We start from the raw sequence: 122,506 nt of genomic DNA on the forward strand, positions 1-122,506 counted from the left end.
GCGCTGGCTTGAGGAGACACACCCACCATTGCAACCCATTGGTGGAGGGTGGAGATGGATGGCAGGAGAGAGATCACTTGATCATTGCCTGTTAGGTTCACTCCCTCTGGGGCACCTGGCATTGGCCACTGTCGGTAGACAGGATACTGGGCTAGATGGACCTTTGGTCTGACCCGGTACGGCCTTTCTTATGTTCCTATGCTGTCGCCTCCCACCAGGAACTGCATTCAGGCAGGAAACTACTGATCCTTTGTTGTGTTTTAGGAAAATCTCAAGTCATTTGGCACAAATGTATTTCCCAGTATCCTAAAATGCTTTTAACTCCCTGCACACAAAGCAGCACCTGCCTAGCAAAAAACCTTCCTCTCCATCTAAGGGGGAAGTTCAGCTCACTCTGCTCCAAGCTCAAGCAATTGGGCTCATTTAGGGGCTTGGGGTAGGGGGGTGTCACCCCCTCTGCGCTGGCTGGCTCTGAGGCAGCATGGGGAGTTCCTCTCCAGGGCAGCTAGAGGGTGTAAACCCCTCGTGGCAGCTCCGCCGCACAGTCTGCCACGCAAACTCTTCACAATAGACTAGGGCTGGCATTTTCCAGGCTGCATACCTGAAATTAGCATCTAAATGACTCTGGCAGCCTCTCTTTGGTGCTGAGCCCCCTGGAGTCAGAGGTGGGGTGCTAAACCCTTCGGTCAGTCAAAGCCAGTTTAATTTACGTGCCCAACTTCAGCACCAACATTCTCCAACTTTGGCTCAGTCATCTGAAAGACCCTTGAATTAACCCTGTTAGCCCTGAAGCTCCCACAACTGGAAGGATGTTCATCTCGGCCAGCTGTATCTCTCAGACATTTATTTTAAAGCATTCCCAGAAAAAATACTTCCAGTCAATGGGCGCTTAATGCAGGAGGATGTTCTGGCATTGCGGCTTCCTGCATAGGGACCATGTTCACATAGTATCAACTCCCTTCTCTGTCCTGCTGGCCGCTTCTGCCTGGATGGGCTGCCCTGCCCTGGCTCATGCTATGCCCTGATTGCCGCGGTCTGCCTGCATCCTCAAATTGTTTCAGGTAGAACTGTGTAGCAAGCTGCCTTGTCATCACTTTAAGTGCAAAGAAGGCAGCTGTGATCTCAGAGGCAAGAAACACCAGGTAAATGATATGCACAGCTGTCTCCAGGGGCAGCCGAATGATGTGCTCATCCATGAGGAGGAAAAGCAGGAGGGGGAGCTGTATCAGGAAGGATAGGAGCAGGAATCCAGCCAGTTCAGGTACCTGCAGAAGCAAAGGAAGCTGAGAGGAAAGACTGAAAACACCACAGCAAATGCTACAAAGAGCAGCACGCAGCCGAGGCTTTGGGGCTGTGACCTCAAGAGAATGTGTGAAGCGAGAGACAGAACACTGTGTAGGACTTGGAGCCCAGGACTGGGAATTCTATGCTCTAGAACTTGGCCATTCCCCCCTGAGCATCGCCATAAAGGATGCTTCAGCATTTCACTCTCCCTTTGCTTGTCTGCTTAGCCTCCAGTGGGGCCCAGCCACAGATCTTGCAGGACTCCTGCCCCAAAGCGGAGTACAGCTGGGTGCATAATGTATTTGACTCAAGTTGTCCACTAACAGGTCTTGCTGAGATAGGGAAGTGTGGCTCAGTGAGTAGGATATTAGCCTGCCACTCGGAAGACCTGGGTTTAATTCTCTTCTCTGCCACTGACTTCCTGTGTGACCTTGGGCAAGTCACTTAGGGCTTGTGTGGACAAATAGTGCAAGATAGATATACACTCGGGTTTGCTGAGCACTAAGTGTCCACGTGGATCCTGCTGCTGTGCACTAAAAGTTTCATAGTGGGCTTTGAAATACAAGTAGATCAAAGATCACTAGGGAACTGTTAGTGCACGGCCGCAGGTCCACACCATCAGTGAATGCATGGCAGGCTAATGTGAGGTAAGTTACACCCTCGCTTGCCACATGCTGTCCAGACAAGCCATCTGTCTCCGTTCCCAAGCTGTAAAATGAGGATAATAGTGCTTCCTACCCCACAGGGGGTTGTGCAAATGAATACATTCAAGACTGAGAGGCGCTCAGTGAGACATACCCAGGGTACAATCCAGACCAATGAGTAGCTTCGTCACCCCTGCCCTCCTACCTGGGGTGCCCTTTACAATGCCTTGCTGCTGTAGCCTCTAGCCTGGACTGGTCACAAACAGCCTCTAGCATGCAAGTCACACCCAGCTGTGTCTGTGTGTGTGCTTCAGATAGCCAGCCACACCTTGGTTCTTACTGCAGAGTGACCCCAACACCCCCCAGCCCTAGATTTCCCCCCCAGATATGTCTGTTCTGTACTGCCAAGCCCTCTCCTGGACACTACAAGTCCGTTATTTCTTTAATAGAAATAACATGCACACTACTTGCCACCCCAAATGGGGTTTCCCAGGCACTTCAATTTAAACTCACTGGATTAGATAAAACAAGCTTATTAATCACAAAGAGAGAGATTTTAAGTGAGTACAAGTAATGAGGCATAAAAGTCAGAAATGGTTACAAGAAAAATAAAGATAAAATGCAACTGGTGCCTAACAAACTCTGTTAAATTCAAAGCAAAGTTTTCTCATTACATGCTTTCAGCAGTCTTGCTGACCACATTTCTTAGGTCAGGACCCCTTCTCCCAGAATCCAATTAATGCTTTCTTTGTCACTTCAGGTGCTGTGAATGTAATGGGCAGGAAGAGGCGGGGATCCTTGGGATGTTTGTCTCTCCTTTTTATAGTTTCAGTCCCCCTCTTGAAAACATTTACAGCTGAGATTTATGTGGAAGGAAACCCTGCTATTTTTTCCCTCACCTGGTTGAACTTCCTTTGTCTTCCCCTCTTTTTCTGCCCCACTTGATGTGTTTATGGCTTAAATGCAAATTAAGCAGAGCACACATTCCTTTGTTTGAGACAGACCTGTTTGCCAACCTCTGTTTGGAACATGTGTTAATAACACCATACAGTGGAATCTGATAAACTTCACATACAAGGTTGCCACATATTTTACCAGGACAATAATGATCAGCAAATTATGATTTTTCAAATGATACCTCACAAGGCATATTTTGTGCAGAGATTATTACAGTGGTGTGTAGGGTGTGGAAACGGGTATATTCTGTCACACTCGGATACTATGATGAGGAGAGCCAGATAAGTGCCTTAACCTAGACTAGACTGAGCTCAGCAGAGGACCCAGGATATGTAGGAAGGTGACTCTAAACCACTTTTCCGCTCGGGGGGTAGGGGGAGGAGCGCAAAATTCCTGGCATAATTTAGGGCAGCCTAAGGGCTGCTGTGAGTTGCACCAGCCACAACAGCTCCCCCACCCCGTGACTGTTTCTCCAGCTAGTGATCATGCTATAGCTCCACTCCATCCTACCCTTGGAACACCTACACCCAAGGGGGAAAGGAGATGATGTAAAGGCCACTATGCCTGCTTTATAGCAACTGGGACTCTCCCTAGTCCACGGGGATCCCAGGCTGTCTTCTGAAGACAGAGCTGTTTTCTTTACAGTGATGCAAAGGAGTTGGAATTGGTGCCAGGCTTATTATTCAATTAATCCAAAATATTGGCCAGTTAATTTCCATGAATTATTCTTGGGCTTCAGGTCTCAATATCATTCATAGTGAGGACCACCTCTTAACATATTTCTTCTCATAGGCATGTCCCTGCTACTAGTTGGCACCTGGCCACTCCTTCCCTCCATTTGCAATCACATAACTTCCCTATGGCAACTCCAATGATCACTTTCATGGCAAGAGAACATTGGGATGGGGGCAGGGGCAAATGATTTTGTACTTTGATAAATTGGGTAAGTATTTCATGTACTTTTATCTTCTTTTCATATAGTCACAGAAATGTTGGGCTGGAAGGGACCTTCAGAAGTCATCAAGTCCAGCCCCCTGCCCCGAGGCAGGACCAAGTAAACCTAGATCATCCCTGACAGGTGTTTGTCCGACCTGTTCTTAAAATCCTCCAATGGTAGGAATTCCACACCCTCCCTTGGAAACCTGCTCCAGAGCTTAACTATCCTTATCGCTAGAAAGTGTTTCCTAATATCTAACCTAAATCCCCCTCGCTGCAAATTAAACCCATTGCTTCTTGTCTTACCTTCAGTGGACATGGCTAATAATTGATAACAGTCTTCAAATATGTTAAGGGAAATTTTAAAGAGGCCTGTGATCAGATCCCCCCTCAGGCTCCTTTTCTTTAGATTAAACATGCCCACTTTTTTTAACCTTTCCCCAGAGGGCAGGTTTTCTAAACCTTTGATCATTTTTGTTTCTCTCCTCTGGACTCCCCAATTTGTCCACACATTTCCTAAAGTGTGGTTCACAGTACGCCAGCCGAGGCCTCACCAGGGCTGAGTAGAGTGGGACAATTACTCCTGTGTTTTACAGATGATATCCCTGTTAATACACTCCAGAATGATATTAGCCTTTTTAGTAAGGCTGTCGATTAATCAGTTAACTCACACGATTAACTCAAAAAATTAATAGCAATGAATCGCCGTTTTAATTGCACTGTTAAACAATAGAATACCAATTGAAATTTATTAAATATTTGTGGATGGTTTTCTACATTTTCAAATATTTTATTTCAATTTACAACACAGAATACAAAGTGTATAGTGCTCCTTTATATTACAAATATTTGCACCGTAAAAATGATAAACAAAAGAAATAGTGTCAAGTATCAGAGGGGTAACCATGTTAGTCTGGATCTGTAAAAAGCGACAAAGAGTCCTGTTGCACCTTATAGACTAACATACGTATTGGAGCATAAGCTTTCATGGGTGAATACCCACTTCGTCAGATGCATTCACCCACGAAAGCTTATGCTCCAATACGTCTGTTAGTCTAAAAGAAATAGTATTTTTCAATTTACCTCATACACGTACTGTAGTACGATCTCTATCGTGAAAGTGCAACTTACAAATGTAGATTTTTTTGTTACATATCTGCACTCAAAAACAAAACAATGTAAAACTTTAGAGCCTACAAGTCCACTCAGTCCTACTTCTTGTTCAGCCAATCACTAAGACAAACAAGTTTGTTTACATTTATGGGCAATAATGCTGCCCGCTTCTTATTTACAATGTCACCTGAAAATGAGAACAGGTGTTTGCATGGCAGTGTTGTAGCTGGAATTGCTAAGTATTTATGTGTCAGGTATGCTAAACATTCGTATGCCTCTTCATGCTTTGGCCACCATTCCAGAATGTGACGTGACGCTGCATATTCTTAATAGAAATATGCTTATAATATGAATATGGCATAACTAAGATATATTTTATGCAAGATGGGCCTTGTAAGATATCATTGGAAAGGTTATGATTTACTGAATGTGATTATCCAATTTGTATGCATGTATCATTTCTGTATCTAAAGGTAGGAATATTGACTATGTAACAATTACAAATCAGTGTGTACTTGGGAAACACCCACCAGACAGCAGGCCATCAGCCTTGATGGGCCATTAGGAGGAAACAATAAGACTTTGAAGATACTAATCCGTCTCCTTCCTGAGAAGTGTCCTGGGACGTTGCTTTGACACTGCAAGGTCAAGTGATAAAATCACCTGGTGTAAAGTACCACCTCAGACACTGCTGGTACTTTTGCACTGGAAACAGAGGCTTCCCACCTTATGTAAATTCTATTTAAGACTGGGAAGCAAGTCAATCCAACACTCTTGTCTTTTGCCTTCCCACCCAAGAAGAAAGGCTGCTGAAAGTACTGAAGAGACAAAGGAACTAAGCTGAGGGAAAAGAAAGGGCTACGTCCAGACTAAGACAGGAGTCTACTCTGTAAAGAGAAATAACTGGAACTCTAAGCTACAGAAACTCTGCAACCTGCCTAAACAACATTTAGAGTGAGAAACTACATTTTGTAACCTGTGTGTTTAGTGTATTAAGCTTAGTTTGTGTGTTTTATTTATTCAGTAATCTGCTTTGTTCTGTTTGCTTTCCCTTATAGCAACTTAAAATTTACCTTTTGTAGTTAATAAAAACTTATTTCTTGTTTATAACATAACCCAGTTTGTGCAATTCATATCTGGGAGGCAGGGAGAAGCTGTGCAGCTCTCTCTCCACATTGAGGGAGAGGGCAAATTTTTATGAGCTTGCGCGGCGCAGATCTTTTATACAGTGCAAGACATTATCATCTTGGGTGTACTCTCCAGAGGGAAGCTGCACTTGAGTGCTGGGCAATTTCCTAGCCGAGTCTTCCCATAGAGAGCTGCTTGCAGCCCCTGTGTGATTCTACAGCTGGTGCGTCTCTACCTGTGTGTGCTGCTAGAGGCCGGAGAGCCTGATTCAGCAAAACAGGGAGAGGGAGCCTAGGCTGGTGAAACAGGAGGAGCTCAGTGAAACCCCAGTACATCAGCTGACATCCCAGACGGGGGGTCCAACCCATCACACAGAGGACATGCTTCCATGCCACTGATGCTCATTTAAAACAAAATGCATTAATTAAATTTGTGACTGAACTCCTTGGGGGAGAATTGTGTGTCTCTTGCTCTTTTACCTGCATTCTGCCATATATTTCATGTTATGACAACCCAGCACATGTTGTTCAATTTAAGAACACTTTCACTACAGATTTGTCAAAATGCAAAGAAGGTTCCTGTAGCAGAGTGTGGCAGGGCCCCCTTGGCTCCTGCCTCTGCTAAGTCCACAAAAATCGCTCAGACCCTGGGGTGAGTCTCCATTGGTGAAGTTCATTCACAGGCTTGCTCTTATCACCGTTTCACCATGAACAGTTAGCCCTTCACCATCTGAAGGCAGAAAAGAGCTAGCTCCCTGCTTCTACTCCCTGCCTTTTCCCTTTCTTTCTGCTCCCTCCTTGGCTTCCTTCCCCTGAGGTTTTTATACAGCCCCAGGCTAATTAGGCGGCAGCTGTCTCTGCCTCCCCAATTAGGGCCAAGTTATCTCCAGCCAGCTCTAATCTATCCCCCTAAATGGAAGCTGGCGTGACAGAGGGCTGAATCAGCAACCCTTTGCCCAGCACCCTGTCACAGGACCAATGTGAGATTTCTAAAGAGAGCTACAGCACTCGAACCAAGTTTAAAAATCTGAAGTGCCTTCCAAAATCGGAGAGGGACGAGGTGTGGAGCATGTTTTCAGAAGTCTTAAAAGAGCACCAGCCCAATGAGGAAACTACAGAACCCGAACCACCAAAAGAAAAATCAACCTTTTGCTGGTGGCATGGAATCTGACTCAGATGATGAAAATGAACATGCGTCGGTTTGCACTGCTTTGGATCGTCAACAAGCAGAACCCGTCATCGGCATGGAAGCATGTCCTCTGGAATGCTGGGCAAAGCATGAAGGGACATATGAATCTTTACCGTATCTGGCACCTAAATATCTTGTGACTCCGGCTACAACAGTGCCATGCAAATGCCTGTTCTCACTTTCAGGTGACATTGCAAACAAGAAGCAGGCAGCATTATCTCCTTCAAATGAAAACAAACTTGTTTGTCTGAGCAATTGGCTGAATAAGAAGTAGGACTGAGTGGACTTGTAGGCTCTAAATTTTTAGACTGTTTTATTTTTGAGTGCAGTTATTTTTTGTACATAATTCTACATTTGTAAGGTCAACTTCCATGATAAAGATTGCACTACAGCACTTGTATTAGGTGAATTGAAAAACACTAATATACTAAATACTAATACTAAAAATATTTCTTTTTTACAGTGCAAATATTTGTAATAAAAATAAATATAAAGTGAGCACTGTACACTTTGTATTCTGTGTTGTAATTGAAATAAATATATTTGAAAATGTGGAAAACATCCAAAAATATTTAAATAAATGGTATTCTATTATTGTTTATCAGAGCGATGAATCGCGATTAATTTTTTAATCACGCGATTAATTTTTTTAATCGTTTGACAGCCCTACTTTTTACCAACTGCATCACATTGCAAACTCATTTTCAATTTGTTATCTACTGTAACCCCCAGATCCTTTTCAACAGTACTACCAACTAGCCAGTTATTGCCCCTCTTGAAATTATGCATTTAATTTTTCCTTCTTAAGGGAGTATTTTACACTGGTCTATATTGAATTTCATCTTTTTAATTTCAGACCAATTCTGCAATTTGTCAAGGTTGTTCTGAATTCAAACCCTGCCCTCCAAAATGAGTGCAGCCCATCTCAGCTTGGTGTTAGCCACAGATGCTATAAGCATATGCTCCACTCCATTATTCAAGTCATTAATGAAAATATTTGACCTTCCCTCTGCAAGGGAGCTGTGACCAGCATGCTTTCCAGAGCTGAAGTGATGAAGCAGAGTTTGATGGGGAGCTGTAGCTTCCATGCTCTGGCCACTAGCCTGCTCAGGCCTTGAATCAGTTCTTACCTTTCCTTGCAGATTTCCAATGTATCCAAGATACAAGCGTAACCCTTCAGCTAATGCGAGAATCAGGAAGGCAGCAACAAGGAGGAACTGGTAGTAACAGGGCAGCAGGCCGTACTGTAACAGGAGGGCATTAGTGACAGACCATCGCCATTTCATCCCACCAGCCCCACACCTGGCACCAGCTCCAACACAACCCCCTCCCACCCCATCGCTTCATAAATTCACTCTCCATCCATTTCACCTGCCTCCCTTACTGCTACCGTGCCACCGCTGCGCCCCTTGTCAGGGACTGGGACATGGGCAGTCGTGACCAGTGGTTAAATCCAGAGTCAGAGGCCGGGTGCCGGAGCCCAGGGTCAGAGCCAAAAATCAGAAATTGGAGCCAAGAGTCAGAAGTGGGTTAGCTGGAAGGAGGCAAGGCAAGACAGGGGCTGTCGCAGCCATGGGCAATTGCTTCAAGCAGCCAATGAACAGCGACGATGACAATGACAACTGCTGCTGCTAGGCTTAACAGCTGGTCTGCTGACTTTCCAGCCCATCAGGCAGTGTACTACAGGCCAGCTGTGCTCATTAGGTTGCCCCGAGTCTGGCTCTGCTGCAAGCCCAGATTCATGGATTCACAGAGTCCAAGGCCAGAAGGGACCATTGTGATCATCTGTCTGACCTCCAAAATAATTCCTAGAGCAGATCATTTAAAAAAACATCCAATCCTAATTTTAAAATGGTCAGTGATGGAGAATCCACCATGGCCCTTGGTAAATTGTTCCAAGGGTTAATTACTGTCGCAGTTAAAAATTTGCACCTTATTTCCAGTCTGAATTTGTCTAGCTTCAATTTCCTGCCATATTAGACCTTTCTCTGCTAGACTCCTTCTGTCTCTCCAGGGCTGACCCGTGGCTCATTTCGCAGACTCTGCCCACCCTGGACCCAGCTCTAACCAATAGGCGGAACTCTCACTCCCACCACTAGGCCTGACTGCCCATGGCCCAGGACCCTGCAGAGGAATGCTTCTTGCCCATGGGATGGATCAGGCAGAAACATCGTCTCTTGGACCTCCCCTGGCCTGGGATATTTAAACCAAATGGAAACATAAGAAGCGCACAAGAAGTTTTGCCATTTGACAGGAGTTGCCATTTCTCAGGGTTTGAAATGGACCCATCTGGTGTTTACGTGTGTTTTGGAAAACGAAGGATTTTGATGGCTGGCTTGGAAACGGGTTCAAGAAAAGTTTTGATAAAAATCTCATGGAAAAATGAATGAAAAAACAAAAACTTTCTAGAAGGTCAGTTTGAGAAAAGAGTTTTTGGAAAATGGCCGTTTGTCGACAAAAACCCTTTCTGCTTGATAAACCCTGACCTGGGCACAGCTTGGCTGGCAGACTGCAAGAAAGGGCAAGCGTGCAGTTGCTTGGGCACTGAAGGAACGCATTAGGTAGGACCAGGGCCGGCTCCAGCATTTCTGCCGCCCCAAGCAAAAAAAAAAAAAAAAAAAAGCTGCTATCGGCGGCGGCAGTTCAGTGGCAGGTCCTTCGCTCCTAGAGGGAGTGAGGGACCTGCCACCCCCGAATTGCCGCAGGTGCCGCCCCTCTCCCTTGGCTGCCCCAAGCACCTGATTGTTAAGCTGGTGCCTGGAGCCGGCCCTGGGTGGGACTTCACTCATCTTCCCAGCTCTAACCACCCTGGTTATATGGTACCTTTAATGCCAGCATTATCCCCTCGCACAGGCACCAGAATGGGAAGTAGAAGACATTGAAGAATAGCATCATCTGGAGAGGCAGGCTGGACAGCACCTCATGCCCTAGGCAGGAATGAAAAGGCACAAGGTAAGCAGGTCTCTCCCATTACCACACTGCAAATCCCAGTCTCACAGGGGAGAACCTGCCCCACAAAATGGGCATTTTACTGAAGAACAAACCCGAGAATGCAGCCTGCTCTGCGTAGCACATAGATACTGTTTCTGAGCATGGCCGCTCCCCAGGGGCCCATGCAGCCCAATCTTCTGTTGCTGGCAGTCGCTAGCACCAGCTGCTAATGCGGAAAGCACAGGAACTCCCCCGTGGGTGATCCTGATGGGGTTTCACTGTGACCCCTTTCAACGTTGGCTTGTGGGTTTAGATCCCTTCCAATTTTTTTAATCCTCTCTAATGTAAATGTGGGTTTTCACATTATCCACATACATGGCTGATGCTTTTATGATTCCCATCAACATCCTGGCATCAGCAATATCAAATGGCAGGGGGCTCTGCAGGTTAATCATATGATGGTGTAAAACAAATTCCCTTTTTAGCAGTTTTGTACTTGCTGCCTCAGTTTCACTAAATGCCCCTTGTTCTTGCATTAGGAGAAAGGTCAGTAGGGTTAATAGATTCCAAGGCCACCACTGTGATCATAGTCTGACTTGTATAACACAGGCCAGAGACTTGGCCCAAATAAGTTCCTGATATGTCCACCTCTGTCCTTATTCCTGGCCTCTTCATCCTAAACAATCCCAACCTTTGCAATTTCTCCACCACACACCTGGCGGGACAAGGATAATACAAAGAGACTCCTTGCCTGTACACCCATCCCACTCCCCTCCTCACTTGGAGCCTATCTGCTTCACTGTGCACCATATTGTGTAAGGCCCCTCAGAGTGAGCACACAACACATGGGGCAGGCCAGGAAGGCTGGTGCTTGTGCTGCTCAGAGTTCTGCCTCTCTAAGTAGGAGACAAAAGCATCTATTCATAAAATAAAGCAAAGCCCATTTTGCCTTTGCAGCAGCAAAAGCAACAGCAAACACCCAAGCACATTCCTGAAGCAGAGCCCCTGTAAGCTGTGCTTAATCCACTCTGGGGCAGGCAGAGCAGAGAGCGCACAGCCCCTGCCCTGGGCTCCAGGATTACTGTACTACTGAGTACTGTACCTGGATGGTAGATCTGGGCAGCTCCACAATCCCCAGTTTTATTGTTGATGAACAGCGATCCACTGAAAGTTGTCAAGCCCCTTCGGACATTGTGAGGCAGAGCCATCGGCACCAGCTGAGCCCGCTCTCCCTCCTGACCTGGATAAGATGGTATTAAAGAGAAGCTCTCTGGCTTTAATTAAATTAGAGGGCTGGCCTTCCAAGCGGCAACTGTGGATAAATCTGCTATGCTGTGGTGGGAGATAGCACAGAAGGGAAAAGAAAGCCCTGGGCAGGTGTTGCCTGATCTATCGATTGTATAGTCATTATATTACGGATTTCGTTTCCCCAGTTAGCACTTGGAAATTTGGTAGGTTCTGCTAGATCAGGCCCCATATTATCAGAATGACTGTTCAGTGGGAGCCCAGATGTGCATGGCTGTAACACACACACTTTGGAAATCACACACTGTTTATAATGTTATTAATACAGTTCAAAGTCATGAATACTCTAACCCAGCAAGGCAGCTAGAGAGAATACCCCAGCCCTTGCTGAACAGCCTGATGGGTCAGTTATCTTCCCCTTCACCATCACCAGTGGCTGTCATCCAAGCATCTCCCCAGGCATGCAGGCGGGGACACAGCTGTTGTAATGTGTTATACTGATGCCACTCTGCCTAATGCATATTCAGGAGGGGGTTCAGCCCCTTTTCCTTATTTGTAGTTCCTCCCCCTACTGATGCTGGGGTGCCCTTCTCCCATAGCTTATTAATCCTTTTACTTCAAGCTTATTAGCATATATGTCAATCATCAGAGGGGTAGCCGTGTTAGTCTGAATCTGTAAAAAGCAACAGAGGGTCCTGTGGCACCTTTAAGACTAACAGAAGTATTGGGACCATAAGCTTTCGTGGGTAAGAACCTCACTTCTTCAGATGCAAGTAATGGAAATCTCCAGAGGCAGGTATAAATCAGTATGGAGATAACGAGGTTAGTTCAATCAGGGAGGGTGAGGTGCTCTGCTAGCAGTAGAGGTGTGAACACCAAGGGAGGAGAAACTGCTTCTGTAGTTGGATAGCCATTCACAGTCTTTGTTTAATCCTGATCTGATGGGGTCAAATTTGCAAATGAACTGGAGCTCAGCAGTTTCTCTTTGGAGTCTGGTCCTGAAGTTTTTTTGCTGCAAGATGGCTACCTTAACATCTGCTATTGTGTGGCCAGGGAGGTTAAAGTGTTCTCCTACAGGTTTTTGTATATTGCCATTCCTGATATCTGACTTGTGTCCATTTATCCTCTTGCGTAGTGACTGTCCAGTTTGGCCAATGTACATAGCAGAGGGGCATTGCTGGCACATGATGGCATATATAACATTGGTGGACGTGCAGGTGAATGAGCCGGAATGTCAATCAGTTACCATGGTATTCTTGTGGTCAGACATCTGCTGATGTTCCTAACTTTAAAAACCCCAAGCTGGTATAAAGTAGCATCTTGTGGTTACCTGTCAGCAGTTTAGTCCCTACCGCACTCTGCCTTGTGCTGTCTTATGATCTAGGGTTACTCCCGGTTAGCTACTCCTGTTAAGGCTTTTTGGGCCTTGTGCCTTGATAAGTTTAGCTAAGCTATTGTCTTACAGTTGTTGAGGCTTGTAAGCTCATTGCATTACTGCCTTAACTTACACCTGTGCCTCACCTGTTGTGTATTTGGTTGTCATGGTAATAGAATCTTGTGTTGCTATGGCAACTGAGTTAGATTATTAGGGGATAGCCCAGCCAGTTTTGGCTGGCTGTTGGTTAGTTCTGAGTGTAGCAGTAAATGGCTGCTTCAAGGTTTACAGCTCTCAGTGATTCTTCCTAAAACTGTTGCCCCCAAGGATATAACAACGTGGCGACAAGGATGGGATCTCTGTGCTGCCCCAGCAACAGAAGGAAGTAGAAGTTAAGGTACCAAAACAAACAAACAAACGAACAAACCTTTTTTGCTGCTGGAAGGGGGTGAGAACTGGCTTGTTTGCACTGACTGCAAACAAACTAAAATCATGGCTACACTTACAGGGCCACTGGAACCTTTTGAGGAGACTATAGTGGAATGGCAGGTATATACTGAGCGTTTTGAGCTTTTTGTTATTGCAAATGACATTACAGAAGAGAAGAAGGTGCCAATATTCTTAAGTGTTGTAGGGGCTAAGACCTACTCCCTGCTATGCAGCTTACTCCACCCTGTTAAGCCAAAGACTAAATCTTACAGTGACATTGTGGAAATCCTGGGGTCCCATTTTTCTCTAAAACCACTGGTAATTGCTGAACGATATAGGTTCCACAAAAGAGACCAGAAAGAAGACTAAACAGTTGTACAATTTGTAGCAACTTTGAGGAAGCTTGCAGAACACTGTGAATTTAAGGAGATGTTAAATGATGCCCTACGTGACAGGTTAGTGTGTGGCCTGCACAGTGAAGCTATACGGAAGTGCCTATTGACAGAGGCTCAGCTTACCTTACAGAAGGCCATTGATATTGCTGTCTCCATGGACCTGGCTACAAAGGAGGCGCAATCCATCTGTGCATCCCCTAGGGTGCATGAGGTGTCACAAGAACCTACCCACAAAACTGTGGGGAGTCAGGAATGTTACCGCTGTGGTAAGCCGGGTCACCAGGCATGAGAATGCTGGTGTAAGGACCTGGTGTGTCGACACCATGGCAAAAAGGGACACATTGCGTGTGTCTGTAAACAAAAGAAAAAGAGGCCTGTGGTCTGGCCGACCAAAAAGGGAAATCTGCATACCCTAGAGCAGGCCCAGGATGACCAAGGAGATACCTCCTCACAAGAAGAGGAGCCACTCCACGTTTTGTCTTTGGCAGTGGGCTCACATGAATACTGGGTAACCCCGTTGTTGGATGGCAAACCTTTATGCAGGGAACTGTACACCGGTGCAGCCGTTTCGCTGATCTCAGAGACTGTGTATGAAGAAAAGCGTCTGGACACCTTCTTACTATCCTACAGAAACACACCTCATGCTACGACCAACGCATCCCTGGCCTTTCTAATGATGGGACGACAGCTGCACACTTGCTTTGATCTGCTGAAACATTCTGAACCCCGACAAATTGTGCAACGTCGGCAGCAAGATCAAGTCATCAGGCGTGCACCCAGAGCAAAAGACCGAACCTTTAGCCCGGGACAGCCGGTTTTGGCTCGGAATTATACTTCTGGAGCTAAATGGGTCCCTGCCGCTGTCATTGCTCAAACGGGACCTGTTTCCTACACAGTCCGGACTGCAGAGGATCTCACCTGGCGGCGACATGTAGATCAGTTGCTGCCAGGTCATACCAGTCCTCAGGACACATCTTCAGTTGAGTTGCCTGACTTCACCACCTCCGGCGAGACACCAAATCAAGAGTCACCTGATCCTGACTTTTCCCCTCCATTACTGCCAGCGGCAGAGATACCCCTCTGCCCGGCACGAGCTGATACCCCATCCTCACCCATTCGCCCTACGAACCCTGAGCCCATTGTCAGGCCCGCGCCCAAGACACTTTCGAGTGCAACAACACCAGAAGTCTGCCGTAATCCACCTAGAGACAGAAGGTCTCCTTGTCGGCTGGATCTTTAGCTAGGGAGAACCCATGGTTATGGGGCAAAATAATCCCCGGGGTTTAGCCAGGAATGGAGGCAGTCTACCCTCCTTTTCTAGTGTAGTGTTTGTTTTATTTAGGGGACATTCTTATTAAGGGGGGAGGAATATGTTGTGTATTTGGTTGTCGTGGTAATAGAATCTTGTGTTGCTATGGCAACTGAGTTAGGTTATTAGGGGATAAAACCTAACCAGTTTTGGCTGGCTGTTGGTTAGTTCAGTGTGTGCCAATAAATGGCTACTTCAAGGTTTACAGCTCTCTGTCTCCAGTGATTTCTTCCTAAAACAGTTGCCCCCAAGGATATAACATCACCTAGCAACTACCTCCAGGTATCATATAGGCTACCCAGGTGAGCTCCCCAGCGAGTGCTGTGGCCACCGGCTGTGGGACTCTGTAGCCCTAGTGGGAGGAATGTTGGTTGGAGAGACGTGGCCTGTTAGAATGGCTCAGCAGCCTGTTGAGCTGAGCAGGTCCGGCTCAGGGCCCAATTCACAGCTAGCTCCAGTGGGGTTGCAATGACTCCCGTGGGCAGTGAGTCCTTCTCCTCCTAGGCCACAGGAGCCAGCAGTAGTGGAAAATGTGACGGAAGAAATTAAACAGTAGTGCCAGCAAGTCAAATATTATTGAGAGAGAGGCACCAGGATGGACCCTGGACTCCATCTAGGACCGTGCTAGGGTACAGCCACGCCCTAGTGATGGAGGCGGTGGGTGCGGGGAATAGCACCAGGGTCCTACATGACGGAGTACAACTCCACGACCCTCATTTCCTCAGAGCAACCACTGAACGACTGGCCTCAAGGGATGAGGGCCCAGCCACTCAGCTGCAGATACAAGGTGTGCCGCTCAAACCAGCAATGACCACGAGACAGTGACAGAGGTGAAGACAGAAGACCGGCTTCCAGATGGCAAAGAGCAATAGCAGGAAGGGGAACAAAATAAAACCACAGCCAGATGAAGAGTTGTTAGGTTGTTTGATCATCTCAAAGATTCTATTGTCCATTGAATTCAGTTGCCTTGTAGGAAGAGAGGTGCTAGACTAATTGTAAACAAACAGCTGCATTTTATGTGTACCTCTGTATGTGCATATAGTTAGTACTGTACGTATAAAGAGTGCCATCTGCTGGCACAAACATGAGGTCTGCAGTAGCTATATACTAAGACTACAGGATTGGCACTCGGAAGCTCAAAATGTCTGTAGTCAGTCTGAAGTGATAGAAACAGCTACAAAGCATGAGAGCTCCTCTCGTTCAGAATATTGTCGCCTGTTTTAGACCTGAGTGGCTGGTCAAATTTTGGGGCTTTAGGGACATTCCAGGTGGAAGCAGAATATCCTCTTTGATGCAGTCTTGTTTACTTACAAGGAACGTACGAAGTCCTTCTTCTCCGAGCACAGGACAAAAGGAACGGCTCCTTACAACCCTAATCATCTTTAGCCAACACACCAAAAAGCTCTCTAGCTTTTACCAAGGACACACTGCTCGACTTTCTTGCTTTTTGCCCCTTCCCCCTCTCCCTCTAGCCCCTTGTCTGTTCTGAGTTTCTGCGCGCGCACACACGCACACACACACCCACACACCCACACACACCCCTTAGCCCACATTGGTAGAAGTTTCTGGGCAGATTCTATTTGCCTTGTTTTAGATGTGGCCCCTGAACTGTCTCTTACAGCTCTCTCACATAAAGGGTGTGTTCACACATCAGTTTGAACAAGGTTCTTAACACAGCCCGTAACAACCCAGCTCACAATAGGATCAGCAGGTTCAGACATCACTGGGTCTTGCAGTCTCTTAGGTTCCAATTTTAAGTTCTCAGCCATTTGACGTTACACATGACACCCATGTGGTGTATGGCTACAGTAATGCATGTATCTGTGCTACAGCAAGTGTCCCACACCATTGTGGTATCAGAGAACTCAGCCAATCACCATCATTACTCTACAGCTAATTTGCATGCAACAATTTCATTGGTTGTATGAAGGCGACTGCACATTTTATGGATTATGTGGGTCAACTGCCACCCCTGTGTGCCCAACTGCCACCCACACAAATCAACACAAAGAAATCTCCCAGCACAACCCTTCTCTCACACACACACAAAAATCAACACAACACAACCACAAACAATAACGCCAAATATCACTCTGAAGTCTAGAATGTCTGTAGAGTCCGTGTGAAGTGATGGAAACAGCTACAAGTAAGGTCAAGAACTCGTTTTGTTCACAATATCACCAGTGTGACAGCCTGCTCCTCCCATCCACCCCCCAGATGAACAGCTGTCACATATATAGACAGACCTGGTGACTCTGTTTGCTACCATTGCTGCTACCATTCCAGTATTCACTCCTTGTCTCTTGTAGGCTTAGACTTAAGGATTTTAGTGTTTTCTCCCCAGGAACTGGACTCCCAGAGATGCATTCTAGCATGTGGTAATGATTATGTGGCATCACTTTGAGAAGCAGCAGTCAGGTGTCTAAATAACTTAGTAGCACATATCAGACTTAGCCTGAGAGCCAGTGAAAATAACATCTTATTTATTACAATAAGAACAAATCTAATCTAATATGGAACTAGAAGCATTAAAGAAATAGTTCTATACACCTAAATGGCTCACCTGTGTCTATGTCAGTCTGTTTTGAGTCTTAATTATTTACAAATATACAAACATTGTGCCATGACCTGTCTGTCCCGAGTAAGATCTCATCCAAGATTCTAGGTACATACTCTGTGCAGCTAGCCACTCCGAATGCCACAGCCACGCTGCTATTTTTAGTGTACCAGCTCAATCAGAGCTAGCCTGGGTATGTCTCCGTGAGCTGGGTACTACAGCACCAGTGTAGACATACCCTTAGAATCCCTTTAGGCACCTAACTCTCCCCATACAATACACTGGGAGCTTGGCTGCCTAATTCAGCTGTGAATCCCACTGGACAGGCATTGCAATGCCTATGTACCTTTGTGCATCTAGCCCTAGTAAGCTCTGCAGTGAAGGGACTGTACAGTGTCTAGTGCAATGTGGCCCTGTTCTTCATGGTTTCCCTCCTAGGGTAGGAGGGTGAGCCCGTGCTCAGTAATAAGGTTTGTGACGTGCAGAGAACTATTCCTATGAGCCAGCTGCAAAGCTTACTAAAGGGTGGGAAGGACAGCCCAGTGGCTAGAAAGCTGACTTGGCAGATGTAGGATCAGTTCCCTGCTCTGCCACAGATGCCCTGTGTGGCCTTGGTCATGTCATTTAGGACCAGATTTGTAAAGGTATTTAGGAACCTAGTGGGATTTAAACATTTTTTTTTAAATCCCACCAGGCACCTATGTGTATAGGCGCCCAAACATCTCACAAATCTGGCTCTAACACTCTGTGCCTCAGTTCCCCAAATGGAAAACAGGGACCTTTCCTTCCCGCACAGGGGTGAGGAGTCAACCGCAAAGAGCCATCGGTTACATGAACAGTGAAATAACCTGGCTGGCTCCCAGAACAGGTCAAATAATAAGTGGACCATGTGGAAGGAAAACAGAGGTGTGGTGGGTTGCCCTACCCCCACTGTAACCTAACCAGGGACTCGGATTCAGGGGAGATGCTATCAGAAGTGATTTGAAACCAAATACAGCAAGCTGTTCTGGTCCAACTTCAAAGAGGGAATCTAGCTGCAGGATAGGGATTTGGAGGATTTATATTAGCTCAGTTCTGAAGACGCTGTCTTCCTGCAATGCTGGAGAGGAAAACCCCTGCTCTTTTAAAGTAACTCTGGGGGTTACTAAATTGGGCTTTCCAAAAAAACTCTTTATACAATGTTTTATTAAAATGTCCTTGTTATTTTTAGATTGCTAGGTTTAAAAGCCAGACGGGATCATTCTGCTCCTGCAGTCTGACCTCCTGTACAACACGGGCCAGAGAATTTCACTCAGTGATTCCTGCATCACCCCCAGTACTTGATGGTTGAGTTACAACAGACCTTTTTGAGGGGGAAAAAAATCCAACATTCATTTAAAGATTCAGATGATGGAGAATTCACCATGTCCCCTGGTAATCTGTTCCAACACTCCAATACACTCTGTACAGAAATGGCAATTTCCTGCAATAGTTGAAAAACCCTTATTGAATTGGGGTCCATTGTACTAAATGCAAAGTGTAGGTATTGTTGTGCATCAGGATTGCAAATAACCTCTCTGGGGGGAAGAGGGGATGTAAGGCCTGGCTGATCACAGGACTATACTGAACAACATGCCAGACAAGAATGGACTTTTGAGGCAAACAATGTCAAGTGGTTTGCTTGGGGAAATGTCCATGGTAGGGTGATCAGACGTCCCGATTTTATCGGGACTGTCCCGATATTTGCTTGTTTGTCCCGCGTCCCGACCAATGTTAGGTCAGGACACTGGACAAACAAGCAAATGCTCCAGAGCCCGGAAGTGCTCCCCCCCCCCGACTCCGCCCCCTCCTTCCCCCATTGGCTCCTTCCCCAAATCCCCGCCCCCATGCCCGCCCCCTCACTGCCCCATTGGCTCCCTCCCCAAATCCCCACCTCTTCCCCAGGCTCGCCATTCCTCCTCCCTCCACAAGTGCTGGAGGGAGGCCCCGGAGACACAGGGGGAACGCGGGGCCGGGGTGGGTGAGAGTCCGGCCTGGCACCGAGCGCAGGCAGGACTCAGTCGGGCGGTACCTGGAGGGACAGTAGGGGGGCGGCCCGTGAGGCCAGGCGGCTGTTTGTTCTCCCCACCTGGGCAGCGGGACTCGGGAGCAGCCGCTGCTGCAGCTCCCACTGCCGCGGGGGGAGGAAGCGGCCATGGCGCTCAGCGGCTGCGGCTCTGGCGCCCGGGCCCGAACCCGGGCCTGTTGCGGGGACCCAGTCTGGGCTGCCCAGCTGGTGCAATCCCGCGGTGGCCCCGGAGTGGGGGCAGCAGGCCCCAGCCCCCCCGTCCCGCTCGGGTCCCGCAGGGGAACGAACGGGGCTGGGCTGCCGAGTGGGGAGTGGGGGCAGCAGGCCCCAGCCCCCCCGTCCCGCTCGGGTCCCGCAGGGGAACGAACGGGGCTGGGCTGCCGAGTGGGGAGTGGGGGCAGCAGGCCCCAGCCCCCCCCGTCCCGCTCGGGTCCCGCAGGGGAATGAACGGGGCTGGGCTGCCGATGCCTCCGCCCTGGGGCCGCCGCGGGATTGCACCAGCTGGGCAGCAGCCCAGACGTGACTGGCCAGGGGCTGGGCGCAGCGTGCGCGCTGCTGGGTCCCCGCAACAGGCCCGGGCTCGGGGGGTTCGGGCCCAGGCGCCGGAGCAGCAGCTGCCGAGCTTGGCCATCGGCCGCTTCCTCCGGCCGCGGCAGTAGGAGCTGCAGCAGTGGCTGCTCCCAAGTCCCGTTGCCCAGAGGGGGAGAACTGCCGCCGCCTGGCCCCGCGGGCCGCCCCCCTACTCTCCCTCCAGATACCGCCCGACTGAGTCCTGCCTGCGCTCGGGGCCAGGTCGGACTCTCACTCACCCCGGCCCCACGCTCCCCCTGTGTCTCCGGGGCCTCCCTCCAGCGCTTGTGGAGGGAGGAGGAAGGGTTTTTTTTTTTTTTTCCTCTGCCACCTTTTTATTTTATTTTATTTTTTTTGCCCCGCCACCCGCCCCCCTCCCGATATTTGGCCTGGGTGATCTGGTCACCCTAGTCCATGGGGAGGTGAATGCCAATCCCCACCCCCCACAGTTATGCAAAATCCCAGTCTTTAGAAGTTACGTCCTGAAGAGTGAGCCTCTGTTAGTTAATCACCCGTTTCATGAGGCCAAAATCAAAGCCTCCAGCTGCATAAAGGAAAGAATGACCTAGTCATGTTGGTTCTGGTTCAGAATCGGAGATAGTTGTGAACTTGTAACCATGGGCAAAACCCATTGTGGGTTTTGAATGACTGACACCTACTAGAGCCCAAGGTTGGAGTTATGGGGGAGTGTAACGGGGCAGGTACACCTGATCAAAGGGCATCAGGTTGTGGGGGGATCAAAGTAGAGATTTAGTGACCCAGTGGCCCAAGCCAATACAGCCACCCCTCGGTGTGGGGCGGCATGGCCCAAGTAGTTACAGTCAGTAGGACAGTCCTTCTGCTGCACAGTTCACCTCTCCAGGTGTCAGCTGCCCCACTGGCAGGGCAGGGGGACGCGGGCCTACCATGCTCCACCACTGCTTCTACAATCAGTCTCAGACACTTGGTACCTCAGTCCTGATCCTTCAGTCACTTCCTACCCTTCCTTCCAAGGCTGGTAGTCTCTCCTCTGTTGGCAGTGGCAGTGCTCCACTGGGGAGTCCATTGGAGCCTCAGCCAGGCTGGCTTCTGGAGCTCTGGCAGTCTCCCTATAAGAGCCTGCAACACACATCTGTTCTCATCAGTGGCCAGCCCAGACTGACCTGAGCTACTTCCTTTTATACTCTGGTTCCAGCTAGAGCATGCCCAGCGGGGCGTGGCTTCCTTGGGCCACAGAGTGTGGTTAACCTCTTCTGAACCAGCGCAGGGTAAATACACCCCATCACAGGGTGATCTCTGGTAAGCTTATTAGCATGAGGGTATGTTCCTTTATTGTTTTAATATGTTTTCTCTGTAATGTTTTCACCTTAATAAATATGCTTGCTTAAAAAAGATCTGTGTGGTAACTTATAACTGGTGGCAATTACACCACTTACAGCCATCTAAGAGCAAGCAAAGCACAGACACTGGTCTATTTAGGCAATCTGGCTTGCTGGGAATATCACAGTGCAAGCAGGGAACCATGCAGCCTGGGAAAAATCGCAACCATGAGGGAGAGAGACATGGGTCTCTACCAAAGAGAAGTGATGACTGAAGAGCTGGGAGCCTAGAGTAGGTGCCCTCGAAGGCCCTGACCGGGGGAATACAGTGCAGTTGCCCTGATCTGTGACACACTCATTATTAAAACTTTGCTACTTTTATTTCCAAATTGGATTTTTCTGACTTCAACCTCTAGCAGTTGAATTTTGTTATCCCTTTGCTGGACTAAGTCAGTATTGTTCTTCTTGTGTAGGTAATTACAGACAGTGATCAAGTCACCTCTTAGCCTTCTCTTCAATACACTGTTAGGGAACCAGAAGGAAGGCAGTCTTGCCTAGTGGTCAGAGCAGGAGTCCTGGTCAGGGAACAGCATTGAGGGACAGCATTGGCAGAGTCAACTGCCGATTACCAGAGCCAGGGGTTGAGACAGAACCAAAGCTGAGGGCTGGAACTGGGATCAGATACCAAATGCCAAAGCCAAGGGTCAAACCAGAGCTGGAGTTAGAGGTCAGAGGCAGGATTGGTAACCGATGGTCGGCAGTGAGCTGTAAGGCCAGGAACTGGAGGAGAGGCAAGGCTCAGGGGCATGGTGGGAACTGGGAGAGAGGCAGGTGCCAGGGGCAGAGCAGGAATCAGGAACAGGGTTGGGTGCAGAATGCAGGCAGCAGGCACAAGCAGGGGCCAATGCAGAAGCAGGAAATCACCTAGTAGCTCAACTTCCTGTGCCTTTTTCTGGCTTAAACAGCCTGGTTGGACCAACCGGTGGAGCTGGGTGATCCTCCAATCAGGGCTCCCATGGGTGGTGCCTTGGATGAGGCTGTAGTCCTGCTAGCTCCTTGGACCGCCACATTTCAGCAGACATCGGGAGGTGGCCAGGATGCGACAGCTGACTGGGGACATGCAGGCCTGCATTGGAGACCCAGGGCATTGCATCGATTACACTGAGCTCTTTTAATCTGTTTTCCAGACTCTAAATCACTCTTGTAGTTCTTCTCAGGACCCGCCCCAAATTTTCAGCAACCTTCTCTAACTGGGCATTGCATACAGGCAGTGGTCTCACCAGGGCCTTATACAAAGGTCACAAAACGTCCCTATTTCTCATTGATATTCCCCTATTCATACGTTAAAGGCTCACATTAGCTTTCTTAGTCACAATATTATACTGGAAGGGAGCACTGGGTGCATGATGCCCAAACTCCTTTTCAGTCACTGCTTTCCAGGGTACCATCCCCCAGCCAGTCAGCATTCCTAGATGCATGACCTTCCATTGGGCTGCATTACAGCTTCTACTGCTTGCTTGCGCCCAGCTAACCGAGCAATCCAGATTGCCCTGTACCAGGGGCCTGTTCTACTCATTATTTGCCACCCCGCACAATCTTTGTACCATCTGCAAACTTTGCCAGTAGTGATTTTATGTTTTTTTCCAGATGACTGACACAGACCCCACTAGACAGACCCCACTCTTTGATGACTCCCCATTTGTAAGAAAAGCTCCTCGGCAGGAAAACGGAAGGGTAGAGGATCTGGGGGCAGCTTAGTTGTAGGGTAAATAAATTACAATAATAATCAGCTGGAAGCTTGGACTTTATTATTCAGGTTATATTTACATTCATCCATGCAGAGCACTAGATGAATATGCAGATTCTCCCTGTAAGTGTCTACAGTGAGGAAAGGAAGATTAGCCAACTACAATCAGCACATTTGTCAGTACAGATGATGACAACAATAGATAAGAAAATGTCTCATCTCCCTTCTCACACAGATCCTCACCCACTGCCTGCTCCTCCCACAGTTCACAGTCACTCATTACCCTCTCAGGAGGGGCTTCAGTCTAATCATTCTAATTATTGCTAATTTAAAAATTCTGAAAGGAAAAAGGGAAGGAAGGGAAAGAAAGGCATCCTGGGAGTGCCCCACTTGAATGCCCTACAGCTGATGACAGTCAGGAGGGATATAATGTATTCTCTCACATTGGTTTGCACCTAGTTCCTGTTAAATCCAATGGCAGTTGTGTGTATGTAACTGCAGGAGAATCAACTCAGAGATCTATTCATTATGCATTGCAAAGTGCTGATGGCATTCACAATAAATAAGATAGTCCATGCATATTATCAGGGCCAGCTCCAGGCACCAGGCAACCAAGCACATGCTTGGGGCGGCAACTGGTAAGGGGCGGCCAATCTTGGGGTGGTGGGGGGCAGCGCGGCGCGGCATTCCGCGGGGGCGCTCCGGCGGCGCGGCGCTCGGGGGGGGGGGGCGGCGCGGTGCGTGGTGCTCGGGGGTCCGGCAGCGCTCGGCGGGGGGCTCAGCGCTTTTTTTTGCTGCTTGGGGCAGCAAAAAAGTTAGAGCCGGCCCTGCATATTATTGCGTGTTAAGCTTAGATTCTCTTTCCATGCCATACATAATTGCTTCTTCTGCATAGCAGGTCTTGGTGGCTCTGTTTTGCATAATGATGGTGATGCTATATATAGCACTCTAGCAGCGCACAATTCTTTAAACACCAAATGGATCTGGTCAAAAAAGGAAGCAACACAATTTCATAACAAATTTCATTTGGTTTGAAATGAAACCTTTTCCATTTTTCAGGAATTTTGTGCATCGTTTCAAATCAAAGTTTTATCTAAATTTTTATCAAAACCAATATTGCCCTTATGTTTTTGCCAAAACCTGACTTTTCGATAAACAAAAGTTATTGATTAAAAATGTCAATTAAAAATTTCTCCCCAAATTCCAGAGAAAACAAACCATTTCAATAACAACGTTTGACATATTTCACATGGGGGAAAAGGCTATTTTTTTCAATGGAAAACCTTTTATTTCAAAAATGTTGACCATCTTTAATAGCAAGTAAGAACAAATGGCAACATTTTCAAATGTTGATGCCTAACGTTTGGCCCCTAGGTGAGGTTTTTTTTCAAAGGCACAGATGGGACTTTCACTTGTAAATGGGCAGGTTGCTGCTTTCTTGTTGAAAATCTTCCCCTTCAGAGGTCTAATTCTGGCCACAGTTCCTGCCCCAAGGAGTTGAGCATCCACATCCACTTCCTGTGGACAGGTTTGGTGTGAGAAGAAATGAGTGTCTATGTGCGTGGGGCAAAGGTGGAAAGGGGCTGGCACGTACAGCTAATGGAAGCAGGGGCAAGGGCTGCTTTGCTTCTTTGTCTTTATACCCAAGAGCCCTTTGCATAGGCCGAGCCAGACAGCTGAGGAGACCAGAAAACACATGGAAGAGGCAGACAGAGCTGGATTTGCTGTGGGAAGTTGGAGAACCCAAGCAGGCTAAAGGATAATTAGTTATTGACAAGCTGAGAGAGGTAGTTTGTTGGGGAACACAGCGGAATAATTAGCTACGAGGTAGAAATCAGGAGGAGAAGGTAGCAAATCGAAAGAGGAAGCAGGTGGGTTCTCCAGGCAGAGGGTGGAGGAAGCAGCCAAGGACACATGAAAATAACCTGGCAATGAGACTGCGAAGACAAAAGGCTCCGTGCTGACCCCTCCTACCTCCAGCCTGCGGAGGAGTGGTCTTGAGTGACCTTGAGGGGAGGAGAGAAAGAGAATTCAAGAGGAGCCAGGAAATTTCTCAGCCTCCGAAAGGTTAAATGAGCGGGAGGGGCTGCACAGGGCTTAAAAGCCCAGCATCCCTGTTGAATTGTTGGGACAGCTCTAAAAGGAGAAAACTTAAGAACCAGCAGAACAAGTGGCTGCTTGGGGATCCTGCAGGTGGGTGTGGCCCGCATTTAGTGGGGCCAGCACAGATGGGAAGCAGCACTGAAACCGAAGAGGGGGTTTCTGAACAGCGCCCGGGGCCTCCAGGCACCCCCATCACCAAGGGGCCTCTATGTTCCCTACAGGTTTCTGCTGACCCCACTCCTCCAGCCAAGTCAGTTTTTGCTGCTCTCCAGCCTGCTGACAGGGACCAGCCATTGTTGGTTGCCTCTCTTGGGAGCAGGAAGCCTTCCAGCGCCTCCTGCAGATGGCTGAGTCCCTCACCTCCTTTCCCACCTCCATTAAAAGAGCTGCTCCTCTCTGCCTGGGGTTCGGCCCTTCACTCCATGCCCCCTTCTCTGCTCCTTCCCTCATGAAAAAACCCTACTGGCTCCTGGGTCTGCTGCTCGTCTTTCCCCCTTCTGTCAAAGAGGCAGCAGGACCTGGGCTTCTCGGCTTCCACCTGCCCCCTACGCTCAAACCTTCATCCCTAGACTCACCTCTACCCCTGCTTACTCGCTATGGGGACGGGGGCGGGGGGGTGTCCCAATCCCAGGCCTTGTCCGGACAGAGAAAGAGGTGCTTTTAAAATAGGGTGAACTAACACAGCTCAAAACGCTAGAGTAGACAGGGCAAGTGGTATTTTCCCACATGTTAGCCGGCTGACGTGAACTCTTGGAACAGGCTAAGATAGGTTCTAACGCCTTTAAAATGTGTTAGCTGGTTGTGGCCAATCTACATTAGTGGCTAAAGAGTTTTTAAATAGCACTTAATTAAAATGTATTAGCCAACATGATTTAAAAAAAAAAAAAAAACACACCTTTGTCCTAGTGTGGATAAGGCCGCAGCGGGGAAGGAAGAGAAGAGCCAGTATGGCTGCACTGGGGTCTTAGAAAACTTGTTAAAGATCTTAAAACAATGGGAATAAAAAAATAAGGAAAAGGATTCATTCCAGGGGGCAAGTAAAGGGTGAGGGGGGGGGGAGAGAGGGAGACAGCAAGGATGTGTAAGGTCAAGTCACAGAGACCGAGACCTGGGCATCACTGCAAAGAGCGCTGTGGACAATAATACTGAAAAGCTGATCATGCCATTTGTAAGTCATTGGGACATCCCTGCCTGAAAGCCTGTGTTCGGTTCTGGTTACGCCCGCTGCCGATAGTGACAGCAGAAATAGCAGGGACTAGAAATGGGTGATACCAATGATAGGAGGCCTTGCTGTCTAAGCAAAGACTGAAAAGTTTAGGATACAACAAATAAGGGGGCGTTTGACAGTTATATAAAGTAACAAAGGGCAACGTAGTCACACAAGCTAAGGGAATATTCTGGATACAGTTGTGATGGGGTGTCCACCCTACACAAGGCCTGGAGGGGTGAAGGTGGCTAAGTGGGCCAATTAACTGCCCAGGCTGCTCTTGGAGAAGAGGGATTTAATTAGAAGAGGCTCAACTGGGCAGAAACAGGTGGGGAGCTATATAAGCCAGGAAGCTGGCAACAGAGTGCTGCAGGGAAGGTGTCTGCAGTTGCTCCTTTGGAGAAGGGAGGTGTATCTGGGGCTAGAGGCAAGTAGTCTACAGTTACACCCCGGGAAGAGGGAGTTGGGAGGCTGACAAACTCGGGGGGAGCTGGGAAGGTAGGAAAAGAAGCAAGGTGGGAGAGTGCAGGCCTTGGCTGCCGACTGGAGGACCCCTGAGCTGGGACCCAGAATAGAGGGTGGGCCTGGGTTCCCCTACCAGCCACTGGAAGAGTGGCATGGTCAGAGCAGTAAAGGGAAGACTGCCATTGTGTATGGAGGGACTTTGATACCCCCCATACCGAAGGGGGAACCATGGAGTGACCTGGCTGGAGGGCCGAGTCATGAAGAGGGCGCTGCAGGCCCTGGAGCGAGAGGGGTCTGCTGGGCGAGAGGACGACAGCAGGGACACCACCGGAGGAGGGCGCTATGCCTGGCCAGAGCTAACCCCCAGGACAGCCAGGAGGTGCCACTAGCAGTGAGTGCACCCTGGGACAACACCACCACAGTTCGCTAGGGAACTCTCTGCCACAAAATAGTACTGAGTCCAAGGGTTTATCAGGGTTCCAGAATGGATTTAACACTTAAGGATAATGAGACTAACACCGGCTACATCAAACAGGATAAATAATATGTAAGATATAAACTCGCCTGCTTCAGGACATAAAGTATGATGGACTGATAGGATTTAGGAGGAAATTTTCCTCAGGGGCAGGTTATTTCAAAACTGTCCGTTATAGGATTCCAGCAACTTTCTCTGAAGCCTCTGGGCAGTGGGTACTGACCGAGACAGAATGTGAGACTACGTGGGCCCCAGGGCTGAAGTGGTGTGGGAATGCCTTTCTTCCTAAAAGGGGACAATAAAGCAAGACGCTGAGAAGGCAGGTTTAGCGCTGCCACTGCATGACAAGCAGAATAAATAATAGATGACAAGGCACCGTCAGAAATCTCATTCAATAGCTACTTTGCCTCAGTTTCCCCTGGGTAGGATGACAGCAGCAGGATGACTTCTGCAAAACAACTAAAGAAGAAGGGAATGCTGGAGGATTCTCTGCATCTTGAGGTCTTTAAACCACGATTTGAGGATTTCAGTAACTCAGACATAGGCTAAGGGTTTGTTACAGGAGTGGGTGGGTGAGATTCTGTGGCCTGCGTTGTGCAGAAGGTCAGACTAGACGATCATAATGGTCCCTTCTGACCTTAAAGTCTATGAGTGTTCATGAGGCTGGATCAGGCAGAAGCAAGTTAAAGAGACCAAGATGACTAGATCTGTGTTCCAAACAGGATGATCTGATAACATTCACCCTGGGATGCTAAAGGAATAAGCAATTATACTTGAGATCTTTTGGAGATCACAGGGCTTGTTCTGGTCTCACTTACATTGATGTAAATCAGGAGTAACTCCATTGGAACAATGGAGTTGCACCAGCATCATTCCAGTGTAAGTGAGGTCAAAACTGGTCCCTGGGGAACTGGGAAAGACTGAACCTAGCCCCTGTGTTTAAGAACTGAAAAAGGGAGACCCGGGTCTTTACAGAACAGGGAGTTTAACGTCAACACCTAGCAACTGACTGCAATTAACACGGGAGTCAGACTATACATTCCAAGGATACTTGCTGGGCTAGTGCTCCAAAAATAGCTGTGTAGACAGTGCTTGGACTGGAAGTCGAGGAGCCCAAGTTTCAGTCCAAGCTGCAGCGGCGAAGCAGCGTCTACACAGCAGTTTTTAGTGTGCTAGCCCCGCAAGCTGGAGTCTGTCGACCTGGGCTGGGAGGCTCGCCCCTGTGAGCTGTGTACTTCAGGAGCTCCGTGCTTATGGCTGAGGGCGTGGATAAAGGTGAAGCTATATGACTCGGACTGTGCAGGTAAGGATCTGAATGGGAGCCCGTGGATGTGGTTGAAGCTATGTGGGTGCAGATGACACTGTGGGTGGAAAGCGAACCTGGTTGGGGGGCTGCAGGGGGGGCAAGCAGTTGTGTGAGGGCGGCACCATAGGGTGTCTGGGACAGTGTGGCTGGGAGGGGCGGGGGGGTTGGTGCAGGTGATGCAGGGTGTTGGTGAGGGCATGCTTGGATGTGAGTGGAGAGTGGGTGAGGGGTAGGCTAGTTGGGTGCGTATTGTGGGTGAAGTCGGGAGCATGGGGTGCAGTGAAAGGCTGTGACATTGTTTATAGGGGGAGCAGACGTGTCCCAGGGTGGGTAACTTTACCATGCGGCCAGGATGACTAGTTTGCTTTGTTTTTGCAGGCGGTCCCTCCCTACCAGAAGAAAGTGCCGGTAAGTTCCATTCTACTCGCCCCATGTCCCTGCAGCCAGCAGGGCTCGTGGAGAGATGCAGCTGTCGGTGCTAGAGCACATGCTTGCTTCGGACTCTGAAGACCAGGGCAAGTCAGTGCTTCCTCGGGGATCCCGGTTCTCCTTGTGTTTCTATAGGGTTTTTAAACTCTGCAGAGCCCACGCACGCAGGCTGCCACTGGTGCGTCAGAACCACCGGCTGTGTGAACAGAGGGCGTTGTTGGGAACATAATGGTTCAGTGATGCTGGATTCTTCAAAGTGTGAGGGAGGCAATGACTCAGCTGACTAGATTTGCATTTAGCCGCGGAGCCTCCTGGTCATCCCGGTCTCCTCTCGGGCAAGTGCAGCCTCCGCAGAAATCAGTTCCTTCCACGTTAAGAGCCTTTTCCAGTTAACCAAGACATGTCTCCAGTTCTAAGGCAAAGACAAAAGCAGGACAACAGGATGAGCCAGAGCTGCTCACCTAGTGTTTCTGAGTTTGCCTTCTGCGCGGATCAGTATTGCTAGCTATCATGCTGCTCCCGTTTCTCTGCAGCAAACACCCTCTCTTCACTGCGTTGCCTGCAACCCTGCTGGAGGAGCTGGGGCAGAATATTGACCTGATATAGCCAAATACAGAGAGGGGAGCATGTCCAGGCTTTGTGTCATTAAAGTCTTCTCTATATCCCAAGCTGCACTGGTTTAAATAAAGGTGTGATTTAAAAAAAAGTGATTTAGTTAAACCAGTACAAAACCCTGTGTAGAGGCTCTTAATTCAATGTAAATTTGGGTTAGGTTGTTTTAGCTGAAATTGTTAAAAACCAGGTTTAAGCTGAATTCCGAATGGCCACACTGGGTTTTGCACTGGTTAAACGGAATCGGTTGTTGAACCAAGTTCCAGGTGAACCAGTGCAACCATGAATATAGGCCAGGCCCATGGGTCCAGCGGGGCAGAGGCCCAGATGCGTGCACGTGCACAAGTTGAGGAATGAGCACTATTGTGGATACACGTTAACAAATCCAGCCCTGTGTGTCCAAACTCCCTTTCCACAGAAGCAACAGATTTATCAACTGCTCTATGCAGAGGGGACAAACCACAGTCAAACCACTTCATTCCAGTCAAAGGAGTCTTTTCCATGTGAGGGGCTGCTCCATTTTGGCAACTAAACAGAGTAAATGACATTTCTGCAGGAATTAGGAACATCTCCCAGACCAGGGCTTCCGCTGTTGACATTAACTTAAAATCGGTCACTTTAACCCTTCGTTGCTAACATGCGGCAAGTTCAAGATACAAAAGGAAACATACTTGCCATGACGAACGAACAGCCTTAAATACGTGTACGCAGCAGGAAAACAAGGAGAGAACGTTCGGTTAGTATTAAGTGTCCTGTTCCTGATGCATGGCAGGGCCAAGAGTCCTTTCCTACCCCCAGGAGGGGCAGAGAACAGGCTGGCTCCTGACGGGTCGGGCAAAAAGCAGCCTCGGCACTCTAAGGCCAGAGCAGTGAGACTGCTTTCTATGCTCTGCAGGCAAGGAGGGCGAAATGCCAGACTCCCCCTGTGGGAAGGGTCACTGCTGACCAAGATGTGGCACCTCGCAGGCCCCAGAACCTCACTCACCCACTCCTGAAATAGACCCTTAACCTCTGGCTGAGTGACTGAAATCCTCACATCATGGTTTAAAGACTTCAGGTTCCAGAGAATTCTCCATTTACACTAGTTTAAACCTGCCAGTAACGTTTACCTTTCATGACATTTTTCACATCTGGTGACTGAAGGAATGTAAACTTTTTTTAAAAAAAGTTTCAGCAAAAATAAGTTGGGCGCTTTTGAGGACAAAGAAAGTGGGGGAGCGGGGGAAATACATTTTGGCCATTATAAAAATGCAACTTTTTGTTAAATCCCTAGCTCCTTAGTGCTTCGAGCCAGAAATCGAAGTTTGTCAGAGGGACAGTCTGGAGTGATCTGATGCATATCCATTTCAATTTGGCTGAGTTAAAGGATTTATATACGCTGTTGGATTTTCATTCAGTAGAAATCAATCTCCCAATATTTTCTTGGCATCACCTATGTAAGTTGAGTGGAACTTAGGTCTGCCTTCAGAATGCTCCCCCTTCTCCTACGGGTACGTGCTACGCCACATTCCATTCTTGGTCCATATGCTGTTATATACAGGCTCCCTCCTCCGTCACTGTGGTTTGGTCAGTGCACAGGCAGGGATCCTGCAGAACTGGGCCTGCATGGCTAGTTCCCTGTAAACGTGCGGGACTCACCCCTGCAGTGCCTCCTGCTGGTCGTCTCAGGGAATTAGCTCTTTCCAGCACTGAGCGTCCTCTGCAGGCCAGTGTCCCGCTGCCCCCCCGTGTCTCTCCTGGACCCCAGTGCCCCTTGTCTTTGGGGTGCTGCCCCCTGGCAATACCCCCACAGTCTCACAGTCTCCCCACCCTGGGGAACCCCCACCCTCTATCCCCACCTTGCCTCAGTCATGGGCTACTGCCAGTCACCATCTAGCCCCCGCTCACTGGGGCAGACTGCAGTGTAAAAGCCATTCATCATAGGCAAGGGGAGTTTGGACAGCTGCCTTCCTCTGCCTACTAGTACCTCTATGGGCCTTGGACCAGGCCCTGCAGCCTGGGGAGTTGCCAGACTGGAGCTCCCCTGGCTCTCCCCAGCCCTGCCTCACTTCCAGTACCCCTCCTGCAGGCAGCCAGGCCCTGCTTTCTCCCAGCCTGGAGAGAGACTTCTGGGCCTCTGGCTCACAGCCTTTTTATACAGGCCAGCTGTGGCCTGATTGGGGCGTGGCTGCAGCTGTTTCCCCAATCAGCCAAGGCTCCCTCTCGCAGTCTCAGCCTTCTCCCAGGGCTGATTTCAAGCCCTTCAGGGCAGGAGCGGGAGATCACCCCACTACATTCCCCTTGAGGCGATCCATGTGTAAATGTGATGGATGATGAATAGTGACTAAGGGAGGGAGAAAGGGATAGTGAGTGGTGGAGGGTTAATGAGTGTAGTGGGACTAGAGGAGCGAGTGTGTTTAGGAAGTACAGCTGACAGTAGCAAACAGCAGATGGATATGTATGGGTTGTCACTTGTCATTCACCTGAACTAATAAAGAATGAACCATTGCTTCTAGCCCAGGCGGTGTTTCTGCTCTAGCACCTGCCAGCTGATGGATCACTCACCCATCTGGTTTTGATTTTACTTGGCCCGATTTATGTCACAATTATCTTTAGCAGCGTCTACTTACTCCACATCTCGTTTTCTGATCGCTCTCCCAGAGGCCATGACCTCAGCGACTTTGGACACAATCGGGTCATAGTTCATACTAGCCACAGCAATCACCTCCTCGTTCCTACAACAAAGATCAGAGGTGTGAAGGAGACACTGCGGGTAATGAAGTGAATGGCTTTAGATGGACTTTTTTCCTTCACGAAAGGGTAAACTCCTTGATGGAACCACCAGGGACTATGAACCTATAATCTCTTCCCAGCTTCAGGAGCCCCCGTTAGCCCATGTGCTTGTTACCTCAGACAGCAGCACCCGGTGAGGAGAGCGGCCGGTGAGCAGCATGTGGGCAGGCACTGGTGGGGAGTGGATGGAGCCCTGGCTCCATGCCTGGTCCCAGCTTTGCTCATGGGACAGCACAGCGACACACTGCCCCTAGTCAGGGCAGTATGGTCTGACCCTGTGGTGCTCTGATGTGGCTTTAAGTAAAATAACCCAAAACATTTTTTGAGGTGGAAAAATAATGTCCAGCTGCCTCTGGAGGAGGAGGGCAGAACCTAGACAACATGATAGATGTTGTACTAGAGATGTGATGCCTTCTAGTGTGCAGAGAAACCACAGTGCTGCGGGTGGTGGAAAATCAGGTGAATGTGATTCTAGCCCTTTATTTCCTCTGCCGGTATGTTGAAAAGTGCCTGGAAACAAAGTGAAATGGTTCATTGCACGTTGAACAAAATGTCTGTCAACTTTTTCAAATCACCACGTTTTTTCAGAGTTTTTGGATTAGGTCTGGTTGAGCTGAAATTTTAAAAAAGCTTTTTTGGAAATGCCAGCAAGCTGAGAAATCATTTATTCCCCCAGCTCTAATGAGGACCACACCTAATAACGTACAATGGTTTTTCACTGCTAAAAAGAGTCGGGAATGTCATACAGACAAAGAGGCATGCAGTCTGTGCAGAGCACTTGAGCCTAAATCAAAATGAACCTGTACAGCATTCAAGGAACTATTATGCTTCTGACAAGAATACAATGTGTTCACAATTTCTCTGAGACCTGCAAAGAGATTCATGTGTAGAACAACATGAAAAGCAATGCAATCCCTCACAGAGTAAAGTAAGAAATATTCCAATAAGAGGGTCCTTCTGTATCAAAGCGCAGGGATGGAGTGATGATAAAGTACTTAAACTCATTGATTCAACAGAGTGGTAGCTCTAATAGGGATAGAAGAAAAATCAGTTGGATTAATATGTTCTACCCTGAGAGAATTAGATACTTTTGAAAATCCCCATCGTCAATCTATTTAGCTCATTGAAGAGAAGCATAAGAGGCGACAAGTACCTAGATTAAGGATTCTGACAGCAAACAGCTCTTTAATCTAGCATAGTCAGAACAAAGGTCCAATGGCTGGAAGCTGAAGATCGACAAATTCGTACTAGAAATATGGCACACATTTTTACCAGTGAGGGTAATTAACCTTTGGAAGAATTTATCAAGGGATCTGGTTAATTCTCCAGTTCTTTGCAAGTGTCCCACAGGAAATCGGACATTGAATGGGTTGATGGATAAGCTTGAGGAGACAGTTGTTGATGCTATTGAGCTGAACAACATTCTGTTTTGAGATCTCAAATACACCGATGGCCTTGTCTTATTGGCTCAGTTGGGTGAATTGCTGCAGCCAGGAAAGAAGTAGCGTGTACGGGTCTGATTATTAATCTGGATAAAATTCAGTCCTGGCCCTTGCTATCAAGCATTCTCCAACTCCAGATTTCAAGCAGCTCGCTATTAACAGTCCAGACTGGACATTGAGCAGGTGGCAACTGGCAAATACTTGAAGTGTCACAGACAGTGCTGGAGGTTGCTCAAGAGATGTGGGCACTTGTATAGCAGCAGCTGCTGCCATGTTTCAGACCCTTCATCAGCCTCTGTTGCAATGTCATGACACTAAGCTTGCTACAAAGCTGCGGCTTTGTAGAGCCACGGTTCTACCCACTCTGTTGTACGCCAGTGAAATGTGCATGCTGAGGAAGGCTAACGAGCATTTGATTGATGTTTTCAGTTCTTATCATCTACATCAGTTTCTCCTTAGAGGCAGGACAAGATCAGAAATGAGGATATTTGAAGCTGACTTCAGCAATGGCTTCCGTCAGCAATGGTTTGGTTTTGGTGACTTTCTTGGCACAGACGTGTTATTAGGATAGAAGACCAAAAAATCACGAAGCATGTTTACCCAGGAATGCCGCTACACAGCTAGTGGTCATGTGGTCACCTGAAGCTTTGGTGCTGCAATAAGTTTGCCAGTGATGGGCATAAACTGAACAGCCAGCCAGCCTGCAAGACCTAGCTGGAAATAAATCCAGGTGGTGCTTGTTCTGCAATGAGGCCATGTCCCTTTGGGATTTGCCATGATGGTGATGATGATGGGAAACGGGGGTGGGGCTCCAGGAAGCCAGTTATGCCTACTGGATTCTCAAGGTGCATCTGCCCTGGCCCTGGCACAACAGTGCAAAGTTTCAGGGCTGCTGTAACTTTCACCAAGTGAAACATTCACCAAGGTCCTTATGGGACCTTGTACCAGTTATGAATTGGCCTGGTGAAGTAATCTCCATCCTTACCCCTCTCACTCCCAACACCCCTCCAGCCCCCATCAGAATGTTAATGGTCATTGGTCTAGGAGCCAGCGATGACACTTTATGCCAGGTGAGAGCTCCCCACCACTCGAGAATTTCTTAGGCAGCTAGCTGAGGCCAGAGTCTGCAGGTGGCAACAAAACGGTTTGAAATGAGGAGAGAATTTGGGCCTTTAAACCAAGATTGGATGCCATTACGAAAGATATACCCTACCTCAGCCACTAGTTACTGGGCAGGATGCAGGAATCACAGGGTGAAATTATCTGGCCTGTGTTAAGCAAGCGGGCAGACCAGTTGATCAGAATGGTCCTTTCTGGCTTTAACATCCCTGAGCCAGATTCTTAACAGGTGTAAATGGGCATAGCTCCAGTGAAGTCATACTTCAGTAACCAGACTGTCTCTCTCCCCCCACCTCAACAGCATGTTTGCAGCAATCACTTTTAAAAACTATGTTGAAAAATAATTTTTTTTTTAACACAGTGGAAACTAGTGTGGACAGGGCTTAGAAGAGCAGCAATAGAAGCCCGGTTGATCTGCATTCGACACCGACACCGCTCCCATAACTCCAGGTGTCACAGCAATGACACCCCGATCTGGGTTGTACACAGTCTGGGGGGAAAACCAATAATCCTCAAGCAACTAACCCAAACACTAGCAGGCTAGTACCCTGCCTGCTGGGAACGCCAGATAAGTTACAAACTAGATTGCAAACAATTCATTCTGGGAGACTATCTCACTACAGAGAAATGCAGTCTCTTATCTAAATATCAGATCAATGTACAAAACTAGAAATAGATACTGACAAGTATAAAGCTTCTGCAATGTCACGGGCACCTAATTAGGTAGCTTAGACGAAAGGTGAGAATGAAAAATGACAATTTCCACTTCACTGTTCAAAGACAAGGAAATAAGAGGGAGACTCTATCGATCAGCTAGGGTAAAAGATTTGCTATTCTGAAGCAAGGAATAAACAATGTATATATTTGGGAGAAAGAAACGAGATGGCACAAACACTTTCCAAATAGGTAGCCTATCGACTTAGGTTACCAGATAGCAACTGTGAAAAAACAGGACAGTGGGTGGGGGGTAACAGGTGCCTATATAAGAAAAAGTCCCCAAAAATGGGATTGTCCCTTTAAAAACAGGACATCTGGTCACCCTACCTATCGTTGACTGAGAATTGGGCATGACTGAGACAATGACAGAACCATTATCAATGGGGAAATCCTCTTATAGACTCATACACTCGAATTATTTATTTTGGAAACATTTCTAGGTCTTGTAATGTCAACAAAGTTATGGACAACTGGGTCCTTTTATGGTGTCTCAAATAGGACATCCTAAATACGTGTCACTTTTGAAAATCTTGGCCACAGGAGAAACTATAAGAAATGCCTCTTAAAGTCAACTGGAGCGCCATTTCTGAAACTGGGGGATGGAAGAATTAGGAATCAAGGCCCACAGACAGAGGGCATGAAATCCGTATGGATCTCCACCACCTTTGCAGCATCATTCCTCCCTTTCCGACAGGAGCCCTTCAGTGGGGTTGGGGAATCTGTATGTGAGGATGGGGTTGGCTGGAATGGAAGGGTATGAGGTTGGGGAAACAGGGATTACAACTGTGGAGGAGTGGAGTATCAGAGGGGTAGCCGTGTTAGTCTGGATCTGTAAAAACTGTGGAGGAGAGGTTCTGGGGAAAGGCAACAGTAATGATCCTCCATGGGAGCTCCTTGACCTTGGGGATCAGTAAGCTTTGCAGGAAAATGTAGGTCAATTTTGAGGTTGGGAGGCAATCCTGGTGTCCCAGAACAATAATCAAGAGATTCCGCAGGGTGAACTGTATGGAGGGCCCTTTCTCCTATGTTTCCTCTCCTGGGCTGATCTAGCACCAAGATATTTGGGGATAAGAAACCAATCTCCTTTGTGACAAGAGCACTTCAACCTTTGCTCTAGCAGCACCAACCAGGGGGGCTGGAACAATTTGTATAGTGGGGGTGCTGAGAGCCATTGAACCAAACTATAAACCCTGTATGTAATGGAAACCACTTCAAGTCAGGGGGTGCTGCAGCACCTCTACTCCAGCACCTATGGCACCAACAGGGGCTTTGCTTGTGCTGTTGCCCTGTAACCCTGGGGTAACAGGCAGGTTTGGTGGGTTGTTGTTGTTGTTGTTGTTTTTACCAATTTCTTCTTCAATCTCTGAAAAATAATGTTAGTTTAACTGTGAAACTGAGCCGTGAGAGCAGGCCCTGGAATGTAAGCCACCCGCATTTCATTGCAATGAATGAGAGAGGGGAGATCAAAGGGCAAATAGGCAGCGAGGGACAGTCTCTCCAGCTTTGACTAGCGGTGGAAGTCAGAGGACAGTCAATTTATGACAGTGGCCTCCCTCCCAGCATCAGCACTGCACCATACACAGCTGCCACCAAAGGTTAGAAAGAAGAGACTTTTTCAAGCACCTAGAAATAACTCCCTGGGCCTGAGAGGCAAAGACTGTCCTTGATTCCAAGTAATAGGATATAAAGAGATAAAGAGAAGGTGACACTAATGTCCCAGGCTTAGAAGAACCCCAGACTGATTAATCAGTGCAGCCCCCCACTAGCTAGAGCTGTTCAAAGATACCTCAAGGACTCTATGCAGGTGGTCATCCTATTATAGAAAAGCCAATTCCTGTGGGCTTTCCTAAGTCACAGAATAACACACATACTTTTAGCAGCAGACTCCCACTTTCGATCTGGTTTGTTTAAGGCTTATTTACAACCCGTAATATTTATGTTAAGGTTGGCCAGCAGGCTGTGTTCAAACAGCTCTCCTTTCCCTGACATTTCACTGCTCGGAAACCTTTGCCACTTCCTTGCTTTACTGAGTGTTGAACACAAAGTGACGAATCAATTACCATAATAATATGCTGTCATTATTCATATTAGCTATCCATAGCTTTTCATCTTCAAAGTACTTTACAGATGTTTAATTAAAGAGATTTGACATTTCCTTCCTAATTAGGGATGGAATAAATACCAAAATATGCCAAATATTTTCCTGTGGTATTGAAGAGGAGGAATATAATGAGGCTTCAACGAAAGTCCCATTTTGAGCTTCAATATGTGAAGGAATCATGTCATCATACAACTTTTATTGAGCACTCCGGAATCGTGCATTCAGTTCTGACCACTTCACGGGCAGAGAGACTGGAGACTGTTCTGAGAAGAACAACAATGATCCTGGGATTGGAGGAACTGGTTAATGGACTTATTTGGAAAGACTGAAGGAGCTATATGTGTGTAGGTCAGTTAAGCAGCAGCTAAGGGGGAACATAAGCCTGTCCATATCCGAAGTAGAGTTGGTAAGAAATGTTTTGATGGAAGAGTTTTCTGTTGGAAAATGCAATTTCATTGAAATAAAAATGGTTTTTGGGGAATGTCTCAATTTCAACAAAGTTTTTGATGAGAAAAGTCTAAACAAATCGTTTAGATTTTCTCATTTCATTTATGTGTCAAACTGTTTCATTTTGATAATGTAAAAATGTTGCTTTCCAACTTTATCATTTCAATTCATTTTGTTTGAACCATTATAACAAAACGTTAATGTTAATATCACATGTTTCTATAGTGTATTTAATATATATAATTGTGAAGGGGCCACGCACTCACTCTGCGGGGGGGGGGAGAGGGGGGAGAACCAGCGAGTTCTTCTGGGCTCATTCAGCACCTGCAAGGCTTGCTCTGCCTGGAGGGGGGAGCTTAAAAAGGGAAAACTTGCCACAGGATGGGGTGGTGAACAGGACGAAGACTGATACACCTCAGAGACTGCTGACAACCGAGACAGATCAGCCAAGAGGGAGACAGTTGCAGGCCTCACTGCTCCTGAAACTGCACGGACCAGTTGTAAAGCAGGATGCTCCAAGAGGTAGACCCTAATTAAAGACAAAGACCAGTTGATAAGCCAACCCCCAAAAGGGTTGTGTAGTGGGGTGGTCACCCCGCTCCTGCCCTGTGGGGGTTAAAGCAGCCCTGGAGAGGGCTGTGGCAGAGAAAAGCCAGGCTGATTGGGGGAAGCAGCCACAGCTGGGGCCACGCCCCAATCAGGCCACAGCTGGCCCTACAAGAGGGCTGAGGGCCAGAGGCTAAGGCTAGGTCTACACTACCCGCCTGAATCGGCGGGTAGAAATCGATCTCTTGGGGATCGACTTATTGCGTCTCGTCAGGACGCGACAATCGATCCCCGAATCGACGCGCTTACTCCACCAGCGGAGGTGGGAGTAAGCGCCGTCGACTGGGAGCCGCGGCAGTCGATTTTGCCGCCGTCCTCACAACAGGGTAAGTCGGATCTGATACGTCGAATTCAGCTAATTTGCGTATCTTAAATCGACCCCCCCCCCTGTAGTGAGGATGTAGCCTAAGAAGAGTCTCTCTCTAGGACTAAAGAGAGAAGGACCTGGCTGCCTGGGAACTGAGCAGGGTATCTGAGGTGGAGCAGTGCTGGGGAAGGGCAGAGGGAGCTCCACCCTAGTCAAACCCCAGGCTGCAGGCCTTGCTAAAAGGCCAAAAAGGTACTAGGGCTGCAGAGGGGCAGCCCAGAGATAGGCAAAGGCAGCAGGTCCTAGCCCCCCCTTGCCGATGATGAGTAGTTTGCAGTCTGCCCCAGTGAGTGGGGGCTAGATGGGGACTGGCAATAGCCACTGAGGCGAGGCGGGGATAGCGGGTTAGTGGGTGGGGAGACACAGATTGTGGGTTACTGCTGGGGGCAGAACCATGATGTAAAGGGCACCAGGGTCCGGGAGGGACACAGGGGCCAGCGGCAGGCGAGACACCGTCCGGCAGAGGGCGCTCTGGACTGGAAGAGCTAATTCCCAGGATGATCAGCAGGAGGCGCCGCACCGGTGAGTCGTCACTCCGCTACATGCTGACTCCAGAAAGATTGCCCAAGAGAGGGTCCATCTTTGCCTTTAAATTCTTTCACTCTATTCCCTGCTCTTGTAAGGGAAAGAGAGAGAAAAGGAGCTTTCTTTTGTTTGTTTTTCTAGGAGAACCCCTCCGCTGGGGGCGGGCATTAGAAACACCTTGACATTTAAATGATATGGGAATCAAAATGATAAAGTTGGAAAGAAATTTTTTTTCACATTTTCAAAATGAAACCATTTGAAGTGGGGTCTGGGGACATGTGCCGGGGGCTGCTCTCGGCTCCCCCACCCCAGGCAGATGGAAGGTCCGTGGCTCCCAGCCTGCTCCGGCTTCCGGCTTGGCCAGGGGTGGGGCCTTGGGTGAAAGATGTGGGGCGGGGGCACTTTTGGGAAGGCTCCGCCACCCCTGCAGTGCAGCCCCTAACATTTATGTGCCCTGCCACCTAACGCAATTCACAACTCTGAGTTAGGTGCCCCTTACACAAATCACGGGGAGAATTAAGTGTCTAAGAATGGCATTCACACAAAAGCCAGCAGGGGGAGCAGGGTGCTGCCTAAGCTAGCCAATAGGAAAGGCTGAGGAGGGGTGTGACCCACACCCTCAAATGGATTTAGCCCCTTAAGTCTGAGCTGGAGGTACGTGAATGGGGCACCTACGCCAGGTGGAAAGCAGGGGTGACGGTTCCCCACTTATAATCTTTAGCCCAGGAAGTGCGAAACCTGGGTTCATATCCCCCCCACTGCCTGATGTGAAGGAGGAAATTAAGGTCCCCCACCTCTCAGAAGAGAGCCTTAAATGTATAAATAATCAGCTCTCCACTGGAGCAGGGGGACTGAACCCTGGGCCTCTGACAACAGTGCCCTAATAGAGTCCCGCTGCCCCCAATGAATAGTTAAGTATTTATGGACAGTGGAACAGTGTCCACTGGAGAGACTCAGCAAGCCTTGCTCTTGCCTCCCCTATAGCCCAGTGGTCAGGGAGGTAGGAGACACAAGTTCAAATCTCTTCTCCACATGAGGCAGAGGGGGGATTTGAACCCAGCTCTCCCACATCCTGGGGCTGTGCTCTAACCACTGAACGTAAGGGGGCACCTCCTTCTCCAGAGTCCTGTGTAAGTGTTTAGGCATGCTCTCGGCATGCCTACTGCATCAGGCCTTGGAGGCAAGATCGGTGAGAAATGCCTAGTTGCAAATCTCACTGGGGCTGAGGTGTGAGGTAGGTGTTGACCTGCTGGGAGATGTCAGGAGCGAGGTGGCTCAGTGAAAGCCCAGCTGCTGAAATTGAGGTGCCTTGGGGACTTTAAAGGTGGGAACTTGGTGCCTACAGGTTTAGACAGCAGCTGAGTGGTGGTTTTGTGAATGCCAGTGGCATCTAAATGTTGGATGGTGGTGCCTAAAGTGAGTTAGGCACTTAAGTCACCCTTAAGAATCTCACCCATTGCACCTAATCTACCCTCACGCTCTGAGGTCTACGTTGTGTTGGGCATGTCTAGAGAACATTCATTGTGCAGAACAAACTGAACCTAATGCCCTCATGCAGCATTGGTCTCAAAACTCTTCTGATTTCAAATATGTCATTTTATTAATGCACAGCAACCTGGATCCTTGGAGGGGGAAAAACCGATGGCTAGTGACTATGGCAGAAATAGAGTAAAAGGAAATATTTCAGTAACTGAGCAGTCAGATTAATGTCCATGTTGGAAAGTCTCAAAGGGAAGAGAAACACTTACTTGGTGTAAAATGCCACAAACTTCAGTTCATCTAAATCGCCTTGAAAGACAACATCATCAAATCCTTCCCCGTGGCCTGAAAAACAGGGGAAATGTCAAAGAGGTGCAGGAGGCAGGATGCTGCTTCCTTTGCCCTTCCTCCCCTATGGTTCCACATTATGCAATCTCATGTGCACACAGATACGCACACAGGCACATACGTAGACAACACATGCCATATGGCGGTGGTCTGTCTTACAGCCACAACCTCTTTTTGGACGACAATCTACAAACCAGACACACCCTCACCATGTGCTGGGATTGGCGTGACAGTCCTAAAATCCCAGCATTCTTTGCTCAGCCATCTCCTAAATGATTCAATCATAGTGCTATGGGAAGCCACAGTCTGCCCACTAAGAGCTAGCATCATTAAGAAATTAAGTGTATAAGTGTCACTTTAGGTGCCTAAATCCCAGAATCTGGCCCCACTGGGATTCACAAAACCACTGCTCAGCTGCCACCGAACCCTGTAGGTTCCTAAAATTGCTCAGTACCCATGTTTCTGCCTCTGGGCATGGGCACTGCAGCTCCATGCCAGGTGTCCAGGGAGAAGGAAGAAGACCTCCCCCATAATCTTTAGTCCAGTGGTGAGGGTACTCAGTGTGGCTATAGGAGACCCTCAGTTCAAGTCACCCCCTATGCCTGGGTGGGGGGCAAGGATTTGAACAGGGATCTGCCACCTCTCAGGTGAGTGCCTATCACTGTGGTATGAGATAGTCGGATGTGGGGAGCTCCCTCAGTGTCTCCTGTTGAAGCTGTTGCACTGAGGACAAACAAGGAAAGAGTCACTGGGACAAAGGGAGTGTGTGTTTTTTGGATAAGGTCCTTGCCAAATTCCAGAGAGCGCTCCCAAGCCCCTGTGTGTTCTCAGAGTGACATTGGCCAAATGCGAGGGCTCTGGTTCCTGACTGGCTACATTTTGCTGGGTTGGGGAAAACTGGCTGTTCTGAAATCTCACCAGAACAGAATGGGAGGGTAGAGTGACTTGGTGTGTTAATATTTTGAGTGAACGTGGTGATGACGACGCTTTAGTGATCCATGTGCAATGTTTGCTTAAGACACGATTTGCTTTATTTTATTCATCGTTTGGTGTATATATTACAATTTTATAATACTTCTAAATCATTTCTAATGTAATTTTATGTGAATGAAGATGTTTTTCATTTCTCTCTCTCTCTGTCTCCCTGGACCAGTGATTGGTTCATTAATTATCCACAGAGGCAGCTAGTCCCTCCTGCCTCTTGCGCTGCTGAGGCTACATGTCTATTTTTAGCACACTAACGCTCGTCAAGCTAGTGCAGGTATGTTTAGCTGGAAATGCCACCTTCCAGCACCAGCAGAGATGTACCTTGACTGATACAGGAGGCACTGGAGGTTCAGAATAAGGTTGTGGGCGTAAGGACCTCAGAGGGATAAGCCAACAATCTCAGGTGACTGGAGAGAGAGGGCATAGCTGAGAGAGAACATGGCAAAGGAACTGTGACTTCCTGATCTGAGAGCCAGTTCTGTTCTAGCCTCAGTGTACTTCAGAGAGGCCTTGGGGCTCCTCTCACCTATACTGGCTGACTCTGGCTCCAACTGGCCAGTACATGAGCTGAGAATGGCCCGAGCAAAGTAGCACATTGGTCCCCTAAGCTAGAGGCTGCAGGGGGTGGTAAAGGAGCCATATCCTAGCTCTAGTTCTGCTGGGGATTGCTTCACAGTGGGGGAAATTGAGTGGCTTTCTAGCCCCTTTGCTGGGGCTAAATGGGATGAAGAAGAGACTCAGACCCAGAAGTGATGTCCAGATTAGCACAGTGGTTATCTTCCCTATTTGGACGTGCTCAGACCTCTCACCCGTAGAATCTACTGCCAACCAAGTGAACAGGCAAATTTACCTTCACGTGTTGTTCAGATGCTTTAGAATGGGCTTACCCAGTACTGTGTGTGCAGGTCTTAAACCTACAACTGATGTGGTAACAGGTTGGCGTTTTGAATTCATGCACAATTTGGGTCGCAGGAAAACTTCACATTATAAATAAGTTTTCCATGATGAAGAAAAAAGAAAACAAATCTCCTGTATCATCTGACCTGGGACCACAGAGACTGAAAAGCCTCAGTCATCACGATCATATGATATGATTATTTTAACTTGTTTGGAATTCTTTTAAATTAAACCTTAACTCTGAATGTTGTGGCTTTATAATGCTTCTTTCTGACAACACCGCCATCATGTATTTCACTCAAAATATGCACTCTTCGCTTTAACTTCCCTGTTAGCATAGTTTTTTGTCTGGGAATTCTCTCAGAACTCCTCATGTTCACACATCAGCAATGCCAGCCAGAGGCGCCAACTCGGTGTGTGTGCCGGGGCTGGAGCACCCACGGAAAAAAAACAGTGGGTGCTCAGCACCCACCAACCACAGCTGTTCAGCAGCCCCGCCAATCAGCTGTTCAGTGGCTGGCGGGAGGCACTGGTTGGGGGGAAAGGGGCGGAGCAGGGGAGGGAAGAGACAGGGTGAGGGCAGGGCATTGGGGGAAGGGGTGAAGTGAGGGCGGGGCCTTGGGATGGAGCGGGGGGAAGCACCCACCGGGAAAAATAAAACTCAGCGCCTGTGATACCAGTCATCACAGTCCAGCTACCTCACCCCTCAACTTGGTCACCCTCATTGGGTCCAGCTGCCATGTCCAGTTCAGGCACTGCCCCCTGAAAGAGTTTCAGGCATTGCCCCTCCCCCAGTCAGATTCAGCTGTTACCCATCACCCCTAGTCAGGTTTAGGTATTGCTCCTCCCCCTCAGTCAGGGACAGGCATCTTCTCCCCCCTGAAGGTCAGGCCCTGCCCCACCCTAGTCAGGTTCAGTACTGTGCCCTCAGAGCCATCTCCCATTTGTAAATCTTGGGGCGCTAGGGGCCCCTCCTGTTCCCACAGTAGCACATGTGGCATTTTTTCCTAAAGTGCAGACATCAGTCGCTGGTGAGACCCCTCCAGGTTGGAGGAGGGAGCTGGGTGTTATCCCCCCAAGATTTATGTACGGCTCCCGTCCAGTTCAAGAGGCTGCCTGGCTCGCATTAGTATGGCTGACCTGCATAGCGTAGGCTCTTCCCAAACACAGCCGTCCACAGGCACGGGACTGTGCTGATCTCCGTGCCATGGGCCAGCATGTTCAGAGCTGCGATGCGGCCTGGGAAACCGAAGAAACAGAGTGTAAGAAAGGAAATCGTGCGGGAGTCTTGCCACCCGCGCTGTGCCTGGGCAGGCCCAGAGTGCTCGGATTGCGCCCAGGACTTTGGGATGGTTTAAAGCCTTTTGCTACCAATTGCTCTAATCACAGTTTAAGTGGAGCCTAAGACCTTTCACCTTAGATTAAAAAACGCCCATCAGACAACCAAGCAGAGGGACGACAGCAGAAGTTTCATGAACCACAATGCTAGCAAGGTCATGGTGAAGCCCCTCAGTTACCTGCCTTCAAAGGAAGGTTGTGTGGCTCTCGTTCATCTATAGACCCTTAATCTGCACCCTCCCACCCCCGAGAAGACTGGCTACCAGTAAGGATAAGATTATGTCACGGAGATCACGGATTCCGTGACTTTACGAGACCTCCTGCTTCAACCCCAGGGCAGCAGGGCCAGAGCTCTCAGCTTCCTCAGGGGGACCTGGAGCCACTGCGGATGGTGGGACCCCAGAGCTCGGAGCCGCTGGGGCTGTGGCAGAGGGATCTGGAGCTGTCGGCAGCGGCAGGTGCTGGACTTCCCCCTCCCTCCTGCAACAGACCTCAGGCTCTCTTCCCCCTCCTCCCCAGCCCCGCTTGGGCATCAGTCAGCTCCCTGTCTACACCACCCACCCCCATTATTTTTAGTAAAAGTCACGGACAGGTCACAGGCTTCCATGCATTTTTGTTTATTGTCCGCGACCTGTCCATGACTTTTACTAAAAATAACCGTGACAAAATCTTAACCTTAGCTACCAGTCTCACCCCCGCCCCTTTCAGTGTTTCCCCCCCAATGACAGGGCAGAATGGTGCCTGGCACCTTTCACAGATATCGAAAAATGAACAAGGAGAGAGGGGAAGAGGAGGGACAGTGGATAAAACACTTCTCAAGAGCAGAGATCTTTATGGGGCAAAGTATCAGTGCCCCCCCAAAATCTGTACTGGCACCATGGTGATTCAGGGCTTCATAGACTGAGAATGGCGTTGCAGTAGGTAAAGAAGAGCATGTTTTCAGTGCCGATACTTCTTTATATCATGTAATGATATTAAAATCCTCGAAGCATGTTTAGAACGATGCTAACCAGAGTATTGCGTTCAAAAGGAAGGGTAACCTCGGTGATAGAACTCTAAAAACTGACCACTGGGACACCTGGCTGGCAGACTGGCAGTGCCACGGTGGGACGCGTGAGACTGGGGGGTGGGGGGAAAGGCTGATGCAAAAAGGAAAAAGGGGCTAGTGTGCAAGCCGGGGGATGACTGAGTCCTTCAACTTGCCTGGGGGATTTTTCCTTTTTTCTGGGTAAACTGTTGGACACTGAGAAAAGCCAAATGCCTAAGGCCAGCAGGTTAAGGACAATAAAGGTATTTTTAAATACATCGGGAAGAAGAGGAATTCTAGCAATGGTCTAGGCCACATTTGATTATGTTCAATATGGGCAAAGAGAAGACAGTCGCAGCCAGAACAACCTAGACTTGGTGCTTGAAAATCACTCATTTCCCAACACTGGGAACAATTCTGAGCCAAACTGAATAAGAGGAAAAATTGAGATAGAAAAATGTGAATGAAAAATAGGAGTTTATTAGAGGGCCAAAAAGCCAGGACTCCACACACAGGCTAGATGACTACTTGGGCTAAAAACCCATCCTGGTTCAGTGGTGAAGTGAAGGCAGCATTAGAACTAAAACAGAAACATATAACTAATGGAAGAAAAGGGAAATCGAAGGAAATCAGTATCAGTTAGAGGCTATGAAGTGTAGAACATTGATAAGGGAAGTGTCACAGGGCGGCTGACCCCTTTAAATGAAGCAGGCCCAGTGCTCCTGTGCCAGTTTGGCCATTTAAGAGGGTGAGGCAGTGCCTAGGGCTGTAAACGAGCCAGGCAGCAGGGCCCTAGTGGGGAGACAGATCTGGTGAATTGGGGTTACCAGCTTCATTCGGAAGAAGGCAAGTGAGAGCTACCGGCAACCAAGAGACTACAGGAGGTCCTCGTAGGAAGCAGAAGGTATTTCCTCGGAGAAGGCTGAAGGCAGGAGAGATGCAAGCGGGTTTTGTTGGCTGATCTCCCTGAGCCAGGGCTGGAGAGGGCGGAAGGCAGGAAGAGGAGCGGCAGCAGCAGAGAGAGGTGCCTGCTGGCTCTAAGCCAGAAAGCCGAAGGTGGAAGAGGGCTGGAGGCAGGGGAGCAGCAGAAGGGCTTGCAGCTGACATGCTGGAGAGCTGGACCCAGGGAACAGCGAGAGGGCTGGGGGAGTGAACGATCTCCCGGCAAAGGGGCTGTGGGGTTCCTGTTGGGAAGAGCAGGGTGACACTCCGTCTGGAAGGGCTAGGGTGACTATCCTGGCAGAGGGCTTGAAGAGGACTGACAAGGAGCCGAGATGTAGTGGAAGACACAGCAGTATGAGGATGCAGTCCCAGCAGAGAGCCTTGCGGGGTGAGGTTCCTGCTGGAAAGAGGGTTTTAAGGATTACATGCACTGCAGTGATATGGACTGTGTTGGGGACTTTCGATTATGGACTGATTTGCACTATGTTTTGATAATAAACTGGCCCCACGGAGGGGTATTATTGAGGCAAGAAAGCGGATATGTAGTTACTGGGGACTCTGAAGGAAGGAAACTGAGGCAGGCATGCCGGCTGTCCAGCGTGGAGATGTCAGCAGGAGGAACATATGTCACAGGTTGACTGGCCCCTTTAAATGAAGTAGGCCCAGCTCCCCTGTGTCTGTACAGGTGCTCCTAGTTTGGCCAACGGAAGGCGGGGCAGCACCTGGAGTTATAAAAGGATCAGGGGGAAGAGAACCTGGTGAGTCAGGGCTGCCAGACTCACTCAGTAAAAAAATAGTTGAGAGGTGCCAGAGACCAGAGGCCTGGAGGAAGCAGAAGGTGGCTCCTGGGCAAAGGCAGGAGAGCAGCAAGAGGGGTTTGCAGTCTGGCTTCCCCGAGCCAGGGTCGGAGGGGGCTGAAGAAAGGGAGGCAGCGGAGGGGCTAATCTGCCGACATGTCCACACTGGAGAGTTGGACACTGGGACAGTGAGCGGGCCGGGGCAGTGAGGGATGCTGTCTGATTTGCACTGTGTTTGGCTAAAAAACTGGCCCCAAGGAGGGTTATTATTGAGGCAAGAAAGGTTGTGTGAAGTTACTGGGGACTCTTAAGGAAGGAAACTGAGGCAGGTGTGCCTGCCATGCCGCAGCCTGCTGCAGGAGGGTGCTCCAGGAAGGATTGTGCTATGGCAGGAAGCTAAAGGCATCACGGAAAAATCCCTGGCTTGCACAGCTAAGGACTAGGGCTGTATTTGGGGGCCTCAAGAGGAAGGTGGGCACCTAGTCGGATTTACAAGCACGGCAATGGGAGTTAGGGACTTGACTAGGTTACATGCTCTATTAAGTCCCACTAGGCACCTATCTGCATCAGTAGGTGCCTAAATATCTTTAAATCTGAAAAACCCCCGTTGGGTAAGGACCACTGGCCAATCTAAGACAAACAACCCATGCCGGAATAATGAGGGATAATATTGAACAGTCAAGTGAATGGTGAATAATAAATCCCCATTCCCCTGCTACCCTATTCCCAACTGCCTCTCTATCTAGCCAGGTCTGGCTGGCTGACTTCCTGCGCATCTTCAAGACAGGCCTGTCCCTAAGTAGTTCAGGAGAGCTAATGTGAAGGGACTGAAATACACCCACCATGCATATGTGCCATCTGCCAGTGAGGGATGTTCACCTTCTTGTTGTTACGCAAGGCCAGTGGAAAGGTGACAGCATCACCAGCCGCAAAAACTCCTGGGATGTTGGTCTGCATCATCTGAAAGGAAGCAAGGGGCCGTTAGCACTGTAGTAGGGAGAGGGCCTGAAACATAAGCCCATGTATCAAGGCCTGGTAGGAGGCCTGAGGCCTGGGCTAAAGTAGTCAAAACTTTGCTGATATAAAGCAAAGTTAAGTTGTGAGCAAGAGGCAGGCCAGCCTAGCGGGGAATGGAAAGTCCCACCATACACTGAGCTGCGTCCATTGTCACGGGCACACACGTGCTAGTAGAATTGTAGACATTGATCTGGAGAGCTAGGACTATGCTTCGTCGATGATAAACCTGGCCTGGTGCCTTCGCACCTTAACGGATTTTGTGGTCATTGGGCGGTTCGCTCGAGGCCTGCTGTGCCAGCTGTCTGCGCAGAGCTGGGGCAGCGCACAGAGGGAACACACGCAGCCGAACATCTAACCACAAGCACCACTGGTGATTACGCCGCAATCGGTGTTACAAGTGCAGGGTCAGCAGCAGCACTGCTTCACCATGATTACAACACTTAGCCAAATCAGGCAAAAATAATCCAAGCGCTAGAGGAGAAGGGAAGGGATGAGAGAGAGAAAAGAAGTTGCTTCCCCATCTACACCCCAATGCATTACTCCCACTTCTCCTTTGCCAGTTGTACCCACATAGGGCTCACTGGATGAAAGGATAGCAGGGCCCGGGCATCTGGAACCCAGCCTCCCCCACAATCTCTAGTGTCAGCACTACAAGATGTCTTGCAAAACCATACCATGCCATAGAAACAGTCCTAATATCAGTACCTTCCCAGAGACAGTCAACCTGTCCTGTTCCACTGTTCCTGCTGATGGTGAACTTTTATACATAAAGATGTATTTTTACACTCACATGGGTCATTAACTAGGTGTGACCCCCCAACCTTCATCTTCACAGCACAGACCTTTTTCACCTCACCTACAGGACAATGGGCGGTGGTTCTTGGGGGGGAAGGGGAGTGTATAAACCATGCTACTGCTCTCTGTGTGGACCATGTAGGGAGTCACAATCACACATTGTTACTAGGTTACACAGTATTTGAGAGAGCAGCAGGACACTAAGCATCAAGATTCTAGGTGTGTCTTCCTGTTTATGCGAGCATCGTTCAGACAGACATGCTTCTGTGGGGGTTGTCTGTGATGACAGAACCCAGAACCTCCAGCTGTAGAAGCACAATCCCCTGACACTTGAGTTAAAGAACCACATCATGTAGCACACAATGAGCAGTACAGTCATAAACCTTGATCGGTGGTATAACTTCAAGAGGGTGACCGCTGCAGAGTCATACTGTCAGTGTGGGTTACACATGCATCTGATTTGGCAAGCCGCTTCTTGAAGACTGTGTGGCAAAGTGGATGAGAGTTGGCTTGGTCATACGAGAGACAGAGACCCAGGTCCTCAAAGGTATTTCCCATTGAAGTGGATGGGAGTTAGGGGTCTAAATACCTTAGAGGATCTGGGTCCTATCCTGGCTCTGTGAAATGGGTGCATTAGAGTCAGCCTCCAAGGCTACAGTAACACAGTGCGGGTTCTCCACGGCACAGAAACATTAATAGCCCTTAGAGTAAGTTCTGTGAGTAGACCTCTTGGTTACCGGGTGTATAGTTTAGTGCAACTGTGGATACACTCCAGGAATTTGTGGGAAGGGGTGGGAGCGCTCTCTCTATTTTTTTCTCATTTTGCTTCCTCAGAATCATTTGATGTCTGAAGCTTTTCACATCCTCATGGGACAGTCCACAGCAGGGGCCAAAATCGCATTCTCTCGCGCGATTTTATTGTGAGTCAATATTCATAAGAATCTGTTAATCTTAAAAAGCAACAGAGAGTCCTGTGGCACCTTAAAGACTAACAGATGTATTGGAGCATAAGCTTTCGTGGGTGAATGCCCACTTCATCTTAAAGGTGCCACAGGACTCTCTGTTGCTTTTTACAGATCCAGACTAACACGGCTACCCCTCTGATACTTGTTAATCTTAAACTACTCACTTTGAGGCTACCGATAGCTCAAAAATCCCTTGGCTAAATGACCCCATATTTATCCCACATAGTCTAACCATGCCCTTAGTGAGCCACAGCAATTTTCAAGATACTCTAAAATACACATGCGTAGGCAGATGACTTTGAAAATTTGGCTCTAAACAGCAACTGCACTACAACCTTAATTCTGGATTTGCTCCCACTCCTCCGCTATATGGCTGACTCCACACCTACCATCACAGCCTGCGTAGGGCCTTGCAACTGTCAGTGCTTTGACAGTGTTTACCTTGTTGACGACAATGAAGCCTTTGGAATCAATGTTAATGCCGCTTTGCTTCAGAAATCCTGTTGCTGGACTTGCACCTGCCGGAAAGGCAAAGGACATTGTGTGAGTGGGTCTGACTCCCAGACACTGTCTCTCTCATGAAAACAGATGTCAGAGCGAGAAAGGACCTGCTACCTCCAGCAATCACTCTCCTGCCAATGTCAGTTCAGTTCCATGATACCAGGTGCTGCTCAGTTAACAGCTTCTGTTGGGTCTCACGAATGCAGCTGTGCTGGGTGCCACAGTGGGCAGCGAATGAATGATTGACAGGGGGCTTCAGAGCCTTGTTGGCCAAGTTCAATGGATGGGGAGGATTTGGCAGAAACTAAAGTAACAGTGGAAATGCACAGACCTAGGGATAAACTGATTAGAATACGTACAACATGTGCAGCTGCATTTGGAAACCAGGTAACTCTGTTCTTATCAGATGGCACGTGGAGAGCGCTCCTTCTCTCCCTGTTTGCCGTCCTCCACAGCACTGCCCTTCCTTTCCAGACTCCTGTGCTCCAATTAACTCACCCCACTCCCACTCTATATACTTCCACTCTAAAAAATAGCAGAACGATCTCCTTCGAAAAGTGGAGCTAACATGCTGATTGCCACCCATCCATGGTGATCACTGTGCTTGTAGACTGTATCCCTGCTCCTCTAACCTTTGCCTGGCTTGTACGTTCAAGTCCCCCTCCTGCAATGAGTTCCACCTGCATGGAGTGCACGGCAGGACTTAGGCTTTGTCCAGGAGGAGAGCACAAGGAGGCGGCATAGCGCCCTGAACCCGAAGCGTGGCCATACATAGAGCGCCCGAAGCGGCGGCCGTGATTTTTAATCTGAAAATGTTTTTGGTTGTAGCTTTTTAAAATATCAATACAAAATGCAAATCAAAGATGGGAAATAAAAGCTAGGCTGTGTAGACTGCCTAATTTGCACAAAATGACGCACAAGTACATTATGTCAATAGTTACTGCCTAGTTAAATAAGAGAGGGGTTTTGTGGGAGTCCTTGAACAATGGTCAGGGGATCTTCTTCTGGAAAAGTTTGAGAACCACAGATGTATAGGATTCAGAGTAGCAGCCGTGTTAGTCTGTATCCGCAAAAAGAACAGGAGTACTTGTGGCACCTTAGAGACTAACACATTTATTTGAGCATAAGCTTTCGTGGGCTACAGCCTACTTCATCGGATGCATGCAGTGGAAAATACAATAAGAAGATATATATATACACAGAGAACATGAATGGGTGTTACCATACACACTATAAGGAAAGTGATCAGTTAAGGTGAGCTTTTATCAGCAGGAGAGAAAAAGAACTGTTTGTAGTGGTAATGAAAATGGCCCATTTCCGGCAATTGACAAGGAGATGTGAGGAACTGTGTGTGGGGGGGGTGGAAATAAGCATGGGGAAATAGTTTTACTTTGTGTAATGGCCCATCCACTCCCAGTCTTTATTCAAGCCTAATTTAATGGTGTCCAATTTGCAAATTAATTCCAATTCAGCAGTCTCTCATTGGAGTCTGTTTTTGAAGTTTTTTTGTTGTAATATTGCGACTTTTAGGTCTGTAATCGAGTGGCCAGGGAGATTGAAGTGTTCTCCAACTGGTTTTTGAATGTTATAATTCTTGACGTCTGATTTGTGTCCATTTATTCTTTTACGTAGAGACTGTCCGGTTTGGCCAATGTACATGGCAGATGTATAGGATTCCACATACTACACAATGAATATTACCATGTTTTAATGCACTTCAAGTTTAAAATTCACAAGGGTGTGATCAATGGGCATTGAATTGGGTGAGTCTTATCAATGCTTGAGAATAGTTTTAGTCTGTTTCTCTATCACAAATATTTCAAAAGTGATGGTATCTAAGCACCAAACTGTCGTTAAAATGAGCACAACCATGTTCAAAGAGGGCTCTCCTCTGTTTCTCTGCATTACAGTTTTCCCCCTTCTTTTCTTCCTTTTTTTTTTTTTTTCCTATTTTCCTTTTTTCATTCTCACTTTTCAAAACTTCACCAACTTTGGAAAAGTCAACAGGCAGCAAAAAGGAAAATGGAACTCTGTCACCTGGTGACTCTTCTAATGCTGGAGATGTTTTGGAAAGTTATAGAGACGAAAAAGGAAAAAAATACTCTACATGTCATCCGTTCTACCACATCAGGTTGTAAAAAAAAAAATGAATCAAAATAAAAAGATCAATTTGAAATTAAATGAATTTTTTCCTGGAAAACAAAAATCAAATGAAAAATGTTGAGAGAAACAGTAAGTTTTATGACCACATCTATTACCTAACCACAGTTCTGACAAGGGACTTTGACTCAGCTACTATATCTCACTGTTATCTTCACATCTCTTTGGCAAGGATCAATTAACCAACAGCTGGAAAGGTTCCCCTTGTTTGGGTGTTGATGGTGGATTTGATGGGTTGCAAAGGGCTGGACTCAATGACCGAAGAGGTCCCTACCAGTCTAAGCTAACAAGCTAACAAGCTCTCTCCTCTGTCTGGGAAAGCAGAAGCCACACTGTTGCCAAACACTGAAGCTTTGCACGTCAGGGTTCGTTTACCTATGCCGATGACACAGACATCCGCACGGAGGACTTTCCCACTCTTCAGGACAACTTCCTTAAGCTTTAGGGGACACAGATGAAAATCATGGTTACTTTAAGGACAGAAACGAATCTAGCAGTACCCAGCTGAGTTGGAATCTCACTCTAGTTCATGAGATAAGGGGAAATGACTCAATTGTAATTCTGCTTCAATGAAGAGATCATCCTGCAGGATTCTCACTCTTGGGTCTTGGCTCCCTAATGTAAACCCTGTAGCTGCAGGTTTCTTGGTCCCTAATGACAGCGGTAATGCATGATATATGTCGCACCAATCTCCCCTTTAGCTGGTGCTCACCAACCATCCTAGATCCTAATTGCTGTCCAAACCCCTATCATTGAAATCTCTCCACAGTAAAATCCAGCCACAAAAATACAGTGGGCTGAGATGTGTGTTGCCCTCAGAGACGTGTTGGTGGGCATGGTGAGAGAATGTGAATTTAATAGAACAGAAACGAGAAGAAGCAATGAACCAGCAATGAAACGAACCCACCTCTGACAGACAGACCTCCGGACTCCTCCGGACATGCACACAAAGGAGGCCAAATTAGGACTGCACGGGTGACTTGAATTCTGGCATTGCTAATTTCTCTGTGCTTGACTTTTCTCATGAAGTATTTCATTAATGGATGGGCTAGGCACCCTGACTGCACAACGGTCATGTGGGCCCTCGGAATGATGTCACAGGATAAGCCCTGTCCCAGCAGTGCACAGTGTGGAATCACCAAAAACAGGAGAATCCCTCAGCCCATAATTACTAGAAGCTGGTAGTAACCCCTATATTTAATTTGAACCCAGTTCACTCCGCAGACTGTGCTGGGAGGAGGTGGGGATGGGGGGCATGGCCTGGCCTGGCCTCCTCCCCAGCTCTCTCTACCCACTTTGGAGTGATAGGTGCCCCTAGGGCTGCAGGTTGGGAACGGTTCCTGCACTCCTTTGAGCTCCTCACACTCTCCCTGCCCTTCCACACACTCATGCACAGGTCAGGCACAGTCTGGCCCACAGTCCCCTTCCCTCAGCCCCGAAACGCTCAGCTCCTGTGGAGCACCAGCTGCTGTACCTTGCCCTCCTGCTCCCGCAGCTCAGACACTTCAGTCTGCATGTAGAACTTCACCCTGTTGTTTTCAAACATCTGTGCAACGAGAGAAAGACATAAGTCCTTACGCTCTGGAGCTGCCACCAGTTTCTGGCTTCTCTGACTTTTCCTCCACAATCCCATTCCCTCCCTCTTGAGCTATAGCTCTCAACTCGGCTTGAGGGTGCACTGGAAACGGGCTCTCTGAGCATCTCTGCATCTCGTCTGCTCAGTGGGGTGTCATAATTTTGCAGTGTAGGAACACAAAATACTTGAGCATATTGCAATTAGGCCAATGGGGAGGATATGGCCAATGTTTTCTTTTAGGTGTCAACCACCGTGCAGCACTTTATAGCTTCAGAACACTGCATGCACATTTAATACATCAAATAAACCCAACACAATGATACCATTAACTGATAGTGCCAGCAGGGAGGTAAGACGTACACAGCTGTCCTCCGCACAGCAGGAATCAGGGTCACTGACCCCCTTGCTTGATCCAAAATAATCCTCTAAGAGACTGGTAAGTCATAATCACCTTCATGAGAGCTTGGCCAACCTTCTCCCCAAAGAACTTCTTGAAAGGCACTTCTTCCAGCTCAACCACAGACACGGAATGGGCCTTCTCTGTCAGGTAGGCTGCCACCTCCATCCCTGGGGAACAGAAGCAGGTCAGAGACAGCGCACGCCACTCCCTGCACTTCAGTGAGGTCTCTGGAGCTGAATTCAAGAGCTGTCAGGTGGTGGCTAGAGATGTGAGAACTCTCAATTCGCCCTTTCAGGGCTGGGAACAGCTGCCATGGCATGAGCAGCTGTCTTTGGGCTCAGCACAAGGATGCACTGCAGATGGTATGAAGAATGTTTTCCTAGCAAGCTGCTCTCTCAGTCTATTGTAAGCGCTAGGGGGCAGGGACCATCTTTTTGTAATACGTGTGTAACGTCACCCCTTCCCTCCTAGCACTGTCAGGGTCTGATCCATACTGGGGTCTCTGGAATGACTGCAATTTGAGGACTACTGCTGGTATGCATAATGATAATTGTGGCTCAGCATGACCTGGGTTGCCTCAAGCAGCCTGATTCCCCGCGATGGGAACTGGAATTGCTATTTTGGGATATTAAGAGTATTCATAGGGTGGGCAGAAACCTTCTGCTCTCCAAAGGGCTTCATAGTGATCGTTTCTGTGTTTAACCACAAGACCAATTATTTATTTGTGAAATGCTTACAAGGAGGAAGCCACAAAAAGGCTTTGAAGACTGAAGTAAGTGATGCACCGTAATATACTTAGTAAATGGTCATTGAAAAGCATCGCTGTTTGCAGTGGTGTTGTAGCCATGTTGGTCCCAGGATATGAGAGACACAAGGTGGGTGAGGTAACGTCTTTTATTGGATCAACTTCTGTGGCTGAAACAGATAAGCTTTCGAACTCCACAAGCCTGAAGAAGAGCTCTGTGGAGCTCGAAAGCTCGTCTCTCTCACCTACAGAAGTTGGTCCAATAAAAATATTACCACACCCACCTAGTCTCTCTCATTTAAAACCATAACTTTATGAATAGAAGAACTAGGAGGAACATACATTCTGTGGCTGGGATCATAGTCAAGCTTACTGAATTATACATTGCAAGTATGATTCATTGTGAATTTAGCTTTTTTTTCTAATCATGAACCAATCCCGATGTCCGGGAATGTGTTTGTTATTTGGAAGCATTGTTCAAATAGCCTGGCCAAGAGATTTTCAACCTATCGGTTGTCTGTGAATTGTTCGCTTTGACTATTTGCAGTTTGTGACTGGTCGCCATGGTTGCGTGTTATAGTTTCTGCTTCCTGACTGGATAGATTACATCTTGAAACCAGGAAACTGACCCAAACAATAAGTATCCAATATGTGCATGCAGTTCATAGACTGATCAGCCTAATTGTTCAGTCTTCTAGACGATTAATTAAATTAATGTACCAGTTGGGGTCGGGAGGGCTGTGTCCTGGAAAGCAGTGACTCAGAGCACTTAGAGGTCATGGTGGAGACCAGCTGAATATGAGCTCCCAGTGCACTTCAGTGGCTATAAAAGGGCTAACACAATCTTTGGATGTACAAAGAGAGGAATATTGAGTAGGGAGGTGTTATTGCCTCTATATGCAGCATTAGCAAGACCATTGCTGGATACTGTGTCCAGTTCTGGTATCCATACTTCAAAAAGGATGTTGAAAAATTGGAAGGGGTCAGAAAAGAGCTACAAGAACCATCAGAGGTTTGGAAAACCTGCCTTATAGGTTATAGATATAGATATCAAAGAAGATGTTAAAAATTTGCAGCTTAGTTTATTTCCCATTTGAATTTGTCTACCTTCATATTCCAGCCTTGGATCTTGGTATGCCTTTATCTGCTAGATTACAAAATTCTTCTCTCCATGTAGGTACTTCTAGACTGTGATGAACTCACCTCTTAACCTGCTCTTGGACAAGGATGGGATGGGATTTTCAGCAATGCCACCATTAGTTAGGAGCACAAGTCACTGCAAATCTCAGCTTGAGCTCCTTTAGTCTCTTGCAGTAAGGCACATTTTCCACGCAGTTAATCCCTCTCATAGTACTTCTCTGAACTCTTTCCAGTTATTAACATTCCTTTTAAATGGACATGGTATTTCAGGGCTGGTCTCACTGGCGCTTTATGCAGAGGCAATATCACATCCCCTACTCCAACTTGATAGTCCCCTGCTTATAAGACCATTATGTCTGAAGTCATGACGACAATCTTTGTTATTTATTTCAGAGTAGCAGCCGTGTTAGTCTGTATCTGCAAAAAGAACAGGAGTACTTGTGGCACCTTAGAGACTAACAAATTTATTTGAGCATAAGCTTTCGTGGGCTACAGCATCCAAAGAAGTGGGCTGTAGCCCACGAAAGCTTATGCTCAAATAAATTTGTTAGTCTCTAAGGTGCCACAAGTACTCCTGTTCCTTTTGTTATTTATGAAATCCGTCTTAATTTGTAATGAGTAACCCCTCTGTCTGTGGGTATTCAAGAAGTATTATAAGAACCTGAAGAGAATGGAATGTTACCAATACAAGTAGACAATTGTGGCAATAGCCACAAGTGAGTCATAAGAAGGGAATTTTTCATTTAAAGGACGTCATGTGGCTGCATACAAAAATAAAACATCCCAGAAAATTCACTAGCTCCATGAACCAGCTACATCTTTTAAGGATCTACAATAGATTATTCTGGCCAAAAAGATCACAAGAAAATTCAAGGGCTAGGCACAGGTCAAAAATATGATTAACAGATGGTAAGGTCTGACCTCATGAATGAAACAGGACATCAAATTTCATCAAGTGATTCCTGCATCCAGTCTAATAACTTCTGACAGAGCTAGAGCAGATCTTTTAGAGAGACATCTTGATTTAAAGATTTCAAGGGATGGAGACTCCACTATTTCCCTAGGTAAACTGTTCCAATGGTTAACTACCCATGTGGAAAATGAGGAATTATAAAGAAAACTATAATATAACGTTTCAAAGGGGAAATTCTGCCCAAAGGTCCCTGAATGGGATTCTTGAGATGTTCTGCCCAAGACCAAATCTCACCAAGGAAAGAGGCTCCCACTATAACTGCATTCTTGCTGCTGGCCAGTTTCACTACCCGGTTGGCATCTTCAGGGGTTCGGATGTTGAAAACATTCTCGACTTCTTTGCCTTTACAGCTAAGGGCTTTGGGCCTGAAAAACACACATTCAGGAAAAGATTTTGTCAGGTTTCAATTGTGGTTTTCTTATCTGCATCCTTTCTGTTACTAAACATGTCTCTGCAAGTGCAGCACAGAGCGACTCAAGGAGCCAACACACTGTCTAATAGAACTGCAAGTGATCTTCCAGCCTGCTGCTCTGACACCAGCCACTACCAGCTCTTGCAATCTCCAAAATAAAATGTAAAATCTCCGTAATAGAGGTGGTCACAGAGAAAGTTTTCTGATCCCCAGCAGTTACTGATTGGCTGGTGATCTCAAGCAGGAGGGGTTCTCTCTCTCATAAATGTTTGTCCCATTTAATGTAACATATTCATTTGTATTCATGATTGAGCTTGACCTGCCCTTGCTATCAGAGCAAGATGGCAGCAGGTTACTTCTGAAGATGGGTGTTTTCATTATGCTCTCCAGACTGCCTGGGGCTCAGTAACCCAGGCCCAAACCAGTTCCCTCCATCTGTGCCAGTGACAAGGGGCATGGTGCTGGGGTGCGAGGCAGAGATTGTAGCCACACTGCAGCAAAACAACAAATTGTACAGCAGAAATGCTGAATCTGGTGGCATCTTGAAAAAAATGTCAACTACTGCAGCTGCCCCAGGGACCTTGACTGAGATGAATGAAACAGTTCACATCTTTTAGAACTATTGTTTCAGGCTTTCTGCAGACTCAGGCACGGGGCCCTGCCTCAGTGACAGCTGGTCTAGTTTTCAGAATTATCTCCAGTACCAAAAGAGCTGGAATCATAATGACCAACTAGAGAAACGTGAGATTCTGGGGCCCAATGCTGCAGCAATGCCTGTGTCATTACTTATACACAGCAGAACTGAAATTGAGAAAGAGACATCCCAAAACAGCCCCCAGACTGGTGACTTGGGCATTGCCCTGGGAAGTAGGATGCCCACGTTCAAGTCCCTGTTCCACATCCAGTGTTTGAGAACAGATCTCCCGCCGTATGCTCATGTGAGTGCTCTAACCACTGGGCTATGGACTCTATCTCTGGTTTTTCCATGAGACAGTCTGTTCTTGCTCAGGCACTTAGCACCAGGAAAAGGGTCACAGCTGCGAATCCCCACAGGAGACAGACACTTTCCTCCAGCCCAAAGTTAGGTGAAGGCATGTGTTAAGCCCCACCCCCTTCCTCCGCATTTCTAATTGGCTAGCTCAGGAGGCTCCCCATTCCGCTTGCTGGGGTCTGCCAATCCCATTCTTAGGCCCCTAACTCTCCCCCTGCATTGCATAGGGAGTGTGGGCACCGTGCTACAGCAGGGCCAGAGGGCAGCAGCACCTAACTCAGGGCTGAGGAGTCCGCTGGGTGGCAGGCAACTAAAAATTAGGCATTGCAGTGCTCAGCTTTGCGACACTCAAGTCTCTATGTGGATCTAGCCCTAAGGGATCTTAGGCAGATACGGGCTTCGATTACATCTGAAAATGGGATTCAGGTTCTTAAGTAACTTTGGTGCTTTTGGAAATTTTACCCAGGTGCTTACGTATAAGGGTTTTAAAAGTATTTTCAAACAATATAATAACATATGAACATTTAGGACTCGATTCCCAAAGAAACTTGGGCATGACAATGCTGAGTATCACCCGCCTAATTTTTAGATGCCTGGAAAAAAATCACTGGGAGTCACAAAGCCCCGCCCCCGCCCAGCCCCCATCCACTCCCTCCTACTTCCCACCCCCTGACTGCCCCCCTCAGAACTCCCAACCCCCCTGCTTCTTGTCCCGACTGCCCCCTGCTGAGAACCCCCCACCCTAACTGCCCCCCTAGGACCCTACCTGTCCCCTGACTGCCCCGAACCTTATCCACTCACATGGGTGGCAGGGTTGTAGAAATTTTGGTGGTGCCCAGAACCCCCCCCCCACCTGCCTAAGGCTCTGGGAGGGGGGTTGGGTGGGGGGAGGAGGTCTGGGGTGCAGGTCCTGGGCTGGGGATTAGGGTGCAGGAGGGGTGTAGTGTGCAGATTCTGGGATAGAGTTTGGGTGCTGGATGCAGGCTCCGGGCTGGGGCAGGGGGTGGGTGTGCAGAAGGGGGTGAGGGGTGCAGGCTCTGGGATGGAGTTTGGGGGTGGGAGGAGGTGCAAAGGGAGGGGATGCAGGCTTTGGGAGGGAGTTTGAATGCAGGAGGGGGGGTGTGGGAAGGGGGGAGGGGGTTTTGGAGGGAGTTTGGGGATAGGAGGGGATGCAGGGGTGAGGGCTGTGGGTCTGAGGATGGGGGTTCATGATGCAGGAGGGGGCTCAGGGCTGGGGCAGAGGATTAGGGTGCGGGGGGATGAGGGCTGGGGCTGGGGCTGAGGGGTTTGGGGCGTTGGAGAGGCTCGGGGCTAGAGTGGAAGGGCAGGGTAAGGGCAGCCTGTCTTCCCATTAGTGGATGGGGGACGCTAGGACCCGGGGGCAGCAGCTGCTGGCTCTGGCAGTACAAGCAGGCAAGGGAGAGGCAGGCAGGGAGGACCCCACGGGGGGGGGGAACACGCGGAGGAGGGGTGGCAGGTGGAGGCCGGGGACCCATCCAACACTTCCCCTCTCCCTGACTGCCCCCCCCCGCACTCCCCTTACCATTCTGGCTCCACGTGTTTGCAAAACATGCTGCCCGGTGGGTCGGTTTGGGTGTTACACAGGGCTGCAGACAGAGGGAGGGGGGAGCAAGGGAGGGCTCTGGCTGCTGGAGGCCAATGGGAGCGGCTCAATCGGCCAAACCGCCCAATCAGCAGCTGCACTCTGCATGGAAGGGAGGGAGGGAGGCGAGGGAGAAAAAACCCCCCGACATTTTAACCTTGTTACCAATTCCTCCCGGACGCTATTTAGAGACGCAAAAGCCGGACATGTCCGGGGAAATACGGACGGATGGTAACCCTAGAGGAGCGGGAACACAGCGCTTTCAGGGGAAGAGGTGGGGCTGGGGAGGGGATTTGGGGAAGGAGTCCAATAGAGGCAGGGAGGGGGCGGAGGTGGGGCAGGGACTTTGGGGAAGGGGTTGGAATGGGGGTGGGGCAGGGGCGGGAGGGGGTGGGGCAGGGGTTGAGCCCCCACCGGCGCCAAGAGAAGTTGGTGCCTATGATAGGAGCAATCTTTTACTCATGAAAGCAACACAATAGTTAAGACTGAAACTGTGAAATGGAATGCTAAACTGTATTATACTGTTTGGCCACTAGGTGGCTCCCTGTGTTACATACCTTAAGCTCACAACAGCCACTCCTTCCTGGCAGTGCATTAAAGGATTTTATAGTGAACACATCTTGTGTGTCTCTCTCTGGGAAGGAAGGTTTGTAGACAGTCCATATCTGGGACAGAAGCCTGACTTGCTAGTAGCAGTCAGGCTTGTACTGAGTACAAGATGTACATGACATAGTGTCAGAAGTAAGCAAGTGCCAGAGGAGAGCAGAAACAGAGGGCACAAATAAAGGTTGTCAGATCTCACACCACTCTTCAGTGCTCCAGAGAATGTTAGCTTTGATGGAGCTGCATCATGGACAGACTGGAAGCAACATTTTGCAAGATTTCACCTTGCTACAAAATTCCACCAGGACCCTGGAGATATCCAGGTATCGTCTTTAATTTATGCTTCGGGGAAACCATTAGAGCATATCTTTAAATCCTTTGACTTTACTGAAGAGTCACAAAGATGACTATGAAAAAGAGTTTGGGCCATGTTTGATGCATACTTTATACCTCAGAGAAATATGGTTTATGAAAGAGCATGCTTTCACAAGAGAATTCAGGAACAGAGAAAATTTGAATCTTTTATAAAAGCCCCCAATGCACTGGCTGATAAGTGATTTTGGGAACACAAACCATAAAAGTATCAGAGACAGGCTGGTTATTGGGTTAACTGACAAGAACCTCTCAGCAACCACAATAAAAGACAGACTTAAAACTACCCATAGCTATGTAGATAGTAAAGCACTCTGAACTAGTCAAACAGCAGAACAAAAGACAGGAGCAACCTGAAAAACCTGAAACTTGGAGGCTGTAAACATGGACAACATGAATGCTAAAAGTCATTACCATAAAAGCCTTGAAGCTATAAGGGGAGTACTAGATTAACTACAAGGCATTTCAGACCTAATGCACAAGATGTGGAAAATTTCACAGCTCAATATGTGTAGCCAGCTAAAGATGCAATAGAGAATAAATGCAAAAAATATGAACATTTTGCAGCTGTTTGCCATACCAAAGCAGTCAGGGAGTTGATTCTTATTACAGACAATCATGAGCCATTGTTTCTGGGATCTATTATGTGTGATGGCAGAGCCTGAAAAGTGAAACTGAATATTCATGCAATGACTATTTACTTTAAAACTGACTCAGGAGCAGACACAACTGTCATCTCAGAAGGGACCTGCAGTCACTTTCAACCTTTCACAGAGCTGAAGTCACCTGACATGGCCTTGAGTAGCCCCAGAGATGTTCTGAACTGCATGGGCCAGCTCACCACAGAAACAGCTTACAAAGACAAAAGCTGTGCATTCAGAGTGCATGTGATCAAATGATCAAAGACCAAAAGCCTTCTCAATCGCAGCGTGGCAAGTAAGAAAGGCGAAAGAACTTGACAGAATTTCATGATACTGGACTTTTGAAATGAGATCCAGCACAAATAAACTTGAGAAAATGCTGAACCATGTAGTGTACACACACCTTGCAGGATTCCTATCCTGTTGCTTCATAAAGGGGAAAATGAATTAGAGAGACTGGAACAAATTGGCATTATCAAGAAAATCTGAGCCACCAGCATGGTGTGCCCCAGTGATATTGGTTATAAAGAATAATGGAAACATATGAATCTGTGTGGCCCCTAAAGACTTAATGAAGCAGTTGTGAAAGAAAAATATATCCTCCCAACACTGGGTGACTTCCTCCCCAAAGCAAAAGGAGCTAGTCTTCTCCAAGCTGGATGCCTCAAGCAGATTCTGGCAAACTTCCTTTAGCCAAAGAGTTGTAAATTGACTCAATTTATCACACCCTTTGGGAGATTTTGCTTTTGAAGACTACCCTTTGGGATTTCCAGTGCATCTGAAATTTTCCAAAGACAAATGGCAGAACTGTTAATGAACAAATGGAGTTGTAGTTTTCATGGATTATATTTTGATATATGGGACTTTGAAGGAAGACCACAACAAAACCTTCAGTGATGTTCAAGCATAATCAGTCCGTCCAGACTGAAGCTAAACAAAGAAAAGTGTTTTTTCCACCTACCCCAAATCGAGTTTTTTGGGACAAATATTAAACAGCAATGGAATCAGTCCAAGCCCTTACAAAGTAAAAGCAATTTGAGAATTGAACACACCAACAAATGTAGCAGAACTGAGTCCCGTACTGGGGATGGTAAATATCTTGTTCGATACCTACAAGATTTCTACAGTGATAAAACTACTGAATGAACTGTTAAAGTCCAACACATCATGGCTATGGGGGACAAATCAAGAAATAGCCTTCAAAGGGTAAAAGAAGTGATCTTAACAGCTCTAGTTCTCAAGTAGTATGATGTGAACAAACCCACAATGGTCAGTATAGATGCAAGCAGCTATGGCCTAGGTGGCGCATTGTTTCAACAACATGGCTCCAAGTGGGAGCCAGTTGCATTTTGCCCTCGCACATTCACAAACCAGGCAGAGACAGGCATTTGGCTACCTGCGTTGCATGCGGAACCTGATCTGGTAGGCATGCTCTGAAACTGCTTATTGGTTTGGGTGAGTTCACCCAAAACAGACTGAGGGGGGAGGAGCAGGGGGAGGACTTCTCTCTCATAACTTTTAGTCCCATGGTTAGGGCACTTAGAGCAGGGAGCCACCTAAGCTAGCCAATGGGAGATGTATTTGAATCCCTGCCCGCTCTGCTCATGATTTACCCACTGATACTTTGGTTACACACATTTATTCATAATTCATAAATAGTTTCTGTGAACAATATTTTAACCTGTGCATTGGTCATCAATTAGGACTTTGGTGACTATCAACTATGCACAGTTAGCAACTCCTGCTGCCTAACATGATATTGGTTTTGCTTCCTGGTTGGATCGCTCCAAAACACAGTTTTCAGATTTGGCGGCACCACCCTTTCCAGCCTGACTGGCTAGTCATGTGAACATATATTCAGACCAGGATTCATAGATCCACACAATCCCACTTTCTTTTTTCGCAAACATTCTTGCAAACAAAAATTCCCCATTCAAATGGTTACGTCAGTTCCCATGTTAGGTTGCTTGACCTAGATTCACAAAGGTATTTTGAGGTGCCTAGAAAATCAAAGTCTGAGTTAGGCTCCCAGGCTATCTTTGAATGGGGAGAGACAGGTGCCTTAGACTGCGGTTCACAAAAGCCAACATGCTAGGCAGGGAGTTGCCTAAGTTAGCCAATGGGAGATGCCAACCAGAGAGGTATCCTAAGCCCCGCCCCTCTCCCGGAGATAGATGTCGGAGTCGGGGCGGCTGGGAAGCTAGTGATTCTCAGCTGTAAACCCTCTTTGGAGTTAGCTGCCTCAGGCAAATTTTGGGAAGAGGAAGACACCAGAGAGAGACAGACAGACAGACTCACTCTCCTGATAGCTAGTACATCACCCAGGATCCAGTCTCCGTGCACCAATGTTTCTTTAATGGTTTATCCACAGTGGCACAGCTTCAACAGGAGAGAGTTTGGGAGCCCCACAAGAGAATAGCCCTTAGGCCAGTGGTTGGAGCACACACCTGAGAGGTGGCAGATCCCTGTTCAAATTCCTGCTCATCAGGCTGGGGGGAGACTTGAGCTGGGGGGTCTCACATCCCAGGTGAATGCCCTAATCACTGGGCTAAGAGTTGGGGAGATCCTCCTTTCCTGCCCCTCTCACTGGCTGTTGTGCTCTGAGCACACCTACCTGACCGGGCCTGCACACAGATAAGGGGGCTAAATGCTTATCTGCCCCCAGTTCACGAATTGCTCTTGGGCTCAGGTGGGAGATAGGTCTCAAAACACCTAGAGGGAGGCAGCTTGTGCCTGCCCAGAGGCAGAAATGTGCATCAAGATAATTTTTTTTTACTGGAAAAAATGTAGGTGCCTAGTGAGTTGAGGCACCTACAAGGTTTAGTAGGAGTTTTGTGGGTCACAATGGAGATGAGAAGTGGGATTTAGGCCCTAAATTTGGGGGTTTGATGCCCAAGTACCTTTGTGAGTCTAGGCCTTTATCCCTAGGCACAAGCTCCTTATGTTCTCATAAGAGTAGAATTTGTCTTGGTGTGGATTATGTTTGTTCGTAGCTTACGTGTTTCCAGTTGCTATCAGCAGTTTGTTATAGTCCATCTTAAATCCATCCTTGAACACAGCTATCTTGTTCTTGATGTCCACAGCCGCAACCTGCAATCAGTTCTAAATAATGTTACGGGGCAAAATCGGAGACGCTTATTGAGATACCAAAGGGTTTAGCTCCAAGTGGGCAAAGGGCTGGTCTCATCTCAGAGCACGCTGGCAGCCTCGCCTGCTGCTCTGGGCTGAGTTTTCCATGGATCACATTGCATTAGCTCATGCAACCAATTCATTCATTTGGTTTTCATCGTGAATTGGTTTGTTGCTCAAAAAAATCAGGGTGCGATTAGTACTGGTGAAAGCAAAGGAGGCTGAGACTGGAGGAGTTCTGGACAAGAGTCTCCAGGCAGCTCAGACAGACTTGCCTGCAGCACTACTTGTTATTCCAGCCGTGGGCCCATTTTGAATGGGGCAGCTATAAAATGGGCACTTGTTTCAGCGCTACGTGTCGTTCAATGTTCAATTTTCATAGACATCGGCGGCTATGTCTGTGACAACCTATCATTCCCTATCCAACAGTTTGAGGAAATTACCACCCTTACTTAAGTGTACCAATTTTCTGTGGCTAAAGTAGGGTGACCAGATGTCCCGATTTGATAGGGACAGTCCTGATATTTGGGCCCTTTTCTTATATAGGCTCCTACTTACCCCCCCCCTCCTGATTTTTCACACTTGCTGTCTGGTCACCCTAGGCTAAAGGCATGTGCCTAGAGCTGTCTGTAGTATTGATTAGTGCACTGAGAAGGCACTCACAATAGGCTCTTCACCATTTTAGGGCCCTACCAAATTCATGGTCCATTTTGGTCAATGTCATGGTCACGGGGTATTTAAATTAGTCAATCTCACGTTTTCAGATGTTTACATCTGAAATTTCATGGTGTTGAAATCGTGGGGGTCCTGATCCAAAAGGGAGACATGGGGGGGTCACAAAGCTGTTGTAGGGGGGTTGCAGGATTGCCACCCTCACTTCTGCCGGGGACAGTACCCAGAAGTGGGTCTGATCTCCTCCCTGAGAGCAGACATTCAGGGGAAGAAGAAGTCCTGTCTCTGCCCAGCCCAGCCCAGCTGGGACTAGTAGCTTGGACTGGAAAAACCAGCCCCATTGGTTTTGGTTTGGATTGGTTCTCACGAGCCGGGGTCTTCACCCTAGGCCTCTCCCACAGCAGCCAAGCCATTAAATCCTGAGCTGTCCTGCAACAATCATCATGATCATCTGTGTGCACGTGAAAGATACCAAGAGCAAAGAACCTTGACAATTCCAGTGTGACCACAAACAGGAACCTGGTGCAGCAGGGCAACTTCTACTGTAACACTAGTCCTGCCTTAACCCCATCTCAGGACTCTCTCTCTCTCTCACACACACACACACACACACACACACACACACACACACACACACACACACACCAATGCAGCAGGAAATCTGCATTTGAGGCAGCAGATGGAAGTGGCACAGCAGCACCACTTCCTTGAACGCCCCTTCTAGATTCATAGACACCAGGGCCATGAAGGGACCAGGGTGATCATTAGTCTGACCCCTGCAGAACAGAGGCCAGAGAACTGCCCCCAAATAATTCCTAGCGTGGATCTTTTAGCAAAACAGCCAGTCTTGATTTTAAAACAGTCAGTGATGGAGAATCCACCCTGACCCTTGGTCAGTTGTTCCTTAGCATGAGCCGCATTGTCTTTGATCAAGTGGCAGCTAAGCCAGCACCCGTCCTGCAGGGTCATGCAACCAGGTTTTTGTGATAAAAGTAAAGTCAGGGCTGCATCCTTAATTACACTGTGGATGGTGGTAACTTTATAAGCTACTGACCTCACATTAAACAGCAGGAAGTGAAGAACAGGATCCCAACATGCTGAGAATTAATACAAGGAAAAAGCAATGGGTCCGGTGTTAGAGGTGAGCCGTCTGGGGTAGAGATTATCTGTCTTTTATACTTGTGTATACAACACCTAGAACAATGCAACCCCGATCCGGGACTGGGGCCTCGGCGTGCTGCCGTAATACACATAAATAGAATAATAAAGTTCCTGGCCCAGGTTTATGCCCAACATACAGTTTGGTTTCCTGTTTTGTCTCTTCTACCCAGTGCCGTGGGGAATGAGCTGTCCAAGCACCTCGTGGGCCTATCAGCACCCCGGCACTCAGCAGTGCTGTGTCACTCGCTGACCATACTACGGTGGCCCGCAAAGGGGCCGAGAAAGGAAACGTGAACAGGTAGGAAGAAGGAGTCTGTAAAAATAACTTGACAAAAAGCAAGCAAGGCAACGATTAGAAAATCTAGATGTACAAGAGAGCCAGGATAAGTTGCCTCCAAGTGTATTAAGACAATAGTTAATGGCTTTATTGTATCGCTGACACTGACTCTGGAAAAACCACAAGCAAATTAGGAGAACCTGAGAAACTGGCTGATAAAAGAAGGAAGTTGGGTCCCTGTATGTCTAACTGGTATCCTTGGTAAAATAATACAACCAGTCTTGAGTGGAAGAGTCTAAGTTAGGGTCCAATTCCTCGAAGTGCTGGGTAATTCCTATTGCAATGCATGGAGCGGCAGTGCTCAGCACCTAACTCCTGTCGGGTGACAGCCATGAGCAATAGACAATCTAGTCTGGAGAGAACATGTCCTGCCAGCACATTGGATTGCTTTTCGGAGACACTTCTAGAATCATGGGCAGATCTTGCCCCAGTGGACTCCGGGCAGCATATTGCTCTGTGGCTCAGCCCGAGTCTGGCTGTGGAGTACTATCTGCATCCTGAGCGGAGAACAAGGACTCTGCCGAAGGGGAGGACTCAGCCTCCCACCCCTGGGCTCATGAGGAGCATGTTGCACAAAGCCTCCCCAAGCCTGGGAAGTCCAGGGCAGGTCTTGGCAGCTGTGTGGGAATCCTTAAAGGACCACAGACAGCTCCAGAATAGAACTGCCAGCCGGGATGAAGTTCTCCTTCTCCCGGTAACGGTGAGCTGGGGGAGGTAAAGACCACATCAGTGCCTCTCCATCCACAGGGATGACACCCGGGACTCCCCTCCTTTTATGGCAGCTCCATGGGCCAAGGCTGCACTAACCTCCATGGAGGAGAAGGGGGACATATATGTGAGGGCTAATAGCAGCATAGGCGTTGACTCCGTAGGTGCTCCAAGAATGGAGCACCCACAGAAAAAAAAATCATGGGTGCTCAGCACCCACCAGCCACCCACCCATCAGCTGTTTGGCAAGATGGGGGACTCTATCCTGGGAGGCAGTGACTCTGAAAGAGACTTGGGGGTCATGGTGGATAATCAACTGAACATGAGCTCCCAGTGCGACGTTGTGGCCAAAAGAGCTAATGCGATCCTGGGCTGCATGAACCGGGGACTCACAAGTAGGAGAAGAGATATTTGGCACTGGTGAGACCACTGCTGGAACACTCTGTCCAGTTTTGGTGCCCACAATTCAAGAAGGAGGTTGATAAATTGGAGAGGGGGTCAGAGAAGAGCCACAAGAAAGATTAAAGGATTAGAAATCCTGCCTTATAGTGACATATTCGAAGAGTTCATTCTATTCAGCTTAACAAAGAGGGAGTTAAGGGGTGATTTGATTACAGTCTATCAGTATCTACATGGGGAACAAATATGTAACAATGGGGTCTTCACTCTAGCAGAGAAAAGTATAACACGATCCAATAGCTGGAAGCTGAAGCTAGACAAATTCAGACTGGAAATAAGGGGTAAATTTTTAATGATGAGAGTAATTAACCACTGGAACCATTTACCAAGGGTCATGGTGGCTTTTCCATCACTGATAATTTTTAAATCAAGGTTGGATTTTTTTTCCTGAGTGATCTGCTCTAGGAGTTATTTTGGGGCAGTTCTCTGGCTTGTGTTATGTAGGAGGTCAGACTAGATTGGTCCCTTCTGGCCTAGGGATCTATGAACGTGTTGTAGCTCAGGGGTCAGTTTGGTATTTTTGCCACGGTTTTAGCTGGGACCATTCACGTATAAACATTTTATTTCTAGGCTCCTGTCTCCACTAGTGAGAAAGAAGAGCTGGCTCGGCTGCCAGACTGGTGTAATAAAATAGCAAGTACATGCCTTTCAGGCTGCCACAGGTTGTTTTCTTTCAAAGGCTCTTGAGATCTGTTCTCCTGGCTTCTACCTGAGATTTCAAACTTGGCTGCTGCAGAAACTTGCAGTTCCACAGCTAGGTATCTCCCATGTTCCCTATTTTATTGCTGAGTTTTCTATCTCAATACACTCCCCATTCGTTTGTTTAATCAAGATGTGTATCACCTGGCATCTCGTTAAAACCAGTTAATTCAATTAATCAGATACGTTTTACTCAAAGGAAGTGGCAACTCTTTGCTGAGCCTAGAAAGACTTTTCCACTAATCCCCTACCCTCTCCTTTTGGACAGTAGCTGCATTCGCTTTTTCCACAAAGTGCTTTTACTTCTTTAGTTTTAAGGGATTCCCCCCCCCCCCCAGTATTGGGTCTTCCAAGTCTTGCTGTCAGTTGTCTTAATTTCTCTCCATCTGTGCAGACCTTGCATCATTTTAGTTGCCCTTCCTTAAATCCCTAAAGGTCACCTGAGGTAGTGAAGAGAGCCCGGTGTGGTCAGGAGAGAGATGCTTTTGAACAATCGCTGCTACATTAAAGTGAGTTAGGCCAGCTGTCAGAGTCCACAATGCACAGGGAGAGTTCGGTGCTAAGAATGGGATCTACAAAAACCAGTATGCTGAGCAGGCAGCCGCATAAACCAGCCAATAGGAAATGCCAAGAAGAGGGGTGGGGCCTAAGCCCCATCTCTCAACAGGAGTTAGGCATTTAAATGTGGGCCAGAGGAACTGGGGTTCCACTGAGCATGTTCAGTGTGAGAACAGCCGCAGTGAGCGTCCATCTTGTAGCTATTTGCTAGCCAAGCTAACGGCAGCTTTGAATAGCGACATCCAGCTGGGATCTTGTTATGAAGTGAGGGCTTTGATGCAGCTTTTGGTAATATTTCTGTCGAGGCAATTTGACAGTGCCAGCTAGCAAAGCTAGCTTTTTCTTTTTCTAGCCACATACAGTCTCTGTGTTCGATACAGAACTCCCAAGATATACACTGCGTGCTATTTTGTATGACTGCACCATGCAAATCTTGTTCTCCTTACCTGTGTTTCAGTCAGGACCTCAATGTCATTTGTACGGAAGAATTCCTTAGGGCGCAAGGTGATCTGATCTAAGTGGGAATCCATTGACTGCAACAAAGAAGCAATTTTGCTGTCAATTACACAGTTCACAGTGTGAGAGACGTGTGTGAATTCCCAGTTACAGCATTTACACATGTGTAAGAGCCGTTTTCCCAGTGCTTTTCAGTGATAGCCTGAAATCTGTCCTTGCAGTAACCTGGTACACAGGAAATCTCTGAAGGTGACCAGGGCTAAGGGAAGGATCTCCATTGACTTGAATGGACTTGGTATTGGGCCTTAATTCCTTTTATATTAACTCACACTGCAGTACAAGAATTGACCTACTAAGAAAGACAGGAAGGGAAGGCTTTTGAATAGCTGTAAAGTGGAAGTTCAAAAGACATAGCATGGAAGAGCACAGAGACAGACAAAGGGGCCAAGAAAATGGTTACTTTGGGAAAGAGGATCAGTTATCCACTGATCACTGCAGAATTTTCAAAAGTACCCAACTTATTTAGGAGCAAATGTCCCAGAAAGAGTCAAAACACAAGCCCTTATCTAGTTCTTTTTTGAACCTAGTTATACTTTTGACCTTCACAACATCCCCTGGCAATGAGTTCCACAGATAAATTGTGCATTGCGAGAAAGAGTATTTCCTCTCCTTTGTATTAAACCTGATGCCTAGTAATTTCACTGGGTTGTAGTCAATTTGTAGCCAGTGATACAAACATATATACACATAGGGAAGGAATAAGTATGAATTAAGGCAGTAATACAAAAGCTTACATGTCCCAAGCCCGTAAGGCAATAACTTACAAACTAACTGAGGCCAAAGGCTTGAGATCTGGACACAAGTAACTAACCTATACATGACCTTGTATTTACAAGATGTCATAAGATAAAGTGATGTTCTAAGTAAATGTTGCTAAATTGCTGAGAGTTGACAGCAAAATGCTAGTTTATACCAGCTTTAGATATTTTAAGTTAGGAAAATCAGCAGATGTTCAACCACAAGAATGCCATAGAAACTTATTGACATGTGGCCCATTGGCGACTGCCAGTAGCAAAACTCCCCAATTGCTGGAGATGGGACACTAGATGGGGCGGGTTCTGAGTTACTATAGAGAATTCTTTCCCAGGTGTCTGGCTGGTGGGTCTTGCCCATATGCTCAGGGTCTAACTGATCACCATATTTGGGGTCTGGAAGGAATTTCCCCTCAGGCCAGATTGGCAGGGACCCTGGGGGGGTTTCGCCTTCCTCTGCAGCATGGGGCATGGGTCACTTGCAGGCCTAAACTAGTGTAAATAATGAATTCTCCGTAACTTGAAGTCTTTAAACCATGATGTGAGGACTTCAGTCACTCAGCCAGAGGTGAGAGGTCTATTACAGGAGTGGGTGGGTGAGGTTCTGTGGCCTGTGACGTGCAGGAGGTCAGACTAGATGATCATGATGGTCCCTTCTAACCTTAAAGTCTATGAGTCTGTTTGATTTGTTCCTGCACAACATTTTGATTAAAAGACTAGAACAATATAAAATTAAAGGGCACATATTAAATGAATTAAAAACTGGCTAACATAGGTCTCAAAATGTAATTGTAAATGGGGAATCATCACAGAGTGGGTCTGTTTCTAGTGGGGTTCTGCAGGGATCAGTTCTTGGCCCTACGCTATTTAACATCTTTATTAATAACCTGGAAGAAAACATACAATCATCACTGATAAAGTTTGCAGATGATACAAAAATTGGAAAGTGGGTAAATAATGAAGAGGACAGGTCACTGATACAGAGGAATCTGGACTGCCTGGTAAACTGGGCCTAAGCAACCAACATGTATTGTAGTACAGCTACTGTATAGATCTGGGAACAAAGCACGCCGGCCGTACGTACAGGATGGGGGACTCTATCCTGGGAAGCAGTGATTCTGAAACAGATTTGGGGGTTGTGGTGGATAATCAGCTGAACATGAACTCCCAGTGCGACGCTGTGGCCAAGAACTAATGTAATCCTGGTATTCGTAAAGAGGGGAATCTCGAGTAGGAGCAGAGAGGTTATTTTATCTCTGTATTTGGCACTGGTGTGACTGCTGCTGAAATACTGTATCCAGTTCTGGTGCCCACAAGCAGGGCCGCCCAGAGGATTCAGGGGGCCTGGGGCAAAGCGGGGGAGCTGCGGCGCTTGTATTCACCCGGCGGCGGTCCGGGTCTTCGGCGGCATTTCGGCGGCGGGGGGCCCTTCAGTCGCTCCGCGTCTTCGGCAGCACTGAAGGGCCCCCCGCTGCCGAAATGCTGCCGCCGGGCCAGGCTCCAGCTGGTCCCTTGCCCCCCTGCCGCCCCCCGCCCTGTTCCTGCGGCCCCACTTGCCCCCCCCCGGGCGGCCCTGCCCACAAGCAAGGGCGCAGGAACAGGGCGGGGGGCGGCAGGGGGGCAAGGGACCAGCTGGAGCCTGGCCTGGGTAAGAGCGGCCCCAGGAGCCTGGGCAGCTGTGGGGAGCCGTGGACCCTCCACCTGCCCGGGGGGGGGGGGGCTCGAGAGCAGTCCCTGGCCTGTGTCCCCACCCCCTGGACCCCCCCATCCAGGGCAGATGGAGGCTCTGTGGCTTCCCATTGTTGCCCAGATGGCTCTTGCCACAGCCTGGCTGCAGCTCTTCGGCCCCCAAGATCCCACCCCCCCTGGCCAGGCCAGAAGCTGGAGCCGGGTCAGGGTAAGAGCCACGCAGGCAGCTGTGGGGAGCCGTGGACCCTCTGCCCTGGGCGGAGGGTCTGGGGGGGTAGGAACATGGACTGGGGGCTGCTCTCACGCCCCCCCCCCCGAGCAGGTGGAGGGGCCCAGGCTCCCCGGCTCTGCCCACAAGTCCAGAAGGATGTTGATAAATTGGAGAGAGTTCAGAGAAGAGCTGCGAGAATGATCAAGGGATTAGAAAACCTGACAGGCTCCAGCAGCTCAATCTATTTTGGACTCAGCACCGCACAACATAACACCCTCCCCTCCCCCTCCTGGCTCTGACGGGGTGGTGTCAGCCGAGCACACACACAAACCCTGCAGTGTCCTCTGCTTGGATCCTATTGGGTTCCAGAAAGCTGGGCGGGCGCAAGCCGCCCACAGCTAAAGGACCTTCCCCCAGCCTATGGGGAGGATCCACAGAGCCCGGGAAACTCACATATGGGGGACAACGGAAAAAATAACAAGCAGGGGTGTGAAGATCAAAGGGTCAAGAAAAGGAAACCTGAAGGGGACACCGAGCAGAGAACCCCGGACAGCGCCCACTGCTCCTCAAAGGCATCAAGGGAGCCAGGGGACACTGCCAAGAGGAACTCTGCCCGGATGCATGGACAGAGGGAGGATCGGAAATAGGCCCCACAGTCGCAGAGAACCCCTCAGCCAACATCCTCTCCCTGGGGTTACAGACGGCCACCTTGGCCATCGCTAGGAGGAAGTTAACTGGGAGGTCCCACGACTCTGTGGGGCCACGGACAGGGTGTGATAGATAAGGAGGTAGGGGGAGAAGTGCAGCCAAAAACGTAAAAGTAGGTCCAGGAGGAGCCGGAAAAGGGGCTGCAACCTGGTGCCCTTACGGTAAATGTGCGCCAGGGTCTCCCTCATGCCGCAGAAGGGACAGGAGTGAACCGTGCCCAATACATGCCCGTGCTCACAACCCCATGGAGGAGCCGCCAGCCGATATCCCTGGTGGGCCGCGGGACTAGGATGGAATATAGGCTGGCCCACCAGGGTTCCTCACCCTCGACAGATGACATTAGGTCCCGCCACTTGGTATCGGGGTGGGACACGAGGGTGAGGAAATGGAGAGTCTGGAGCACAAGCGTGTACAGATGTGCCCTTGGCGTGGTTCAGAAGTGAACTAGCTGCAGGTCACGCAGCTGGTTTGAGGTATCAGGGTGGGGCAGCCGGGGAGGCTCACGGGACAGGGGCCCGATGAAAAGATCCAGAGGGACTGTGGTGTGGGGTGGGCGGGGAGCATCCTCCCTCAGGACCTGCTCGAGGTAAGCTCGAGAGGCGGGTGACAAGGCTGCCCTCACCTCCTGAAGTACGCACCGGGGAGTACGGAGGGTGGAGAGCCCCATACACGGAGTGAGCTGAGCTGAGCTTCTGCTTGGATGGGTGGCAGGTTTTTAGTGATAGGTCAGATTTTGTCCCAGTGCCTAATGCCAGCTCCAGAGGAGCAGAGTTAAGGTTGTGTCAGGGTGGGAGATATTTTTAACTCTGTGTTCTCTGGTTTCCAGAGGTTTACATTTTTCTTCACTTATCTCTTTATTTTCTGCTTTCCAGAGATTAAACGTTACCCATCCTCCATGTTCTGGAAGGGTGTATCACTAACAAGCCCACTTTAACTTTGTGTGAAAGAAATCTGGTACCGTGAATGTCATTTAAAAAAAAAAATTTATGCTTACAACCTTCACTTCATTGTAAAGATTTCTGCCTAGGAATATATGAAAGAATTAAAGGTAACAATATAGAGATTAAACCCAATTCTCCCTGTATATGGATTTGCTTTGGGAATATTTACAAGTTCCTCATTTTTATGCAGACAGGCCAGTACTATGATTGAAAGTTGAACATAGGGTTTTGTATTTAATATCCTCAGTTGTTTGCAGAAAAGAAACGTCAAGCAAAAGAAGAAACAAGAGGTCAAAATGGAACAAAAGGTGCCCGTATATTTAGTAAAAGATGCATCACAGCAATAAATTCTGCTACTCCTGAAGCAGCCATTTGGCTCGATCAACGTCAGGTGAATTTGTAGTTGCTGCTCTACACCAGCCATGTGAAAGAAGAAGAAGATTTAATTATGTTGGGACAAGGTCCCCAGCCAAGATTTGCTAAAGCAGGTTATGTAACCTGAGACCTAGATCACCTGACTGTGCTCAGTAACCAGTAGCTCTCTCTGGTTTTAATGGGAGCTGAGAGCTAATCAGTACTTATGAACATGAGGCCACTTATTTAGATACCTAACTATGGACTTAGGAACTTGACATAACGCATGTACATTGGGAAATCTCGGCTCCAGCTTTCATCAGGTTCCGTCTATTATTGGCCTTAGATGATGTTATACGAGGCAGGAGGAGGGTTCACGGGTTGGCCTCCGAAAACACACACTAAAAGGGTGACACGCTCCAGAAGTCCCTGGAATTAAGTTTATTGACAGTGCCTCAGTGCAATAAAAGGACAAGCTGGCAAAGTTTCTAGTGACCTGGGACACCCACTGTCCAGTGAGAGAAACACTCTGAGAGGGGAGCCCAGTAGCTGTTCGGTAAGAATATGAAACATTCTGGATGATACAAACCTTACTTAGCTTGGGTCGGTCATAGGGTAAGTGTCTGTCCATTGTGCACATGACGATCCTGTCGGAGAAACCTTCCTGTCTTAAGGTCTCTGCACAAACTAATCCAGCAGCACCTAAGAGACAGAAGGCCAGTAATTGCTACATATGTATTTTATTTAACAAGTGAAAAGTTTAGCATCCGTCCAGTAGAGGCTCCATAATCTCTCACACCTTTTTTTTGTGAATCTAGCCCTTCATTTCTTTTGCTTTTATGAATAAATAAATAAATAAAAAGGTAGCCTAGCGCTATTCCGGTAATGGGAGTGGATTCCGAAGTGCTCCATTGGGTAGCAGGTTTTACTCTGTCCCCAGAGCTTCTGCCTCACTTGTTAGGGTGTGAACCCCCTGCCTTCTGGCTGGAACTGGAGCATTAGGAGGGCTGTAAAATGAGCTGGCTGAAACCTGGAAAAGACATTAATCAAACACGTCCTCTGATTAAATCGTCATTATCTGATGAGTAACTTGGGTCCGGATTCTGATGTCCATTCCCATGGGTAGCTGTGCCTTGCTCCAGGACCAGTCCCCTTGAAACCGAGAGGCAGGAGCGTCAGAATTTGGCTTGTATCCAGCAAAGCGCACTGGCACAAAGGGAGTGGGAAATGCAACAGGAGAAGAGCAGGCATAGCTGGCTTCTAAACAGCTCTTCCCACAGCAGGAAGCAAGAGGACAAGGAGTGGTGGAGCATGGTGTGCTTTGGCTTTCCCCCATGGCATATGGCACCTGAGGGACTACAGCCATCTGGCATAAGCAAGAATAGCCCCAGGCTGTAATCTGCACCGGGGCCAGGGGCCAAGCAGCGAATCAACAGCTCACTCCCTGATAGCCCGGCTCTACGTCGCTAAGCATGACCTGAGTAAACCGTGACATTTTTTTATTTTTTTTATTTTTTTATTTTTAAATCCGGCCTAGGATTTGACTAACTCCAGAGATAATCAAATACCACAAAATGTCCTTGTTCTATTAGTCGTGCCATGACAACCTATGCTGAACAATGTCTTGGCCAAACAGTACCGTACCAGCTCTAGGTGTATACTTGCAGCTTTGAAAAATGAGTAGAAATTTGTCAGACTTGGGGCTCTTCTGCGACTGAACCTGCAGTAATGGTGTCTTTGCAAGCAATGACTAGTCCATGCTAACCATCATTGGAAAGGCAGCGTCCACCATGTCTCCCTGTCCTCTGGAGAAAAGCAACAGCAGGGAAGTTTGTTGCTGCCTACAGGCTGGTGGAGTCTTCTCTTCTGTAAAGTTTTGTTCCATCCACGAAAAACATTTTAAGAAAAGCACAAAGTACCAACACAAATGCAACTGGCCCCTCCTACTCCCACCCCTCCTCCAATTTGTCTCTGGTAAGTTTGGAACTAAGGCATGTCTACACTAGGGAAATTCTGTAAAATGATCTCATTGTTGCTATCACCATTTCAGCTTGGCTGGTGCTAATTATACTGAGAGCACTAGTGTCAAGGGGCTGTTTTAAGCACTGAACTGGTTAAACATACTCTGAGCTGCGTATAAGACCCAGTGCTTAAAGTAAGTACTACAGCCAGTAACCCATCTGCGCTAGAGCCATAGATTCCAAGGACAGACAGTAGCACTGTGGTCATCTAGTCGGAGCTCCCTGAATTAATTCCTGTTTGAACTAGAGCAGGTCTTTTGGAAAAACTAGGTTGTGGAAACCAATGCAGTTGAACTGGTGACAGAGCAATGGTGGAAGTTTTGCAAAATTTTCTTACTGTAGACAAAGCTGTAATTCCAAACTTAATACACACCAGTTGGGAGAGAGATTGGGGAGGACAGGCCAGCAGGGCCAGAAGCTTTGCTATTATATACCTGCATTTTATATAGGCTAGGAGAGTGGAGGTTATCAGCAGCTCAGGAGCATGGGGGGGGGGGAGTGTCTAAGGCCTTGTCTACACTTACCAAGGCATGGCGATTGATGCATTGGCGGTCGATTTAGCAGGTCTAAATCAACCGCTGATCACTCTCCCATCGACTCCTGTACTCCACCTGAACGAGAAGTGCAAGGGGAGTCGACAGGAGAGCGTCTCCCATTGATGTCGCGTAGTGTGGACACTGCGGTAAAGAGATCTAAGTACGTCGACTTCCGCTACGTTATTCATGTAGCTGAAGTTGCGTAACTTAGATCGATCTCCTCCCATAGTGTAGACAAGGCCTGCCATGCGGGCAGGGGACTGGACTCGATGACCTCTCGAGGTCCCTTCCAGTCCTAGAATCTATGAATCTATGAATCTAAGGAACTGGTAGTTCGGATGGTGATTAGACAGAGAGCTGCCTGGGAGTCTGGTGACAGTTTAGGAGGAAATGACTGTATTCACAGAGTGGGATAATTAAAACATATCAGGTGCAGGACTTAGGGGTTACTTATACACAGGACCTCCCCATGTCCCTCTATTGCTCTGGATCTAGGGTGTGTATGGTCTCAATACAGACCAGGAACATAACTTACTGGGCTAACTGTGCAGTGAAGAAATACCCTGAGAAACTTGCAGTGGGAGCAGTAGTTATTTACCCAGTGTGGGAGGTTGGGGAAGGGCTTCCACAAAGTTTGGGAGCAAATGTCTATAAATTAGATGCATGGGGACATTGTACACAGAGTCGTAGATTTTCATCTAGTCTGACTTGCTGTATAGCCCAGGCCAATGGTTAGTGTAGTGGCATACACAGATCTTGAGCTTAGTTAATAATTCTCTATTGCTGGATCTGGTGTGTGGGTCTATACACATTAGGAGAATGGACAGTTATGTACCCAGACTGGGAGTGGGCTGGGTGTATCCACAGACTGGCTGGGAAGATGAAGGGTATACATCAGTTAGCATATACTATTTACTGTTCTCTTTATATCCTGCACTGTAATGACAGAGATCTGCTGCTGTCAGCAGGCACATCTCGATACCTGCTCCGATGATCAGCACGTTGGTGCTACTGATATTGTAGTTGCTGAGGGAGATACATTTTGCCATAACCTTTGTCCTTCTTTGCGTCAGAAGAGCCTGCGTAGCAATTAACGAGATGATTGTCATTAACGGTTCAAAGCTTTAACTTTGCCAGGTACAAATGGGAACAGCTATGAGTTATTTTGTAAAGAGGCTTGGATGAAAGCTTCACTCTTATTGCCTGAAGAGGATTCCAAACCCACACCCAACAAAAGCACTATGGGACTATCAAACCTTTCCACCAGACATGTCACTATGCCACTTCCAGAAGGCAGTTGAAGAATAAATCCACCACCAGCCACAAATTCATCCAGGTCAGAAAGTTTGGGTACCAACCAAAGAAAGCTGTGGCAGTGCTGGTTAAATGTTCTTTAGCCTTACAACTATACATCAGCAAGTCCTTGCAAAGCAAAGTTCAGTGTAACTTCTACCACCCCGTGTACGGAGCCCCACATTGCCAAATGGAGAGCTCAGCACAGGATGGCAGGGATGGGAAGGTGTGATCCCTTTTCATCAAACCCCAACATTCACATGTGTAACCTGGGTAGATGGGACACTGCATCGCAAATCATCTGTCCACATGCTGGCAGCCACAACTGATATTAGTGACCACTTTGGGCCAAATCTTTGAGTCACTGGAGCTCCTTAGATGTATATGGGTGGATATCAGAACGTGGCTCCTAATAGATAGAATGTGCATAGAATCATAAGACTGGAAGGGACCTCAAGAGGTCTTCTAGTCCAGTCCCCCGCACTCAAGGCAGGACTAAGCATTATCTAGGCCATCTCTGACAGATGTTCATCTAACCTGCTCTTAAAAATCTCCAATTATAGAGATTCCACAACCTCCCTAGGCAATTTATTCCAGCACTTAACCACCCTGACAGGAAGTTTTTCCTAATGTCCAACCTAAACCACCTTGCTGCAATTTAAGCCCATTGCTTCTTGTCCTATCTTCAGAAGTTAAAGAGAACAATTTTTCTCCTTCCTCCTTGTAACAACCTTTCATGTACTTGAAAACTGTTATCGTGTCCCCTCTCAGTCTTCTCTTCCCCAGACTAAACAACCCCAATTTTTCTAATCTTCCCTCATAGCTCATGTTTTCTAGACCTTTAATCATTTTTCTTGCATATCTGAGCAGTCTCTAAAAGCAACCCTAGAGCATTCCTTGTGGTACTCCCTAGGGGGCAGCAGATAACCTCGGTAACGTGGACCCCTGAGTGTGGAAGGGCTATTTATTTCCTGTTTGGACATTTGTTTACCTAACCAGAGGGCCAAAGGATCAAATCACCCTTGCCTCCCCGCAAGCTGCTGTCCCCAGTCCCTGTGTTTGGATGCCAATGGAATCTCTCCCCCTCACCTGTTTGCTCGCTCGGATGTACACCTTCTCCTTCTCGATTTTCACCTGGGGCGAGAAGACAGCAGCAGTTTGCAGAGCAGTTAGCGTCTCTGGGTTTAAAGGGAGGGTTCTGTGCTAACTGCTGAACTAAACATAGGTCAATGCAAAACAGGTTCTGTCCACGCAGCCATACTGCCCGCTCGCTGTACTCTCTGCATGGCCCATGTAAGAGCTGGGTGGCTCTCCTACATCCAGGGGGCTGGGACTTTCTCTGTTAACTAGTATCAGGTGTACAGGGATATTTAGCAGAGTGTCCATCTCTGTTTGTCTGGGTTCTTATCCCCCATGCCTAAGTGACTTCTCAGCCCCACTGTGTCCTGGGGGGCACCTGGATGCCCTTCTCCCCTCCTTCTTTGCCTGCCCCACCACTCTTCACCAGCAGCAGCCGTTGTGTAACAAGCCCTTCCCATGTATGTGCCCCCTCCCTTTCTCTCTCCTTTTTCCTTACCCTGGAGGCTCAGTTTCCCAGGAGCTGGCTGGCACTTGCAGATGGGTGCAGGGCAAAGGGGTCAGCTGGAATCATGGGGGTCAGGTGGAGGGAGCAGTGAGTGGGGTCACATGAAGTCACCACCACCCCTGCACTTGGGAGACCCCAGCTCTGCACTCTGAAAGGAAAACACTTCCCCCGCCCCCTCCTCCCTTGATGGTCATTTCTTTCTCTACAGATTGAAAGATCTCACCTGGAATTTGGGTAAGCTGTCCAAGCCAGGAAAGTCCTCTATATCACCAGTGCCAATGCTGAAACAAGCCCCATGCCAGGGACAACGCACTCTTCCTTTGGATAAAACCCCTGCAAAAGGCATGGCAGGAGTGAGTCACACTTCACCATAGACCCTTCCCTACCATTTCCTAGCAATCCCGGTGAGATCTTAGTACAGCAACAACCTGGCAACGTTCCTGTTGGCCAGTGATCAGGTGTTGGCCCCCTTCATGCTGGCTCAGTGACAGTGCAGACGCATGTCAACATATATTCACAGATCTGGAGGCCACTGTATTAGCCTCTGTCATTGATCCTGGAGAGGATGGAACTGCAGGTGCTGAAGATAGGTCAGTCCTGCTGAGGTGATCAGGGTTGATCGCAGGGGGATGCAGTCCAAGGCCTGGTTTGAGAGTGGGACAACTGTGTGAGTCCATCCAGAGAGGTGATGGCTCGAGGCCTGAGAAAGGGGTGCTCTTGAAGAGACCAGGAGGGATCAGAGGTGCAGCTAGCCTAGGAACTGTGAAGGGCTCGCTGGATTTTAAATGGTGCAGTCCAGTGCACGGCACGGGACCCGAGTTGGGGGGTGAAAAGGTTGTTATATAGACCCTTGTGCTCCCCTATTGCAGGGGTGGCAGTGGTTGGTTCAGCCCCTGATGCTAGTTAACAGCTGTCTCCTGCAAAGGAGCTGGAGCAGAGCTGAAAGTCTGGTGTCTAGGGACCAAAGCCAGCTCTCCCATGAGCCCAACAGGTAAACATACAGCACTAAGCTATAACCGTATAAGCTCCTTTGTAACAAGAGAACCGTATCCACACTAGGGACTGCACCAATTTCACCTGGAATAGTTAAATTTGCTGAAAAAATGGCATGTAGAGCAGCTCTTACTGTTTTTGAGGTAAGAATGTTTATGTGGTGTGGCTGGTTATGTGCAGAACCAGACTCTCTGTGTGTGTGTGTGTGTGTGTGTGTGTGTGTGTGTGTGTGTGTGTGTGTGTGTGTGTGTGTGTGTGTGTGTGTGTGTGTGTGTGTGTGTGAAGAGCTATGGCTTCCAGGTAAGAAGCAGGACCACAGCAGAGCCATCCGCATAGAGGATGGAATTTCTAAATGCTCTGTCGTAGAGAAGAATAGTTCCCCTCCGCTGCAGGAATCACTGGGTGAAAGTCTCAGGCCCCTGTGTTAAGAGGTGAGACCTGAAGACATCCCAGCGGATCGATGATCGGCTGGCAGGGAGGCCAGTGGAGAGGCCAGCAGGGCGGTGAGCAGAGCCTGGCGGAGAGGCGTGGCGATTGGCCAGCAGGGCAGCCGGTGGAGAGGAGCGGAGCGCCAATCCGCTGGGCAGCGGAGCGAGTAAGGTGCCTTCTTACTCCCCCACTGCCCCAGGGTGGGAGGTGAAATCTGCAGATGCACCTCTCAATCCTGGGTCTGCCCTGACCAAGGATAACAACTGTGAGTGGGCTGCAGAGAAGGGATGGGCACGTTTTGGTTGCTGGACTGAAGAACCTGAGGGGAAAAGGACACTGTCCAACTTATTTGGGGGTGGGTCTTTTGCTCATGGTTTATGTTTATGAACCTGTTTGTGGTGTTTTCCCAATTTAATGCTGGGTTACGTCCCTCCTTTTATTAAAAGTTTCTTTGCTACACTCAGACTCTGTGCTTGCGAGAGGGGAAGTATTAATAAAAATATAAATAAAAAATAATGCCTCTTAGAAGCACGCAGGGGTGGTGGGCTCAAGCCGGTTTCATGATGTATTGTTGATAAGGAACCCCTAGATACTGAACCTGGCCCTTGTTGCGGCCAACTCAGACTGGCAGAAAGATCCCCTTTCTATTCTTCAAACAGCATTTTAAGAGATTTCACTCCGAGATACACTGCACAGGCTACACGAGATCTGTTAGCAAACCAGACATGCTTGGCCGAGGATTTTGATCCCTTTCCTGGATTATAAGTGTATGTTACCTCACAGGCAGGACGTCTCTACAGACCTGAACATTCTGCAATGTGGTGAATGATACCAAATGGCTCAGATTCTTCATGCAGATCCATCATCTGTTGTGAATGTCTGATTCATGTTCATACCCTTACACCAAGACTAACCTTTCACCAGTGGGGCTCCGTAGTGAGGGCATTTGTGTCCCATTGCATAGTAGTCTCCATTTTCCTTTATCAGCAGAGCCTTCCCACAACCCAGGTCTACTTCTCGCATCCTGGAGGTAAAAAGCATGACAGATGTAGTATACAGAATAGATATTTATTATTGTTACTATTATTTATTATCACTGCCTTTTGATCTGCTCGGGCTGTCACATGTCAGAGAGCCAGTCCCAAGCTTTCACAGTAGCTAGTGGTTTCTTTTTAGCTATAAGCACAGTTACGTACTGTAACTGGAAGTCCTTCAAGATGTGTGGCCGCTAGCTGTACTCCGCCCACGGGTACGCACAGGGCCATCCTTAGGATTTATGGGGCCCTATGCAGTATTATTAAACTGGTGCCCGACGGCAGCCCGGGCTCGAATGTGTGTTTTAGATAAGGGTTTTTTTTTTTGAAGGATTTATTTAAAAAACTCTATGTCTGAAGATCCAAGCATTTAAAGCTAAAGATGAATACTCAGATTGTGCAGCTAAAAACCTATGCAAGGATTTCTTAGGCTAGGTCTACACTACCCGCCTGAATCGGCGGGTAGAAATCGATCTCTTGGGGATCGACTTATCGCGTCTCGTCAGGACGCGACAATCGATCCCCGAATCGACGCGCTTACTCCACCAGCGGAGGTGGGAGTAAGCGCCGTCGACGGGGAGCCGCGGCAGTCGATTTTGCCGCCGTCCTCACAACAGGGTAAGTCGGATCTGATACGTCGAATTCAGCTACGCTATTCACGTAGCTGAATTTGCGTATCTTAAATTGACCCCCCCCCGTAGTGTAGATGTAGCCATAGAGATGTGATTTTATAATCTTCAGCAACACACTAATGACATATTTTTAAAGCAAATTTTAAACTAAGGCCCTGGCATGTTCTGAGTAAATATGACAGTGATGCACAACTGGTTTTATATACCTGGGGCTTGGCGAATGCCTGTTAAATGGTCTCATTACCCCTTGAATGGCTCTTTAACAGTTTCAGTGTTGTGCTAACAGGGCTGGCAGGCTGGAGGCTTTTTCACTTTTAAGTACTAGGTCCCCTCAGGAGACAGACTCACCAGGCTGCAGCAGCCAGCTGTGGTGTGAGCCTGCAGGAAGGGTCAGAACAGGGATAGGAAGAGGGGAGGGGTGGACACTAAGACCCAGGGGTGCCCCAAATTTCCGGGTGCCCTACGCAGCCGTGTATGCTGCGTATGCCTAAGGAGTACACATGTGCACCATGGGCCTGAGTGCGAAGATTTTAATAAGCTGTGTCCCTTGGCGTGCACATGCGCAGTAGATCGCCTCGTGCTCTCGAGCGAGGATATAAGAAGCAGTGCAGGTTGATGCCCACTCAGTTCCTCTCCTTACCACGCATCTAATCAGATTTGCAGCAGAGGGGATGGAGGGCGGGTAGCGGAATGCAGATAGGGACCACACATCTCAAGGAACCGCCAGTGACAGTAAGTAACCTCCACTTCTTCTTTGAGAGCTGGTTCCCGTGTGTATTCCACACATGGGAGATTGACAAACAATATTCAGATTGGAGATGGGTGCCTGGAAGCTGGCAACAAAGATGTGTGCAGTACTGCAGACCCCACTGCTGCATCCACAGCATTGGCTTGGACTCATGTATAATGTCTAGCAAACACCTATATGGAGCTCCAGGTCGCTGCTCTGCATATATCCTGCATTGGGAACTCCTCCAGGGATGCTACGGTAGGGGCCTGCAGACCCGTGGAGTGGACCATTATATTGCTCTGAGGTGGGACACGAGCTAGTCTGCAGCATTCAATAATGCAGCCAGAAACCCACTTAGAAATCCTCTGAAAGGATATAGCCTGATCACGGGATCTCTCTGCTATCACAATAAAGTCTTGGAGACTTTGATGGACTTGGTTCTTTGCAGGTCAAAGCCAGTGCACCCCTGATGTTGAGGGAATGAAGTCTCTTCTCTTCATGTGAAGCATGGGGTTTCAGAAAAAGGACAGGTAAGGAAACACACTGGTGAAGGTAGAATTTGGAGACGACCTTGGGTACAAATTTAGAGTGAAGGAGAAGGAACACTTTGGTATGTCAAGCCTCCTTTACAGTATTTCACAAAAACAGTACAGTCCAAACCCGTGTGGGCTGTGTCACCCCTGCCCTGTGACCTGGGGTGCTTTGCAATGCCTTGCTGCTGTAGCCTCCAACCTGGACTGCTCACGAACAGCCACCAGCATGCAGGTCGCTCCCAGATGCGTTTGTGTAACCGCAGACTGCCAGTCACACCCTGGCTCTCACCAGCCTTGGTCATACTGAGGAGTGACCCCAACACACTCCCAGTCCTGGATTGTCCCCCAGAAATGTATGTCCTGTACTGTCCTGTCCTCTCCTGGACAGTACAAATATATTAAGTCTGTTATTCCTTTAAGGGAATAATATACCAAACGCACTTCCGTAAATAGAGTTACCCTGTCACTTCCGCTTAAACAATAAAACAAGTTTATTAACTATAAAGAGATACATTTCAAGTGAGTGCAAGTCATGAGGCATAAGAGTCAGAAAAGGTTACAAGAAAAATAAATATAAAATACTTTCTAGTGCCTACGCAAAACGTCTCACCGAATGCTTCCATCAAGATTACGGACCAAACATTTTAGGTCAGAACCCCTCCCCTAGAGTTCTTGGTAGAAATGAGCAACAAATGCTGCACTTCCCCAAGACGTGCGTCTCCCCCAGACAGTAGAGGCAGCGTTGGTGTTGTTGCTGACACAGAAGGATTTAGGGCAGGAAACACTGTTTTTGAAGCTCAGAGTCTAGGCGTGGTCCCCGACTACGGGGAGGGAATCCCCAGTCTGGGAAAACAAACTACGCTAATTACACTAAGACTAACTGAACTAAGCTAAGAATAGCTATTTACAATCTTATCTACAGGTTTTCTGAAAGGCTGAAGCAGGAGAGGACACTGGATTCCAACTCAGGCCATATGGCGACATTATCTAACTCTTTCTGTAGCTGTTACAAACAGCATTGCAGATCCAGTCACTGCTGTGCTGGCCACTAGGACAGCTTTGCCAACCATGCATCAACACTGCGTGATCCCCCCCGCATGTCAAACATTGAATCAAGTGCGTAACAATGTATTCAGCATCTGTGTTAGATCTTAGGTCAATATTTTTCACACAGTTGGCTTGATTTGAATTGCTGGGGGACACAGGTCGCCAGTACGGCCATCAGCGCAGCTTAGACGGACTCCTGATCAAACCAGGGCTCTAGAAAGCTCCTGTGCTAAATTCCTCCCATCTTCCCTTTCTCATTTGAATCGACTTATGGTAGCAGTAACATCTGGAATGGATCCGTTTCATTTTTGGTACTGGTGACCTCAATTAAATGTGCACTTTTGATTTTAAAAAATGGGCCAGTTCTCAGGGGGCATAAACTGATGTAGCTTCATTAAATTCAATGGCCAATTTACACCATTTGGCATTTTGAACCCATTGACTTCAATGGGACTGTGCTGATTACACTGAAGCCAGTAAGACTAAATCCCCTTTCAGTCAGGTTCATCGATTCCAAGGCCAGAAGACCTCCTGTAGTACACAGGTCAGAGAACTTCCCTAAAATAATTCCTTTGAACTAGAGCATACGTTTCAGAAAAACATCCAATCTTGATTGAAAAGTTGCCGGTGAAGGAGAATCCAACACGACTCTGGGTCAATGTTGAGCTGACTGACACCAGCACGGGGTCTGATCCCATTGGTACTATGAGATCCAATTGCTTTACACTGGCAGAGGATCTGGCCTTGCTGGCTTCCATGGGGCTGCATGCATTATGCTGGCTAAGGAACTGGCGGATTGGCAGCAGGTATTCCATTCCTGACTAGTGCATTTACACGCGGAATGCTGCTCTCCAGGGAGTTTTGGTGCAAGGATCTCTCGTCTCAATCTCCCGGGTATGGTGAGCTGTTGCCCTTTTTGTGGAGCCCAGCTGTGGCCTGTCAGTGTGCCCTCAGGATCACGGGGAACATATTTAGTGATGCCGCCAAAGCAAACGCTCTCACTTGCAGGAGGGAGTTTCCAAACTGCATGTTTTAGGATGCAGCAGTGATGTTTATAAAGGTTTTTGCAATAAAAATAAAAATGAAGAATCTTTATTTATAACCAAACAGCTCCCCTCCATTGTGGTGGGAAGCTCTGCACCACATTATCCTCCGGTAGCAAAATATACATCCATCAGTGTCATCATTTCAGATGAACTGTCCGTAGCTTGTACAATCATTAACATAAAAGCCACTTAACACTGTGTCTCACCATCGGCTTCATCCCCAAATACCTGGGAGAAGAGATGGGTTTTGCGGCATCCAGGGCCGCCGAGAGTGGGTTCAGGCCCCAGTGAAAAATTTTTCCGGGCCCCCCAGCAAGGGTGGACTGGCTAAACAGGGCCGACGAGAGGGGGGGGAAGCCGGGCCCGGAATTTTTTTGGGCCCCCCAGCAAGGGCGGACCAGCTAAACAGGGCCGACGAGAGGTGGGGGGGAAGCCGGGGAAGCCGGGCCCCGGGCCCCGGGCCCCCTTCTGGGCCGCTGGGCCCCGGTAATTTGTACCGGCTTTCCCCCCCTCTCGTCGGCCCTGGCGGCATGCCAGGAAGAATAACTGGGTTTTGGCAGACTAAGAGGGAAGCAAGTTGAAATGCCTGCCTTTTACAATGAACACTTGCTAGCAAATCGCTCCATGTAAACCCAGGGACTGCAGAAGGCACTCTTCCACTGCTCTCAATGGCAGCATACGCGGGGAGAGAGAGATCTTTAGATCAAGATTAGATCTCTACCTACAAGTTCTGCTTTAAGTCAACCACAGGTTACTGAGATCCATGCAGGAATCACAGGGTGAGCCCCCTGGCCAGTTTTATGCAGTTCAGACAAGATTAACACAATGGTCCCTTTTGACCTTAAACCCTAACAATCTATGAAACCTTTACTGCCTCTGCTGCCAACAGGGCTAGACTGACAATAACTTATCCTATAGGACAGCATAGGAACCAAATCTCCCCATCTCTTAAGAGACCTACCCGTCTTCTGGATTGCCCCTCCTCTTCCCACACCACAGACAGCCAAGGCGAGACTTGACAAAGGTTCACAGGGGAATATTCAAAACCTTCAGTCTCTCCAATCCTTAAGATACCCAGCATGGCCCCTGTCCCTCTGGTAAGGCCTTTTATTGAATCCTTTAATGAGCTAAATATACTTCGGCAATTGGTTCTAAATCTGCATCCACTCCTGACAACTGCCATCCAGGGTGGGTGGGTCTGCGTCTCATCTCTCAGTCTAGTTTGAACCAGGCAGCTGGCAGATCTCTCTGGGCCAGGTGCCCTTGATTGCCAAGCTCCCTCCCAGAGGAGTGGCAGAATCCCCCATGGCCTCCTCGTTTTATGCTGCAAGTCCCAGTTATTCTAGCTGACCTGTTTTTGGAAGTTAGGTGCCTGAATAACTTTGTGAATCCCACCTCTCCAGTGCTCTGTAGGTCTCTGCTGGGGTCCACGGGGAGTGGAGCACCTGCCAGACCTCAGTTCTGCACCTGCCTACCTTTACCCCAAAATTGTCCCAATGGAATAGTCCTTTTTGGCATGTGCTTAAATACCTTGCTGATGGGGCCCTAAGCAGCAGTATGGGCTACTGCTAAGGGCATATCGCAGTTTTATCTGAGCAGAATGCTGCACGGGCTCTGCTCCCTCCCCCGTACCTGTTTAGTCCTTGCAGTAAGCACACCCCAAATGGAATAAAGAGATCAATGCAGGCTCATGCTTCACCACACGCAAAAGGAACAAGTCTTGCTGCATTCTTCGGATGGATTTTATTTCAGAGCAAACCCACAGTTCCTGTTAAATGACAACTTCAGAGTTATGAAAAGATAAGATAAATGGTTTACAGCCACCCGAAGGAACCACTTGACCTGTGACAGATAATCATCAGCACCTGATGTCTTGAAGCAAATACAGAAACCTTGTGCAAAAGATTTCAAATGACACACTCATTCCGCAAGTGAGCGAGATGGCTAGTTACAACCGAGGGCTGTTAGAATAAAGCAATCTACTCATTTAGAGTCATTGCTATTAAGATTTTATTCCATATTTAAAAAAAAAAAAAGGCGGCGGGGGGGGGGGGGGTGGTGGTGGTTAAGTTTTGTCATGTCTGCCCAGCTTGCACTCACAAGCCAGGAAATGCCAGTTAAAATGCAGCTCTGTCCTGAAAAAAAGCTATTGGAAAACCAGCCTCTGCCTGTGTGTTCCCTGTTTGTTTTGTCTCACTGACCCCACATCAGTTTCTAAGGCCTGGTCTACACTACCCCCCAAATTCGAACTAAGGTACGCAACTTCAGCTACGTGAATAACGTAGCTGAAGTCGACATACCTTAGTTCGAACTTACCGCGGTTCAGACGCGGTCCACACGCGGCAGGCAGGCTCCCCGTCGACTCCGTGGTACTCCTCTCGCCGAGCTGGAGTACCGCAGTCGACGGCGAGCGCTTCCGGGATCGATTTATCGCGTCCAGACCAGATGCGATAAATCGAACCCAGAACTTCGATTCCCAGCCGCCGAACTAGCGGCTGGGTGTAGACCTGGCCTAAGCAAAAAGATGTTGTTTTAAAACTTCCTCAGCTCTGAGCATCAGGCTGTCTCCTTTCCATCTCACTCCTTCTCATTAGTTGCTTGGGGGTTTGCATGGGTGTCATGGAGGGAGAGTTTGGACTCCAGAGTTTTTTACTGGTGCTGATAAGCCCAGTTTGGTTCTAATCTCAGACTTCTGGAGGAGCAGAAAGGACTGACAGAAAGAATAGCTTTGTACTCACAAACTGAGCAAATGAGGAAGGTGAAAGAGTCAATACCCAGAATGCAATCACGCCATACCCAACCCTGGTTCTGCCCCACATGTGTGTACATTTCCAGCCCACTCCTCGTGGAAAAATCCCAGGCTATTTCTCAAAGAAGTAATAGATTAATATCTTCTAATCTCCTGCATAACACACACTATAGGACTTCCCTGAAATAGCTCCTGTTTGAACTAGAGCAGACTTCTTAGAAAACCATCCAATCTTCATTTTAAAATTTTCAGCGATGGAGAATCCGCAAGTTGTTCCAATGGTTACATCACCTCTGTTAAAAATGTGCACCTTATTTGGAGTCTGAATTTGTCTAGCTTCAGTTTCCAGCCCCTGGATTGTGTTATACCTTTCTCTGCTAGACTGAAGAACCCCTTATTATTACATTTCTGTTCCCTGTGCAGGCACTTTTAAACCGTGATGAAGTCACCCCTTAACCTTCTCTTTGTTAAACTAAATAGACTGAGCTTTTTATGTCATCAAGAAAGTTTATTGCTATCACTGCCTCTCATCATACAATCAGCATTTGATATAATAAAGCTAAACACATGATCACAAACAATTAGGAATTAGTAAGCAAACACTATTCCTCTATACGGTTAGGCACAGCAATCCACATGTCAGTCATGTCCTCATATGAATCCATACCGTGAATCATCAGGTCATTCATACCTCCATTGCATGGCAGTCCCCAAGCACTGAACGTCCCCAAATCAATCAGCTCCATTCTCCCTCCTCCGCACAAGCACATCCATAAAGATACTATTCCCCCTTTTCTACTGGGCCATTCAAGTCCAGAATGTGGGAGCACAAAACATCCCTGACTTCTGTTGCCCGGGTGCAGCCAACTCCAGCTGTGCTGGTGCTCTTTCAGGCTGCGTGTACCGATGCAGTGGTCCCTTGCTGTCCTATTCAATATCTAGATGAAACCATTGGGACTGAAACAACAAAGGCTGAAGTACCATCAGCGTGCAGTGAAAACCCAGCTCTACAGCTCCTTCACATGGACTGCAAATAGCACCCATCTTCCACTTTCTCAGTGAGGTGCAGACACAGGCGACTGCCTGGAGGGCAGCGGACTGAAACTGAACCTAGACCAGACTGAAACAAGGCTGGTGAGACACGGTTAGCACCTGGAACAACTCACCCATCCTGCCAAAGGCATCTGCACTGCAGTCCACAGGTATGAGACCCTGCACTCCCATTTCCCTTTGCAATTGGTCAGAATATTGCACCTGATCCCGTCGCACTCAGAGTGGGCCACGGCGATCCATGCATCTACACTCGGATACTGCAGTTCTCTGTATCTAGGAATCAGGGCCGGCTCCAGGCACCAGCTTGGCAAGCAGGTGCTTGGGGCGGCTGCTCCGGAGAGGGGCGGCACGTCCAGGTATTCGGCGGCAATTCGGCGGACGGTCCCTCACTCCCGCTGGGAGCAAAGGACCTCCCGCCGAATTGCTGCCGCAGATCGCGATCGCGATTGCGGCTTTTTTTTTTTTTTTTTTGCTGCTTGGGGCGGCCAAAACCCTGGAGCCGGCCCTGCTAGGAATGAAGGCCTATGCCCGGGGGAAGCTCCAGTTAGTTCAGAATGTGGCAGCCTCAGACTCAGCAGCTGAGGGTCACCAGGAAGAACGCATCACTCCAATAGGCCACTCTGCACTGGTCCCTATTGAACAGAATCCTGTGCAAGCGCTTGACCTGATTTTCAGCGTTCTGCCTGGAATGTTTCTCTCTCTCTACCATGACGGTTTTGTTCTGCCGCAGCAATGAAGCTGCGGATGAAGAAGGGGAGATTTATGACTGAGGGAGGCAGTACTTTCATGGGAGATGACCCAAAACTATGGTCTTGCTACCAGATGAAACAAAAGTGGCTTATACTTACAAGCCAGACTGTAGGTGCCACGAAAGTAAGGGAACATGACGTCAAGGGACATTGTCACGGGGCGCACTCAACTGCTTGCAGCACCTACTGCTGGCCATCCTGGGGATTAGCTCTGCCAGTTTATGCTCTACCTCCAGTGTTATCTTCTCCTGTCTTGTCTCACTCTGCTGCCCTGCTCACTCCTAGGTCTGCAGCTTCCTCCCTCCGGCCAGGTCACTAAAGTCCTCCCCTTCTGGGGAATTTGCAGGCTTTCCAGACCTGCTGTCTGGCTGGCATCTCCAACAACTTTTGCCACTCTCCAGAGGCTGGTAGGGGAACCCAGGCCCACCCGTGACACTGGGCTCCAGTCCAGTGACCCTATAAGAAGCAGCCACAGTCCCCGGGCAGTCCAACTCCTTGCTGCTATTTCCCTGGGCTTCTTCCTACATATCTGGCTTCCCCCCTCTCTGGGTTGCCACATAATCAGTTATTTTTTATTCTGGTATGAATATGTGTTTTCATCAATATGTGCCAGTGATCTATTGTCTGATATCCTAACAGATTCCATTGTTACACTAAAAATCAGGACTGTGAAACTGCATGCAAAGTGTGTTTCCATTAGCACAAAAACATCAGAGAATTCCATTCTTTGTGAGAGAACAAATTGATGAGGAACCAGATCAGCTAGAAAAACAAGACAAGGTAGAAGTGGTATGGGACCTACTCCATGAACTCCACACATGCTTGTTTTACTTAAACTAGGTTGTTAAAATGCTAAGTCGAGAACTTTGCAAATAAACTTACAATAATTAAAGAAGCAACTAAAGGATACTAGACAAGGTCTATTGGAAATTAGTGTCCCATCTCCCTAACAGGAGGCACAGAACATGAAAGAATTTAAAGTATCCAAAAACATTAAAGACAAGTTGTCACTTGTACAAGATTCTATTGTATTAAAACTGGAGGAAGATAACAATATCCATATTACGAAGATAATTTACACTGGCCACAGATGGTCCAATCATCTCGGATTAGTCAAGGCTAAAGAGCTAGTGATAAAAAAGCGACAATTTCCATGACATAGGCCCTGATTCAGCAAAGCAGTTAAATACATGCGTACCTGTAAGCATATGCTTAAATGCCATGCTGACTGGAGATGAATTTAAGCACAAAGTTACAGTTGAGCACATGCTCAAGTGTTTAGATGAATTGGGGTCATAACATGCCACATTTCACAGGCTTGTGCAGCCTTGCTGTTCAGCTCCGGCACCACGTGGCAGCATTTTAGTTATGGTATAGGATATGGTAGCATGTATAAAGCCCTCTGGGATCCTTCAGGCTGTTAAAAATGTTAAACACTTACTGTCCATTCTCAAGGTCCTTCACGTGGCACACGGAGGCTTCCACTACATCCTTCACGTTCTGGTAGGGGTTGATGGTGATGGGATGTTCTTCGAGGTGGTAATGCCGGGCAGTCCCATTGACTTTGTAAACAAGTGGACTGGCTTTCCCATTGGGTGACATCTCTTCCTTGGCCCTCTCTTTCTCTGGTAGCACCACCTCAATTTTCACTTCAACTGCAGGAGCGAACAGAAATCTTCATTCAATCTAAGCAGCAGCTTTTTAAGTCAAATTGTATCATTTCTACAGAAATCTGCAGATAATGCTATTATGGCCTTGAGACATTACCTCCAGCTCTCCTAGGAACTCTGGCATTCTGGAAATTCTAGGTGACCTGACACAGGCCATTCAGAATTGCTGCCTTGGCTGGGAAGGTGACAAATTAAATCTCAGTCTTGACTCAGTTTTAATATCCATGACCCCTATATTCCCTTTTTAATCACAACCCACCGGTTTTCCTCAATATGCACCAACCAGGTATTCTTGCAAACAGAAATATTAAAGCTTGTGAAACGCCACCCAATCAATGTTAGGCTTGTTCCCTGTTAATGAAATACAGCTGCTAGCAATCGGGTGTAATTTATGCTCAGGCTTAGACGCTTCAGTTTCTAGTCATAAATGGGTCTCTCTTCATCTGAAAACAGATAAAGAAAAATTTTCCATCATTAATAACCAATATGAATTGGGAGGTAAAGCTAAACCTATACAGCATGGTAGATTAAATCGGTACACAGCTGAGCAGGCTTTTGCTACCACTTCAGATGGCAATTAATAAGAAATTGATGTTATGAATTTCAACTATTATTTGAGTTCTGACCCTTATGAATCCTGAGCATTCAATGGGGAAGGTGCACAAACTTGGCAATAGAAGATGAAAACGTCCTGGGGATAAACAGCAGTATTAGAACTGGGCGAGATGTTCCTAGAAAACATTTCCCAGCAGTGTTGGCTGATTTTCAAATTCTAATTTTTGACAAAGCTGCTAGAGGAGAAAGAGCCTGCCCAGACGCCACGTAGCCCCAAGATCTGTGTCTAACGCCCTGCATTGGTAGCATCTGAGTTCTAGTCCCGGCTGTGCTGCCAACTAGCTTTAATACTTTGTACTTGCAAGTGTAAATAATATTGCAACTGCATGCACTATCTTTGAGGACCATATTGTAGTAAGTCTATGAATGGTTTATTTATTGTTATGGGCCAGGGAGTGTTGCAACGCCAAGGGGGAGGGTTACTACCGCTCCTCCAGGAGCTAAAAGCAATGGGGGGTGATTAAGGCAAGTCCCTGAAACTGTCAACATGTCCAAAGAGGGGCCGCCTGCTGGGGAGGTATGCATATACTGGTCCAAACAGTTGGTTTCAGAGACCAACAGATGAAGAAAGGTTCTTTCTGAACCAGCAACCAGGACAGTCTCTCCAAGGGCTCCCCCCACAACCCTTGTGGAAGTGTTTGAAGGACTTTGGCCTACTAAGGCCCCAAAAGACCTATGAGGTGACCTCTGCTAAGCTTTTAGCATGTGTATAGGAACTTCTATTGAGTTTATGTTTGTCTGTGATATTTTTTACCTTAAGAATAAACGTGCTTGCTTAGAAAGAGCGGTGCGGTAACTTGTAACTGCTGGCAATTCGCTGTGCAGAGCCCTCGGAGACAAAGCCATGCACAAGCGCTGGCCGTTAGGCAGACTGGGGATGTCCTTGGGTAAGGCAGGGAGCTGTGCAATCAGAAGGGAGTGAGGCAACACTCCCTGCCCAGAGACAGGTGACACCTGGAGACCTGAGACCTGACTGGGCACTCCTGGAATGGGCCACAGAGGGGGGAATACAGGGGCAGTTACCCTCACACTGTGGCAGCAAACATTGTTTATGTCTCATAACATAAGGAAATAATCATTGTCTGCATTAGCAGCTGGAAAATGGGGCGATTGATATTCCCGTGACTTGTAGAGGAATTCCCATAGCTGCCAGGTTTTGTGTGTGGTTCCTCACCGGTGAGATTCAAGTGAGGACAATCGTGACCTTTTCTTACGAGCGAGGAACATCGCATGGAGCTGCACAAACTCCCCTTCCCCACTAACCGGTCAATTGCTGCTCACCCATCTCCCCCAACCATTGCTTATCGCTAGAGTCACAAAGGAACTTAGGGGTGGTGATGTGCAGGGGCCTAGACAATCACTGGGACTCACAACATTTGAGTTCAGTGCCTGGGCTCCCTGCACACTGGAAAGGGAGAGAGAGGCACCTCAGAATGGGATCCCCAAAAGCCAGCATGGGAGGTGGCTCCCTGCCTCAGCTAGTCAATGGGAGTTGCCAAGGTGAGAACATCCTCTCTGGGAGTTTGGCACCTCCCTCTGCTTGGAATTCTCATCTGCAAAATCCTTACTTGGCATTAGATGCCTACGGCTGAGGGGGATAAACAGGGGTCTTTTACCCATCCCAGAGAGTACCCTCCCCACGAGGCTAAAAGCTACGAGGGACATCCTCCTTCCCCAGCTATTTTGTGTCTGTTCACGTATGGGGGGTCTGCTCTGGTAGGCGAGCTCTGAGCACACCAGTTCACAGGCGAGTTAGATTGAGAAGCACCTATTTCTGGAAACATGGAGGGAGGCAGCCGCATGCATGCTCACGGGCAGAAAAATAGCCCCCGAGCAAACTTTTACTGCAAACGTGTAGGTGCCGAGGGAGTTTATGTACCTACAGGGTTCGGCAGCAGCTAAGCAAGGGCTTTGTGAATCCCAGTGGGCCTGATTCTGGGATTTAGGCACCTAAAGTGGCAGTTAGGTTCGTAAGTCCTTTTGTGAATCCAGCCCTTTGTGCCCCTACCTCTCAATGCACCTGGAACTGACCCAGAGCAGGTTTACAGCAGGGTGCTCCTTACCTTGTGCCAGCCATGCTGGCAAGTGAGGGGGGCAAAAACAACACGCTACCCCCTCCGTTTCACTGCTGAGCCTGCTCTCGGCCCTAAGCTTGTTCCTGCAATCTGCCCAGGTGCTGCCAACGGGTGGGGTGGGGCCTTACACCTCCTCACTCCCCTGCATGAGGATCAGTGAAAATCTGGGCCAGTTAATAAAAAGAAAATGACTCTACTTGGGGCACAGAACTGCAAATGCAAGTCAACCTGGGAAGACAGTGGCTGGAAAGTAGTAACAGAAAAAGAGTTTGGTTTAATAGGAGTTGAAATGTTACAGGTATTTAAAGTGCTACTTTCTTCATAAAGACCAATATAGTCTATGGGTAGCTTGTAGGATGCCATGCGAGAACCTGGAGGTGAGTCTCCTTCACATAATTAGGTTGGTTAGATACCAGCTGGTTCATGGGTGCGTGGGAGATCTCTGGGGAGATGTCTCAGAGATCACTGTTGGTACCAGCTTAATTTAACACCTCTACTGGTGATCTAGAAGCAGGGAGTAAACATTAAGTTAATTAAACTTCAGGGTAGGTAGCACCCTGGGAAGCTGTCATAATGAAAGAGTTAAGGGTGAGAGTAGACAGCAAATTAGGTAGTAGTTGTTTACAAGACAATAAGGCCTGGTCTACACTACGAGTTTAGGTCGACTTTAGCAGCGTTAAATCGAATTAAGCCTGGACACGTTCACACGACGAAGCCCTTTCTTTCGACTTAAAGGGCCCTTTAAACCGGTTTCTTTACTCCACCTCCGACGAGGGGATTAGCGATAAAATCGGCCTTAGCGGGTCGGAATTGGGGTAGTGTGGACGGAATTAGACGTTATTGGCCTCCGGGAGCTATCCCACAGTGCTTCATTGTGACCGCTCTGGACAGCACTCTCAACTCAGATGCACTGACCAGGTAGACAGGAAAAACCCCGTGAACGTTTGAATTTCATTTCCTGTTTGCTCAGCGTGGAGAGCACAGGTGACCACGCAGAGCTCATCAGCACAGGTAACCGTGATGGAGTCCCAGGATCGCAAAAGAGCTCCAGCATGGACAGAACGGGAGGTACGGGATCTGCTCGCCATATGGGGAGATGAATCAGTGCGAAGCAGTAAACGAAATGGCAAAATATTAGAAAAGGTCTCCAAGGCCATGAAGGACAGAGGCCATAACAGGGACGCACAGCAGTGCCGCGTGAAAATTAAGGAGCTACGGCAAGCCTACCACAAAGCCAGAGAAGCAAACGGAAGGTCCGGGGCAGAGCCGCAAACATGCCGCTTCTACGCGGAGCTGCATGCCATTCTAGGGGGTGCAGCCACCACTACCCCAACCGTGTGCTATGACTCCCTCACTGGAGAAACACACAGGGAAGCGGGTTCGGGGTACGAGGAAGATGAGGATGGAGATAATGTAGATAGCTCACAGCAGCAAAGAAAGCGGAGAAACCGGTTTCCCCAACAGCCAGGATATGTTTATCATCCTGGACCTGGAACCAGTAACCCCCGAACTCACCCAAGGCGTGCTCCCATCCCCTGAGGGCACACAGGGGACCTCTGGTGAGTGTACCTTTGTAAATATTACACATGGTTTAAAAGCAAGCGTGTTTAATGATTAATGATTAATTTGCCCTGGCAATCGCGGCCAGTACAGCTACTGGAAAAGTCTGTTAATGTGTATGGGGATGGAGCGGAAATCCTCCAGGGACATCTCCAGAAAACTCTCCTGGATGTACTCCCAAAGCCTTTGCAAAAGGTTTCTGGGGAGGGCTGCCTTATCCCGTCCGCCATGGTAGGACACTTTACCACGCCAGGCCAGTAGCACATAGTCTGGAATCATTGCATAACAAAGCATGGCAGCGTATGGTCCCGGTGTTTGCTGGCATGCAGACAACATCCATTCCTTATTGCTCTTTGTTATCCTCAGGAGAGTGATATAATTCACGGTCACCTGGTTGAAATGGGGCGATTTTATTAAGGGGATATTCAGAGGTGCCCGTTCCTGCTCTGCTGAACAGAAATATTCCCTGCTGTTAGCCACGCGGTGGGGGGGAGGGGTGAAGTGATCATCCCAGAGAATTGGGTGTGGGGGGGAGGGGAGTTAGTTGGGTTTGTGCTGCATGTTAACCCTGAAACCGCAGCCCCTCCTTTTACATTGCAAACCCATTTCAAATGGCCAACCCAACGGGTGCTTGGTATGGGAAATGAGAGCGCTACTGTTTGAAACCATTCCCACATGTTAAGAAGGTTAAAAAAGCCCAAAGACTGTGTCTTACCATGGCTGCCTGCAAGCCGAAATCTGTGGCCTGGCACTGCGTGAGTGATCTCTCACACCAAACCGGCAGGCCCTCAATATAAGAGGAAAAATGCGACCTTGTAACAAAAGCACATGTGCTGTGTAATGTGAACAGCAAAATTTAACGTGAAAGAGTGTACCCATTGTTCTCTAAAATGTGTCTTTTTTAACCACCTCTCCCTTCTCCTCCACCAGCTGCAAATGTTTCTCCTTCACAGAGGCTAGTGAAGATTAGAAAGAGAAAAAGGAGGACGCGGGATGACATGTTCACAGAGCTCCAGATGTCCTCCCACGCTGACAGAGCACAGCAGAATGCGTGGAGGCAGTCAATGACTGATTACAGAAAAGCACAATAAGAACGAGAGGAGAGGTGGCGTGCTGAATCGCGGGATGAACAGAGAAAATTGCGGGCTGAAGATGATAGGTGGTGTCAGCTTGCAGACAGAAGGCAAGAGTCGATGCTCCGGCTGCTGGAGCATCAAACTGATATGCTCCAGCGTATGGTTGAGCTGCAGGAAAGGCAGCAGGAGCAGAGACTGCCGCTACAGCCCCTGTGTAACCAACAGCCCTCCTCCCCAAGTTCCATAGCCTCCTCACCCAGATGCCCAAGAACACGGTGGGGGGGCCTCCGGCCACCCAGTCACTCCACCCCAGATGATTGCCCTAGCATCAGAAGGCTGGCCTTCAATAAGAGTTAAAGTTTTAAACTGCAGTGTGTCCTTTTCCTTCCCTCCTCCCCCACCCATCCCGAGCTACCTTGGCAATTATCCCCCTAGTTGTGTGATGAATTAATAAAGAATGCATGAATGTGAAGTAACAATGACTTTATTGCCTCTGCAAGCGGTGCTCGAAGGGGGGAGAGGAGGGTGGGGTGGTTGGCTTACAGGGAAGTAGACTGAACCGGGTGTGGGGGGGGGGAGGGTTCATCAAGGAGAAACAAACAGAAGTTTCACACACCGTAGCCTGGCCAGTCACAAAACTCGTTTTCAAAGCTTCTCTGATGCGCACCGCGCCCTGCTGTGCTCCTCTAACCGCCCTGGTGTCTGGCTGCGCGTAATCAGCGGCCAGGCGATTTGCCTCAACCTCCCACCCCGCCATAAATGTCTCCCCCTTACTCTCACAGATATTGTGGAGCGCACAGCAAGCAGCAATAACAATGGGGATATTCTTTTCGCTAAGGTCTGAACGAGTCAGTAAGCTGCGCCAGCGCGCTTTTAAACGTCCAAATGCACATTCCACCACCATTCGGCACTTGCTCAGCCTGTAGTTGAACAGGTCCTGACTCCTGTCCAGGCTGCCTGTGTACGGCTTCATGAGCCATGGCATTAAGGGGTAGGCTGGGTCCCCAAGGATCACGATAGGCATTTCAACATCCCCAACGGTTATTTTCTGGTCCGGGAAGAAAGTCCCTTCCTCCAGCTTTCGAAACAGAGCAGAGTGCCTGAAGACGCGAGCATCATGTACCTTTCCCGGCCATCCCACGTTGATGTTGGTGAAACATCCCTTGTGATCCACCAGGGCTTGCAGCAGCATTGAAAAGTACCCCTTGCGGTTTATGTACTCGGTGGCTTGGTGCTCCGGTGCCAAGATAGGGATATGGGTTCCGTCTATGGCCCCACCACAGTTTGGGAATCCCATTGCAGCAAAGCCATCCACTATGGCCTGCACGTTTCCCAGAGTCACTACCCTTGATATCACCAGGTCTTTCATTGCCCTGGCAACTTGGATCACAGCAGCCCCCACAGTAGATTTGCCCACTCCAAATTGATTCCCGACTGACCGGTAGCTGTCTGGCGTTGCAAGCTTCCACAGGGCTATCGCCACTCGCTTCTCAACTGTGAGGGCTGCTCTCATCCTGGTATTCTGGCGCTTCAGGGCAGGGGAAAGCAAGTCACAAAGTTCCATGAAAGTGCCCTTACGCATGCGAAAGTTTCGCAGCCACTGGGAATCGTCCCACACCTGCAGCACGATGCGGTCCCACCAGTCTGTGCTTGTTTCCCGGGCCCAGAATCGGCGTTTCACGGCATGAACCTGCCCCAGTAACACCATGATTTCCACATTGCTGGGGCCTGTGCCTTGTGAGAGGTCTATGTCCATGTCAATTTCCTCATCACTCTCGTCGCTGCGCTGCAATCGTCTCCTCAGCTGGTCCTGGTTTTGCTTTGGCATGTCCTGGCTCTGCATATACTCCAGGACAATGTGCGTGGTGTTCATAGTGCTCATAATTGCCGCAGTGATCTGAGCGGGCTCCATGTTCCCAGTGCTAGCTATGGCGCCTGGTCTGAAAAAAAGGCGCGAAACTAGTATCTGACGGACCAGGAGAAGGAGGGAGGGAGGGACGGAGGGAGGGAGGGGCGAGTGACGACATGGCGTACAGGTACAGGGAATTAAAATCAACAAAGGTGGCTGTGCATCAGGGAGAAACACAAACAACTGTCACACAGAATGCCCCCCCCCCCCAAAGATTGAACTCAAAACCCTGGGTTTAGCAGGCCGTTGATTTCACGGCGGGAGGGGGAAGCTAATGAATACAGAACAAATCTATTTTTTACATCTTAAGACGACGGTGCAGCATGACTGATAGCCCTCGGCATCTTCTGGGTGCTTGGCAGAAAATACTGGGCACTTGGCAGAAAATAGCATACTACGACTGATAGCCATCATCATCAAGACAGTTCGATAGGACTGAGCATGTCTGCCCAGGTGCCCATGATTGACAGCCACTGCAGTACGATGACGACGGATACCAGTCATAATATACCATCTTCTACCAAAAGGCAAGGGGCTGGTGCAATGCAGCCCTACAGCTGCCAGCACCCAGATCGCCAATGAAGGCTACCAGTCATGCTGCACCGTCTACCGCCAAAAGGCAGTTAGCTGCTGCTGCTGTGTAGCAATGCAGTCCCACGTCTGCCGGCACCCAGATGACATATGGTGACGGTGAGCTGAGCTGAGCGGGCTCCATGCTTGCCGTGGTATGTTGTCTGCACAGGTAACCCAGGTAAAAAGGCGCGAATCTATTGTCTGCCGTTGCTCTGACGGAGGGGGAGGGGCCTGACGACATGTACCCAGAACCCCCCGCGACACTGTTTTGCATCATTCGGGCATTGGGATCTCAACCCAGAATTCCAATGGGCGGCGGAGACTGCGGGAACTGTGGGATAGCTACCCATAGTGCAATGCTCCGGAAGTCGACGCTAGCCTCGGTACTGTGGACGCGGTCCGCCGACTAGAGCACTTAGAGCATTTTATGTGGGGACACACACAATCGGCTGTATACAACCGATTTCTATAAAACCGGCTTCTATAAATTCGACTTAATTTCGTAGTGTAGACATACCCTAAGGCAGCAAAAAAAGGCAATGATCAGATACTGAATGTAATGCAGTGGTGCCCAAACTTTTCCTGTCGCATCCTCCCCCCCTTACCAGTATGGAATCTGTCCACACACCCCTCCATTATTGCACAGTTGGCTAAGCAGAGGAGCTGGAGCTGAAGGTGGAGCTGGAGGCAGAACTTGGGATGGGGGAGGAGCTGGAGCTAGAGGCAGAGCTGGCCTGGGGGCGGAGAGGGAATGAGAGCACGGGGGTGCAGCAGGGGCCGGAGTGGAGCTTGGGCTGGGGGTGGGGCACAGAGTGGAGTGGAGCTGGGCTGGGGGCAAAGTGGGTCTGGGTGGCGATCCCTCCCTGCCTCCTGTGGGGACTGGCCTGGGCCCCACTGCGTGCCCCCTGAACGTTCCTCCATGCCCCATAGTTTGGGGATCATTGACCTAGTGGGATTTTCTGAAGCACCTATGCCCCAAATTCCCATTGATTTTAGTGCTTTTTTTTAGCATTAGCTATTATATATCCAGAAGTCTCATTACCCATAGCAATGTCCAAGCTCTCTTTGACTTCTTGGCCTCAATGTCAGCCAACGGCAATGAGTTCCACAAGCTGTTCCATGTGAAAAAAAAAATCTTATCACTTTAGAATTTGCCATCTTGCCATTTCTTTCTATGTCCCCTCGTTTTTTTGTTATGACACAGGGAGACCAGATGCTCCTTCTCTAGGCCAGTCATAGATAATCTCCACCCAAGCATATTAAAGGAACTGGCACATAAAATTGCAAGCCCAATAGCAAGGATTTGTAATGAATCTGTAACCTCAGGGGTTATACGCTATGACTGGAGAATTTCTAATATAGTTCCTATTTTTAAAAAAGGGGGAAAGTGATCTGAGAAACTACAGGCCTTTTAGTTTGACTTCAGTTGTATGCAAGGTCTTGGAACACATTTTGAAAGAGAAAGTTAAGTTAAGAAAATAGAGATTAATGGTAATGGAATAAAATACAACATGGTTTTACAAAAAGTAGATCATGCCAGACTAGCCTGTGTTTTTAGACAAAGGCAATGCAGTAAATCTAATCTATCGGGATTTCAGGAAGGCATTTGATACAATTCCACATGGAAAATTATTAATTAAATTGGAGAAGATGGGGATTAATATGAGAATTGAAAGGTGGATAAGTAATTGGTTAAAGGGAACACTACAATGGGCTATACTGAAAGATGAACTGTGAGACTGGAGGGAGGTTACTAGTGGAGTTCCTCAGGGATCAGTCTTGGGACCAACATATTTAACATTTTTATTACTGACCATGGCACTAAAAGTGGGAGTGTGCTAATAAAATTTGTGGATGACACAAAGTTGGGAGGTATTGCCAGTACGGAGGAGGACCAGAATATCATACAAGACGACCTGGATGACCTTGTAAATTGGAGTAACAGAAATGGGATGAAATTTAATAGTGCAAAGTGCAAGGTCATGCATGTAGAGACTAACAACAAGAATTTTTGCTATGAGCTGGGGACGTATCAGTTGGAAGTGACAGAAGAGGAGAAAGATCTGAGTGTATTGATTGATCACAGGATGACTATGAGCCGCCAATGTGATATGGCTGTGAAAAAAGCTAATGCGGTCTTGGGATGCATCAGGCGAGGTATTTCCAGTAGAGGTGTTAGTACCGTTATACAAGGCACTGGTGAGACCTCATCTGGAATACTGTGTGCAGTTCTGGTCTCCCACGTTTAAGAAAAATGAATTCAAACTGGAACAGGTGCAGAGAAGGGCTACTAGGATGATCCGAGGAATGGAAAATCTATCTTATGCAAGGAGACTCAAAGAGCTTGGCTTGTTTAGCTTAACCAAAAGAAGGCTGAGGGGCGATATGATTGCTCTCTATAAATACATCAGAGGGATAAATAACTCCTCTCCTTCCCTAATATTTAAGTTAAATACCAATGTGGATACAAGAACAAATGGATATAAACTGGCCATCAACAAGTTTAGGCTTGAAATTAGATTAAGGTTTCTAACCATCGGAGGAGTAAAATTCTGGAACAGTCTTCCAAGGGGATCAATGGGGGCAAAACACCTTACCGACTTCAAGACTGAGCTTGGTAAGTTTATGGAGGGGATGGTATGATGAGACTGCCTACAATGGCATGTAACTAATCTGCAACTGCTAGCAGCAAATATCTCCAACTGCTGGTGATGGGACACAGATGGGAAGGGCTCTGAGTTACTACAAAGAATTCTTTCCCAGATGTCTGGTTGATGGGTCTCGCCAACCTGTTCAGGGTCTGACTGATCATCATATTTGGGGTCAGGGAGGAATTCCCCCCCACGTCAGATTGGCAGAGGTGCTGGGGGAGGGGGTTGCCTTCCTCTGCAGCATGGGGCACGGGTCACTTGCTGGTTTGAACTAGAGTAAATGGTGGCTTCTAGGGAACTTGAAGTCTTCAGACCATGATTTGAGAACTTCAGTAACTCAGCCAGAGGTTAGGGGTCTATTACAGTTGTGGGTGGATGAGGCTCTGTGGCCTGCAATGTGCAGGTCAGACTAGATGATCATAATAGTGCCTTCTGACCTTAAAGTCTACGAGTCTATTATTTTATAAACATTGATCATATCCACTCTTATTTGTCTCCTCTCTAAGGTAACAACCCCAGTCTTGCCACTCTCTCTTCATAAGACTCTTTTTCCAGCCCACTGATCATTTTCATTGCTCTTCTATCAGACCCCTCTAGTTCTGCACTATCCTGGGTGAGACAGGGAGACCAGTCCTACCCCTACTATCCTGATAAGGCTGGTCCATTGATTTGTATAAAGGCATTGAATATTTTCTATATTATTCTCCATCCTATTCCTTATGCATCTGCTGACCGGTTCTTTTTCCCGCTACCCAGAACACACAGGTTCACAGACAGATTCTTGAGCTGAAGAAATATGTCATTTATTTGCTGCTTCAGTGAGTGATCAGTTCACCGAAACAGGGCACCGCATAGGGTTAAATGAAAGTGCGCAGCCTCATTCAGGTACTCAAAAAGATATTATTACACAGTTATCCATTACATATTGTATAAACACTTTTGTGCCTAACACTAGGATTAGTTTGCTAACTCATTTGTTTACCTGATTGAACTGCTGACCCAGGTGTTCACCTGACCAGGTTGCTGGCTCAGCTTTTCACCTGGCTGTTCTCCCTCCCTGCCAGACAAGCAGGCATCTTTTCACATATCCCAACACCAAACATATACATTCTACATTTCACATATCCTACTGCATCCCAACATCTGGCTGGCCTCTTTGGCTGCAGCTAGCTACCCATCAAGCCAAGGTATCCATTGAGCAGTCCTCAGCGTTGCCCAGGTCACTGTGCTGATTTGATAGAGCGCAGTCACGTACTGTTTGTGGGGTTCTCCTTGTCTGAAGGAAAGAGAGTCCGATTACTGCTGTAGGTTAATTTATCAATTTATACATCTGGTGCCCTCGACTCCCATGCTTTCCTTTTTATCTCTGGTTCCTCCCTTTATTATTATTATTTACATTAGTGTCCAGTATATGTTGGACACTTTCCAAACACTCAGGAAGTGCAGTCTCTCCTCTGAGAAGCTCACAATATAAGGGCAGACAGACAGGTAGATAGTGGTTAGGAGAAGGGGAAGAACATTAGGGCAACTTGCATATGAGTCACCTCAATTCACAGTAGTGGGAGCATGGCAGACATTGGGCAGGGTAGGGGCCTTGCAGTTGAGCTCAGGGAGGTCCTGCCATGAAGTCACAGAGAGGATTGGGCAGGAATCTGGGAAATGAAGTGCCAATACTGGGATCACTGGCAGAGCAGGGGTGGGAGGATCTCAGAGGAGGCAAATTTTGGCAAGAGAATATAAGCAAGGAGTGTCTGAGTTCTGTATAGTTTTAGAAGGTGCCTGGTCTAGAGGTAAAGGGGAGGAGAAAGATGGAGCAGTCACTAGAGAGGCGGCAAGGATCAAAGACTATTTTGAGGGTAGGAGAGAGCAAAGCATATTTATATTTTAACAGGTAGGGACAAAGAACAATGAGAGGTTGATAAGCAAGGTGAGGGAAGGGGTGAGCATGAAGGCAATGGAGCTAAGGAGGTGGGTAGGGATAGGATCACTGGGACTTGGGGGGGCATTAGAGGTAGAAGACCTCCAAGTCAGGGATGGGGAGAAGGTGCTTGAGGGAGGGAGAGAAATCAGCAGATTGTGTCAATTTTTCTCTTTGGACAAATCAGCAAGATCCTGTGCAGAGACAGAGGAAGAGGCAGGGCCAGAGACGGCAGATAAGTGACAGGACTGTGGGCATGGGAGGCAGTGAGGGGCCAAAGTATTGGTTTTGGACAGGGAGGTGCCAGAGCTGAAGCAGGAGAGAAAACACCTGTCATGGAGGAAGTCTGTGAGATCATGGGCCTCCCACCAATGGTGTTCAGCAGCAGGAGCACAGAGAGTGAGCCAGGGCAGTGGGTGCATGTGGCATGGGAATCAAGGATACGTGAGAGCAGAGTGCAGGCAGAGAACAACTGGGTACTGAAGAGAGCTGAGAGCACTGAGAGGACTGAGTCAAAGGCATCAATAGACTGGAGGTTGCAGAAGGACCAGGTGGAGGGGTGGGGTGTCACATTTTGGGGTGCAACCCCGACCAGTGAGAGGTTGTGTTACCACCTGTCCTGTAACCCTGAGCGCCTTAAAAGGCTCTGCTGCTGTAGCTTCCTGTCTGGATTCTCCCAGCCATCAGGCAAGCACGCACTGAATGTCTGTGTGATAAGCAACCCTGCTTCAGCAACTCTGACTCCAGCAGCCTGCACTGTGGTCACTACTAGCTAAGTGACCCCAGCACACCCCCAGGCCTGAATTTCCCAAAAACTGTCTGCCCTGAAGTGTCCAGCCCTGTCCTGGACCACTCAGAAATAATGTTTGTTTGCTCCTTTAAAGAGGCAAAAGCACATTACCCCAGTTAAGTTAATAAGCTGTTAATACACCCTTCCTTTCAAGCACAGCCCTGTAAAAATAAAACAACTGCATTAACAAAAGGACGTAGGTAAGTGATAGCAAGTAGAAGGAATAAAGTTAGAAAGAATTACTAACACACAAAGGGAAAGATACACTTTCTAGCGGTTAAGACTTAATTCAGCAAGCTACAGCCGTGGTTCAAGGTAGATTTCTTATCAATCTTTTTCTTCCCAGCCATTGCTGACTTTCTCTTAATCAGGACCTTCCCCAGAAGCCCAAGGTGCTGGTTTCTCTTGTCTTCCTAGGTGAAAGATCTTTGCCTAAGCAGGTTTCTCTCCCAGAGATGTCAAACCCCTTGTCAGAAGGATCCATCTTTCTCATCTTGCTAGAGGCTCTGGCTCCTTGTGTCCATCTAGTGACGGATGCCAGGATGGCGTCTTCTCTCTCCTTGTATCTTCCCTAACTCGCTGTTTTGTCCCCAGACTCAGGATGACCTCGTGCTGTTCTTCCTTTCCCGTGGGCTTCCCATCACCCTGCCAATTCTTATGTAAACGGGGCTTCCATTGTATTGATTCCACACTGCTACCTTCCCTCAAGAAAACCTGTTTCTCCCTGTGTTTGGTCACAGACTTTAAAGCATAATATCAGCGAGCATCCATATTTCCTCGCATAGTGTTAATCCATAGATTTCACCATGGTATTAATCACCAGTGTGTCATTAGCTTTCAGCAGAGACTGTACCTGATGCACTTTTATAATACAGTCATTGTATACAATCAGTTGATTTAATTACTTATCATTTGAGGTTCAGACCCCCCGGTCTTTATAGTTTAGAGGCTATCTCCCCCACTTAATAGATCGATGGCTTTTATATGAGTGTGCTTTCATTGTCTCTGCCTAACAACCAAGCAGGTCCGACAAACAAATACACGTCCCTTTGTCTAGGGCAGACTGGGCTTATGCATTGCTTGCCAAACACATTTTAAGAACAGAATTCTAGCACATATCCATAACTCTTTGTACACCCCCCCCCCACACACACACCCACACCTCCTGCAAGAATATTAATGATCAGTGAGTGATTAGTTTTCCAGCGATATCTTACACGCCACCTTTTGGGTATATCGCATGAGAACAGTGTGTTAGGTGTGGAATGTCAGGCTTGATGAGTTGCTGACAGAGCAGTGAACCACCAATGGGCCTCTGTGTCACACAGGGTCAAAGAGTTTTTGATGAGAAGCAGGTCAAATGACCATTTAGGAGAGTGGATCCAGGACTGAAGATCACAGGAGGAAATGAGGGTGAGAAGGGAGCTGCTAATGCGCCAGATGGGGCATTGATGTGGAAAGGGAAGTCTCTACGGCTGCAGGGGGCAGGAGAGTGAGAAGAAAGGACACGGGTAAGCCAGGCATTGAAATCCAAGGGGAAACTGTGGAGGAGGTGGGGGTGGAGGGGAGTAGAGAAAAGCCATGGGAAGCAGGAGGGGAGAGTATAGCCTGACGGAATGCAGCTCAACCGTAGGAGGGGAATGGAGGAAGGGCCAAGAAATGTCAGGAAGGGGAGGAGTCAGACATGCCCATAATGGTCCTTAGGGAGACTCTGGTGTGTGTGAAAACAGAGCTAGTGCTGGGGTGACGAGTGCTATGGGTGCAGGCAGATGACTGCTGCCCTATTCTGCCCCCTACGAAAGTGTTGTTTCTTCTCACCACTCTTGGTCCGTGATTCCTTTTGAATTCAATTATTATTCATGTCCTAGAAGTTACATATTCATGTATTCACCCGAGGGTTCGATGGCGGCACCTCACTGTACGTAGTTCTGGAGGAAAGCAGGCTGAGACCTGCCATTAGACCCCGGAGCACAAAGAACCCATTGCTCTATCCTACTGGGGAACCACTGATTCCCTTGGAATGGAGAAAGGTCCCTCTGCCTTGGCTGGGGACCAGGAGTGCTCCAGGTGAGGGCTGTAAATACCCTGATTTTGTGTGACCTCCCCTTTCCTATTAGATTTCCTGAAACCCCTCCAGGGTCTGCAGTTTATCTGGGCATTTGGGGGCTGCACTGGTGGTGTTGATGGGGGGATTGAGGCTGCTGTTCAGAACTGGTATTTCTCCTAGGGCACAGGTGGTGGTGAGAGAAGGGGGATTAAGGACTATATACCTTAGAGTTTTTGAGCATGTAGGGCAGATTTTCTCTTTAAGGAACGAACATTTGCCTTCCCCCTCTCCCCGCACCCCCCCCCCCATTAAATTGAGGGCAGCTACTTGTCCCGAGCAAGCTGTGAGTTTCTATCGTTTGTGTTTTTCCATACCAGGAACAAAGGGTCACTCAATGACTTAACAACAGCCAGCAAATCGGCAAGAAATAAAGGAAATACTTCATTACACAGTATGTGGCCCAGCTGTGGAATTCACTGCCACAAGAGGTCACAAAGTCCAACCCTGCTGCTTGATTTTAAAACAGGGCTGTGTAATTCTGACCAATAATATTTGTAGTCATGCATGATTAGACAGGATTAATCCAACCTCACGTTTCAGGGTATGGAACTGATCATTCAGGGTCCAGGAAGGGAACTTCGCTCCCATCTCCAGCACGGCAGATGCATGAAAGTGGGGTTCACCTTCTCCCGAAGTATTAGGTACTGGCATTCAGCAGAGGAAGGACCAGTCTTGATGGTCTGCCCAGTATAGCAGTTTCCATGGCCTGAATGCACAATAGGAGTTAGGTACCTAAGTCCCTGTTTTGGCACCACTTCGGTCAGGAGCGGTGGGAGCTCCCTAAAATTGGGGGTCCACCGGTGCCTAAAACATGGTCCCGCCCTCCCACGCTACCCTTTCCTCCCAAGCCCCTGCCCTCACACTGCCCCTTCCCCCGAGTCCCTGCCATCATGGTGCCCATTCCCCCCACATACTCACATGTTGACCCTTCTCCCTGAGCCCCCGCCCCGCCTCTTCCCCCAAGGCCCCGCCCATGCCACCTCTTCCCCCCCAAGATCCCGCCTCTACTCACTCCTCTCCGCTCCCTCCCCCCCATCACTCGCCCTTACTGCCGGTAAAAAGTGCACTTTTAAAAGTAATGGGGCCATGGCCCTCTGGCCCCCCCGTTCTGGCGCCCCTGATTTCAAGACACAACCCACCCCACCACCCGCTGCCAAACCCATGTAATTTTTCAGTCAGAGTTCCCAAGGTATCTCTGGGTATCCGCCCTACTGCCTTCCTGTGGGCATCCGGGCACCTGTCTCCCACCTAAGTCTCAGAGTGATTCACAAAACGGGGGGAGGACACGCATTCAGCTGACCAGATGTGGGGACTGATTTGGTAGCCATGTTCAGAGGCTACGTATTCGGTCAGGCCCCAGATGTGTTCACACAAAATGATGGAGGAGGAGGACTTTTAGCCCAGTGATTACAGCACTCAGCTAGAATGTGGGAGACCCTTGGTTCAAATCCCCTCTCTGCCTGAGGGGGAGAAAGGATTGGAACAGGAATCTGTCACTGCTCAGGTGAGTATCCTAACTATGGGCACCGACTCCGTGGGTGCTCTGGGGCTGGAGCACCCATGGGGAAAAATGGTGGGTGCTGAGTGCCCACCAGTGGGCCCAGCGGATCAGCGCCTCCCCATGTCTCCCTGTTTTGCGGCATGCAGGAGGCTCTGGAGGGGAGGAGCGAAGACGTGGTGCGCTTGCGGGGAGGGGGCGGAACTGGGCGAGAAGAGGTGGGGTGAGGGTGGAGCAGGGGAGGGGAGAGGCAGGGCGTGAGTGGGGCTTTGGGGGAATGGGTGGAGTGGGGGCAGGGCCTGGGACAGAGATAGGGATCGAGCACCCCCCGCCACTTTGAAAAGGCGGTGCCTGTGATCCTAACCATTGGAATATGGGATGTTCTGAGATTGGGAATCCCTCAGCCTCTCCTGCTGAAGCTGTTCCACTGTGGAACAATAATTAAAACGAGTCATTGGAGCAGGGGGAGTACCTGGATCTCCCACATCCTGGGTGAGCGCTCCAACCACCGGTTTATAGCATCATTCTCATGCTTGTTCTCTCCCTCTCAGGCCAATGTTTCCATGCTGACTCACTGGAAGAGACGGATTGTGAACTTCTTTCACATTATTATAACTGACTGCTGCAGTAGCTACCTTCAATCAAATGTGCCAGACTTTACCAATTTAAAAATCTCTGGCTGCGAGCAAGTTTCTTTGCAGGGTTCCAAGTGAACTTCATTAACTCATTCAGTTCACATCAGTTGCACAGTCAGCTGACTTTTTCCTAAGCTAAAACATTGCGAAGGGCAAACGGGGATTTTCCGACATACACTTATGGAATATAATTATTGGCAATCAATGTGGTTTCCTGGAAAATAATTCTTGTTAAATAAGTTTGAAAATTGTCCTCTGGCAAGATTATAAGTTAACTGATAAAGGAAACAGGTTTGATATAATATTGCATTTTTGTAAAGCATTTGACTGTAAAACAATCAATAGCACATATAAAATGGACTGAAAACAGGCTAAACGGGGGCTGTCACAGGCCAAAGGTAAAGAAGACACATCATTGGAATGTGTGAAAATGAAGTGCCCCTGCCTGGTGCCTTTATTTCAACCGGCTCAGAACAAGATTTCCTACAGGCCGAAAGTCTGTCTGGGAAGCTGTGAAAGGTGACCCTCACTGGCTGTGCAGCCTAGTGGTCAGGCAGGGTATGACCAGAGGTCCACCCTTCATCTACAGCTCCGTCCTCTGGGGCTGGTCCCTTCTTTTGCAGCTCAGTCCTCCAGCCGGGTCACACATTCTAGTCCAGCCCTTTTGGGATATACAGAGAGAAAAATCCAATAGCAGAGATCTTTTTGTGCCCACAAGGGCTTCAGGATTTTCTCCTTAGCTCTGGGACTAGGAGTCTGGACCCTTGTGTATTGAGGGCCTTTCCCAGCTGGATTTCCCACTGAAGAGTAGACTCCTGTTGTCGTCCCACCTTCAGGGGTTGGTAGGGGAGCCCAGGCCCACACTCTCCACCAGGCCGCAATCCAGGGCCCAGCAGTGGATAGCTAAGTTCTGACCTTGGAGGGCTAAACAGGATCACTTCTTACCTGAGTTCCCCTTCCCCCCCCCCCCCCCCCCACAGGGCAAATTAAAGAACTGAACTGAAAATAGTGTCTGGCCTTCCTAAACAGTGACCAGTCTCTTTTGCAGGCTTGGTGTGTCAGGTCTCAGGATACAGGAGCTGTTGGGCTATTATTTCCCCAGAGTACCAATCTGTTCCCTTCCCCTGCTTGTCCCCTTCTGAACCTCTCTTCTTCAGCTTGTGCAGACTCTGCAAGTGCTGCTGGGCAGGGCCACCTGGGCCCAGAGCTGCTCCTTAATCCCTTGCTCTCGAGTGTGGGGTTTGTACACTCCGTCACCGATACTCTTCAGAGTGTTCCCACATAAACCAGTATGATGCAAAGGATTACAAAATGAAAGATAAAGATAAAGATACTGTGCTAAGACCACAGTACAAAGTGGCCTTCAAGTGGCAGGAGGTGGCCAGTGAATTCCCAGTGTAGGAGAACTCTGCGCTGGTGGGGATCTGACAAATGCAGCTCTGAGGCCTTTTATGACAGCTACACCCCATCCCAGGGTAAAAAGAAGGAGGGGGCCGTGTGTGGACAGTTTTGGGGTGGCACACAAGCAGGCAGGGAGGACATGGTGGAGTGGAGCTGCCCTTGATGTAGGGCTAGTTATTATTCTAGGGCTAGTGTACTGCTGGTATATTATTCTCTACTATTTCATATTCTTCCCTAGCAACTTCACACATATGTGGAGCAAGTTGCAGAAGAGAATTGATTCCTTTGGGACTCTACGGGCAGGTCTTCACTACCCGCCGGATCGTGTAGACGCGATAAAATCGATCCCCGGTCGCACTCCCCGTCGACTCCAGAATTCCAGCTCGCGAGAGGCGGAAGCGGAGTCGACGGGTGAACGGCAGCGGTCCACTCGCCACCGTCCTCACGGCAAGGTAAGTCAACCTAAGATACGCCGACTTCGGCTACGCTATTGGCGTAGCTGAAGTTGCGTATCTTAGGTCGACCCCCCGGCTAGTGTAGCCCTTGACTATGACTGAGGACTCTGGAGCTGGAGGAGCAGGAGACCATGATAACAGTCTTAGAGAGGTAACGGAAGCTATCACAGCACAATTCCCCAACCCCTGCTGTGTCTCTGAGCTGCATCATGGCTGACATGTCAACTGACATGGAGAGGCGCAGTGATGTGTATGTGGATTTCTGGCCCTTGTCACTGGTCAAGAGAAGATCATCCCTCACTGCTGCTGTTCTAGGCAGACAAAAGTGGGGGTGAATGCAGAAATTGGTGGCCCCTGATGGACTTATTGGTTGACATGACATGCAGAGCATCTGCTCAGAAGTGAATAGGCATGACGTGTCCTCTAGTGGAGAATTTTGATTTCTAGATTTCCAGAACGAGGTGTTACTGCACTAGTTAACTCTAAGATGAAATAGAAAGACGTAACTTATTGAGCAAACATTTAGACTTGGAGTCTCAAAGTCTCCTCAGAGGTGTAAATTCCCCATTCTCTTTTGTTGTAAAAGGAACTGGGCATTGCCATAGTTACAGGGCTAGCTGCAGCTCTGTGCCTTTCTGGTCTCGCTGAACACACCCCCTCAGGAGATAGGCCTCTGTCAGGGTGGAATCTCACAATTCTCCCACTCTTAAACCAGGACCTGGGTACACTACTCCACATACACCAACCACCTATGTTCTCTACAAGCTGAGTTGGAGAGAGAGAGACTTCCCTGTTAAGTTCCAAGAACAGAACTGACCCAACTCACATACTCTTAGAAAGCCCAGATTCTTCTGTTGGTCTCATTCTAGTTCTGTCTGATTCCTCTTCAGAGTTTGTCCTTATTTAAGCCACACAATCTTCCTTTTTCCCCGCTGGATTCTGTATCTGGTGGGTGCAGATCATGATGCCGTTCCTCACCCACCCTCTTCAAACCAGTTTAGGGGCTGCCTAGGAGGTCAGGCTAGAACCATTAAGGCTAGTGGGCTTGGCACTATCTCTTAACAGCCCTTAAGTGGAAGCTGTTAGGTGACTGTTAGACAGAGGCATCTCCTCCTCCCATCCCTGCCCTGTGGCTATGCCCTACCTGCAAACAAAGGCGTGTTCTGTCATTGAGAGAGCTAACTCCAGATGACTATCTTGATATAAAACCCCAGTGGAGATGAGATGCAGCTCTTTTTACCTTGGTATAGTTAGTCAAGATCCATACTATAGCACCACCTGGAATATACCTTGACTAGCTACCTGGAATTAAAAACTACTGTGCCTTGTCTCCACACTGATTTTACAGCAAGATGGTTATCTTGAGTTAGCTAACTTCATGTAAAAACACACTGCCTAGATGTGTAGGCTCTGCTACCCAGCTAGACCCCTGGGGGAAATATCCACCCCTATCTATGGTACAGAAACACCATGCAAGTATTGGACCCAGATACAGTATTGTTACTGCTTTTGACTCAAGTGGTTAGCCAGTAATTAGGGTCCAGCAGATTATTTTTGTGAGCATAAGAAATTGATGCAGTCAGGTATTTCTTGGATGCAATCCTGTTTACTTACAAAGAATGCACACGGTCCTGTTTCCCAGAACACAGTAGGAATCAAACAGATGGAGACAGAGTCTTTGCTCTCAGTGGCAAGCCTTTTTCCAGCTCCATCCCTTTATCCACAAGCTCTCTTTCACCTTTTCTGAAGGTCATGCTACAAGACCTTCTCTGGATGCGGCTAGGGCTTCCTTACTGCCTTCTCTGTGCGCTTCGGTGGTGTTTCTGCTTCTTCTCTCTCTCTCTCACACACACAGACATACAGCTGCAATCCAGTCAAACCCCTGCCCCAGCATTTGTTATCAGATCCCCTGGAAAACCCCTTGGACCATATGGCACAGTCACGGCACAGCCACTGCCCAGGCTTGTATGCGGCCTAGTCCCTGTTTCAGCTTTCACTAGCCAAAGGGGCATGTCATTGTTCCCTCACTTGACCTGAATGGAAGTTGGCTATCCTGCCCAACAACTTCCATGAGGAGGTGTGATTGCCCAACACCCAACATGACAACACTCCTGTCTCAGCTCCGCCCATCATCTCTATGGAGTCCCAAAGGGTGATGCCCTATATGACCCATCTAACTATTTACATATTTACATAGTGTTTTTCTGTCAGGATATTTCCACACCACAAACCCAAATTGGTTTTTACTCCCATACAAACCTCCTCGGAGTTCTTCTCTTCCTGCCCAATTTCGTTTCACCCACCCGAGAGGGGCCTCTTTCAATGAGCTCTTGATGAACAAAGACCTGCGCACGCCCAATCGCACGTTCCTACTACAGTGCAAAGGCCGTAATATTTGCACACCTTACCTCTGAGCAGAGCTCAAAGTCTGTAAACAACCCTCTCTTCAATCCTTCTGTAGCGTGGTGTACATACCGCGTACTCAGTACAGCACTGAAGAGGTAAAACCAAGAAATGGGCCTGTCTCATCATGCAAAGCCTACATTAGCTGCCAGCTCTACAAAGAAGGACCTTCATCTTTTTTATGAAGGCTTTATCAACACTAGGGAACTTTAGTAAAAAAAATTCTCACTAATGTTACCACCGGTTCAGCTGCACCAGTAATTGCACCGATGGGAGGCCTAGTATAGAAAGTTTTCCAGCTCAGCAGCAGTGTTCAGGATCTTGACATTTAGACTTACTCTCTTCAGCAGTGTTAACTGACGCTGAAAACAACTGCCAGAGCCTGAAAGCCATCTACATTAGGGCTCCCAGAGGTAGCACCTGTGGCAATTTTTGTACAAACATTCCTTATAGTAGACATGGCCTAAGAGACCGCCTAGAGCTTTGGTGGATCAAAGCTCTGCTACTCTCCAAAATGAGTGTTGTGCATAATGCACGGCACAGTCATGGTAAAAAATAGATAATTTCACACTATGGTCATGCAGCCTTGTGGAACCTGCTGTAGCACATTAACTGCTGGTCAGTTGGAAGTGTCTACACCCAAATTTCACTCTCGCTGACATAACTGCACCACTACGTCGACTTAATAACTCCATCTTCATGGGTGGCGTAGAGTCAAGGTCAATGTAGTTAGGTTAGGTCAACACTGCGTTGCTTACATTGACTGTTACTGGCTTTCAGGAATCACCCCACAATGCCCCACACTGACAGTACAATCGATATAAGTGCTCCGGCTGAGCATGTGCACTGCCGACACAAGGAGTGAAGTGTAGACATGCACAAGCAATATAATTACTGCAGCGGTTATATGCCGACGGGCGTTAGGTCAGCTTAATTTTATAGTATAGACATGGCCTAAAGAACCCATGCAAATATGAGTCTCCATGGACAAAGGAGGAGCTTCGTGAGCAGATATGTGGGAGTACATACTTCCCTATCCGCTGAATTAACAGGCAGAGCAACAAATCCATGGCACTATACAATAGTGGTTCTCAACCTTTTTTCATTTACAGACCCCTAAAACATTTCGAATGGAGGTGTGGGCTCCTTTGGAAATCTATTGTCTGTATATAGAGTAGAATTCTGTTCAGTTAGTTTTCAATCTGTCTTTTGTAGACCCTTTAGACATAGTCTGGGTCCATGGCCCACAGGTTCAGAACCACTGCTATGCAAAACCAGTAGGGCAGCATATGACACTAGACAGCTCCATAAGGTGCTAACTAGTGCAGCACTTCACAGAAATGTGGCAGCTCACACAATGACCAGTATCACTAAAGTAATTTTCAAAACAATTGTCCCTAGCAAAAAGGTACCATGGATGCTTCACCTGTCCCCTCCACTACACAGCACCTCTCAGCTCCCCCTCATCCCTCTCCCTCAGAACACCTCTCAGACCCTCCCCCCGCCACTGCACCTCTCAGCCCCCCTCATTCCTCTCCCTCAGAACACCTTCCAGCTCTCCCCCCGCACTGCACCTCTTAGCTCCTCCCCTACACTGCACCTCTCAGCCCCCCTCATTCCTCTCCCTCAGAACACCTTCCAGACCCTTCCCCCGCCACTGCACCTCTCAGCCCCCCTCATTCCTCTCCCTCAGAACACCTTCCAGCTCCCCCCCTGCACTGCACCTCTTAGCTCCTCCCCCACACTGCACCTCTCAGCCCCCCTCATTCCTCTCCCTCAGAACACCTTCCAGACCCTTCCCCCACACTGCACCTCTCAGCCCCCCTCATTCCTCTCCCTCAGAACGCCTTCCAGACCCTTCCCCCACACTGCACCTCTCAGCCCCCCTCATTCCTCTCCCTCAGAACACCTTCCAGACCCTTCCCCCACACTGCACCTCTCAGCCCCCCTCATTCCTCTCCCTCAGAACACCTTCCAGACCCTTCCCCCGCCACTGTACCTCCCAGCTCCTGCCCCCCTGCATCTCTCAGCTCACCCCCCGAACCTTTTCCCTTAGGACACCTCCAAGCTCCTTCCCCCCCGCACCACTGCACCTCTCAGCTCCCCCTCATCCCTCTCCCTCAGGACACCTCCCAGGCCTCCCCCTGCACTGCACCTCTCAGCTCCACCTGCTCCCTGTGCCTCATGACTCCACTCTCCTACATGGTGCCTCCACCCCACCCCCTTACAGTGTGGCTCCATTTCACCTCCCCACACAACCTTCCATCTTCACCCCACCTGCTCCTCTCTATGGCACCCCCCTGGTCCACTTCACCTCTTCCCCATCCCGGCAACTCACTGCTTCACCCCACCCTGCCCCACACTGGGTGCCTCTGGGACAGCCCCTTTGCTCTAGGTAGGGAGCTGTGTTCCCTTTTGCTGTGCCTTTCTGGAGTCTGGGGCTCCGTGGTAATTGGGTTTGTCCAGACTGGAAACAGAACTATTTTGATCAAGGAAAATTAGATTTCTAAGAAATAAGAGGTTTATAAACACCAAGTTTCTTAACTTTTTTTTAATCCGATTGGCTTGATGTACTTGGACTGCATTCCAGCATATTTTAAGCCCTTTTTAAACCTACTAAAAGAGGGTCTTAAGCTTAATGTGAATGTGATCTAATGTTTTGCAATTTTTTAAGCAGTCACATATGACTGTACTTCTGTTTACTCAATAACAGTGAGGGCTGACTTCTGTTGGACTAACAAAAGGGGGAACTTTTGTACTGAAGACCAGGACTCTTGCTATCTAAGTCCTGAGATAGTCAGGAATGAGAAATCAGTTCTCTCTCATGCAGGGGCAGCTCTATGTTTTTTGCCACCCCAAGCACGGCAGTCAGGCGGCCTTTGGTGGCACGCCTGCGGGCGGTCCGCTGGTTACGCGGATTCGGCGGTGTTTCTGCAGGTGATCTGCCGGTCCCGCGCCTTCGGTGTACCCGCCGCCGAATTGCCACCGAAGCCGCGGGACCGGCGGACCTCCCGCAGGCACGCCGCCGAAGGCTGCCTGACTGCCGCCCTCACGGCGACCGGCACGCCGCCCCTGCTGAAGCGCTGGTGCCTAGAGACGCCCCTGCTCTCATGGCAAAGCAACTACTATTCTGCAGGTACATATAATGGAAGGACACATGAACTAACCCAATAATTGGAGTATTTTTTAAAGATACAAAATAAAGTAGATGAAGGGGTTTATTTATATTATTTGCAAATGCTAATATTGTACAAAAGAGCGTCACCTCAGTATATGCCATGCTCCGAATTGCCAGCTTCAAGAATTCAAAAATGATGAATCAGGCCCCCAAAATTATAAGATCAGCTTAAAATAATGAAATTTTTAAAGATGTGCTAACTAAAAGAATAAAGACTATGTGCTAACTACTTATGTTAAACTATCTGTTTGATCTTGTAATTAGCTGTGACACTGTGAGTACCGTTCCCAGGCCTGAGGAAGAGCTCTGTGTAGCTTGAAAGCTTGTCTCTCTCTCCGAGAGACATTGGTTCAATAAAAGATATCACCTCGCCCACCGTGTGTCTCTAATATCCTGGGACCCACACGGCTACAACAACACTGCATACAACTATGGAAGATCTTCCAAAAAGGGAAGATTTGAGGCTGGTCAATAATTGATGAGGTTACTAGAGCTGAGATTGTTTCTTGAGCAAGGCCACAATATTGCCTGTTTTAAGGATGGTTGTCATACTGCTCCTTTGAAGCAATTTACAGTCCTTGTCCGTAATGGACCTATTACCTCCCCACGAGTTTTCACTCACCATGAGGATCCGGGGGGCAGATGGAAAGTGTACAGCGGTGCCTTCGGGGCTGAGCCTGGGAGCAGTGCAGTTCTGAAAGTGGGGTGAGGGAGAATACAGTAGTGTTGTGAATCAGGCAGAGGATCAGGGATAGGGGAGCATACAGCAGTAACCTCAGGTGGGGCAAGCATGTGGGAAGACCACACCATCATTTTGTGGATGTGGGCCACAAGGGGACTGAACAGCTGCTCTGTGTGGGAGTGTACAGGGCAGCAGGATGGGAGTGTGCAGTTTATGTGTGAGGGCAAATCAAATGGGAAATGTACTTATAGATTTTGAATCTCTGTTTTTCAGATCAAGGCTGGATTCTTACCTTTGTCCCAGGCTGCGACTGACACCCTGGTGAGCCTTTTTATCTCTAGTTTACTGAGATTTGAGTTTTTCGCCCTACCCCTCAGCACTTTAAAAGGTTTTACACAATTCACTGCATGTGAATGAAAATGAAATGGAATGTTCTGCGGATTAACTGCCCTGTAATCCTCCGTGTAAGAGCAGAGAATTAAAATTCTCTGAAGCAGCCTCCCCGTGGAGCACCTCTGCGGGCCTGACCTAGTTTCATCTGCAGCTACTCAGGCGAACATGTGACGATTAGAGGAACACTGAACAGCAGTCACCTGGTTTGGGTTTGGAGAAGCATCCGCCCATGGTGCGCCAAGTAGAAGGAGGGAATCACAGCAGGAATAGGAGGCAAGTCAGCTAGTAGATGCTTCAGCCCAATCTCCAGAAGGGATAGACCATTAGGGCTTAAAGTGAGCAATCAGCTCACCAGGATAACTGGCATGTCCTTTCTGGCCAGTCATGCCAGCGGGAGTATAAGGCTGCCTCCATAACCTACATTAAATGGAAAAGCTCAATTAAAAATTAATAACTGGAATACATTCACACATATACTTTATTCTTCCCAACCCCACAGATGGTGATCAGTTAGACCCTGAGCACGTGACTAAGAACCAGTTAGCCAAGCACCTGAGAGAGAGAATGTTCCATACCACCTCACAGCACTGGCCGCCCTGTCAGTGTCCCATCTCCAGCTGCGACCTTTTCTGATGGTTCAGAGGAAGGAGAGAAAAACAAAAAATTATTAATACATCAGTTGGGGGGGGGGCGGTTCCTTCCTGACCCTACAGGTGACTGGCTGAAGTCCTGAAGCATGAGATTTTAGGAACATAAGACATCATGAACTGGAAAGACCCACCAAGCCCTGCCTCCCAACCACAACAGAAGCCCCACTCATAAATGTATCAAGCTCTATCTTAAGACTAATTAAGTTGTTTGCCCACAGAACTCCTATTAGGAAGCTGATCCAGAACCTCACTTCTGTCATTGTTAGAAACCTTCTTCTAATTTCCAGCCTAAATTTGTTCATGGCCCATTTATTCCCATTTGGTTTTGTGCCAATATTATCCGTTAGCTTAAATACCAAATCTCCCTTCCCGAGGTGTAAACCATGACCACCCCACTCTGCCCTGTATGTAAGTATAGTGCACAATCAGATCCCCTCTGCAGTGAATGAGGCAGGGACCTTGTGGAAATAAATCATGTGTGATCACATACTTAAAGATTGTATGACGTGTACAAGGGGGCCAAATGGGGACTGAACAGCTTAATTCTAGCATTTCCTAACATTCGAGTGCTTGACTTTCCATCCATAACATTATATTAATGTAGTATTTTTTAAAATGTAATGTCTTATATTTTTAAAAAGCAAATTGATTAAAATGGAAATTTTATTATGTGGAACCATACTGGGACAACAGCAGGGTTGGATCCTTTAGACTCACAGCACAGACCTCTACCACTGAGGTAAGGTAACTGATAGCAGTAGCAGGCTGTTATCCTCAATATGGACCAGTCGGTACAACAGGATGAGATACACAGTGGTTTTTACAGCTATTGGCTAACAGCAGAGGAACATAGGGACTCAGAGTACTTGGCTTCATTCCTATGTTCTTCCAGAGAGGAACATATAGACTCTTCTGCACCTGTGCCCTAACCTGTCCCTGACATCCCTCTCTGCTCCTATTCTCTCCCACCCCTGATTCCTGTCACTATTCCCTGTGCTCCCATCCCACCACCCCTTCTTCAGCTCCTGTCCTACCCCTACGCATTCCAATCAGCGTGCAGGCAGCTTCCTCCTTTGCCGCCATGGCGAGCTCCGGTGGGGGTAGCACTGAGACCAGAAGAAAGATAATTTCCCTGCTGTCAGTTCTGGCCTCACAACAACCCCCAGCAGCCAGGAAGAGCAATTACACAGAAAGTCCTGCTCGGCCACTGTAGCCCACAGCCAGAATCTTTGGAGAATTTAGCTCTGCTGAATTCTAATAAACCTCTACTGATCCTCCTTACAGTGAGAGACTCACAGAGCTCAATCTGTTTGGTTTATCAAAAAAGAAGATTGAGAGGTGATTGATTACAGTGTATAAGTACCTTCGTGGGGAGAAAATACCAGGTAGTAAGGGGCTCTCTAATCTAGCAGAGACAGGCAGACCAAAAACCCATGGCTGGAAGCTGAAACCAGACACATTCAAATGAGAAATAAGGCACCAATTTTAAGAGTGAGGGTGATTAACCAAGGTGGAGTCTCCATCTCTTGATATGTTCAATCAAGACGTTTTTGCCAAATGCAAGTTACTGAGCCCAGTTCTGGCCTGACTGGCTTTGAATCTGCACACTGTAATTTACAGAATTTGGCTATATTTGGCTGGATTGTCACAGGAGCAGCAAAAGGCACATCCCTGATATCACAGTGACCCTGCAGCAAAATGTAAAGTCCCTGCTCCAAAGACTGGGGGTGCTAGAGCTTCTTAAAAAAAAGACTGTAAATATTTTTAAACATGGACAAGACAACATATTTCCCCCTATAATCTCAATCTGGGAAGTGGCTGAATAACTCTATCTGAAATTTAAAAAATAAATTGATCTGAGGCAGACACCAAGCATGGGACATTTCAGCCCAAAGGATTAAAGTTTGGCAAAGTTCTACGCAATGGGGTGTCACAGGATGACATTTGTCCTTTAAGAGGAAAAAGGTCAGTGCACCTGTGACTGGTCAGCTGACCCCAATTGGGCTTAAAAAGGGTAGCTAGTCCTCAGGGAGTCAGTCAGGTGAGAGCTGCCTTGCAGTCTGGTGCTCAATCGGTGAGTGCTGTCTGAGAGCAGGAAACTGAAGGAGGTTCTTGAGGGAAACTGAAGGCAGGAGAGTAGCAAAGGGTGTTGCCTATTGACTCTAAGCCAGAGAACCAAAGCCATGGGCTGGAGAGGGCAGAAGGCAGGGGAGCAGCAGAGGGGCTTACCCACTGATATCTCCATACAGGGGAGCTGGACACAGGAGACCAGTGAGAGGGCCACGGGGAGGTCAGGCATGCTCCCCTGGTGAGGATGATCTCCCAGCCAAGAAGCTGCTGGGAAGAGTGAGGCGGTGGGGTGGCTGTCCTGATAAAAGGACAGGAGAG

The 122,506-nt window shown here is 48.3% G+C and overlaps 2 protein-coding genes across 2 annotated transcripts; both read right to left on the reverse strand.

Moving 5' to 3' along the window:
- Positions 1-950: 950 nt before the first annotated feature.
- LOC135890540 (transmembrane protein 17B-like) lies at positions 951-11,389 on the reverse strand. The gene is made up of 4 exons (XM_065417961.1): positions 11,284-11,389; positions 10,074-10,177; positions 8,381-8,494; positions 951-1,265 (listed from the first exon to the last, which is right to left on the reverse strand). Exons 1-4 carry the CDS (start codon positions 11,387-11,389, stop codon positions 951-953), a joined length of 639 nt encoding a protein of 212 aa, XP_065274033.1.
- Positions 11,390-29,510: 18,121 nt separating this feature from the next.
- Positions 29,511-119,699, reverse strand: AIFM3 (apoptosis inducing factor mitochondria associated 3). The gene is made up of 21 exons (XM_065417892.1): positions 119,669-119,699; positions 119,016-119,087; positions 93,321-93,534; positions 83,221-83,330; positions 81,108-81,217; positions 80,389-80,433; positions 78,989-79,085; positions 76,039-76,151; positions 70,725-70,811; positions 65,554-65,645; positions 58,168-58,298; positions 55,127-55,242; positions 54,574-54,645; positions 53,475-53,538; positions 50,880-50,956; positions 48,504-48,621; positions 44,698-44,796; positions 41,595-41,670; positions 32,360-32,464; positions 30,422-30,442; positions 29,511-29,550 (listed from the first exon to the last, which is right to left on the reverse strand). Exons 1-21 carry the CDS (start codon positions 119,697-119,699, stop codon positions 29,511-29,513), a joined length of 1,890 nt encoding a protein of 629 aa, XP_065273964.1.
- Positions 119,700-122,506: the final 2,807 nt, after the last annotated feature.

This window comes from Emys orbicularis, chromosome 16 (assembly GCF_028017835.1).
Source record: "Emys orbicularis isolate rEmyOrb1 chromosome 16, rEmyOrb1.hap1, whole genome shotgun sequence".
Lineage (NCBI taxonomy): Eukaryota > Metazoa > Chordata > Testudines > Emydidae > Emys > Emys orbicularis.

Bases quoted from the DNA above. Each gene is read 5' to 3' on its own strand.
- LOC135890540 (XM_065417961.1), bottom strand. From the start codon at position 11,389: ATGGCTCTGCCTCACAATGTCCGAAGGGGCTTGACAACTTTCAGTGGA. The intron at 10,178-11,283 runs GTACAGTACTCA...ATTCCTGCCTAG, and splicing joins TGCCCAGATCTACCATCCAG to GGCATGAGGTGCTGTCCAGC. The intron at 8,495-10,073 runs GTACCATATAAC...CTCCTGTTACAG, and splicing joins GGATAATGCTGGCATTAAAG to TACGGCCTGCTGCCCTGTTA.
- AIFM3 (XM_065417892.1), bottom strand. From the start codon at position 119,699: ATGGGCGGATGCTTCTCCAAACCCAAACCAG. The intron at 70,812-76,038 runs GTTTGTATCATC...TCTTTGTTGCAG, and splicing joins ACCGACCCAAGCTAAGTAAG to TCAATGGATTCCCACTTAGA. The intron at 65,646-70,724 runs GTAAGGAGAACA...AACTGATTGCAG, and splicing joins AGGTCCTGACTGAAACACAG to GTTGCGGCTGTGGACATCAA.